Below are 118,135 nucleotides of genomic sequence, written 5' to 3' on the forward strand. Positions count from 1 at the left end.
CCAGGACCTCTAGAAGAGCAGTCAGTGCTCTTAACCACTGTGCCATCTCTCCAGCCCTGACACAATCTTTAAAATTTTTTTATCTTTATTTAATTTTAAAACATCATTTTTATTTGTTGGGGGGAGTACATTTGTGCTACAGCACAAGTTGAGAAGTCACAAGACAACTCATAGTCATTTTTCTCCTTCTAGCTTCTAAGGCTTCAGAGATTGAACTCAATGTGTTAGGGTTAAGTCTATCTGTTGAATTGTCTTGCAGGACCCCTACCAGAATCCCTGTTTTTAAAAAATTGCATTAAGATTTTTTTTTCTTTTTTTTCCGGAGCTGAGGACCGAACCCAGGGCCTTGTGCTTGCTAGGCAAGCGCTCTACCACTGAGCTAAATCCCCAACCCCTGCATTAAGATTTTTTAATTAGGGGACTGGAGAGATGGCTCAGTGGTTAAGAGCAATGGCTGCTCTCCCAGAGGTCCTGAGCTCAAATCCCAGCAACCACATGGCGGCTCACAACCATCTGTAATGGGATCTGGTGACCTCTTCTGAGTCTGAAGACAGCTATATACTCATATAAATACAAAAATAAAGTTAAAAAAAAAACTTAAAACGAAAATGAAGTTACAAAAGGTGATGAGCCACCACGTCAGGGCTGGGAATTGAACCCAGATCCTCTGGAGGAGCAGTCTGTGTTTTAAACACTGAGCCATCTCTCCAACCTGTAAACTATGTTTTTATGGACGTGTACGAGCATGTTAGGAAGTCGGAATGTAGCTGGTGGAGTTGGTACCTCACCCGCCACGTGGGTTCGGGGCTAGAACTCAGGTCTCGAAGCTTGTGTGTTTGTCTGCTGAGCCATTCCACCTGACCCGCAGAATCTCAGCATGGAGTGCAGCCTAGCTTGTCCTACATCGTCAACACTGGCCTGGAAGTCATGACAACTCTCCTGCCTTCTGCAAGCTTGGGCCACAGTTGTGTGTCACTGTGCTGCTATTAATTTGAGCTTCAAAACAAGTCAGTTTCGAAGTCAAAGATTCCCAAACAGGTGCATGAAATTACATAGAAGTCTTGACTGCAGCAAGGGACAAAACTCTGGAGAGGTGTCTTTGGTGGTGATACTAGCCAGAAGTCCAAAGAGCTCACCGCTCCTTGGGCCAGAGAGACATTTCCAGGCCCCTCGGGTATCAGGGTTCTTGCTTGGATAAGCGGCTTTGGTGAGCCTCTCTACTTCCTGAACTAGGACTAGGACAGAGGCTCCAAGTGCTTCGAGCTGGAATGGAGCTGAGAGTTGATCTCTAATCTCTTGGAAAAGAAAGCCGAAAGCCACTTATCTGGTTAACAACAGACGTGGCAGAAGTAGAATCTGGGAAACGAGCAGGCGCTTCTGCCATGGGATTTAATGTTGCCCCAGTTGGCAAGCCTTAGCAACCCTGTTTGCCTTTTCCCATGTTTAAAACATTTTGGGGGGTATTCGCGAATGTATGCATTTTCATATTCTTGTGGGAGCACATGTGTGTGAGTGCATGTGCATGCATGTGTGCTCACATGGAGTCCTGAGACTGATGGTGACTTTCTGTTTTCAATATCTAGATCTAGATTTATCTCCTGAGCTAGGGTCTCTCAGTTGAACGATTAGCCATGTAGCTAACCAGCTTGCTCCAGAGCTCCCCTGTCTCTGTCTCTCATGTGCTAGGATTATCATGTGCCACTACACATGGCATTTAAGTGGTTGCTAGAGATATGAGCTTCAGGTCCACACTTAAACCATGGAAGGTTTTTAGGTTCTGTGAACAGGGCCTTAAATCGTTGAACTAGAGACACAAGACTTATAAAGAATAATCCTCTTAGTCCCGTGTCTTTCCAGAAATTATGGGAGAATTAACAAACTGGTATTCAGTGATCTTTTTATGATAATAACAGCTTTAGTCAGCTTAGGGGGCCACTTGAACGTAAGGTTGCGTGCTGGCTAGTGCCTACAAAGTCAGTCTCACCAAGAGACCAGCTTCTAGTCAACCCTACCAGTTCTTACATGTTTTTGTCTGGCAAACTTTGACCTTCTCTCTCTGTTTCCAAGACAATGATGCTTCTGAGAAGATGCAAATCAACAGCCTGGAACTCAAAGCCTTTTCCAGCAAACAGAACCAGGAGACCATTTTCCGTGTTTTAAAAGGTCTGGCCTCATAGCTTGGCCCATAGGAGTGGCACTATTAAGAGATGTGGAGTAGGTGTGGCCTTGATAGAGGAAGTGAGTCATTGTAGGGCGCGCTGTGAGGTCACCTATGCTCAGGCTATGCCCACTGTGACACAGTTTCCTTCTGTTGCCTGCAGATTGAGATGTAGAACTTGAAGCTCTTTCTCTATCGACATGTCCGCCTGTGTGTCACCGTGCTTCCCGCATTGACAATACATCCTCTTAAACTGGAAGCCAGTCACAGCTAAATGTTGCCCTTTATGAGAGTTGCCTTGGTCATGATGCCTCTTCACAACAATAAAATCCTAACTAAGACACCAATAAAGAAAGGTAGTCTTGGGCTGGAGAGATGGCTCAGTGGTTAAGAGCACTGACTGCTCTTCCAGAGGTCCTGAGTTCAATTCCCAGCAACCACATGGTGGCTCACAACCATCTGTAATGGGATCTGATGCCCTCTTCTGGTGTGTCTGAAGACAGCTACAGTGAACTTACATATAATAAATGAATAAATCTAAAAAAAAAATAAATAAATAAAAGGTAGTCTCCTGCCTCTGTCACAGAGTTCTTTATACCCACAGGGCTGCACAGTCCTTGTTGTTCCTATTCGTTTAATGAGTAAAATGAGGCTAGAGGCACCTGACCAACGATAACTCATCCCCCTTTTACATCCTTAGCGAGTGTTTGTGTGTGCACCACACATGGTATGTAAAGTGAGGGGGATGAAGTGTGTGTGTGTGTCACATATGGTGTGTGAAGAGTGAGTGAGAGGGGGAGAGGAGGTGTGCATGACCACACATGGTGTATAAAGAGGGAATGAAAGGGGGGCGAGGTGTGTGTGTGTGTGTGTGTGTGTGTGTGGGGTGTGTATGTGTGTGTGTGGTGGTGTGTGTGTGTGTGTGTGTGTGTGTGTGTATGTGTGTGTGTGGTGTGTGTGTGTGTGTGTGTGGTGGGGTGTGTGGGGTGTGTATGTGCATGTGTGTGTGGTGTGTGTGAGGTGTGTATGTGTGTGTGTGGGTCAGGTGTGTATGTGTGTGTGTGGGGTCAGGTGTGTGTGTGTGGGGGTGTCAGGTGTGTATGTGTGTGTGTGTGTGGTTCAGGTGTGTATGTGTGTGGGGGGGTCAGGTGTGTGTGTGTGTGGGGGGGGTGTGTGTGTGTGTGGGGGGGTCAGGTGTGTGTGTGTTGTGTGGGTCAGGTGTTGGGGTGTGTGTGTGTGGGTGTGTCTGTGGGTGTGTGTGTGGGTGAGTGTGTATGGTGTGTACGGGTGTGTTGGGTGGGTTGTGTAATAACATGTGTGGTGGGGGGGTGTGTAGGTGTGTCCGGTGTGTGTGTGGGTGTGGGGGTGGGTGTGTGTGTGTGTGGTGGTGGTTGGTGTGGGTGTGGTGAGGTGTGTGTGTGTGTGTGTGGGGGGGTGTGGGTGGGGGGGGGGTGGGGGGGGGTTGGTGTGGGGGGGGGGGGGGTGTGTATGTGTGTGTGTGGGGAGGTGGGTATATGTGTGTGTGGGGGGTCAGGTGTGTGTGTGTGTGTGGGTCAGGTGTGTATGTGTGTGTGTGGGGTCAGGTGTGTATATGTGTGTGGGGGGGGTCAGGTGTGTAGGTCAGGTGTGTATGTGTGTGTGTGTGGGTCAGGTGTGTATGTGTGTGTGTGTGTGGGTCAGGTGTGTATGTGTGCACCACACATGGAATATAAAGAGGGAGTGAAAGAGAATGGGGTGAGTGATAAAGGATGTATCAATTTGAGAGAAAAGAATTCTTTTGTGGATGGTGAGAGGGGGCTGGGGGAGGACTGACAATAAAACATGGGCTAACTTTCTGCCATGCTGGAAAGAAAGTATTAGCTGCAGATTTCAAATTAAGAGGAAATAAGAAAAAGAAATTCAGTCACAAGAACAACAGTGAGCATGTTGGACCAGTGTGTATCAGGGACTTATGGCCAGCGCCAGTGGTTTCTGTATTTTCTGTGTGCCCCCATTTTTTGCTACCCTACCCCAGTCAAAACGTCTACACAATTTCAAACACTTGAAAGAGATAACATTTGACCTCAAAACTGACTAGTTTGGGAAAAGGTCAGGTCTGAGAATATGAATTTTCCTCAGCCTTCCGAGCTCAGAAGCCGCCCTGGAACTAAATGCACTGGATGGGCACCAATGTGCTTCTGACACCAGCATCTGCTTCTGCTGACCAGAGCAGGGTAAAGCCATGGATGCCCACACAGGCAGCCTGCTTTCCAATGAGAAAGTCCGTTTCTTCTAAGACTATTTTATCTGAGGGGCCATCCTCTCTCTCTGTCTCTGTCTCTGTCTCTGTCTCTGTCTCTCTCTGTCTCTGTCTCTCTCTGTCTCTGTCTGTCTGTCTGTCTGTCTGTCTGTCTCTCTCTCTCTCTCTCTCTCTCTCTCTCTCTCTCTGTCCTTTCCTTTCTTCTTTGCTTGGACAGGATTTCTCTGTGTAGCCCTGGCTGACCTGGGCTACTAACTGTAGACCAGGCTGGCCTCAAACTCAGAGATTCTCCTGCCTCTGCCTCTGCCACGGAATGGCCTCCTTTATTTCCTTATTTTACTCTGAGACACCATTATCTAGCCGCTCACTTACCAGAAGTGGGGTAGCGGATACTGAAGATATGTCTATCGGGTAGGAACACTTACAGATCCTGAAGAGGATCCAGGTTTGATTACCAGCAGCTCCATGGTGGCTCATAATGACCCATAACTTCCGTTCAGGGAAATCTTGTGACCTTTTCTGACCCCTAAGAGTGCATGAATATGGTTCACATACGTGTAGGCAAAACATCTCTCCAGCCATTTTATTTTTGAGAAAGGGTCTCACTACAGAGCCTTGTCTGGCTTGGTAACCATCATGCATGGCAAGCTGGGCTTGAAGTTACACAGACCTGGTTGCTTCTGTCTCCCAGAGTGCTAAGAATTAAAAACACACAACACTACGTTGGGCTTTGTGTTTTCTTTTAAAATTGTAATATTATGGGCTGGAGAGGTGGCTCAGTGGTTAAGAGCACTGACTGCTCTTCCAGAGGTCCTGAGTTCAATTCCCAGCAACCACATGGTGGCTCACAACCATCTGAAGTGAGATCTGATGCCCTCTTCTGGTGTGTCTGAAAACATCAACAGTGTACTCACATACATAAAAAAAAAAAATCTTAAAAAAAAAAAAAAACAAAAAAAAAACAACCAAAACTGCCAAAATTGTCACTACAGGGGTGGGCTTTGAGATTTCAAAAGCCCATGCCAAGCCAAGCCTCCCACCCCTGCCTATGAATCTGAACACAGTTTTCAGCTACTGCTTCCATGTCTGCCTGCATGCCACCACGCACCTCACCATGACGGATAACAGACTAAACATCTGAAACAATAAGCAGGCCTCCGTGTAAATGCTTTCTCATGACAGCTGCACTCGCCAGGTGCCTCCTCACAGCAGTGACTGAGACTGAGTTTTGCCTACACGTGTGTCTGTACCAAGTGTATGACTACTGCCTGCACAGTCTGAAGGACAGTGTCCTTTCCCCTGGAACTGGAGTTCCAGAGTCTATTACAAGCCCCCATGTGGATGCTGGGAATTGAACCCAAGTTCTTAGGAAGAACTGCCAATGCTCTTAACCACTGAGCTGGAGAGCTCCCATCTGATTTTATTTGAAACAAGGTCTCTCACTGATTCTGGAGGTTATTAACCTGCTAGGCTGGCTGGCTAATGAATCCAGGAATGCTCCTGACTCCGTCCCCAAAACATTGAGATTACAGGTGTGTTTTGTGCCTCTTGGCTTTTACACAGATGCTGGTGATTCACACTCAAGACTTCGTGTTTGCAAGGCAAACACTCTGTGTGTACATACCTTCCACTTTGTGAGTCCTGTGGATGGAGCTCAAGTCAGGTCATTAAAGCTCGGTGACAGATACCTTCAACCACCAAGCCAACTTGGCAGCTACCAGTTCTCTCCATATTGACTCATCTGGAAATCCTGTCTTGAAACCGAAAATGCTTTTGCCTGAATTTAAGCTCCCCAAAGACTAAAGGAACTTCTCAGGATGATCTAGGCAACAGAGTAGAGCCATGTCTCACTCTGCCACTAAGTAGGAGTCCTAATGGTTGACAGTTTCATTCTGAGAGAAGGCGTGCAGTTCTTTACACATACAAGTTGGTGACAAATTCTTGACCTTGGATGAACGAATAGGGCACCTTATTTAGTCAGATTTAAACGAGTCACATGTAGTGAGTGTTACATGATGATGGCCTGTTTCCCCAACACTCAGGAAATGAAGCCAGAAGGCTCAGAAGTTCAAAGTCATCCTCAGCTATAGGAAATTTGAAGCTAGCCTTGGAAAACTGAGATTCTGGCTCAAAACAAATCGCTAAGCATGGTGGCACTCACCCAGGAGGCAGAGGCAGGTGAACGGATCTCTGTGAGTTTATGGCCAGCCTGGTTTACTGAATGAGTTTCAGGCCAATGAAGCCTATACAAGAATAAACCAACCAACAAAATAAACAAAATCCCACAGAGAAATTGAAGGACAAGTCAGCTAGACACAAATGTAATCCCAGTGCTCGGAAGGTTAAAGCAGGAGAATCACAAGTTGAGGAGTTAGAGGTCATCATGAGCTTCATAGTTCAGGGCCAGTCTGGGTTACATGAGACTCTGTTTCAAAAACCCAGCTGTGGTTTGCTTGCCTTGAAACCTGGTGGTATCCACTCAGTCCCTGGAACCCATGTAAAAATAAAAAGAGAACTAACTCCAAAGTTGTTGTGAGCCTGACATGCAGCATACAGCTGTGCTACACACACACACACACACACACACACACACACACACACACACACACACACAAACTCACACTTACCAACCAACCAACCAACCTAACAATCCAGGAAACCAAACAATACAACTCTAGCAGACAAAGGGTAAAAACGCTAATATGGGTCTGTATGAGAAGGCACACTGAGGGTGGTTTTAACATTCAGAAAGAGGCCTTTTGCTTCCCAAGTTTATGTGGCTCCCACACAGTGGTTTACCGTAGGGCTTCTCCTGTGATTTCTCTCTAGGGCTCCTGAGTAGTGAGTAGATCTTTTCCTTCCCAGCCCTGCTTCTCAAGTTCTTTAGGCTTCTCACCCCAACAGTAGAACCGACAACGCTGAATCCTGCTATTTCTCCCAGTCTTTCACAGCCTCCTGGAGACAGTCATAGGTAAGCCTGGGTCTTTTTCTCCAGTATTCCCAGTGAAGCTCCTAGGCCCCTTGATTTTTCTGGTGCTCTGTCGCTTTGTTTTTGTTGTTCTGTTCCTATGTTCTGTCTTAACTATTCCCCACACAGGAGCTTCCTACATGTCAGTTCCTGTCTGTCTTCAGCCCTCTCTGGAACTATCTTCCTACCAATCTCCAATTCTGAGGTCTCTGACCAAGGTGCTGCAAACAAGCTCCTGTCCCTCAGACGCAGCTCTCCCCCCAAGGCTGCGACTCCCCACTTCTAGTCCAAACCAAAGCCCCGCCCCGGAGGCCAAGCCACGCCCCTGACTCGCGTGGGCTCCGCCCCTCACTCACCTGAGGCGTCTCCGCGCGCGCGCAGGCTGTTGGGGGTTGAGGGAGAAGGACCGCGTTGGGTGGGAAAAGAGGGGTGGGGAGTCCCCCACTCTGGCCCAGGTGGCCCAGCGCGGGGGGATGGGGTCACTGAGGCGGCGGCAGCCAGGCGGAAGCCGGGATCCGGGTGTTCAGCGGTGGCGGCTCCATCTCCATCAGGGGCTTCACCTGAGGAGGGACCGGCCCCCCTCCAGAGCCCCCCCCACTACGGCCATCCCCCCCCCTCCCGAGTAACTTCCGGTCCCACTACCAGTCGACAGGCGACAGGGCCAAATACCGAGCGCCCCCAAGCCGGGGAGACTGCTGAGGGAAAAAAAGGGAGAGGAGCTAGGGGAGAATAGCCGAGCGCCGAAAGATTTAAGTCCGAAAGGCCTTGTCGTGCAGAGGTTAAGTCAAATCTATCCTTCATCTGCATCTAATTTGCAAACTAGGTGCACACTGATCGCCCAACGCGCCCAGGCGTGTCTGCCCTTGGTGCCAAGGTTTGCCCCTGCCCTCCCTAAAATAATATTGATTTCATTCCTGTTTTGCATTCCTTGTCAATCCGGCCTAGAGAGCAGGAATTGGGGAAACGATTTGAGGGCAACAAACACTTCTTTTTTTTTTTTCTTTTAAATCGCTTCTCTCTTCGTAGTATCTCCAAGTCAGTCGTTTAGGTGGTGCTGCAGATGATAGCAGTCCTGAGAAGGGATACCCACTCCTTGATTTATCGAGCGAGCGACTGCACCTCCCTCCCTCCCGTTAGCTTTGGGTTAGTACCACACCTCCCTCTTGCAACATATTCACTGTCCAGGCCCAAGAGGTTCCAGTCATAGTCTTAAACAGACACTTTATTGGAATCGTTTTAAAAGCACTCTAAGAGGAAAATCTCCTTGCATCCCAGAGGCGATTGAAAATCGGTATGTAGACGGGCAGTGGCGGCACATGCCTTTAATCCCCCGATTCTGGAGACTGAGGCAGGCAGTTTGGTCTACAAAGTGAGTTCCAGGACAGCCAGGGCTACACAGAGAAACCCTGTCTTGAAGGAAAAAAAAGAAGATGATGATGAAGAAGAAAAAGAAATAACGTACAATTTTTACACATTCCACACATCACACACATATCTGAAGAATCTAAGCAATGCAAAACAAGGCCTGGAGGGGAGGCATGAGAAGTAAAGGTATGGTAGGGTAAGAAAGTGATGTCTTCAGAGCTGCTTTCTCACCTCAGTAGAGGAAGGAAACGTTTATCTATGGCACCGAGGATTAAGGCTGGGTTGGTAGAGAGGTTTAGGTGGTCCTTTGGGTACAAACTGCTGCTCCATGCTTTCATGGAACCACCTGAACGTGGACACGGTGCCAGGCATTGCTGAGCACGCCTCGAAGGTTCCAGATTGGGGCCACAGTGTCTGGCTGCACGTTGTAACTGTCATCTACCGCTTTACAAACGATGTTCAATTCCTTCTGCTCAGCTGGCACGTGAGCTTTCAACTGCCATATTCGCCAAGCCCAGGCCTTCCTGGGATGCTGTTCCTCTCCCTCCAGCTCAGCTTCCTGCCAGGTCAGTCCACCATCCATAGACACATCCACTCGAATCACAGCCCTACCACCACCACTCCATGCATAGCCCTTGATAGTCACCTCTCCTGGTTCTACAGTCGCCCCATCTTGAGGCTGTGTGATTGCTGACTGGATGGGTAGTTCCTGAATTGACGGGGCTAGATCAAAGTCTACCGTGTCCCAGTCCACAGATGGAGAAAAGCCTTTGTAATCCCGCCTCTGCCAGTGACTATAACTTTCCTCTGACTCCACACTCACTCTGCCCAGCCACTTGACATGGCGAGCACCTACCACACCAGGAACCACCACCCTTACGGGGAAGCCATGGTCACGAGGCAGAGGCTGACCATTCATTTCATAAGCCAGGAGGACCTCAGCTTGGGGATCCATGGCCCGAGCCAGAGGGATGGATGCCCCATAGGCAGTTCCAGTGGGGTCTGAATCCAGTCCTTCAAAACAGACATGGGCCTCGGTTTCACTGAGTCGGTGACCAGCCTGGGCTAAGACATCACAGAGCCGTGCCCCGGCCCAGCGTGCCGTGCTGATGGCCCCTGTTCTCCACTCCAGACCTTTTACTTCCTTGACCTTATTCATCTCCGAGCGCCGGTTACCAGCACACTGCAGGGTCACAGTGACCTCATGTTTGGGGAACTTATGCAAATCATCCAAGGAGAGAGACAGCGACTGACCTCCAGGTGCCCCTACTACATGCAAGCGATAGGTGTCTGGGTCCAGGTTAGGTACGGGCAGATGGTTCCGGGTAAAGAAAATAGGGTTTGGTGTGATGTAGCTTTCTGTAAGCAGTTCAGGAGGAGGCTCTGCATTAAAGGGGCGCTGGCTATTAATCCTCAGGGCTGGATGACGCATAGGATCGTTGGAATAAGGGTCAGAGGCCTCCAAGGGAGGGGACATTCTATCTTCGGGGTTCAGCTCCCCAATCTTATACTCAGCCAGTAACTCACGTACATGGGGCTGGTTGTGAACAGCATAGAGGGCCCAGAAGGGTTCTAGGGGACCTCCAGCAGCTAGCATCAGTTTTGATTGTCCTCCTGGATGCAGGTCCACAAATTTTGTGACATCAAAGACCTCAGAGCCTAGAGTTACCCAGACTCCAGTTTTAAGGTTGTTGTGAGAACGCACATCCTCTTTAGAGTATATCCGTGGTGACTCCTGAGAAGCCTGAGGGTTGGGGAGGGAACAGAATATTAAATCACTTTAGGTCACGCTGACCCCACCCATGGTCAGCCTGAGAAATTAAGGGGAGCAAGTAGTAGTCTGCAGTGCATGGAGACAGATCATCATAGGCAAGAACATATACGACCCCTTTGTTCTGACATGGGAGCTCTTTTCCCACTCACCCTACACCGATGTTCATGATAGGCCAGCACGGCACCAAGGCCTATCAGGGTCCCCATGACTTTCCATCCCCGAGTCCTCGAGTTATCATCAGAAAAGGTGAGGCTGGGATGCTGGGGCTCAAGTGAGTCACTTGAGGAACATGCTTGAATGCAGAGTCTCAAGGGGGTTGACTTGGCTCTGGAAGACAGAGGTGTTAGTAGCACAGAAAGTCCTGTGCGGCTGTGTGGTGGGTCACCTCTCCCTCATTAGTCATTGGTGTTCAGTTGGAATTTGGTTCCTTCCGGATGGGTAGGACCAGTGAAATATGACTTTCTCTTTCCTTCATCGCTGTACTATATTATATGCCAGATAAGATAAATATCTACCAGATAAGATAACTATGAGATAGGCTAGGAGATAAGCACTGGTTTGGGATGGCCTACCTGAGGGCCCTCGGAAGCCCCACAGCCACAGATCTGTATAGCCGCGGCAGCATTGTGGCAGACCTAGAACAAGAAGATCCTAGGTTTCAGACCAAGAGAACTCCATGGTTGGGAGACCTGAGAATGCATGGTCCAAATGTGTTCTTAAGAGTAAGCTTGGAGCACCTCGGAAAGGAATGGGGTGGAGTGGGGGGCAGAAAGGTACAGAGGCTTCTAGGAAGAACAATGCCCCAAGGCTGAGGGACCTAAAGGACAGATTAGAGATTGGCCATTCTTTTAAATGATGCTGTGTATTGAAACTAAAGGTCTTGAGAATGATATAACTCTACCACTGAGCCATATCCCCAGCCCCTACTTTAATTATTTCAAATTGAGACTGATGAAAACAGACAAGAGGTGGTGGCAGCCTAATGGGGTGAAGGAGCCAGAATCCTGGAAGCAAACTGCCTTGGGTTTGCAAAACCAGGCCTTGTCATTAACCAGCTCCCATGGCAACACAGCAGGCCTCTCTGAACTTGTATCCTCATCTCTACCCAGAGGAACTGATACGAAGAGTAAACAAGTTAATAACATTCACTCAGGCCTTTCCTCTTTTCTCCCTCCACCCTTCTAAAATAAATACCCCATATGAGAACTGAACCCCAATTCAGAGTCTCCACCCTGACCTCGTAGTCTATGGCATTCTAGTGATCTCAGCAAACTGATCGGAGTCAATGGCCAGGGTGTCAGGGGATGGGCTAGAGAAGGAAGTTAATTCTTCTGCTCTCTGTCCTGTTGCAGTGTCTTCCTCACAACCTAGTGCCTCTCTGACCCAGGAGGGTTAAAGCGAAGAGGAGTAAGATGCTGCTAGAGGTGGGAGTCTTACGGATGGCAAAGGAAGGAAGATTCTCTTTCCGCCTGGGCCACAGGGATCCGTATTCTTCCTGCCATCTACCCTTAATTTCAGCAACCCGTTCTTACCAGCCCCGTGCCAGGTTTGGAAGGGGTGGCCTGTTAAATACCGAAATGCGACTCCGCAGTGCAAGCTCCTTACTCTCCAGGACACTTTAGGTAGGAGGGTGTGTCTGTCCAGAATTCGGACAGAACAGCAGCCTGCGACCCCAGGAACACACAGACATCATAAATGGAGATAGTGGTTCTTTTGCTACTCCTAAGATTTGGAGTTTGCTCCAAGTTTACTCCAAGATTTGGCGGCAGTGGCCGCCTAGGTCCCACCCTTGCGCTCCCTTCTTTCCCTCCCGGTCGCAGTCCCCTTACCTAGCTGGATGTCGGCAGCGGAACAATTTCACCCGCCCCGCGCAGGGCTAGAGCGGCCGGTGCGGAGGGGCGGGGCGGGGCGGGACTCGGTCGTGACGTGTACAGTTTGTGCAGGCGTCCTCACGCCCCTCGCCCGCGCCGCAACCATTGGCCCCTAGCTTCCCAGCTGCTACTGACGAGGACTGGCAGCTGTCCTCAGGTCGCCAGATCGCCAGGTCGCCCCGGTCGCCCGATGCGGGGGGAGGGGGGGCGGGGCGGGGCGTCGCCAGGTCCGGATGGTGCAGGCCTCTGCCTCCCAGGACAGGGGGCACACACTGGTGACCAGAGCCAACCGCAGCTCCGTAGGGAATCCTGAGGCCTCACTGATGCTGTGCACCTACACAGCGGAAGGTGACAAGGGCTCCAAAGGTGGCCACGAGGATGGCGACCAAATTCCTGGGGAAGCCTCAGGGTCCTGCAAATATGTTCCGCCCCTGGGCAGTTCAGTGTTGCGGCGTTGAGCCCCGCTTGTGCTTTAGGGAAAGCAAGGCCAGGAATAACGGCAGAAATGATGCCCAAAATATTGATTGACTCCAAGATTCCCAGAGTGAATTTCTGAAAGTGTGAAACCAGCAACACCGAAAAACTATGTTTTATTTGAGACAGGGTCTCACTATGTAGCTCTGGCTGGTCTGAATCTAGTTTTGTAGACCACGCTGGTCGGGAACTCATAGATCTGCCTGCCTCTGCGTCGAGTATCGCGTTTAAAAGCATGCGCCACCATACGCAGCTCTTAAAACACATTTTAAAAATTTTGCATAGTGGATTTTAAAAAAAAAAAGCATCTACTTTAACAAGAAAAACGGCAGCTTAACAAAAGCATAAACAATAGTTTTATATATAAAAAGTAAAGGTCACTAATAGAAAAGTTTGCTATTACTCTTTACCATTTATTAGAGATTGAAAATTTGACACCCCGTGCTCCGGGTACAAACATTCATAGGCTGCCCTCTAGAGACCAGAAAGTTGAGCTACAATCATATCAATTTAGAGCAAACTTACATCTGGAAGATCATCTTTTCTCTTTTAGTTCTCCAGGCCTTTTTTTTTTTTTTTTTTGAGGAATCGGGCTAAGAATCCTGAGTAGGGGAGTGTACTCAGAAGAGGGGATGTGATAGTGAAAAGGTGTATCAGCTCTTAACGTTTTTGGAGATGGCAAGGTTTCCAGCTTTTGCATATATCACCCTAATGGTTCTGGCTTTGATTTTTTTGAAGCAGGGTTTCTGTGTAGTCCTGACTATCCTGGAGCTCCATAGACCAGGCTGGCCTCAAATTCAGAGATCTGCCTGCCTTTGCCTCCAGAGTGCTGGGATTAATCCAAAGGCCACCTCCAGGCGCTGTTGTTGAAAACAGTTTCAGCTGGTGTTACAGTACGGGAGGATTGTTCCAGCACACAGGAGGCAGAGGCTGGCCACGACGGTCAAAAACACCCTGTCAAATATGTACTTGGTATGGTTTCTCCCTCTACCTACTAATGCACCAATTTTACTTTGTGGAGCCAGTATCTCCTGTAGCTCAGATGGACCTAGACTTCCAGGGGCTGGGAATGCAAGGTGTGTGCCATACACCTGGCTCAACCTTCACGTTCAACTGTCACTGCACAGCTGAGCTGGAGAGACTGGAGCAGTGCTAACTTGACAAAGGCCCACAGCTGGTGACTACGACTGGCCTGGAAACTAAGGGATGCCTGCTAACTGGCCCTCTGAACTATGACGGATGGGAGGACTTCAAATAAGAAACAGATCCAGCCAGAGATGTTTTTGCTTGATCAAAGCTAATTTGGTAATTTTTCTTTTTTGGAAATAAGGTCTTGCTAAACTATTTAGGATGCCTTCAGTCTTACAGCTTCAGCCTTCCTAAGTATCTGGCAAATGTCACATATCCAGCTGTTTTCCTTTTTAAAGATCTGTGTGTATGTGTACCATGTGCATCAGCCACCCTGGGCCTGAAGTTATGGATGGCTGTGAGCTACCATGTGGGTGCTAGTTATTGAACCCAGATCTCTACAAGTGCAACAAGTGCTTTAAACCGCCGAGCCATCTCCCCAGGATCTTTTTCTTTTTATCTTAAGGTTATGGATCCAATTCAGAGACTTATATATACAAATGAGCCTAGAAAAATGCATAGCATGCTGCTTCCCGCAGTTTAGATATGCCATTCCTGTCTAATCTCGATGTGGTCCAAGAGATCCAGACTACCAACACACAGAAAAAAAAGTAACAGTCACATTTGATAAACCATCTATGTCTTTGAACATTAGTTCACACACTCACAAATAAAAACAAAGAAAATAGGGTTATTTTCTAAATTGGTTCTTCAACTGTTTAGAGGTGCCAAGATGGAGAAGGATGTTCGAGGTGTCATGGATTTCTCTGGGCCCTGTCTTCCCAAGTTTTAGTTTCAGGCAAATAAACAGTAAAAACAACAGTCCAATGCACTTTCTTTTTTCCTTTTTTACTTACATTAAATACATCGATAAATCAGCAGTTGCATTCTGTTACCACGATTGTTATGTTAGGAGAGTGAAAGAAAGGCAAACACTTTCTTAGGAAAAAAAATATAAAGGCAGAAAAGATGAGCCCTCCCCTAAAAACTGATCAGAAGAAAAAAGGTGACAGGGAGGTGGGGAGAGAACCAAACCCCTCAAGCCCAACAGAGCTCAAACAAAGGCAGAAGAGCTGGCAGGAGAGGGAAGGCAGCAGACAGGCCCCGGAACTAAGGCCAATTCTGTTCCTCAGAAGGGAGGAAGGAGGGAGTGAAAGCCTGGAGATGGCTTCCCAGCCCCAAGGCAATAAAACATCTTCACTTTTGCAGAGGAGTTAAGTTTCTAAGAGACTTAGAGAGCTTCACTCAGAGTCTCCACTTGCAAAAAGGATGTGCCTGGGTGTTTTGCAGATGAACAGGTTCTAGAAAAGTAAATATATATGTTTCAGGGCCGTGAGAACTAAGGCTGCCCCTGGAAAAGGAAGAGAATTGAGTTCTAAGTGGAAGAACCTAAGTTGGGTCCTTGAGAATCTTGGCTTCATGGATTCCTCAGCTGGAATACAAGTCAGTCTCTAAGCCAAAGGGGCAGAAAGGCTCAACTCTAGGCTACTGTGGTCTTTCCTTTCTTCTGAAAATTACCCCCAAACTCTGGCTGAAATATCAAATTCCTTCTTGCTTTGATGGCTTCCCACAGACACCCTCAAACATCTAATGTAGGATGTAGAGAAGCCAGAGACTCAGAAAGGACCAAGGCCCTCTGATGATACAAGGCAGCTGGGAGGCACCTTCAGTTCTAGTTGCCCTGTCACTGGACAAACGGCCTCTGTGGGAGGAGCCTCTAGTGGTACATGGATTAAGTAAGAGTAAGTGGGGGAATGAAGGAGGAACTAAACCCAAGATATTAACAAAAGGGAGAAGAAAAGAGGGCTAATGGGAACCAGGAGGCAGAACTGACTGTACAGAGAATCAAGACTTACACGTATTTACAGGGAAGTAGAAAAGACATGGTAAGACGTAGCAAATCGAATGTGAACCCTGGGAAGATAGAACACTCCCTTTGCCTGACCTTTCTTTACTCCACTACCATGGCCCATGCTATTCTGAGGCCACTCCCCAGTTGCTCAGACAAACCTATACCCAAGAATAGAGGTGTGAATCAGTCAGAGGAAGCTAGCAGTGGAGACTGGGTGTGAGTAGCTGCCACTGTGACTGTTGTCTATAGGGCCTCTCCAAACCTCATTCATTGTAGATTCCATTTAATTAAAAAGGTTGAAGGATAGGTAAATCAATCAAACCACCCCCACCCCCCCAAGAAAAACACGTATCTTGACTGAACTACCATCAATTAAAGTGCAAACTGCAGGGGCATGGTGTCTGGGGTTAAGGCCATCTCAAGGCCAGGGTAAGGGAAATGCCTATGTATACACAGGCTTCAGAGGACGGTATCGGAGACTGGTACCTCCTCCAATTAGATCACAGCAGAGCTAAGGGTGCAGGCAACCAGTGAAGATTCTTTGGAGCACTCTGAGGTCCAATCCCCACACTCGGTGGGGTTAGTGGATGGGGACAAGAAGGAAAGCAGCCTTGGGACGAGTTAGAGCCACAGATGACACTGCACCTCCATCTTTGTCCTATTAACTAATAAACTCCATTCAGTGCCTGCGAGCTCACCTCCCTGATCTCACTCCTACCTAGGAACACCCTCCACAAGTCCACTGATTGGTGCCGCAGTGTTTCATAGACAAGAAACTCTCACCAGATAAAATGAAAGGAAATGTTTCCTTACTCCCTCCTGCTCTGAGCCTTACTCTCCCGGCAAGGTTTTTAATGTAACTGAAAGTATATTCCTCCCTTCTCAGTACCTGGGAATACCCTTCATCATCTTGTAAAGAGGAGGAAACAGGATCTAGAGGAGGGAGTGCTGAGAGGTGGGAGAGGGAGGCAGGAGACAAAAGTCTTCTCTGAAACACTGGGAAAACATGGAGGGGAAGGGGTGGGGGGTGATGGGACAATGAAGAAGTCACTGTCTTGCACCGAGAACATGAAGTAAAGAAAGTTTGTTTTGGAAGAAAGGTCCTGGGGAGATTTGACCCCAAGCCCCAGAGTAGGGCATAGTAGTGGCAACAGCTGCCTGGTGTTGGTTGCTGAAGCATTAAAAAGTGCCATGACGGAGCTGTCAGGAGGCAGCCCTTGGGAGCCAGGGCTCAGTGTGCTGTCACCATAGGGGCTGTGTGCTGAGGGGCGGGGATGGAGGTTATGTCTTAGCTCTCGTGCTAATTCCATACGTATTTGCTGCTAGCCACCCCTCCCTCAGTTGCTACAACACTGGCTCTTGTTCTGCTGGGCCTGCTCATGAAGATCCACGCCCCGACTTCGGCCTGCTGCACCCCCTGGATTCTGGGGTTCACTCTTTGGCAACTTCTTTGCTAAAATAAAACAGAACAAAACACGGTAGATTTCACTCACATACACATCCCACCCCAAACAAGAGGACTACTGAGAGGGGTAAGAGAGATTAATTAAAATGATGATTTGAAGAGTGCACAAGTATTTGCAAACCTCCCTGAACAGAGCTGATACCAAAGGAAGGAAGTTACAAAGCAAGTGAAGCTGTCTCTACAACTGAAGATTTTCTTGTCTGATGGTGCTAGGGACAGAACAGACTGTTAAACCCGACCTTGGATTCTCTCTGTAAGTCCAGATTAGCTTCAAACTCTTGACCCTCTGGTCTTAGCCTCCCAAATGGTAGATTGCAGGTACACACCCCGATGTCACTTTATTTTTTTGTTTTTTAGTCTGTGTTTAACTATATATATCTGTGTATGAGTGGGTAGGTACACACGGATGCAGACGCCCTCAGAGGTCAGAGGTGTCATACCCCTTGGAGCTGGAGTGACAGGTGGTTGTGAGCCACCTGACATGGATACTTGGAAGCAAAAGTGGGTCCTCTGCAAGAGTCGTCTGTGCTCTTAGTCACTGAGCTGTCTCTCCAGCCTGCTTTGTTCTGAAGCCCGGTCTATGTAGCCCAGGCTCGCCTCAAACTTGCTAAATAGTCAAAGATGACCTTGATCCTCTCATCTCCATTTCCCGAGTGTGACTATAGGTGTGACTATAGGTGTGCTTCACTGAATCTTGCTGTGTTAGCCCACTGCCCTGACTGGTAAGATTTTGTGTATGCATTATTGTGCGAGAGTGAAGGGTTTGTTTTTTACTTTGCCTTTGGTTTTGTTTTGAGACAAGTTTTAATACATAACTAGCTTCGGCTGTATTTTTTGTCCTTTATTTTTTCCTCTGTCTATCTATCCAGGAATTCATCATATCGACTTGTCCGGCCTCGAATTCACAAGAGATCCATTGGCCTCTGCTACCCAAGTTGCAATAACATAATTTTAAGGTTTGGGGCCATCACAACACGAGGGAATGTATTAAAAGGTTGCAGCACTAGGAAGGTTGAAAGCCACTGGCCTAGACTTCTTATGTAGTGCAATTAGTTTCAGATCTGTGGCAATCCTCTGCTTTGGCCTCTCACGTGCTGGATTATGAGTAGTACCATTCCTAACTTAAGGCTTAATTTTCCTTGCTTTGCTTCTTGGCAGTGCTGGGCCTTTTGCCTCCTACGCAAGTAATCTACAACTGTACTCCATCTCCAGTCCCAGCCTATAGTGAGCTGTAAAACCACCAGTCCTTTGGGTTAAGGACAGCTTTACCTGTAAGGAGAGACAGAAGATTTCAGACCACTCTGACCTTACCTATTGCCAGGAAGAGATCATTCACGTTCATAGCAGTCTTAGCTGAAGTCTCCATAAATAATAAGCTGTTGTCATCTGCATATGCCTGAGCCTCCTAAAAGGAATGAAAGTGGAATTGCTTTTATATTCCCATGTGGTACTCTAGAGTAAAGGGGTATTTGATGTTCTCTCCTCTTAATGTCCTTTTATATAAGGACCCTGGTATGTAAATAATATGTATTTTATATACAGCCCTGGACTCATAGTAATGATTCCCCTCAAGATAAACCCATGTGCGCTAAATTCAACAGGATGGAGGCCAGGAATCTGTGTGTGTGCATATATTCAGATATGTACACATGTATAGGCCAGAGGTCCACTTTGGGTGTCCTCTTCCTTAATTGCAGTTTGTCTCATTTGTCTTTTTCTTTTCAGTTTATTGTTTGTATGAGGAACAGCGGAGTTGCCTCCGTATAAAGGTCAGGGGCCTTGAGGCCGCAAAGGCATCTCCTGCAGGAGGGCCTAATTGAGGACTGTCTGAGAGTCCAAGGATTGCTGATGCAGACATGTCAGCCAATCAGGAACTGCTGTTTACAAGACATGCTTTTTGGGGACCAATGGGGCATGGGTGGAGGGTATTGAAGGAGCTTACTGCTGCATTTCTCACCTGCTCCTGGAGTCTGAGTCATTGATTCTTTGCCACCTCACCTCCAACCCTCAACGACAGGTAGGGTCAGGCAGCAGGCAGGCCAGGTCTCACACGATTGTTTGTATATGTGTACACATGTGTGTGTGTGTGCATGCTTGTGCCTGAGTGCCGTGGAATGCTGATAGAGGTCAGAGTCAATGATGAGGCTGGTTCTCTGCTTCCTTCCATTTTTATGTGGACCCCAGGGACTGACCTCAGGCCCCCAGGCTTGTACCTTTACCTGTAGCTATCTTACTAGCCCCACTCTACTGCCTGTAAGACAGCCTCCAACTGAGCTCCAAACCCTGTTTTAGCTAGAGTAGCTGGCCAGTAAGCCCCAGAGACACTCCTGCCTCCACATCACCAGCACTGAGGCTGTAGGTAGGACACTGTGACCTTACCATGCCCTTTAGTGTGAATGCTGGGAATCCCGAGTCCTCATACTTGCCATACAAGTACTCTACAGCTGGAACCACTCCCCCAGGGCAAGGAATCTTAACTGTGGAGCAGTGTAAACTGATAGGAGTCTTTGTCAATAGTCCCGTACCTCAAACTTAACTATTTCCTGCTTCCTGCTCTCACCCTGGGACCCTACAACTGCTATTTCCCCACCCCTCTGATGTAGAACTTTCTTCTGATTCCTCTAAAATCTGTTGGCTACTGTCTGGTCACTGTTGCTGTATTTAATCTGGTATACAACCAGGAAATGAGACGATGAAAGCATCACATGAAATTCTCAGGAGACTGTTTGGGAAAAAGAGGTCCCACATACAGAGTGAACATGCCAGGAAGATTCTGTAGGCCACCTTACTTCATACTCCACCATGCGCTTGTTGGCAAGGTCAGCTTTGTTCCCTGCCAAGGCAATGACGATGCTAGGGCTGGCTTGCCGCTGTAGTTCCTTTACCCATGTCTTTGCCCGGGCAAACGTTTCCTGGGAAAACATCAAAGAGAATGGACTGGGATGAGTGGTAATCCACAATCACTACCCTCTCAGGCTCACGACTCTCCTCCTCCAGCTGCCCTTCCCTCTGAAGTCATAGGTCTCTGACAATTCACATTTCCTGGCTCAGTGCTTAGAAGCATGGTTGGCTGGTACTTTTATCTTGCTATTTAAGAACTGTTTCCTCTCCCCACCTAATTTAATTTCGATGAAGCTCAATAAACACTTTTCTTAGCCCACGTACCTGATTAGTGATATCATAGACCACGATGGCAGCCTGGGCACCCCTGTAGTACATGGGGGCTAAACTGTGGTATCGTTCCTGCCCAGCTGTGTCCCAGATCTCAAACTTGACTGTTGTGTCATCTAGACACACCGACTGGGTGAGGAAGGCCGCTGTGAAGGAGAGAATGAACACATTCTAAGTGGGATGATGGACGGGAAGATCCCACTCCCCTCCACATTACTTCTGCACATCCTGAGACTAGCTGCTACCAAGGCCCATCAGCTACAGGTTTAAGTGTTCTCCATTCATGTAAATATTGGAACAGGATCAAGATGGCCTCTGAATATTTTTGAGTACAGGCAGGAGGCTCAGGAGTTCAAGGTCATACATGGCTATTTAGCAAGTTTGAAGCCAGTCTGGGCCAAATGATCCCTTGGATATATTTTGTTCATTTATTAACATAATTAAGAGTCTCAGAGCTGGGTGGTGATGGCGCACTCCTTTAATCCCAGCATAGTTTGAGGGTAGCCTTCAAGCATCCATCCGCTTCACATCCAGGGGGTCTGCAAGCATCAGGCACACACATGGTATACATACATACACACATGCAGGCAAAACACTCATACACATACTAAAAACACTCATATACATACTAAAAACAAGTCTTGTAAAAAAGTTGAGTAAGGGGCTGGAGAGACAGCACAGAGGTTGAGTGTACTGGCTGCTCTACCACAGGACCTGGTGCATAATTCCCGATACCCCCACGGCAGCTTACAACTGTCTGTAACTCCACCTCCAGGGGACCCTACACCCTCACACAGTCACAACACAAAGATATAAATTAGATGTAAAAAGTTAAATAAGTAATAAAACCAGTAACTTTTACAAATGAGATTTTCAGGGCCCAACACCCCTGCACTTGTGGCACTTGGGAGGCGGAAGGAGGAGGATCAGGGAGACAAGGACATTCTTGCTCTGCCCGTCTGGGCTACTTGAGCTCCCATCTCAAACGAGCCAGCCCACAGGATCTTAAAGTGATGGCAGGTACTAGAATAACACACTTCCAGGGTCCGCGTGTGGAGGTCAGAGAAAATCTCTGTAGATCCTTCTCTCCTTCCACCTTTATATGGAGTCTAGGTCTGAACACATTGTCCTCAGGCTAGCACAGCAGGCACCTTCACTTCTAAGCCATCTTGTTGACCCATATTTTTTCCCAGTAAAATGATAAATTTTATTTCACTGTGTACTTGTGCGCCTCTGTATGGGCATACGCATGTGAATGCAGATACCTACAGAAGCCAGAGGAGGTGTGAGAGCCCCTGGCTTGTCTTCTGGGGTCATAGGTGGTTGCGAGCTGCCCACCTTATGTGGACACTAAGAATCCAGGTCCTCAAAAAGAAAAGCAAGCGCCCTTAACCACTGAGCCATCCCTCCAGCATCCCCAGGAGAATTTCTAGAAAAGGTTCTAATATAGACTCAAGCAAGTTATTAAGTAAAAGTGGTGATGCGTGCTAGGTAAGGGGTGGTGCTCACACCTTTGACCCAGCACTCCAGGAGGCAGATGCAGGCTGATCTCTGTGAGTTCAAGGCCAGCTTGGTCTACAGAGTGAATTTGAGGACAGCCAAGGCTGCACAGAAAACTCCTGTCTCCAGAAAGAGAAAAAAGAAGTGGAATATTTTTTAGAAAGGACTCTAATACGGACTTAAGAAGGTTATTAAATGAGTGTACACTAAGGGGGGGTGTGGGTTATCAAGAGATTTATCTGATTACATATCTGATTATGAACCACTGCTCCAAAACACCACTTCCATGGGATAGTACTGTGAGAACATGAGACCTGTGCATATTGAACAAGTACTCTACCTACTGAGCCATATTCCCAGGCCTTTTCTGTTTAGTCAGGACCTGGTTTGTAATGGAGACTGATCTAGATCTTACTGTGTAGCACAAATAAGCTTTGAACCTGGATTCTCATGCCTTCAACTACCAAGTAGCTAAGATTACAGGCCTGTGTCAATGGGTCTGAACGTTTTGTTTTAAATTTTTTTTAATTTTTAATTATGTATATATTTGTTTTAAAAATATTTTTAAAAAATTACAAGTATTGTGTGAGTAGTCAAATCCCCTGGGCTGGAGCCACCTAAGGCTTGCTCAGAACCAAACTTGGGTGTGTGTGTCCCTGCAAGACCAGAACATGTTTTTAACTTCGCAGCTATCTCTCCAGTCCCTGAGTGTCAGCCTTGGTTGGGCTGATCCAGAACTTGAAGCAGTCCCCCTGCATTAGCTTCGAGAGCATTCCTATGTTCAGGGAAGAACCACCTCACCCCCCCCAACCCCCCCCAAAAAAAACAGGGTTTCTCTGTTGCCCTGACTGTCTTGGAATTCATTTGGTAGACCAGGCTGGTCTCAGAGATCTTCCTCCCCGTGTTTCCAGAGTGCTAGGACTAAAGGCATGTATCATCATGCTCGGCCTGACTTTGTATGATTGTGACAGGCCTCACATAGGCCAGGCTGGCCTCAAACTATATTGTTAAGATGGCCTTGAGTGCCTAATCTTCCTGCAGTTTCCGTTTCTGGGAACCGTCCTGAGAGCCAGTTCTAAAATCAAGTCCCAGATGTCCCTTTCAAGCCCTACTAAGTGCTAAGCACTCACCTCCAATGGTACTTTCCTGGTATTCATGGAACTGTCCTTTGACAAAACGTAACACCAGGCTCGACTTCCCCACCGCAGATTCTCCCAGCAGGACCAATTTGAACTGGCATATTTTGCTGGCCTGGGGCTGCCCATTGGGCCTGGCTGTACTTCTGCTAGTCATAGCCAGGTTATCAAAGTAGGAGAAGGTAGAGGGAGGGGAATGCCACAAAGCGGCAAAGGGGGGAGGGGAAAGGGAGGGACTTCCAGGCCTCAACAGTCCTGTAAGGGAAAAAAGGATAAAATTAGACACAGCTCCACTGAACCACGTTTTTTTTTTTTTTTTTTTTTTGGTTTTTTTTTTTTTTTTTTTTCCGGAGCTGGGGACCAAACCCAGGGCCTTGCGCTTCCTAGGCAAGCGCTCTACCACTGAGCTAAATCCCCAACCCCGAAACCGCGTTTTTTAAAAACTTTTTTTTTTCTTTTTTTCAGAGCTGGGGACTGAACCCAGGGCCTTTCGCTTACTAGGCAAGCGCTCTACCACTGAGCCAAATCCCCAGCCCTTAAAAACTTTTTTGTTTGTTTGTTTTGTTTTGTGAGATGGTCTAAAAACATTGGTGTACAGTCTAGGTCGGCTTTAAATCCGTGATAATTTTCCTGCCTCAGCCTCCCAAGTGCTAGGATTAGAAGCAAGAGCCACCAAACTAAATAAGGTTTCTTTACCAGGGTCAGACAGCTTGGAGTGAGCTGGATCCTGCTTCACCCACTCTCCCTGAAGTGCTGGAATCGCAGGCCCACCTTACCTTATGCTAAGTTTATTTTGGTTTTCTGAGACAGTCTCATCCCATATTAGTGGCTGGCCTGGAACTGAACATGTATACCAGGCTGGCTTTGAAATTACTGTGACCTCCCTGCCGTTACCTCTTGAGTGCTGTGGTTACAGTGTGCACAATCACTTTTTAGAACAAGAACAGAATCTCAACTTCTTGTTTCTAAAACTTAGCTCTGGTAATTAATTATACAACGCTGAAAGGTTACTCACCCTTCTGACAAGCTCCTACACAGCTGGCCTTCAGTAAGTGTGGTAGATAGCCAAAGAACTGGTTCTGGGCAACTGTGGTGCTGTGTATCTGCAACCAGCCTTCAGGAGGCTGAGGCAGGAGGATCTGTCATTAGTTTAAGGCCCTCTCTGCTCCTCCCCACTCCCCATCACCTATGCACACAAAGAACTGCATCTGCAATAAAGATTGTTTTACCAGACTATGACTAGCAAGGGAGCTGAAATGGAGACCGAAAAGGAGTCTTTAATCCCCAGCAGGTCTTCAAGGTTTTCCCCTGAATCACAGCTGGCCTGTCCAACCACTGGTATGCAACTGGTGGTTTTTTTTTTTTTTTTTTTTTTTTTTCTTCTCCTCCTCTTATTGTTTGATTGATTGACTGGGTGGTTCTGAGGATTTTCACGAGGTAGGCAGGCAAGTATTTTACTACTGAGCTATATTCTCAGCCCTTCGTTTTCTTAGGATCTCACTATATACTTGGCTTGATGCTTAATATGTGGCCTAGGCTGGCCTCTATCTGATAGAATTTCAGGTGTGGACCACTGTACCTTGATTTTTTTCCTGGAGTCTTGATGCTAAGTCCATATTTATATTTAACATTTACATATACTAATTATTACTATCTTCCTGCATATCCCAAGATATGAAAACACATACATAGAGATGAAGGGAGGGTAAACAGGATTAACAGAGGATTGAAGCAGAGTAAGCGCAGGACTAACCAATGACTGTGCCCTGTGCATTCTGCACCAACAGTCCCAATAGTCCTGACTTACAGTATTGTTAGAAGCTTATGTGTGTGGAGGTCAGAAGATAATCTGCATGAGTTTGTCCTCTCCTCCTACTGTATGGTTCCAGGGATTGAACTCTGGTTGCCTGGCCCTGGACAAGTGCCTTTACCTGTTAGGCCATTTTGCTACCCTCCCACTTGTGTCCGAAAGGCTCACACTCTGGCTGGGTGTGGTGCTGAACATGTAGGAGGCAGACACAGGTGACCCTGGCTTCTGAGACCAGGCTGATCTACAGAGCAAGTTCCAAACTAGTTTAGCTCCTGCATGTATGTGTGTACAGCTAGACATATGGACACACACCATACACAACTGTCCAAGAAACCTAGAAACTATTACTGGAAGTCAGAATTAATTTGCTTCTTAACCAACTATGCAGTCTTTCTCAAACTGTGGGCTGAATAGCAATTATGATCTTGAAATCAGAAGGGTGGAATAAAGCTGTCTGTGGCCAGCCTGTAGCTATCAGTGCCACTGAAGAACTTTTAGATGCTTAGGTGAGCATCCCAGGGGCCAGAAGAGCCCTCAACCTTACTACTAAAATTATAGAGCGATGCAGCCATAGCCCAAGCTGCCCTGCCTGAGATCCTGAGATCCTGAGTGCTGGCACAGGCCTTTGCCAGCATCCCCAGCTGATTTTCGTTAAGCTAAGAGTTGACAATGGACAAATGATCCACTTAAATTAAAAAAAAAAAAAAAAAAAAGCAACAGTGATCTGGCTGTAACCTTCAGGGTTCATGTGGCTGTGGCTGGCTAGCTGTCACCTCCTTCTACACAGCGAAAGGTTTGTCCCTTCTAAAGAGCAAACACCCTCCCTGGAGAGAGGACTCTACAGTCACGGGTACATGCTGCCTGCTACAACCTCCAAACAGGCTCTTAAGGCCTCAGAGGCAAGGAAGCAAAGCACAGCAGCAGGTGACACCACCACCTTCAAACCCCAGGCCAAAAGATGTGCCTTCCTAAAGAGCAGCTGAGCAGTGCCTACTGGGCCAAGCAGATAATCAATCGCAGCAGGCAGGACCTGCAGCAGCCACTGCTGAGAGTTCAAGGCCAACTTGGTGAGTGAGAACCCACCTAAGCGAAGCTGGGTGTAGTGAGTGATGTCCATCTGTAATCTCAACACTCAGGAGACAGAGCCAGAGTGTATTATCTCAGATGTAGAAAGGCAGGGTGTGACCACACCCACTTTTAATTCTAGCACTGGAGAGGATCTTTGAGAGGTCAGGCCAACAAAGGCTACACAGTGAGACCTTGTCTGAAAACATAAGAACTGATGGTCAACCTGGTCTGCTGAGACCTCGTCCAGCCACGCTTACATTGTGAGACCAAAAAGAAAGAGCAGCCCCACAGATGAGAGACTGAGGTCTGTGCATAGGGCAGCCCACTGGGCAGGGACACAGGAGACTGTTCTCCAGGCACCACTGCAAAGTCCGAATAACAGGAAAGTATGTCAGTTAGCCTGACAGTCCCAACTTGGGCTCAGCTCCCCATAACTGGCTTCAATTCAGTACACAAAGTCTATGCAAAACTTCTAGAGATCTTATCTGTCAGTAAACAGTTTCCACCACACTGTGCCCAGTTAGTCAGCTAAGAGACAATCCGGGGCTGGGGATTTAGCTCAGTGGTAGAGCGCTTACCTAGGAAGCGCAAGGCCCTGGGTTCGGTCCCCAGCTCCGAAAAAAAAAAAAAAAAAAAAAAAAAAGTTAAGAGACAATCCATCTGTCAAATATGCCCTTTCTACTTCACAGGTGAGAAAACTGAGGCTTATAAAATTAACTTGTCAGGCATTAAGTATAGCCAGCTGACAGTACTTCTGTTCCACCCCCCAATATCGCCATGCTTGCTTTTCCTTCCTCCTCTCTTTTTTTTTTTTTTTGGCTGTGTATCCTAGATTGGTCTTCAACTCAAACTCCATTTGCTTTTGCTCTCTATGTGTGGGGATTAGACATGTATCACCCCACTTGGCCTCCCTCCACTGTATTTGTTTCTAAACATTTTTGGAGACAGGATACTCTTAAACCTGTGATCCTTATTTTAGCTGCTCAGATGCTGGGAGAATAGACATAAACCACACCCAGCTCTACCCTACTTTGTTGTTCCTAAAGACAAACAAGGCTTCTTCTCTACGCAGCCTTGGCTGGCCGAGGAATCACATTGTAGACAAGTCTGGCTTCAAATTCCTCCTGAATACTGGGATTAAAGGCACAGACACACCAGATCTTACTGTACTTGTGTGCAAGCACGCTTATGACGACTGGAGGATCCTGAGATGTTTCTCCAGCACTGTCCATTTGAGTTTTTGAAACAGGGTCTCTCAGTGGCTTCCCAATTTTGCTAGACTGGAAGGAAGGCCAGTGAGCCCAGCCATTGATTTATCTCCACACTTCTCCAGGCTGGGGATTACAAGTGTGCGCCAGAGTTCCCCACCACCACATGGGTTTTAGGGATCGAAATCAGGCCTTCAAAAGCGTGTTTCCCACGGAGCTCTCTCTCCAGCCCCTCCACTGCACTTCTCAAAGAATCAGGACTGCTTAACTGTGGGGAGGGTACCAAAATACAAGTATGAGTGTACACCAGATGGAGGTTCTGTCTCAGCTCAGCTTCAGTAAGTCCTTGGCTTTGGAACTGGAGAGCAGGCCTTCCTAGGATCTATTCTCATTCTGTTCCAATGGGACTGCCATTACTCCTCTGCAGCAGGCCTTAATATATTAGCCTGGACTGGATAGCTGGCCAGAGCGGAACCGTGGCAATCTGTACATTCTGGTGAGTTTGGGAGATAATGTGAGATTTACTAAAGGAAGATGGGGCAGAAGCCAACAGATACCTTCATTTCCTTTCCATCTTGGTTAGACCTGAATCGCTGAAATCTTGAACTGAGAGTTGTACTACTTAGCTCAGTTCTTTAACTGCTGACTCAACACTCTCCAGCGAGTCACTGGCTTAAGAGCTCCGCCTCCTCCTCCACACTCCCCTTGTTTCTCCAAAGGTAAAAAGCAGGCTTATCACTTATCCGCAGGGCAGTGCTAACTCCCTATTATTGACTAGGGAAAGATTAGGATACCTTCCTTAATTTGTCTGCCTAGAAAATTCCAAACTTATAGGGTTGAGTATAAATGTCACCTATTAAAATACATAATTATCTTCTTACTATGTATGGTAAAATTCATCATTACTCTAGACTCCCCTAAAAAGCTAATTAAGATCAAGACAGAAGGGCCAGAGAGATGGGTCTACAGAGTGAGTTCTAGGACAGCCAGAGCTACACAGAGAAACCCCGTGTCAACAAAGCAAAGCAAAACCTGTGTACGTGCACATACATGTACTTGAATGCCACAGCACATTTGTGGTTAGAGGACAGCCCCTGGGAGTTGGCTTTCTCCTTCCACAACGTGGGTTCTGGGACTCAAACATTCATCAGTACCTTTTTTTCCCTGCAGAGCTATCTCCCAGCCTAGCAACATGGTATTTCTATCATGTACTTACCACAATGAGTTATATCTATTTACTCTTCTCAAAAAATGGGATTTAAAAAAAAAACTTATTATAAACCCACGGAGAAGGAGCAGTTGTTCGTTACGTGTTCCTGAAACCCTTCCCAATCCACTCCTCCCTGGATAGACCTAAGTTCAGCTTAGGAAGCTCTTGACAGACTTCAGAACAGTTCTCCTCCGACGGACCCCACCCACATGGTACTGTTGTAATTCACATGGGCCAACTGCTCTTCCTGTCAGTATGTCTCACATGGCCTAATCACACAGTGCCTCTGTAATACTGAGGCACTGCCAAGTGCCTAAGAACAAACTTCTCTGAGGTTTTAGGTGAGGATAAGCAGGTTTCGTTTGTTTGTTTGTTTGTTTGCCGACACAGGGTTTTTCTGTGTAACAGCCCTAGCTGTCCTCGAACTCTCTTTGTAAACGAAGCTGCCTCAAATTCAAAGATCCGACTGCCTCCAGAGCGCTGGAATTAAAAGCCTCGCAAGCAATTAAAAAAAAAAAAAAAAAAAAGCTTTAGGCTTTTAGGCCTTGAGAAACAGTTTAGACATGAAGGTCACACCACCACGCAGCCAGCCAGGTATCCACACCCCCTAAAGGAAAGAAAGGTACACTCCAGCCCAGAAGTCTGCACCCGCCACACCTGGGTGACTCCTGTATCAGTCCAGTTACTGCTCAGTGAATGAGGAAGCCTTTCCTGAAACGTTCTTGGGAACATGCATTCCGCATGGTTTTGTGGCATCCTTCCTCTCAGAGTGCCAGCACATTTCCTTCCCTGAAGTTCACATTTGGATTCACACGTGCTAGGTAAGCAGACCCCCTTCCCACCTGAAATGTCTCAGGGTCAGGAAGTGGGAGTCAGTTGCCTCTCCCACCCTATCTATGGCTCCTTCTCAGAAGCCAAACAAATTAACACACGGACAAGCACACCACACAGGAATAATTCTTGCACTAAAGCAAAGTAAGAAAAGTTAAGATACAGGGTATGATTTTAAGGGCAATAAGATGCCCTCTTCTCCCAATACACTATTGTAACTCCAGGCCTATGTTTGAAATTTGTACATTGCTAAGTCTACTTGTTAGCTTCCTCCATATGCAGAAGCCTTTGGTAAATTTGGGAAATATTATTTTAAGTCACTATGAATAGTTTACATCTTAGATTTTAGAAATTCCAGATCAACCTCTATTCTCATTCTCTTTGTATTTAGGGTCTTGTAAATGCTAATCATATATTCTACCACTAGGCTACCATCCTGGACCCTAGATTAAAAATAAAATCTTTTGGGCAGTAGTGATAGGGTCTGCTGTGTAGTTTAGTCTGGCCTTGAACTCAGCTGCTTCCACCTCCTGAGTGCTGGAATCAAAGTCAGGTAGCACCATGCCCAGCTTCCAAACCCTATCTTGAAAGAGTTTTAAGAAGATAGGAAAAAACAAACAAACAAAAAAAACAAATGAAAAGAAAACTCACAAAGGGACACAGAATAGGACAGGAAATGGTGAAGGTTTAAAGATACCAAAGATTTAAAGAGGATGAAAACACACACACACACACAGACATACACACATACACACACAGGACTGGCTGTGTAAGGGAGAAAACCTGTGGGGAGGGGCTGAGGTTTTTGCTGGACACTGTGCAAGGAGCATATTAGAGGGCTTCAGAAAGTCAAAAAAGTCAAGTTCAAATTCAGAGAAAGATGGGAACTTTTTGGGTCTGGAATGGTTGTCATCTCCCTAAGATAAGGAAGAGACAGTCAAGTACTGGGAAAATTTGAATGAAGATGGGGTTTCTGATTCTTCACTCTAGTGAACAGCTATCCTAAACAAAATTGTTTCGCTTAATGTTTCTTTCTTTTTCTTTTTCCGGACCTGGGGACCGAACCCAGGGCCTTGCGCTTGCTAGGCAAGCGCTCTACCACTGAGCTAAATCCCCAACCCCAATGTTTCTTTCTTGCCCATAAGAAAGTTGCTCGTACATTTGGGCAGTTTCTAGGCTACCCAGTGCATGGCTGTGTGAATGAACACTGAAGAGAGCAGCTGGTAAGTCAAAGGACAGCTCTGAACGTGATAGAAGATGGACTGCAAAAGGAACACAATGAAGAACAGAGTGTCAGCCAAGAGAGTACCTTGGGGAGAATGAACAGCACTTGGGGCAGATGAGAAAACCTGTCTCTGCTTGGGTTTTTCTCACGTGCTCACTAATTACAGTCTCATTCTTCCCACAGTATTCTCTTGTTTAGTCTTATTTAATATCTCTAACTGTCCTAAATGAAATACGCTATGTGTAGAAGGACTCAGATTTTACATATGTCTGTGCAGCATAAACACTTTCACATATGCGTTACTTTGGTAATTAAGAAACGTAGTGATGCAAGCTGCTGAGATGGCTCGGCCCCAGGTTAGTGCTCTTGCACAGACTTGTGTAGTTTCCAGCACCCACATGGCAGCTCATAATTGTCCTTAACTCCAGTTCCAGGAGACCTAATACCTTTTGTGACCTCTGAGGGATCCCGCATGTATGTAGTACATATGCATACACTATGTAGTGAGAACAAAATGAATGCTGTGATAAATAGCATTAGTACAGAAAGGAAAGAGGAGGCAGAACCCTAAGGGAGAAACCAATAGGGTCCAATCTGTAGAAAACTTGACAGGTCAGCAAAACCCTTCCTCTGTGTGTGTGTGTGTGTGTGTGTGTGTGGAGAGAGAGAGAGAGAGAGAGAGAGAGAGAGAGAGAGAGAGAGAGAGAGAGAGGGACTTCCATTTGTCTGGCATTAATAAATCCATCTTCTAAGCTGCCAAGCCTGAGTACTGAACACCCACAAGAGTTGTCCTCTGATCTCCACACATGTATTGTAGCTTGCACACGCACACGCACGCACACACACGCACAGAGAGAGAGAGAGAGAGAGAGAGAGAGAGAGAGAGAGAGAGAGAGAGAGAGAGAAAATGACTCCTGAATAAGTGGACAAAGAAGAAGGGTGGTGCCAACCTTCTGGTAGGTAACTTCTCAACTCTTTCCCAAATCCCTTCAGGGATATCACCTCACAGTTCCTGGCGTGGAGACCTCCATTAACTATCTAGGAAATGCTCAAGTGCAAGCCTCACAGACATGGTACTTTTTTTTTTTTTTTAAATGGCTGGGGATTGCTTTGCCCCTTTTCATGCAGATGACAGAGTTCCTCAATTCTAGGTAAAAGTTAAGAGTAGTCACCACAGACTGCATTATGAAGTGCGAAAGACTGAGCAAAGCACTCCCAAATTTTCTTAGTTCTCTCACAGTACATGAAATAGGAAAAACAACGAATACAGTAACAGAAAGTAAAGAAGAGTGCAGTCAAGACCAGCTATGAGGTCAGGGTAAAAAGTGTAGGGGGGCTGAGCTTGGAGCTATCAGGAGCCATGGAAAACATAATTTTACTTTGTCTTCGTTCCCTACTCAAGAAGTACCCCAAAACTTCAAATCACCACACCCAAGCACTAAAGGAACAAAAGAGTAAGGAACTTCCAAGATACACCATCATTCCAGAAGTTCCCATAACTGATACCAGGCCCTGCTTACTTCCTTCTACTTTGGTCTTCTAGATCAGTAATGCATTCTTCATTTACTTCAGGGACCAAATCCCTCGGCTACACCAGTGTACCCCTAGTTCCCCTTTCAACAGTCACTTTCCCTGAAAAGAATGCCTCTCATTTGGCTAGGAACCCCGACAGTGGATGTCTCTAGAGACCCAGGCTCGGCTACCCCCCGGGGCTGGGTGTAGCACTGTCCCCTCCACACCTCCTGCCAAATGGGCTGGCTTCCCCTCCCTCACTGCCTAGTCCCCGACCCCAGCTCCTCCCTCCTCACCGCGCTGCTCAGAGTCCCGAGGCAGGCCCTGGTCCTCACCGGCTCCGGGTCCCCGCGCCCGGCCCCCGAGCGGCCGCAGCCAAAACCCAGCCGCCTCCCAACTAGAGGCTCGGCTCCCAGCCCTGCCGATCACCTCCTCGGCGCCCACTAGGCCTGCGGGACAGCCCCTTCTGCCCGCTCCAGGAGGCTCTCGAGCCCTGGCGTCGGCCCGACCCGCCTCTGCCGCAGGCAAGGCTGCGCTCCTCTCGGGACCTCCGCCTCTGCCCTTGTGGGCTCCATCAGCTCGGTACCTGGGGCTCCGTCTCCCCCGTCGGGCCCAAGCCTGTGTGGAACAGACAAACAGCTGCAGCTCAACCAAACTCCTGCCCCCTTCGCCTCCTCCTCCTCCTCGCGGGCGGAGGCTCCAGCCAATCGCAAGACCACCCGCCTACCGTGGTGGGTGGGCTATATGGGCATTCACCCGCCAATCCTCTGGAGAAAGGCGGGCTTTGAGGGACTGTCACCAACTAGTACAAGTGGGGGACCGGACTGGCGAGGCCGCAAGCCAATACCTAAACGAGAAGCCTTGAAGATCGGCGGGATGAGTAGCCATTAAAGAGAGTGCTTCTGGGAAAGGGGGCAGTGCAGCACTGACAGGCATGTGCCTCAGCCAATAAAACCTCGACACCCGTGACACCCCTCCCCCGCCTTTTGACTCGTAAACATCTAATCAGGTGAGTGAAGAAGGCGGGTCAAATGGAAATCTTAACCAGTACTGGGAAATTTCCGAATTTGACAGGCAGGCAAGGATAGCGCGAAAGAAGCCTTAGAAAGGCTTTTGGTCGGGTGTGGTGTGGCAATCCTAATCCCAGCACTGTGGACTGAGGTGGAGGCAGTGCTAGGTCTTCATCCTCCACTAGTGAGTTTGAGACTAGCCCGGGCTCCTCATTAACATGATCTCAGTTTGGGGGTGGGGGGCTCAAGGGGTGGGCTTGGCGGCCCAATTATTTAATCCTAGCAATCAGGAGGATCTCAATGAGATTCAAGCCAGCCTGGTCTACAAAGTTCCAAGCTACATAGTCTTAAAAAACAAACAAAAAACCAGTATTAACCTTCTCTCTTCTCCCCTTGGCCTGGATTACACCGATGCCCCGCTTTCTCTGTCAAATTAAGAAAGACCTGAAACCAGGGGAATTTTACCTTGTAAATTCTTCTTAGTGGAGCATTAGAGAACACGAGTTTTTGGGTGGATTGCCTAATGTTTTGATCATGTAAAAACCGTGACAACATAAAGTGGTAGTCTGAAGGAAGATACTTTAGTCTCCTAAATTTTCACATTGTTGATATTTTCTCAATTGTTTGTAAATGTGAAAAAATATTTAGACAGCTTTGCTGAGGATTTTTTCCGGTACTGAGGGTTGAACCCAGAAGACCCAAGGCTTGTTCCCAGTACCACAGCATGCTGGCTGCTCGTTGCCCACAGCTCACAGCTGACTGTACCTCTGGGAGAGATGCAGCGTCCTCTCCTGGCCTCTCCAGACACTAGAGACTCACATGTACACACAATTTCACAGCCAAACAAAACCCTACATAAAATGGTAAAAGCTTACTGGGAAATGGTGTTGAGATGGATGTCCCTGAAGCCCACTCAAGTCAAGTTGCTGCTAAGAGAAAAACTGAAACAGTGTTCTGTATTGGTGTGTCTGTGTGCATAGGGGAAAGTGGGAAGGAAGTTTCCCCACCCTTAGAAACACCCCACCACAGTGCATGGCAGATGCCCTGCATATACAGAGATTAGGTGGAAGGATATGAAATCACAGGCTGACCATTCTCATTCAGAATTTCACCCACACCATTCTTTCAAGTAAATGAATAAATGATAAATATGAAAGAGATTCACTATACACCTGAGAATATTTTCTTTTAATGAATTACAAACTAAATTACAAATAATATTAACAACACTGGAGGACACGGGGTGGGAGAAGGAAATCATAAAAGAAATATTTTCTTTAAACAATTAAAAAAAAAAATCCCAAAGTGCACATGGTAACAAATCCATCCACACTGACAAAAAAGAAAAAAAGAAACAACAAACAAAAAACCATTGAAATATCCAAACTACTCTAACTTGAAAATATAAATATAATTGTTCACTCTTTTATAGAAAATTTCCCCCAATGACCTAACCCAGCCTTTAAAAAGTATCAGCGTTCTTGAAAGGTCTCCTAGCTCGCTTCCACTACTAGGAGTGAGGGTGGCTCTCAGAGGAGGATGGTAATAAGGCTCTCTGACAACTGAAGAACTGAACTTCCCAAAGGAGGGCTCGAACGAAATCTGGCTCACTGGTGGTAGGTACATTTGCTTAGTGAGGGCAAGGTCCTGGGTTCAGCCGGCAGCACCAGAAAACAGTAAGATTGCTAAAAAGGGAAATTCAAGTGTCTTTCACCTTGCCCTGTGAAGCACACAGATCAGAGTGAAGCGTAAGCCTGTGCCCTCCTGGCTCTTCTTGCCTGGGGAAGGCAGACAGGGCTCTGAAGGGAATCATTTCTTCTGTTTCTCCAACCAGGCTTCCTTGGTTGCTAGATGAGGCCAAACACTAAGACTAAGGTACAAATGGCTTAGGTCTATTTTTTTAATCTAATTCATTAAAACGGACCCCTCTTGCTTGGTTCTGAACTGTCCCAATTTAGGCTTCTGCTCATTAGTTTAGAAAACATTGTCAGCAGGAGTCTGGGGGCATTTCCCTCAACACAGTAACTATGAGACAGTCTTAAGGTTGGGATGGCAAAATCTGACACTGGGGAGAACTGTCAGTTTTGCTTCAATACTAATCCTTCTCAGTGATGACTGGGAAGAGGGAGAGAAGCTGGAAGTCGGGTTAAGTGCATCTAATGCCAAAACTTTCTCCCTTTTCACCTAGTCCTTCTCTGCACCTCTGAATCCCCAGAACCGGCTGGCCCAGAGAAAAGGCTAAGACAGCCAGAAAACAGCAGAAGGCTGACCTGTGTCCAAAAGGCCCAGGATCAGGTCAGACCACAGGTGAAGAGGGCTTTGGGAAGGACATCAGAGTCGAAGGTGGGGCACTGGTTTAGTCACATCCTGGAAGAAAGGGTGAGCCAGGGCTGCTTTGGCTGAAATCCGCTTGTTGGGGTCATAGTGCAGCATTTGCTGGAGAGAGAAATACAGTTTGAATTCAGTGATGGGGCAGTGGGCCAAAGGGACAGCAGGTGCACTGAGAAACTTGGGAACCAGTATTCTCACCCAGTTCTCGTTTCCCTCCCCCTGCATCTGAACCAGCCTACTGATGAAGAGAGGAAGCGAGGGCTACACAGTACTACTTCTAACAGATTCGGGCTCTCTTCATCCAGGAAAAGCTCTTCTCTGTAGAGTGGGAGGGCAACTATTGTGGCCGGACACTTACAGATAACAAGCTCCGTCCGTCTTCATCCAGGGGAGGCACAACCTTGCTAAAATCCTGCCGAGCCCACTTGGGGAAACTTGGCTTATAATCAGGCATAGAAGTAACTCCTGGCCAAACCACCTCATCTGGGGTCCCCAGAGTCCGAAAGATCCGGAAGAGTTGGTCAATCTCAGAGTCTCCAGGGAATAGGGCCCTGCGGGTCACCTGAATACAGGGAGAGGGAAGCAAAGGCCACACTGATGTCAGTCCACATTGCCCCGGTACAAAGGAGGCTCCCACAGTCAGTGAAAGGTCAGCAGGGCCCATGACTCCCCTCCCCGGGGCTCATCATGGGGTCGGTCATACAGAGCTTGAGACAATGAAGTCCCTTATCTGTCTCTTCGCCCCTCCTTCCTTCCCCCAACCGTGGCATCATAGATCCCCAAGGCTGGGTGGGGCTGGGAGGGGGTGAATGTCTGGGGTGCCACTGACACGTAGCAAAGGGATCCCAAGCCACTCACGGGGTATGGGGTAGACACTGCGGTCATCCCCCCTCCTTGTGATGCAGCCACTTCTAGATAGGAGCACAGCGGGCAGAGACTGTGTCTTCCATTTCTTCTGTGCTCCCCACAGCACTTAGCATGGTGCTGGGTACACACTAGGTGCTTAACAAATATTTTTTGATGAATTGAGAGAGGAATATGGGCAATTATAAGGTACTGGTGGATAAATTCACATTCTATATGTATATCTATAACTAGGCTAATGGTCTCCAAGCCCCCAGTTTCAACCCAAAGGACCATAAAAATATTACTGATCTGTCTCCCCACTGTTACATTAAATGGGATGGGAGCTCCCATATGAAGCTAGGCTTAAAGGATCCTTCAGTCTGAAAAGCCAGAGGTTGAGGGGCAGGACATGACCAAGTCTACAAAAAAGGATAGGCGCATTTGTGGTGTGTGTCTGTGTGTCTGTGTGTCTGTGCCTTTACAAAACCTTGTCTTGTAAAACCAAAACCAAAACACACAGACACACAGACACACACACGAAACCAAAAAACTCCAAAAACAAAACAAAACAACAAACAAACCCTAAGCCAACCAAAAGCAACGATGATGACGACAAAACCACAAAGGATCAATTCAACCCATTTGTCTTTTCTAAACTCCTTCTTTCTAAAGAGGTCTATAGGACCAATGGAGACAAAACAGACCTGTCCAACCCTTGACACTGTGACAACACTGTCATCCGCAAAGCTCAAGCTCCAGTAATAAATCAAATTTAAAAAACAAAACAAAACAAAAACAAAGCTGGGTGCACACCTCTAGCTCAGCACCTGGGAGGCAGAGGCAGGCAGATCTTTGAGTTTGAGGCCAGCCTGGTCTACAGAGTAAGTTCCAGGACAGCAAGGGCTACCAAAACACACAGACACATAGACACACACAAAACCAAAAAACTCCAAAACCAAAAAAAACCCAACAAAACAAAACAAAAAAAAACAACAAACAAACCCCAATCCAGCCAAAAGCAACAGCAACAACGACAACAAAACCACAAAAACCCCTACCACCAACAAAACAAAAACCCACTCTGTTGACGTTTATGATTTTGTGTTGAGGCCACATCCACAGCTATCATCGGAAGCATGTGGACCTTGGGCCACCTGTTGTACTAAATGGAATTCATTCTTCCAAATATTTGAGGATTAAAGCCGAAACAGCTGTATGAGTAGAGCCAGCAGGGTGGCTCACGCCTGTCAAGTCAATCTCATGGGCTAGATGGTAACAGTGGAAAGTGGAGCCCAAGCACACGATCAAGAATACAAAGCCAGTCTGGGCTACAGAGTGAGACGATCTCAAAACAGAGCAACAAAAACAAAATAGCTGAATGGGCACAGAGTGGACTGCGCTCACTTGGGAAATAAGAGATAGATACTAGTTAACTAAATCTGTTTAGGGATATTCCAAAATTGTAGTTGGTATCAGGGCAACCACCTCTAGAGTGGTGACATGTGAGAGAACCCTGAATAAAAGCACTGTGGTTCCTGGGCAAGAAGATGGACTTTGCTCTTGGATGTGGGTATGGGTGGGCTGTATAGAACCTGGCAAGCCTCCGTACCATTTCGGCAAAGATGCAGCCCAGGCTCCAGATGTCCACGGCTGTGGAGTAGTACTTGCAGCCCAGAAGAATTTCCGGTGCTCGGTACCAGAGGGTCACCACCTGGGGAACAAGAGGACAGCAGGGCTTACAAGGGAGGGAGGGCCACATACCTCAGTTCAACAAAACCTTCCAGCTTCTTTTAAAATGATTTTACTATTTTTTTTAATTTCAATAATGTGAATACATGTAGGTTTCCACAACTATGCAGTGCCCTTAGAAGCCAGAACAAAGTGTCTGATGCCTTGGAGCTGGAGTTGAGGGTGGCTGCAAACTGCCAGATATGGGCTCTGGGAACTGAATACAGGTCATCTACAAGAACATTACATGCCCCTAACTGTCGAGCCATCTGTCTATCCAGTAATGTATTCTAAATCCCCAGATTTGGGACCTTCCTGGAAAATCTGAGATATTTAAATGATATAGCAACCCGTTTTCCTGGCCTAGTATCCAAGTCGAGGCAACTTTGTAATATGAATTCAGTGCATATCTTAAGACCCTGTGGGTAAAAGTTAGAGCAATGACTTGGCAGTTAAGAGTGCTTGTTGTGGGCTGGAGAGATGGCTCAGTGGTTAAGAGCACTGACTGCTCTTCCAGAGGTCCTGAGTTCAATTCCCAGCAACCACATGGTGGCTCATAACCATCTGTAATGGGGTTGGGTGTGTCTGAAGACAGCTACAGTAGTAAATTTACATTAAGTAAATAAATAAGGGGGTTGGGGATTTAGCTTGGTGGTGGAGCGCTTGCCTAGCAAGTGTAAGGCCCTGGGTTCGGTCCCCAGCCCCCGAAAAAAAAAAAAAAAAAAGCGCTTTGTAGTTCTTACAGAGGACCCAGGTTCAATTCCCAGATCACTACAATCAGTTCCAGGGTATCAGACACTTTCTTCTGACTTCTGTGAGCACCAGGCAGGCATGTGGTACAGATACATATATGTATATATATATGCAAGCAAAACACTCATACACTTTACATAAATAATTAAAGGCCCTTGGGTTGTCAGAGATTCCATTCACCAAGGAACTCTTGCCCCAAATTTTGGTAATTTCCAAATGCTCTTACGAATATCTCCCAAGATCCTTTTTTTTTAAAAAAAATTATTTATTTAATGTATATGAGTACTCTGTTCAGACACACCAGAAGAGGGCATCAGATCCCATTACAGATGCTTGTGAGCCACTATGTGGTTGCTGGGAATTGAACTCAGGACCTCTGGAAGAGCAGTCAGTGCTCTTAACCACTGAGCCATCTCTCCAGTCCCATCTCCCAAGATCCTTAAAGAAAACCATAAAAGGACTTACCTCATGAGTGTAAGTACGGACAGGGACTCCAAAGGCTCTTGCTAGTCCAAAGTCAGCCAGCTTGATGGACCCCTCTGCGTTGATAAGCAGGTTCTGGGGCTTAAGGTCTCGGTGCAGGACACGGTGAGAATGGCAGAATGCTAGGCCCTGGAGCAGCTGGAACAGATAGCTCTAACAAAGGAGAGAGGGAGGTTTGTTTCATCAAACAGATATGACTTATTCTTTATCCTCAAAATTCAATATGCTGGACTGGAGAGATGGCTCAGCAGCTAAGAGCACTGATTGATCTTCCAGAGGTCCTGAGTTCAAATCCCAGCAACCACATGGTGGCTCACAACCATCTGTAAAGAGATCCGATGTCCTCTTCTGGTGTGTCTGAAGACAGCGACGGTGTACTTATATAGAATAAATAAATAAATCTTTAAAAAAAAATTCAATATGCTGCACGAGAACTACACCATATACTTGGGGAGGGGTTCTTTAACTCTTTAGTTACATTTTATTTGTTTGTTTATTTATGGGGGCAGGGGCATGCCACAGTGCATGTGTAGAAGTCAGAGGACAACTTGCAGGAGCTCCTTTTCTTCTTGTGTGGGACCTAGGGATGGAGTTCAGGCCGTCAAGTCATTAGGCCTGGAGGCAGGCGCTTTCACCACTGAGCTATCTTGTCAGTCCTGCTTGTTTTTAAAGATACTGTCTTTCTGGCCTGGAACTTTGTAGCTTGGCTGCCCTTGTACTTACATCCTCCTGCCTCAGCCTCCCAAGTGTTAGGATTATAGACACAAACCAACACACACAACTACAGCATAACCACACCTTTAATAGCGATGTCTTTCACTGAATTTTCAGCTTGCCAAGGATATAGACCAGATACTACTCAACTTTTGCATCCCTTTTTTCAACCCCCGTGTCTAGCAACACTGAAGGTGTTAAGTAGGTACTTGCTGATACATTCAAAGTACTTCCAGGAGCAAGCCTAGCTTGAAAACAGACAACAGAGACTCACTGATTAGTTTTTCCCACACCACAGGTGGGAGAATTTATTTCAAGGAACTCATCTACCCTCAATCTCCTGTATCTGAGTGTTATCTGATCTCCTTCCTGCCTGAGCTGCCTTGGTTGGTTCACAGGAGCTCAATTTGGATTCTTCTGTCCATTCTAGGGTTAATGACTAATGACAGGAAAGGGGGGAGTATGTTAAAGTCAAAAGTCTGAGGGGAAAAAAAGCCAAAATAAATCATTACCAGTCCGAATTACCTGCTTCTAGTTTCCCCTAAAGCGTGTAGGCTAGACTTGAGCAGGATTACCTTGATGAGGGGTAGAGGAATGCCAGTGAGAGCAGAAGCATCCATAAACTTCTTGAGGTCCTGGTGCAGGAATTCAAACACCAGATAAAGCTTATTTTCTGTGTGGATGACATCCAGCAGCCTGCAAGGGAAGTTCCAGGAACCGGAGTTGAGGGAGAGAAATTCTGAGGCCAAGCAAACAGAATTCATCTTGGGGATCATCCCTCAGAGTGGACTTACTTGACGATGTTAGGGTGATTGAGCTCCTTAAGGAGGGAGATCTCTCGGATGGCAGTACTGGGCACACCTTCAGTCTCACTTGGAGAGGTTGGGGAAACAGAGGCGGGAAGACGGTTACAAACATTATTCTTTCAGGGATACACAACCCCCAAACCCATTAGGAAGTCAGAAAGGAAAGGTGCTGTCAGGGGTTAATTCCTGGGTAGTCAGGGTGTGGCTTTTAGACAATATTCAAGGTCATTATTTCCTCTTTTTCCAGTGGAAGATAAGGGAAGCCTCCAGGTGAATAAAAAGCAGAGGAAAGGTAATAGCGGAGGGGGTTGAGAGTAGCTCCCAGCTTCCCCAGAGAACCAGTGAGTCTCAACTGCCATTCTTTTGAAAGAGGGTGAGGGTTCTAAGTATGGTGCTGGAGCAGTGAGAAGAGCTCTCCACTCAGAAAGGAGCTTTTCTCTGGTTCCCACATAACCCAACTCCATGAACAGCCCTGGATCCTACCTCAGCTCCCACCTCCCACTTTCTCTTCCCAAGTCTCTCGGCTTGCAGATCTGGGAGCACACCGGGCGGAGCACGACAAGAAACTTTCCCCTGAATTCTAGCCCCGGACAGTCTCCTCCGGGAGAGCGTCCACCGTCCGCCAACCCGCTCGCTTCAGGAGTCCCTCCCCGCCACCTTCCGGTCCCGGGAGGCTACCCGCCTGTTTGGGTAAGGGGTTGGGGGGGGGGCAGCCAAGAGGTCCCGGCAAAGGAGTTCCGGCTTCGGAGGCCACTCACGTGTCGAGCCGGATTTTCTTAAGCGCCACAACTTCTCCCGTCAACTTGTTTTTGGCTTTGTATACCACTCCGTACGTGCCCTCTCCAATCTTCTCCACCTTTTGGAAGTTCTCCATGGAGCGCTAGTGAGGCGGCTCAGGCCCCCGGGAGCGGGGCCCGGGAACCCTGACGAAAGCGGGCCGGACACTCGGAGCGGAGGACCTGGGGGCCCGGGTGAGCACGGCAGCCCTAGCTCGGGATGGAACGCAAGCAGAGCTCAGCCCTTGACAATTTGTCCAACTTGAAACAATGTTGCCGCCTCCCCCACTGCTCCAGCCTGCCATCCGAGGCCCCGCCCCTCCTTCCCGCGTTTCCCTGGCCCCGCCTTCCGTCCTTCCGATTGGTTCGCGTCACGAGGGCGGACCGGACCCCGCGCTCCCGCCTCAGAGGCCCCGCCCCCGGCAGGCGAGCGGAGGGGCCGCGGCGCAACTTTCCCCTAGTTCCTGGTTTAGGTTCCGCGGGCCAGAACTGGTGTTGTTTCTGGTCTACGGATTTTCTTACCTTTCCCTCACAATTTTCACCATCCCTTGGGTGAGATTAAATTCCACCTGGCCAAGAAAGTCTCTTTTAAAAAACTAAACCTGGGAATCTTTAAAAGAAAAAAATACGTATTTTAAATTAGGTGTGTGTTTGCGTATCTGTAGGTTTTCACGGAAACAGCAGATCCCCGGGAGCTGAGGTCCTGGGCGAACTCTGGTCTTCTGCAAGAGCAGCTTGTGCTCTCAACAGCGGTGCCGTTTCTCCAGCACTCCCACCTGCTTTTTTGAAACATCTCATAATGCAGCCCTTGTTGGCTGGAATGCGTTCAAAAGTCCACGTTGTCTTCAAACTCACAGAGATCCGGTGGCTCGGTTTCCCGGGTGAAGCCATGTGGAACACGAAATCAATCTCTCTCTCTCTCTCTCTCTCTCTCTCTCTCTCTCTCTCTCTCTCTCTCTCCTCTCTCTCTCTCTCTCCCTCTCTCCCAGCCCCTTCTGGCTGCTTTTGGATAAAGGTGCTGTTTCTGTCTTAAGGAACTCTTTGGTTTGACTCAATTCTCTTGACTCTGCCTTGCTGAACTGTGACTGTGAAGTATATGAATTGCGGCTGCCCATCAGCGAACTCTTTCCAGAATAAGTGTGTGTCAGTGAATGTGACCCAGTGAAACCAGACACTGTCATTGGAGCAATGGGATGAAATCAGTTCCGGCCCTTTCCTTCTTCCCAGGTTTCCCCTCCTCTGGAGGGAGAGGAGGAAGGCCTATGCAAATGAGCATCCCCTTCTATATAGGGGCTCATTCTCACCCCCTGGTACCTTTGGCTGCTGAAAGGAGGACCAGTATGGGTGTCCAGAGAAGGCGCTTCCTTCCTGTGCTTGTGCTGGGTGCTCTGCTGGCTTTGGGGTCTATAGAAGGTGAGTGTGTGTGGTCAGGAGCAAGTGCTATTAGCTGCTCTGGATTTCCACCTTCTAATCAGACAAGTAAAAATATTTCAGGCTGGCTCTATTTGATTTGGTGAGAATATAGTTTTGTTTGTTTTTTATTTGTTTAAGATAGGTCCAGTGTAGCCCAGGCTAGCCTCAGATTCATTATATACCCAAGGATGGACTCGAACTCCTGATCCTCTTGTTTCTACTTCCTAAGTACTGGGATTACAGACTTAAACTATTGTGCCCAGCTTCAGATGTGAAGCATAAAAGTATTCCTATTTGATGCAAGGGGCAGAAGGCACAGCACTAATTCTGAGGCTTCCTAGAGCAGCAATCAGCTGAAGCAGGGGCTCCAAGGAGGTGACATGAGCAGGGAGATCCTTTGGGTAATATCTTAAGTGCTAGTGGTAGGAGACGTAGAGAGAAAAAGAATAGGGTATTCAATAAGACCAAACTGATATATACTGCCTTCTGCACTCGGGGTGGGGACAGGTGAATACAGCCCAGGACTTATGCGCTAGGGTTGGGAGAGGTCTCAGAAGGGTCTCAGCTGAGCATCACATGAAAGGACTCTGGGGGATTGAGGCCTCGTGACAGGAGCAAGGGGAGGGAGTGAAGGGTGGTGAGAGGGTCTGGAATGTCCCGTGCTGCTGAGGAGGGAGAGTGGGCAGTCAAAAAGAATGGTGCATCTTATGACTGCTCTTGCTTCAGTGGTTGAGCACTCCCTGAGAGGAGCATAGACCAAACCCCCAGCAGAACCCTGGGCTTCCTTCCCGTGGACAGACTTGGGTTAAGGACAGTTCTCTGTGCTGATTCGTGTGTGTGTGTGTGTGTGTGTGTGTGAAAGTTCCTTAATCTGGCTTCTTCATTTGTACTGCAATTTCCAGGCTTTTTTTTTTTCTTTTCATTTTTTTTTTTTTTTGAGATGGAGTTCCTTAATGTGCAAATGTTCTGTTGATACCCACAGGTCGAGGTTCTTAAGGCTCTGTGCTTACATTTCAAACCCTGACTTTAGTTTTTGTTTTTTTCCCACCATGTGAGTCTGGGGAACAAACTGGAGCCATCAGGCCAGGCAGAAACCATCTTTACCCATAAGCCACCTCATTTGCCCAATATTTTTCTTCTGAATACAAACCTCAGACAGGACCAGCAAGCAGTAAGGATAAAGCAAATGTATCAAACTGTTGGTGGGATCTGGATTCAGGTGAAGGGATGTGGAAGCTCATTTTATCCCTTTCTTTTCAGTCATACATTTTAGCTCTGGTCTCCCAATGTAACAACCCCAGCTGGCCTCCGACTTGCAGTGATTTTCCTGCTTCTTCTTTTGAATGCTGGGATTACAGATGTGACACACTATACCCAATTAAATTATAATAATTACGTCTGCTCTGTCCCCACCTCCAACCTGTACCTGCTTCTTATTCCTCTCCTCCTCTCCCTGGTCTGTCTCTGTCTCTCTCTCCCTCCCTCCCTCTCTGCCTCCCTCCCTCCTTCCTTCTTTTTTCTTTTTTTCCCTCCTCCTCCCCTCTTCTTCCTCCCTTACACCAATACCTCCTCCTTTTCCTTCTCCTTCTCTTCTTCCTCCTCCTTCTGAGACAAAGTTCTTTAGACTGGGTTGCTCTACAATCCACTTTGTAGTTCATGCTGTCAACCTCATGGTGATCCTACGCTGCTGACTCCTGAGTACATGCCCTGATGCCACAGTGGCCTTTCCACCATGTAAAAAAAAGTCTCTGAAGGACTGGAGAGTTAGCTCAGTGACTGTTCTTGTAAGACCTAGATTCAGTCCCCAGCGCACCCACATGGCAGCTCGAAACTAACTGTAGCTCCAGACCCAGGGGATCAGAGGTTCCTTCTGACCTCAGGGGTCACCAAGCATGCACACACACACACACACACACACACACACACACACACACATACACTCACATACCAATTTAAACGAATATTATTTTTTGTTTGTTTGTTGAGACAGGATTTCTCCGTGTAAAGATTAAAGGTGTGCACCACCAGCATCCAGCAAGAATGAATATTCTTTAAAAAAAAACAAAAACAAAAAACAAATCTGAGCCGGCCATGGTGGTATATGCCTTTATTCCCAGCACTCAGGAAGGAGAAGCAGGCATATCTCTGAGTTCAAGGCCAGCATGGTCTACAGAGTTAGTTCCAGAATAGTCAAGGCTACACAGAGAAACTCTGTTGAAAAAAAATAAATAAAAAACAAAAACTAAGATGAATCTGAAGTGTGGAATAGAGCTTAGAGGGTAGAGTTGGTCAAACACACACAAATCTCCAGGTTCCAGCCCTGCTGTGGTTCTAGCAAATACCTAACCCCAGCATTTAGACAGTAAAAGCAGGGAGATTGGGACTTAAGGGTTATTGTCTCCCACACTGGAAGTTTGAAGCTAGCCTGCGATGCAGGAGACCTTTTTCTAAAACCAAAGAGATAGAGAAGGAGGAGGAGTTGAGGGGCAGATTTTATGGTGATTATGGGCCAGTTTAAAAACAAAGTCCGGGCTGCGTGGCAGCTCACACCTTTTATTTTAAAGATTGATTGATTATACAGAAGTACACTGTTGCTGTCTTCAGACACCAGAAGAGGGCATCTGATCTCATTACAGATGGTTGTGAGCCACCATGTGGTTGCTGGGATTTGAATTCAGGACCTCTGGAAGAGCAGTCAGAGCTCTTAACCACTGAGGAATCTCTCTAAGCCTTGTGGCTTAAATTTTTAATCCCAACTTTCGGAAGGCAGAGGCAGATGGGTCTTCTCTGTGAGTTTGAAGCTGATTGGTCTTTCTAGAGAATTATAGGGTTTATTCGACTTACACTTCCACATCACTGATCATCACTGAAGGAAGTCAGGACAGGGCCTCAAACAGGACAGGAGCTGATGTAAAAGCCATGGAGTGGTGTGGCTTACCAGCTTGTTTCCCTATGGCTTGCTTCCCTATGGCTTGCTCAGCCTGCTTTCTGATACAACCCAGGACCACCAGCCTAGGAATGGCACCGCCCACAGTGGGCTGGGCCTTCCCCCGTCAGTCACTAAGAAAATGCCGACAGGCTCCCTCCATTATGCCACCAATCCTATGGAAGATTTATTTTCTCAGTGGAGGCTCTCTCCTGTCTGATGACTCAGGGTTATATCAAGTTCCCATAAAACCAGCCGGGGCGGAAGGGGGGCGCGGCGGGGGTGGGGTGGGCGGTTCTCAGTGGTTCACAGCACTTGCTGCCTTTCCGGAGGACCTGAGTTCCTTCCCAGTATCCTCTCCAGTAACCCCTGAGTCTATAACCCCCAAAACCAGGGAATCCAGTATTTATTTAATTTATTTAAAGACATTAAAATTAATAAAAATAGGCTGGCCTTGGTAACACACACTGTTAATCTCAGTACTCTGAAGACAGAAACAGGCAGATCTCTGTGAGCTTGAGGCCAGCCATTACACATAGAAACCCTGTGTGAGCATGCGTGAGTTTGTGCGTGCGTGCGTGCGTGCGTGCGTGTGTGCGTGTGTGTAAATAATAAATATTTTAAATGAAAAACCATTTCTGGTGTGATGATGCATGTCTTTAATTCTTGAGCTCTAGAGGCAGTCTGAGTTTGAGTCAGCCTGGTCTACAGAGTGAGTTCTAGGTCACCACATTGTGGGATCCTATCTCAAAAAACATTTTCGTTTCTAGGATTTTTTAAAGACAGGGTCTCTCTATGTAGCCCTGACCATCCTGGAGCTCTGTTTGTAAGCCTGGCTGGCCTTGAGCTCACAGAGATTCACCTGCCTCTCCCTCCCAAGTGCTGGGACTAAATGTATGCACCACTACAGCCCAGCTTTAAAAAAATTAATAAAAACATTTTAAAGAAAGTAAAAGAGGGCTAAGAATATAGCTTGGTGGTACAGTGCGTACAGATGTTGGGTCTCAGTGTTGCCCTCCATCCCTCCAAAATTGATTTCGCTTCGAATTTAACAGTGAGATGGCACAGGACATGGGACTGCCCTCTGAGAAGGGGTAAAGGATCCCAGGATCTTACGGTACATTTCTTTTAGGATCCAGGAATCAGGACTGGCGTGGCGTCTCGAGGCAACTTGTAACTAAAGTCTGGAACAAGCAGCTGTACCCTGAGTGGACAGAGGTGCAGGGGTCTAACTGCTGGAGAGGTAGGATTTGGAAACTCTGGGGAAATGGGATATGATGAGACTTAAGAATGGGGTTAAATTGAAGCAGGTAGGGAAAGAGGTTTGGAGAGGGGAAACCAGGGTCCTGGCTAATGTGGCTTGGCTTCCCAGGTGGCCAGGTGTCTCTGAAGGTCAGGAATGATGGGCCTACACTGGTTGGTGCAAATACCTCCTTTTCCATTGCTCTGCACTTCCCTGGAAGTCAAAAGGTACTGCCGGATGGTCAGGTTATCTGGGTCAACAACACCATCATCAATGGTAAGCACCTTTCTCAGTACCTCCTAAGCCTTACTCATTCCTGGGGCTCAGATTCCGAGGTATCCCCAGTAAGCCCAGGGACAAACCCCTTCCTCTCCTATCTAACAGTATTGGGGTTCAAGCCTAGGGCCTCACTCATGTTCGTCAAATGCTATTCCATCGACCTTTATCCCCCATAGAATCTTAAAACAAACGAAAACAAAACAAAAAAGCCAAGCGATGTTTATACTCGTTATAGTCAGTGCATACTGCAAATGTACAAAATGATAGTTTCTGAATCGGAGGACAACAGATGGCTGAAGTCGTACAGGCTGAGATGTAAGTCCATCATTAGCTCTGACCCTGCATGGGTAAATTGTTGTGCGCTGGTTTCCTGTCTATAAAGTGGGTGTGGCCTCCACAGAATGTTAGGAAGGTAAAGACAGGCTCGTCGATATAAAGTGCTCAGCAGACTTGCCTGGACCTATAGTATATACTTACTGTTGGCGGCTGCTGCTGCTGCTGCTGCTGCTGCTGCTGCTGCTGCTGCTGCTGCTGCTGCTGCTGCTGCTGCTGCTGCTGCCCCGAATCTCCCTGTAGAGTCACTGTAAACATTTCATTCTATGGGCCTCCGGTGTTCTGTGTATGCTCTCTGTGATACGACTCTCCATACCATCCCGCGTGGGTTATAGCATGGAGACTGCAGTTCTAGCCAAGGCGCACTCCCACTCTCACAGCCCATCCCAGGGACTATCTTAGGAGCTTGAGTGCACACAGAAGAATGATGGAGCTTGAGGTTGATGCTGTCTACTACTTTGTAGGGAGCCAGGTGTGGGGAGGACAGCCAGTGTATCCACGGGAACCTGATGATGCCTGCGTTTTCCCTGACGGTGGACCCTGCCCATCTGGTCCCAAGCCTCCGAGGAGAAGCTTTGTTTATGTTTGGAAGACCTGGGGTGAGGTCTTCTAGCAGCCCCCTCCCAACTGTAATCCTACCTGAGGAGCCCGCCCTTCCAGACACCTGGAGGGCATCCTCAACCTCCCTTCTCTGAAGCCTTTTCAAACCACCTCTCAGTTCTCTCTTTTTTTTTTTTTTTTTTTTTTTGGTTCTTTTTTTCAGAGCTGGGGACCCAACCCAGGGCCTTTCTCAGTTCTCTTTGACCAATTGCCTTCCCTTCCTTGCCTTTCTCTCAGGACAATACTGGCAAGTTCTGGGGGGCCCGGAGTCCAAGCTGAGCATTCCAACGGGTCACGCAAGGCTGGGCACACACACCATGGAAGTGACTGTCTACCACCGACGGGGGTCCCAGAGCTACGTGCCCCTGGCTCACTCCAGTTCAACCTTCACCATCACTGGTAAGGGGAGAGAAGAACAAGGCCAGTCAGGCAAAGGGCATGAGGTGGGGACTTGGACTGGAAAAGAGGAAGTCGTATCCAACCTTCAGAGGGGAGGGGCAGAAAGACTGGGCAGAGAAATGTGGGGCTTAGAGACAAAGACCTGGCTAGTCAGCTTGTACCTGGAGAATGTGGCTGGGAAAGAGATGTGACTTGGTCCCCGTTCTGGTCTTTCTGGCTCCAACTGCAGACCAGGTGCCCTTCTCCGTGAGTGTGTCCCAGCTACAGGCCTTGGATGGAGAGAACAAGCGCTTCCTGAGAAACCATCCTCTCATCTTTGCCCTTCAGCTCCACGACCCCAGTGGCTATTTGGCTGAGGCTGACCTCTCCTACACCTGGGACTTTGGAGACAGTACTGGAACCCTGATCTCTCGGGCACTTGACGTCACTCACACTTATCTGGAGCCAGGCTCAGTCACTGCCCATGTGGTGCTGCAAGCTGCCATTCCCCTTGTTTCCTGTGGTTCCTCCCCAGTCCCGGGTACCACAGATGGCTATGTGCCAACTGCAGAGCCCCCTGGAACCACGCCCAGGCAAGGAGCCACTACAAAGGGGCAGATGCCGACCACGGAGCCCCCTGGAACCACGGTTGTGCCGACCACAGAGGTCACAGCTACGACCTCTGAACAGATGCTGACCTCAGCGGTCACAGATACGACGCTGGCAGAGATGTCAACTCCAGAGGGTACCACACCCGCAAGGCCCTCTGGAACCACAGTGGCACAGGCAACAATCACAGAGTTGGTGAGAACTACTGCTGAAGAATTACCCACCCCTAAACCCGAGGGTTCAGATGCCAGCCCACTGCTGCCCACACCAAGTTCTACAGGTAAGAGCACGTGAATGAGGTTCTCGGAGGTGGGCTGTCAGTTCTCCACTCTGAAGTCTTACCCACACTCAGATGCTAACCAGTCCTCTCTTTAGCATTGTGGCCGTTCAGAATTCTCACTGGCTCTAAGGCCTACAGAGTGTCTTAGCTGCATGCAAGAGATGTGGAATTCAGGAAATGAGTCTTCACCAGGGAAGAATGGGATTGGTTTTTGTTGTTGTTGTTGTTGTTTTTGTTTGTTTTTTTATCTCCAAGAATAACAGCTAGGGAGCCAAGGGAACAGCCTATGGTTATTAACAAAATTGTGTCACATTTTCTGTTCAAACAGAAATGCAGATATTTCAGACCCTGACACCCCGATTCTGCCATTTCTAATGCTGAACAGATTGACACAGGCCGATTGTCTAGTCCAGGACCTAGCCCAGTGTGGGACAAGATGAATATTTGTAGAATATTTTGTCATTTTTTTCTTAGTTAAAAAAAAAAACGTATGCATGGTTTGCATAGTACACAAACACCTGCGTGTTTGTGTACTATTTGTATGTCTCATACTCCTGGAAACCAGGGCACTGGATCTAGAGTTACAGATGATTGTAAGCCACCATGTAGGTGCTCGGAATTAGTCCCAGATTATCTACAGTACTTTAAGCCACTGAGCCATTTCTCCAGTATTGGAATTGGAGTGTGTGTGTGTGTGTGTGTGTGTGTGTGTGTGTGTGTGTGTGTGTGTGATCTCTTTCCCTAGGTGGGAAAAAGAACTTTTTTTCCTAACATAGCTTCCTTACATACGAGACCTACCAGATCTTGGTTGAGTCAAAGCCAGTCACTGTAGGATCCTGTAGCTCTGGCTGTACTTGGGACAAGGCCTGCTTGGTCTTGACTCTGTCCCCTCAAATCTCCCCCTGACAGGGTCCGTTAGCCCTCTACCGGATGACACAGACACCATAATGCTTGTGAAGAGACAAGTCCCCCTGGATTGTGTTCTATATCGATATGGTTCTTTTTCCCTCACCCTGGACATCGTCCGTGAGTCTTGCCTATGTTGGGGACTGAGGAAAGGAGGCAGAAGCTTCCAGGGCTGGCTGTAGTGATGTACCTTGGGAGAAATTACTTGAGAATACCCCAGTGGCAGAGATAGTTTTGGGAGAACACCCCTTGGGCTTTCCTGTTTATGGTCTTGGTAGAGGAATCCTAACTTAAAAAGTTGTAACCTTGCAGAGGGTATTGAAAGTGCTGAGATCCTGCAGGCTGTGCCATCCAGTGAGGGGGATGCCTTTGAGCTGACTGTGTCCTGCCAAGGCGGGTGAGTGTCCTGCTGGCTGTCCTGTCAACCCTTGAGGATGATTGTCCCTCCTTCTGGAGTTCTGTCCCTTCCCAGATCCTTCGATGCAAACTCATACTCTTTCAGGCTACCCAAGGAAGCCTGCATGGATATTTCATCACCGGGGTGCCAGCCCCCTGCCCAGAGGCTGTGCCAGCCTGTGCCACCAAGCCCAGACTGCCAGCTGGTTCTACACCAAATACTGAAGGGCGGCTCGGGGACTTACTGCCTCAATGTGTCTTTGGCTGATGCCAACAGCCTGGCAGTGGCCAGCACCCAACTTGTTGTTCCTGGTAGGTACTTAAACAAGAACTAGAAGAAATGGAAGGACAGAGGCTGAGAGGGAACAGACACTGAAGTAGCATCTGGGATTCTTGCTTACAGGTCAAGAAGGCGGCCTTGGGCAGGCTCCCTTGCTTGTAGGTGTCTTACTGGTGTTGGTGGCTGTGGTCCTTGCATCTCTGATATATAGGTAAGACATTGCTCTCCAGTATCTAGGTCCTCATCCATTTTTACCACCAATCCCTCTTCCTTCAGGGGTACAAAACTACTACTCCCGTGTGGGAGGAAGCATGGTGTCTGGGAGAGGGCCCGGGGTGGACAGGCCCGGGATGTAGTCCTCCTGTGGTACCTTGGGGAAGTAGTTTTAAACTTGTGAAGATGATTGGCATTAGAAGCTATGTGGGCAAGCCTCCTAGGGTAGAAACAAGAGTGAAGTGATCCATAACGTGCAGCTGTTGTTAATATTAGGAGTGGGCCAAGGGCTGGAGAGATGGCTCAGTGGTTAAGAGCACTGACTGCTCCTCCAGAGGTCCTGAGATCAATTCCCAGCAACCACATGGTGGCTCACAACCATCTGTAATGAGATCTGATGCCCTCTTCTGGTGTGTCTGAACAGCTACAGTGTACTTATATATAATAAATAAATAAAGCTTTAAAAAAAAAAAAGCACTGACTGCTCCTCCAGAGGTCCTGAGATCAATTCCCAGCAACCACATGGTGGCTCACAACCATCTGTAATGGGATCTGATGCCCCCTTCTGGTGTGTCTGAAGACAGCTACAGTGTACTCACATACATAAAACAAACAAACAAACAAACAAATAAATAAATAAAAGAGTGGGTCAGAGGCCAGTGATTTGGCTCAGTGGGGAAAGGTACTTGCCACCAAGGCTGACCACCTGAATTCAATCCCCGGTTCTAGGAAAGACCAAATTCCCCTAAATTTCCCTACTTCCACATGTGGTCCATGCACCGCCACCCATAAGTAAATAAAAGTGTAAAATTAAAAAAAAAAAAAAAAGCAGGGCAGTTTATTCCCCCATGAAAAAGGTAAATTCTGCAGGACATGATAGCACACACCTTTAGTTCCAGCATTCAGGAGGCAGAGGTAAGTGAATCGAGACCCTGTATAGAAAGGTGTGTGCGTGTGCGTGTGCGTGTGCGTGTACTTATAGGGGTTGGGGGAAGGTATGTTAGTGGCTAGAGAGACAAGGGAAGATGAAAATTACTAGGTAGAGTAAGGAAGAGGGGAGACAGCTCCAGTCAAAGCCAAGTAAACGTGGGATACAGGATTAGCACGGGCAGGCCGTCCTTGCTTACCACTCGCCCCTCTTCTCTCCATACTAGGCACAGACTTAAGAAGCAGGACTCAGTTTCCCAAACGCCACATGGCAGCACTCACTGGCTGCGCCTGCCTCCAGTCTTCTGCGCTCGCCGCCTCGGTGAAAGCAGTCCGCTCCTCAGCGGGCAGCAGGTCTGAGCATTCTCCATGCTGTGGATTTCCTGGGATTGACAGCAGTGCCTGTATTTTCTGCAGTCTTCCCTCCAAGATTACCAACCAATATCTGAAATAAATTCTCAGAACCTTGCGGTAGGCTTTCTTTGTTCATTTATTTGTTCTGTCTGCTTTTAAATCTGTCTGTAGAGGGGTGAAGGTGTAAAAAGAGATGTGTCGTTCATTTTAACAGATATCCCAGTGATGGAAAAAGTCACTTTATTAGATGAGGCATTTTCAAGGTTACGCATCGCTGGTTGTGTAAGGATGTCTGTGTGGGAGCAGTGAGGTTGCGGAGGATAATAAATACTGTGAAGGTGATGGAACATCCTTCTGGGCTGGCAGGAAGGTGTGACAGCATCTAGATAGTGGGAAATCTCCAGGAACAGGGAGGTGGGCTCAAGGCAGATGGCATCCATCCTCAGCTCCAAAAGCCAAAGAAATTGGAGGAACTGGGAGCTGGACCCATTAGCATAGGCATCTGGTTCTTATGGGTGATCTTGATCTGAAAAAGAAGGGACCACATTTGGAAGCCTGTCCTGGTGCCTTAGAGCATTAGCGTTCCGGGATGAGTTTCTGGGGTTACTGAGAAACCGGAAATTGGGAATAGTGGTGCACAGGGAAACCTGGGGTGCCAGGGAGAAGTAGAGAAGCTGTAGAATGGAGACTTAGGCTCCAGGAGCCGAAGGGTCCAGCCTCTACAGGCATAGACAATACTCACTGTACAGGGTGCCTGCATCCAGGGTTCTCCATCCACTTGCATAGGGAGGGTTTTTGTGGTCCTGTGGAAGGTCGAGAAAGACTGCTTGAGATATTCTTACCAGCCAAACATCAAAACTCTGCTTTCTCGGGTTAGCTTTGAGACCTTCTATCATGGAGACAGACCCAATAAAATGAGCCCCACCCCCCTCCCATGAACCATCACCCCCCTCCCTTCAGGAACCCTTACTGGAACGTGATCTCGGAGCACTTGGCCAGCCGGTGTCCAGCACTCTTGAGCCTGGTATAGATCTGACCCATCTCAATCACACCCTCTATTCCTACGACTTCCAGCCGCTTGTCACTCATGTCTGGGGGGTTAGAAGCAGAAGGAAGCGGGTTCTCCTGGAAGCTTCACACCTTCCCCTCAGGTCCTGCCCACATTAGCTCCTGGGCACTTGTCTCACCTGGCACACAGGTTTTGAGGATATCGGGGTCTGTGATTATTTTGGCCACACTGCCCAATGCCTGGTTGATCCCACACGTATCCCCATGAGGTCTCTTAGTGTCACCCCAGAGATTGGAGCCACCATGCATGCTCGGGATATTCAATACCGCAATGCCTTCGAGGGACAGGTTACTCAGATCCAGCAGCTTCCCACACATCTGAGGGGACAGGGACAGAGCGGTAGGTAGAGAACGTGTAAAAGCTCACCTTACAAAGTGTGGCTGCTCCTGACAGAATTAAGAGGCATGCAAGAGAGGAGAACAAAAAAGACCTAACAGATAGACAGTAGATTTTTCAAGACAGGATTTCTCTGTGGCGGTGGCTGTCCTGGAACTTGCTCTGTAGACCAGGCTGGTCTTGAACTCAGAGACCTGCCTGTCCCTGCCTCTGGAGCGCTGGGATTAAAGGCTTCTACCACCTAAGAAATATCTTTATTAGCTTAGCATTGGTGGCACACACCTTTAATTCCAACAGTCAGGAGGCAGAGGCAGAAGGATTTCTGCGAGTTTGGGGTCAACCTGATCTAAATATTGAGCTCTAGGATAGCCAGATCTACACAACAGAGACCCTGCCTCCAAAAGAATGTATTTGGTCATTAAAATGTATTTGGTCTTTGTCTGTATGTGAGGGATGGGCACATGTATGTATGCCTGTGTGGCAGTCAAGAGGACAATTTGTAGGAGTTGGTTCTCTCCTTATTCCCTGCGAGTCATGGGGGATTGAACTCAGGCTATCAGGCTGGGCAGCAAACTGTTTGCCTGCTGAGCCATCTCACCAGCTCAAGGACTCCTGTATCCTTAAGGACTGGCAAATCAGGGTTGGAGAGCTGGGTGGTCAAAGAAAGGTGGGTCACACATATGTGATATTCCCAAGGGCTCCTAGGTAGGAAGAAACTTGAATACAAGAAAATGAAACAACTTGCATTTGGAACTTTGAGGCAGGAGGATTGCCACATGTTCCGGGTCAGCCTGGGCTACAGTGTGAGACCCTGTCTACAGAAGAATGAGACGTGGGTTCAGTTGGTATGATCATACGCACCTCGACGGTCACTGACTCTTCCAGCTTTTTGCACGTTGAGAAGATGGACTCCGACGTGGCAAACTCCAAGTACCAGAGCTTGTTCTTCATTCTGTGTCAGCCAGCAAAAGCCCAGCAGGGAGACACAGGTTACACGTGCTGACAGCTCCAAGGGGAGCAGCAGTGGCTTTAGTTAGGGCTTTCCTAGCACTGTTTACATCCGTAGTTAACCATTCTGTGTCAAACTTGGTTACAAATCCAATCTTCTTTGTTTTGTTGTTGGTTTTGATGTTTTTTTTTTTTTAATGTGTGTAGCTCTGACTATCCTTGAACTCCTATCTAGACTAGATAGACTAGGATGGCCTCAAACTCAGAGCTTTGCCTACCTTTGCCTCCGTGTGTGTGTGTGTGTGTGTGTGTGTGTGTGTGTGTGTGTGTGTGTGTGTGTGTGTGTGTGTGTGTGTGTGTGTGTGTGTGTATCCTTGAACTCCTTTATAGACTAGGATGGCCTCAAACTCAGAGATCTGCCTGCCTATGTCTCCCAAGTCAGTACTGGGATTAAAGGCATGTGCCACCATGCCTGGCACAAACCCATCCCTGAGACTGTTTGTTCCCTGTCTTTTTTCAATGCTTATTTTGTGTGTGCAGTCACTTGTGTATACAGAGGTCAGCTGACAACCTACAAGAGACACTCCCCTCTTGTGGGTCCCAAGGATCAGACTCAGCTCACCAGGCTTGGGTGTAGATAACCGCCCTACTCCCCCATTTCCTCACCTGCTATTGAACTTCTCAGGGTATTTCTCTCTCATGAGATGGAACCGGTGAGCGATGGAAGCATCCTGGAGAGGTACAAGCATATTTTAGAGACCACACTTACCTGTGTGTTCAGAGCTCTTTCTCTGCTAAGTTCTCTTTCCCTCTCCTCCCAGCCCTTCCCCTCTCCTCTCCCCACCCCCTTCCAGAGTGCAGCATGTCCCAAGTCGTTTCTGCAGCTCATACCACTATATACCCAATTCCCAACTTTCCCGTGTCTCTTCCTTTTTGAGCTCCAATTTCTGCCTGCTTAACCCACACTTCTCTCCTCCCTTCTCCCCGCCCCTACTCCACTGACCACACCAATGGAGAAGTAGTTATTGATGATTTGAGAGGGAACTGGATCACTCTTTTCTCCGTTTTGTTGGGGTATCACTTCCAGGAACCATCGATCGAGATATACCACCTTACTTATCTCTATATCCTTGAGAATCTTTCTCAAGTTCTCACCTTCATAACCTAGAAGCGGAGAAGACAGGCTTGCAGCAACCCCTGCGCCTCAGAGAGCCCACTCTGAGCCCGTCTGCAGGCTCCCCACCCGCTGCCTCTTCTGTAGGAGCCCCCAGCCCTTTGCCAGGCAAAGGGCAAGATGCCCAGGCTCCATGACAATGACAAAGTCAGCCTCTCACTGTCCCTCCCATCCTGTCACGGAAAATAAGCATTTCCGATGTGTGTGTGTACAATGTAGAAGTTATTCCAACACACCTTGAGTAGTGAAAGACAAACCTGAATAGCATGAATTAACAGCCAGCTGTGGTGGCCATGTCTACAACCCCAGCACATGGGGGGCTATAGGAGGAGGATTATTGAAAACTTAAAACCATCCTGGGCCACACGGGAGTTCAAGGCCATCCTGCACTGCACAATGATACCTTGACCCAAAACACAAAAACACAGCAGAGCTGTGTTGGCTCACGTCTCACTCGGGGTTGGGGAGGTGGGGCAGAGACAGGTGGATCTGAGTCCCAGGCCAGCCTGGTGCTGAAACCCTAACCCTAACCCTAACCCTAACCACCTCCTGACAATAAATCTAACCTTTCTGTTTGGTTAAAAAAAAACAAGTCTTAAAAAAAAAAAAAAAAAAAAGATTGACAAAGGGCAGAAGATACCCCTTCACAGTAGAGCGCCCATGTCTACCATGTACAAGAACCTATGTTCCACCTCTGGCACTACAAAATAAAGAACCACAAAAAGCAACAACAATTCATCAACTGGAAAAAAAATAACCTGTAAAAGATTACATTTCCCAGCATTAAAAAATGCTTAAAAGTTTGAGGTATAGCTCAGTTGTACTGCTTGCCTAATGCAATGTGGGATCTAATTTAAAAACAAAACAAAACAAAAAGTCAAAGCCACCACAAACCCACAGACCCATGCGTTAAAGCCCACAACACGGGAGTGTCACAGGAGAAACACCAGTGACCTACCTATCAAAGATGTCCAGTATCACTAAAGTTAGAAGAGATGATAATCACAGCTAACTTCATGTTGCCTATCAGATTAAAGCTAACCATCCTGGGCCAGGCCAGCCTTGAACCATTAATGAGTTTATTAATAAATTGGTTCTCTCGGGCTGGAGAGATGGCTCAGAGGTTAAAAGCACTGACCGCTCTTCCAGAGATCCTGAGTTCAAATCCCAGCAACCACATAGTGGCTCATAACCATCTGTAATGAGATCTGATGCCCTCTTCTGGTGTGTCTGAAGACAGAGACAGTGCACTCATATATAATAAATAAATTAAAAAAAAAATTGGTACTCTCATGTACTTTTAATGTAAGTGAGTTACTCATTTTTAGAGGATATTTAACAAAATATTTAACAAAATATTGTTGTGGCAGGCAAGGAATGAACAGAACTGGGCAGGAGGCAGATTTTCAAAGAGGCAGCTTAAATTTTCCAACAGTACCCGGCACTCCCAAAATTTTGTATCATGGAATAGCTAAAAACCACCAGAAGCTGAGCATGGTGGTGCATTTAATCTAAGCATTTGGAAGGTGGCGTCCATTGGATCGCTAAGAGTTGGAGGCCAGCCTGGTCTGTGTGTTGAGATCTAGGGAGTGAATACCACACACTAAGACAAATCAAAGAACAAAACCCAAAACCAGACCAGCAAAGCCAGACCGACGTGGTAATCAGAGAAACAAAGCGAACAGGTAAACTGGTCACAGTAAATGCCATTAGCCAAGCCTTCCTGGCCCTGTACCAACGGAAGCTAAAGATAAACTTGGAGCATTAAACTTAGCCCTTTCTTTTTTTAATTTTTATTAATCTTTATTTTATGTGCATAGGTGATTTGCCTGAATTAATGTCAGTAGAGCACATGCATGCCTAGTGCCTACAGAGGCCAGAAGAGGGCATTGTATTACTTGGAACCAGAGTTACATAATGGTTGTGAGTTGCTATGTGGGTGCTGGGAATCGAACTTGGGTCTTCTGTAAGAGCAGCCAGTGTTCTTAACCACTGAGCCATCTCTGCAGCCCCTTAAAACTTTTTCAAAAAGATTTACTTTATTTATATGAGTATACTATAGCTGTCCTCAGACACACCAGAAGAGGGCATTGGATCCCATTACAGATGGTCCTGAGCCACCATGTGGTTGATGGGATTTGAACTCAGGATCTCTGGAAGAGCAGTTGGTGCTCTTAGCCTCTGAGCCACTTCTGAGCAATTCTGACAGTTGTTGTGTCAGGAAAAAAAAATTTTTTTCCTGACACAACAATTCCACTTTTAGGAATTTCTCCTGTAGAAGCTAACATACACATGCACGCACGCATGCACACACGCAGGATTAGATGTGTAGTAAAATATTCTTAGAAATAAATGAAAAAAAAAAGCTATTCCTCAGTATAAACATCTATGCCATAAAATACTAAGCAGGTGTTGGGAACAGTAAAATATAAGAGTATGTTAAGGTCGTAGACACTTAATTTGAAAGAAAGTCCTAGGACAGTGGGTTTGGTATCACCGGTGTGTTTGTTAAAATGTCACATGTGGGTTGGGTGAAGTAAGTCAGTGGGTGAAGCGCTTGTCTACAGCCCTGGGGACTCCCCCCGCTCCATGTGAATACACAGAACCAAGGAGAGCTAGACTCAGTAGCATGGGCATATGCATTCTCAGGTCTTCTTCAGGAAGATGCGAATTGGATACAGAATACCTGAAAGCACATTAGCAAGCCTGGGATACACATCGGGAAAAAGACGAGATCCTCAATCTCAGACGTAGTAGAAAGTGAGGCTCGACCTTGGAGGTGGTCCTCTGACCACACCTTCATTTATACACACAGATGCACACATATGCATCCTATACACACATACATTCTATATGCATACACAGACACACTAAGATTAAAAATATGTATGAGCACACGTATGCACGTATATACACATAAAACAAAAAGCCAGAGCATTGCAGGGAGAAGGCTCAGTGGGTAAAGGGTTATGACGCCAAACCTGAAGACCTAGCATGATTCCTGAGGAGAGAACTGATTCCTGCAAGTTACCCCACCCTCCACACGTACACGAAGCCTGCCTCTAGTTAAAGGTAAGAGACAGAAACTGAAGCTGGGCGTGTTGAGACGCCCACACCATCCCAGCACCTGGGAGGCTAAGACAGGAGGATCACAAGGTTCCTGGCAACAATCCATCTCAGAAGGAAGGAAGAAGACAGGAAATTGTGAGAAGAAGTCATACAGAGGGACAGACCCCAAAACTTCAGGGAGTAGCTTATAAGGAACTTTTAAGTTACTTTCTGGACTTACTTATCTGAAGTGTTTCATTACTTTGTTTACTATCAAGGGTTTATTATTTTCGTAAAGAGGATGATTAGGAAGAAGTCTATTTTCTTCAGTTTGCTGATGGCAAAATACCATGGTTTGTCCTCCCACCTTTCACTCAGTCAGCTTTTCTCAGCAAAGATCGTTGGGCCAGTGAGATGGCTCAGCAGATAAAGGCACTTGACACAGGCCTGACAACCTGAGTTCAATCCCCCAGGATGTCTGGAGGTAGTTCTCTGACCTCCGCCCCTGTGCTATTATGTACAGAGACACACAGGTAAGTATTTTTTAAAAAAGATTGTCTGCGACTTTTGCCAAAACCAGTATTTTGTATGTAGTTGTTAAGTCTAACAGCTCTCCCCTTAACCTCTGAAAGCTCACTGTCTTTGTTACAGAGCACACCTTATAGAAGCCGTTCCTTACACTTCTGTCTGTGGTAGGCAGAGTAACAGCCTATCAGAGCCTATCACACTCGAATATTAACCCTCACACAGAGGGCCAGGTGTGGTGGCCCAGTTCCTTTGCAGACTGAGACAGGAAAATGGCTCTACTTCAGAACTTGAGACCAAACCGGACAACACAGTAAGATTTTGCTTCAAATAATAAGTGTGTGTGTGTGTGTGTGTGTGTGTGTGTGTGTGTGTGTGTGTGTGTGTGTGCGCGTGCGCGCGCGCACGTGCAGGTGAGATTAAATGAGGAATGACGAATGTGCAATCATCTTGGGTTATCTGGATGCTCCTAAAATAATCACCATCATCGTTGCAACTGAAAGCAGGCAAGAACCAAGTATGGTGGGTAAGATAAGCTGGTGATGCTACTGTTCAGTCTGAGGCAAGGGCATTGGTTGCCTCAGGTTTAAGGCCTATCTGCATGCCTAAGTGGGTTCCAGGCCAGCCTGGGCTTATGTAGCGAGGTCCTATCTCAAAAAACAAACAATGAGCTGGTGAGCTGGCTTTGGCAGACAAAGGTGCTTGCTGCCGAGCCTGACAGCCAGAGTTGAATCCTCAGGACTCACTTGGTGCGGAGAACTGACCCCCAAAAGTCTTCCTCTGACTTCCGTCTGACCATTGTGGCACACGCATGCATGCCCGCCCTCCCACCTACCCACGTGCAAACGAGCACACACATAAACACACACAAAGAAGTGACTTTTTTTTTTTTTTAGAAAACTTGGGGTGGAGGTGGGAGTGGGCTGGGGAAAGAGTTCCAAGGACATGAGACAAATGGTAACAGAATGGAGATAACAATACTGGTTGGACAGGGGCTGTTAGCCAAGGAATGTAAGCAGCCTCTAGAAACTGGCGAGGAGTTCTCCCCAGACTGCTGAACCCTTACGTTTAGTGAAACCTAGGTTGGTTTCTGTTTCGAACCTCTGTGCTCCAGAGCAGTACTTGTGGAGGTCACTTTTGGAGGGGGACTATTACCACAGCAACAGCAAATTACTGCAGATGTCTTTAGTGACTGCTTAACATGGTGCTGACCAGGTTCCTGTGGGGCTATAGTAACTGACAGAAACAGATGAATCTGCAAAATATGTATCCTCCCTCTCTCTCTCTCTCTCTCTCTCTCTCTCTCTCTCTCTCTCTCTCTCTCTCTCTCTCCCTTGCTTTTCTTCTTTCTTTCTGGTTAGGTGTCTCTTTACAGTCCTGGCTGTCCTAGAACCTGCTCTGTAGACCACACTGACTCCTTGTACTCACAGGGATCATCCTGCCTCTGCCTCCCGAGTGCTGAGATTAAATGCGTGTGCCACCACATCAATCTTCAAGATGGATTTTCAGCCTTGAAAATCACTGACATTTTTCATCCACTTAGAAAATATATGTACTTGGGCTGGAGAGATGGCTCAGTGGTTAGGAGCACTGACTGCTCTTCCAGAGGTCCTGAGTTCAAATCCCAGCAACCACATGGTGGCTCACAACCATCTGTAATGGGATCTGATGCCCTCTTCTGGTGTGTCTGAAGACAGACACATGTGTACTCATATACATAAAATAAGTAAATCTTTAAAAAAAATATATATATATATACATGTACTCGTTTATGCTTGTGTGTGTTCACACACAGGAATGTTTGTGTGCATGCATGTGTGGGTGTGTGTGCACGTATGCACAAAAGATGCAAGCCATGGTATGCCTTTGGACATTGGAAGACAACCCTGGGAGTCATGGAGACAGTTCTCTCCTTCTGTCCCTATGTGTGTCTGGGCACTGAACCTGGCTCTGCATACTTTTACATGAGGAGTAATGTCACGGTGCTCACACACAGTGTGTGTGTGTGTGTGTGTGTGTGTGTGTGTGTGTGCGTGCGCGCGTGTGCGTGCGTGCTTGTCAGAGCATCTGACTATGCAGCCCTGGCTGACCTGAAGGCAGCTACACACCTAAATCCGGCTGGTGCCAAACGCAGAGGTTTGCCTTCCACTGCCTCTGAAATGGCACCAAACCTGGCAACGTCCTGCATGTCCTTGTGCTCATGATTCAGGCTGAATCACAGAACCCTGTGAAAGCCTCATCGACATTACACAGCGAAGAATCAAATACGGAATTTCAAAGTGCCTAATTCGAAAAGCGGAGAAGTGAGCTGAAAACTGGTCATATATCTATATATAAGTCTTAGTTAGGGCTGGAGAGGTGGCTCAGTGAGTAAATGTCCTCTCTGCCAAGAGTAATCGAGCTGAGTGTGATCCTCAGGACTCATATGAATAAAGCTATATACATGTGCGCTGCTGTATCCATGCATGTGTGCACGCGCACATGTGCACGCGCACAGACACAGACACACACACAGACACACACACACCCCAAATAAACAAAACACAGTAAGACAACTAAAAAGAGTCCTACATTATAGCGTCAGAGAGCTTTCTGTTTTTTTCTTAAGTTCTTTGAGAGAGGACTGTGGTTCAAGGTTTATACCCTCAAAAGCCTCAGTGGCTTCAAAGGGAAAATGGTTAAGTAACCACCATGAAGCCAGATGGACTGAGGTGAACTGGAGAAGACAACTAGAAAGTGCCTAGCCTCCGTAGGTGCCAGGCACACACGTGGCTGGTAGGTCTCTGTGCAGAGTGATCATTTTTCTAAACACACCGCACAGAAGTTGGAATGTACTAGGAGACAGAAGCAATTGCCTCAGAAAGAAATCAGCGAGTGGTCAGTGAGCTGCCTCAGTGGGTGACGGCACTTTGATGCCAGGCTGATGTCAATCTCAGGAACCCATGTGGCAGAAGAGAAGTGACTCTCAAAACCTGATAACTATCCTCTGGTGAGTTCAAAGTCAGCTTGGTCCACAGGGAGGGAGGGAGAGAGAAAGCAAGGGAGGGAGTATGTTCTCCTCTGCTGTCTCCCTCACAATGTGGCTTGTGGTTTGACAATCAAAAAAAGAAGTGGGCAGACAGCTGCTTGATGTGCGAATGACCCTTGCTAGGTCCTCAGTTCGAACACAGCTCTCACCCTCACACTGTTCCTCACTCTCCCACCACACTCCTTTATCCTGAGCCCTAGAGTTGTTTGTGAGAAGGACATGTCGATTCTAGGAGAAGGGAACGGTCACCTTCAACAGCCCTTGACTCTGAATCTCGTCTTGTTTCTTCCACAGCTTTCTCTGGCCACTCTACCTTGGTACTGGTTTCTCTTTCTTTGGCCACTCTACCTTGGTACTGGTTTTGTGTGCCTCTCTTCTTTCCAACTCTCTCTTTATACCAGAACCCTAGGTTTTTAATCCCCCTCCCCAACAGTACTTATTTATTCGTTATTTACTTGTTAATGTGAATGGATGTTTTGTCTGCCTCTAGGACTGTGCACCGTGTGCTTGCTGTACCCACAGAGGACGGTGTCAGATCGTCTAGGATGGGAGCTACAGATGGTTGTGAGCTACCGTGTGGGTGTTGGGAACTGTACCCAGGTCCTCTGGAAGAACAGTCAGTACTCTTAAGACAGTCAAGTCCCATGTCTTTCTCTTAAAGCTCCCCAGTCCCCAGCAAAACTCCTCTTTACCACTTACCTCCTCCCCATCTTAGGCACCGAGCCAGATCATTTCCAGTGCCCAGGGGCAACACAGCGACGGGAGGCACAGTGGGGAAGTTGGCTTTGTCTGAGGAGGACGCAGGTGAAGAGATGGATGGAGGAGGCTGGCCCTGGAATGCTACTGCCCCCATCTCCTGCCCAGAGGGAGGCTCTCCCTGCACTGACCAATGGTCTCTAGAATCCAGCCTACGGTGCCGTCTCCACCACACACCAACACCCGGAACTGAGGAACGTCTTTGAAAAACCTGAGCCTGGGATGAGAGGGAAGAGAGAAAATGAAGGAGGGTAACTGAAATCTACCCAAGTCCTGGACAGATAAGTCACTTCCTGTCTCTCATTCCTATGACCCTGTTCCCCCTCATCAAAAGACTTCAGTTAGAACCTGGGCAGCTGGCTCAGCTGATAAAGCACTGGCTTTGCAAGCTCTGAGACCTGAGTTTGATCCTCAGAATCCACATAGCAATGCCAGGCGTGGTGATGTGTGTTGTTGTTACAGTCCTGCAGGGAGGTGACACAGGGAGATCCCTGGGCTCACTGGTCAACTGGTCCAGCCTAGTTAGTGAGCTGAGCCACTGAGAGAGCCTGTCTCAAAGGAAGTATAGCATTCCCGAAACTGTTCCTTGGCCCCAATTCAAGCAAATACCTCCAAGCTCCCACCACACACACAGGGGAGAGAGAGAGAGAGAGAGAGAGAGAGAGAGAGAGAGAGAGAGAGAGAGAGAGAGATCATCATCATCAAAATGTAAACGGTTGGGCAGAAGGCTCAGTTGGTAAATGACTTCCCAGCAAGCATGAAGACTAGGGTAGACGGACTCCTATGCACCACTGGGAAAAACTTTAAAAAGATTTGAGTTTCTAGTAAAGTACAGTCGGGAAAGTTCTTGCTATTCCTTAGCGATTCGAGAAAACCAAAACTGCTTCTGCTCAGTCTTTTGAGTCCGGGAGAAATGCATTGCCTAGTGATTAGGGAAAAAAAGCATTTAGAAATCTGAGCTCTTGGGTGTCCTCTGGAGCAGACACCCACGCTCTCTCTCTGTCTCTCTCCTTCCCCTTGAGCATGCACACACACACAGTCGCACGCACACACCTCAAACCCTGTGACACAACCCCTCACCTATACGCACCCTGGCTCCGGACCATCCTTCAGGTTAAACACCTGCCGAGGGTTCAGAATGTACTGGAACTTCCAAAGCACGCTGCATGAGAAGAAAAGAAAGGCCGATAGCACGGACAACGGGACTCATACACTACTCCATTTTTCTTTACTCTTTTCTAATGTCCTCCCCCAAAAAACCCCCTCCACACACACATTCCCTTCCTCCCCACACACTCTGATCCTCTCCCTCCATCTAGGAAGAACCAGAGCATCCCTCCTCACCTCTGCCCCTGCTTGCCTCCGCTCTTAGGATTGATGAAGACCAGAAGGGGGTGGGTGTTAGAAACAGGTTCAATCTGCAGTGGGGGAAGACAGTAAGGATAAATAAAGCAAGATTTTGTCAAGGACTGAAAGCAGGCCCTACAGGGCACAGGAATGGCGTTTCCCAAGATGCTTTTCCTCTCTCCTCTACCAAGCTGGGGTTTTTAGAGAGCAGGTATCCCCTACTTTCCACTTCAGTCTCTCCCCAGAAGCCTCCAATCAAAAGTTGTCATGACCTTTAGGCCCACGACCCTCAGCCCTGTACCCGAAAAGCCTCAGGGGTGCACAGGCTCGTAACATCTGTGGTCTTCTGTTTGCACTCCTGTCCAGATACCTGGGAACAAGGAAAGGGGAAGACAATATGGGTTATCCAGGGATCAAATTGGTGGGTCTCACTTGGATCCTCTGTTCTAAATGTCACGCTGGCTGGGTATGGTGGCTCACACCTATCCTATAATCCCAACACTTGGCAGAGGCAGAGGGGCAGAGGCAGAGAGGCAGAGGCAGATCTGAGTTAAAGGCTAGTTTGGTCTACACAGCAAGTTTCAGGCTAGCCAGGGCCACATAGTGAGAAACAGTAAAAAAACACTGCATATCAAACCAAAGGAATTCCATGTGTAGTGGTTTGTTCATAAGAAAGCAAGGATGCTTTCCTGTTCAGGGAAAGCTCCTGTTCCCTCCCAGCTGCTGCTGAGGGACTTACCAGGACCCTGGGGTAGATGGAACACGGAGGCAGGATATGATCACGGAGCGGCCCACAGTCACACTCGGGACCAACAGCCTGCAGACAGTCATCGTGGATCTAGGAGCACAGAAGGGAAACAGAAACCATGCAGGAGACCTTGTCAGAGTATGAACAGGAAGAAAGCCCTTGGGAGCAAGAGTAACTGTTGGAGTGAGAGAGTAGAGAGGGTCTATGGGGCTCAGCCTGGAGGGGCAGTTCCTGAACTGACCTCCAGGTGGCACCACACGCAGTGCAGTCCCGTTAGGCTGTGGTAGGTCCGGATCCTTTTCTGACAGCGGTCGCAGCGTCCAGAATGACAGCCTCCTCGAACCCATACGTGTGGCTGGACCTTAGGGGAGAGAGGAAGGCCCTTGTCTGGGAGCACCTCGTGTGTGGAGAGCAACGAGGGCAGAAAGGGGATAGGGACCAGGGCCAGGATGGGGTTAGCAGCGTGGGAATGAGCAGGCATGGGGTCACTCACACCAATGTCTTTCCGAGACTTGGCATAGGTGCTGACTTCACAAGGCTGGGCCTTCATGGCACAGTGGTCATGAACAATGTACTTACAGACTGGGGAGAGGGAAGAAGGTCAGAGCCTCAGTTGTGGCCTTTCCCCTGTTCTCCTTTCTTGGGAGTGAGGAAGGATCACTCACTGGAACAAGACATGCCACCCTTGCTGCCAGGTTGTGGTAGAGAAGTTTGCAAGGGCAAACCTCACCTCACTGTCCTAACATTGCAAGTACCACCTCCTGTCTGTCTCCACATTGTCCCTGTGCTAGGCTGGAACTGAGCTGGAAGCTCTCTGGGAGTTTGAGGCGAGCCTGGTCTATTGATCTAGGCCAGGCCAAAGCTACACAGTCAATAAAATAATTGAATCTCTGACGTACTGAAAAATGATAAGGCCTCCCTTTAATTAATCAATTGCATGTGTTCATGTGTGGGTATGCATGGACCACAATGTACGTGGAGAGATCAGAGTACAACTTTCTCTGGTCAGTTCTCGATCCCTTCATTGTAGGTTCAAGGGACTCAAACTCAGAAAGTCACAGTTGGCAGCAAGTGCCCTTACCCACTGACTCATCTCGCATCCCTGCTTGTTTGTTCTGAGACAGTCTTACGTAGTCCAGGTTGTACTTAAGGCTGTCCTTAAACTTCCTCTGTAACTGAGGCTGGCCCGCAGCTCCAGATCCTCCCATCTAAGCTGAGGAATGCTGGTACTGCAGGCATGTGCTAGCAACAACAGTGTGACTGTTTACTGTTCACAGCCATCTTTTTCAGTCAAGGAAGCTAAAGGTTAAGGAAAAGCATGAAACCGGGCATGATGACTCACTCTTTAATGCCATATTCAAGAGGCCGAGCAAGTTGGGTGTGGTGGTGCACACCTTTAGTCCCAGCACTCAGGGGGCAGAGGCGGCGGCGGGGGGGTCTCTGTGAGTTTGAGGCCAGCCTGGTCTATATAGCAAGTGCCAGGACTACAAAGAGAGACCCTGTCTCAAAAACAAAAAGGAGGAGGAGGAAGAGGAGAAGGAGTGGCCAGCACCAGCAGCGCCACTGCTGCTACTGAGGCAAGAAGATTGCTGCCAGTTTTGAGGTCAGTTTGGGCCATTCAGTTCCAGGCCAGTCTGAGCTACAGTGAGAGATCCTGTCTTTTTATTTATAAGTCTTTAAAAAAAAAAAAAAAAAAGATTATTTCGGAGAAAAAAAGACATATGGGCTTGGGTTTGAAACTCAGCACAGCGTACAAATAATAATAATTGACAGGACGTTATGTTGCTTTCCCAGGATCACAGAGAGTGAGTGGCAGAGCCCCAAATTCAAATCCCCGTTTCTCTGCAATCTTAACAGCACATCCCCACTAACTGCTGAGCTTCCCCGCTCCCACCTTCCCAGTGTAACTCACGGTTACAGCTCAGGCCTTGTTTGCCGAGGCCAATGCTCAACTCGCACAGGTTGCAGTAGACCAGTCTGGAGAATCTCTTGGGTCTCCATATATGGTGTCCATCATCTTTCATAGTCTAGGAGGTCACAGAGGGTGCCAACTTCTTAGAAGGCTAAGCTTGTTTCTCTGGGGAGTACATTTCAAGGCCGCACCTGACCCATCCTTACAAAACCCTTTTCCACTCACCATGTCTATCCCCAGAAGGACAAGCAGGGGCACAGTGGTAGCCCCAGCCCGGACCCACTCAGCTAGGGAGACACAGCCACTGCCATCCCGGTCCATCTCTTTCATCATCTCCTGAAGGATCTGATTGGACAGGGAGAAAGGCCTTTTGCTGGGAGTGACTCCCAGACCCTCTCCACTGCCTCCTAGAACATCACGCAGAGTCATTCTAGCAGAGGAACCAGATGCCCATGGGAGAGGGGTAGACAAACTGCCTCACCGGTCTCAGCTCAGACACATCCCAGTCCAGATATTCAGCCACTCGCATCATTTGCAGGATGATTTTTTCTACTTCCTGGAGATAAGAGGGGGAAAGCCATAGCTAGCTACTTACTGTCACCACAAAGCCACAGCCACTTACTATGGCCGCTGCACAGACATCCTCAGAAATCAGGCTTCCTGGATTCCACTTCCAGATTCCCCTCTCGTTCTCAGGCACCTCTGACAAGTTAAGCATTCACAGGGCCCATATCCTCTGGCTTCTTTATTTTACAGTCTAAGTTCTTGGGAACCACTTCTACAGTTAGTCCTAGGGGACTAAGTATCTTCTCCATACCACTGTCTCCTGCTTTCTCTTTCTTAAATGCTGGGAAGAAGGTAGTGTTGGGGCTGAACCCAAGGTACGCTAGCAAGCTCTGAGTCACTGAGCTGCGCCTCCGACCTTCTCCCTGTTTCTAGAGACCCTGGGAAAGTCCGGGTGTAAGAGCACGGGCAGGGTTGGGGATTTAGCTCAGTGGTAGAGCGCTTGCCTAGGAAGCGCAAGGCCCTGGGTTGGTCCCCAGCTCAAAAAAAAAAAAAAAAAAAAAAAGAGCACAGGCAGATGGACAGACTCCCTTTCCTACCACACGTGTCCCACAACTCACTGTGCTGTCCAGGATCCCATTTCTGTCCATGTCGTACAGCTTGAAGGTGACTGTGAAGTGTTTGAGGAACTGGGTCAGTTTATAAGAGAGAGCCAAAGAATTCATCCCAAGGCCAGGCATGGTGGGCCTGTAATCCCAGCACTTGGAAGGCAGAGGCAGGTAGATTTCTATGAGTTCAAGGCCATGCTGCTCTACATAGGAAGTTCTAGGCCAGCCAGGGATTCATAGTGAGACCCTGTCTCAAAGAAATATTAAACACAGCAAAAACCAAACCAAAACAAAAACTCCCAAGGATCCAGAAATCAAGAGATATGGAGGGAGCTTGAAGCTAGAAATAGGATTGACAGAAGAGATTAGAAAGAAGGGAGGCACAGGGTGTGCACCTAAAATCCCAGGACTCAGGAAGCTGAGGCAGGAGGATAGACAATTTGAGACCAGGATGGGTTACACATACAAATGGAAAAAAAAAAAAAAAAAAAAAAGGGAAGACAGCCATGCATGCTGGCCCTGATAAGTACAACAGAGGCCACACACAGCTCTATGTGCCATGAACATCCAAGGCCACCTCCATGGGGATAGACAGGCACAGGAACTGAAGTGACTGTGGTGGGTAGCATTAGGTATAGGCAGCTCAGGAGAACAGAGGGAACAGGCCCAGTCTCAGGTGTCACCTTGCTGTCTTGAAAAATCCCAAAGGAATATGGAAAGGGGCCTGGGGAATACTCCCCCCAACCCCACCCCCGCTTCCCTTTTCCCCCTCCTCCACCTCACCCCCGGCTGGAATGGTGAACTCACACTCTAGCTTGTCTTCTGGACTGCCGCCTTCCAGGAGGGTGAAGTAGCAGTAGACGTCACTGAGACAGATCACATTGGCTACAAGATGAAAACATGGCAGATCCGTGGGCAGATCTACCTTGGGTCTTTCTTCTTGTGGCTTTCCCAGATCTCCCTTTTATCTTTCTTTTTACCAGCGTCTAGCTCAGTGACAGCACCCTCTACCTCCCTCTCTCTTGACCGCCCACAGTATGTGACAGTTTCAACTCTCATCCCCAAAGTCAAACTACTTTGACATTTTCCCCCATAGGCCCAGGCTTAATCGTACCTTTTGACTCAGTCTCCTTAGCTAAGTCTTGACTGCTATGGAAGGACCAAAACAGAGTCCAGCATAGGTGATGGGGAACCTCCTCCACTTCCAGATACATTTTCAGGAACTGTTCAAATCCCAGGTACCCAATCTCCTGTGATAAAAGTGAGTATCAGTGGGCTGGAGAGACGGCTCAGCGGTTAAGAGCACTGACTGCTCTTCCAGAGATCCTGAGTTCAAACTCTAACAACCACATGGTGGTTCACAGCCATCTGTAATGGGATCTGGTGCCCTCTTCTGGTGTGTCTGAGGACAGCAACAGTGTACTCATATACATAAAAATTAATAATATTTTTAAAAAGTGACTATTAATTTGGGGAGTCTGCAGGATGGAGAAGCTGGGGACTGAGGAATGGGAATAGGCGACGGATGCGGAGTTCTGATAAGCACGAGGCAGAATACAGTTCTTAGACCATCTCCTGAGTTACTAGGATCTCTCGTTCTGTTCCAAAGCAATAGCTGCAGGTAACAATGGGGTGTTTAGAGGGAAGAGCAAGAAGCGGGCCCACAAAAATTCCTAGAAGTTGGGGATCCCAGTGGAGAGGTAGTCGAGGAAAGGGTACCCCATGCCACTTACATCTCCTTGGCAATATTTGTTCATCTCAAAGACCTTCAGCACATCGCTGACATTTTTGGTGGAGTCTGGGTAAGAAGAGAGTAAGACAAGAACAATGTGAGCGGCCCTTTGCCAGAGTTCCACTTGGACACCCACAGATCAAAAGGGGTTGAATGAACAGAGCCATTGTAAGAAGGCAAGAACAGGGCTGGAGAGACGGCTCAGCGGTTAAGAGCACTGACTGCTCTTCCAGAGGTCCTGAGTTCAAGTCCCAGCGACCACACGGTGGCTCACAGCCATCTGTAATGGGATCTGATGCCCTCTTCTGGTATGTCTGAAGACAGCGACAGTGTATATAGTATATATTTATATATATATAAATAATTTTTTTTAAAGTCCTTAAAAATTAAAAAAAGAAAAAAAGAAGGGCAAGGACAGACATGTCAGCTCCTTCAGCAATCGCCCTCTTTTCCCCCTTTGAGGCCTACAGCAAGCAGTCAGGAGGGAAGGTGGACAGAGGTGGCAGCCTCAGGCGTGGTGGGCTGTGTAAGGAGACTAGCTCCAGGTGGCTGGGACGCTGACGAAGTGTCAGGAGAATGAGGCCTCCAGAACTGAAGGGCCAGGAGAAAGACTCACAGTCTATGTACTTTTGCAGCTGGGCAAAGTCTTCTGGGCTGATGAGGCCCTTGTCTTTGGCCATCTTTCTTCTCTGCTTGAGACTGATCGCAGAGAAAACCTGGTTGTACAGCTTCTTATGTTTGCTTTTCACAGGGTAAGCCTAGGGGAAGACCAGAGAACTGGAGAATGCCAGTTGTCTGCACCGTGTGCTTCTTTTCTCTTTATTCCTCCCCGCCCCCGCCCTACCCCCGCCCGTGTCTGTCTCCAACTCTCCCGGACAAGGCCTGTCCTGTCTGTCTTTCTCTGACTCATCTCTGACATTTTCTTTCATTTCTGTGTCTTTCTTCCACTCGGACTTGTCCCATCTGTCTTGATTCATCAGACCACTATCACCACACCATCCTCACTGCCCCTCCCCGGAACCGCCCCCCCCCCAGCTCCTCGGGATGCGCCTGGCCTTTTTCAGCCCCCCCCCTTTCAGGCTGTGTGGCCCCTCCCCATCTCCTATCCTCCCAAGGTTCTTACTACCTCAGCACACCTCAGAAGGCAGGACCCCATCTTGCTCCTCCTCCAGCCACCACTCCCCCGAGCCACACCCCTGCAACGACCTCTAGCGCTTCGGACACGTGACTCAGAACTAGGCTGAGATCCTACCTAGCCCTGTTCATATCCCGGGGCTTGGGGCTTTCTAGGGAAGGGTGGGGACTTGGCTAGTGGGACTGGAAGAGGTTAGCAAGGAAGGCTCCAGCTTCCTGGGTGCAGGACTGCGGAGCTGCTTGCTGCAGACTCGGCTATGATGCCAGATCTTCCACTATGCTGGGCTACCAGCGTTCATGGAGCCCCACCTTTTGGTACTGGACCCAGGAATCAAACGGGAATAATTACGCGGTACCGACTAATACCTGCCTTAAGGACTGAATAATAAACGGTGACATTTCTTGATGATGTTAATTTGTTTGCTTGCAAAGGTCTCCCTACTAGTTGGCCCCGGCTGTTGGGAGAACTGGTTGTGTAGAGCAGACTGCATCAAACTGGTTCAGCAATAGGCCTCCCTGAGCCACTGACCTGGATAAGCTATGGTATCTGGGGTCTTGGGTCTCCGAGGCAAACGTTCTACAATTGAGCTACAGCCTAACCCACCTTGGTAATTTAATAACAGCAACAGCAGTAATTACATATTTTACAGAAATAAATAGCACCAGGCTGCTGAGGAGTTGGAACTGCTCACACCTAACTGGATTCCACTGGGCCTGTGGTTTGGAATAATTACACCTGCAAAACGGAGAATGGTACGTACCTTTCACAGTTGGAAAGTTAAATAGACTATATTAAGAATACCTCAAATTATGTCTGCTATAAAGCCTACAAGAAACAGCAACTATCACTGTATTAATACAACTAAATATTTAAATGAAAACAATTTTAAGAAATAACACAAGAGAATTAAACGTTCAAACAAACAAGCAAGCAGTGTAGTGCTTTACCAGCTGAAATCCAAGTTCTCAGGAAGAGGAGGCAGGATCATCATGCGTTCAAGGCCAAAGTGGCCTACATCATGAGAACATGTCTGTCTAAAACTACCCATCCCTCTCTCTGGGAAAAAACCAAAACCAAAACCAAAACCAAAAATACTTCTGGTGGCCTCCACCTGTGATTCCAGTACTGGAAAGCTGTGGGAGGGACTGTGGGGAAACACAAGGATTTTAAGGCCATCCATGGCTACTTGGCAAGTTCAAGGTCAATGTAGGATACATTGAGATCCTCTTTTTTTTTTTTAAGAGTTGAAAATTTATTTAGGAAAAAGCAAGCCCTCCCCCAGCCCAGCGAGGCGTTTCCGGGGCCCTGCTCTTCCCAGTCACCACCCCTTTCCCACTCCAGCCTCCATCACATTATTATGAGGCTGCTACTTGGGTGAGGGGTTCCTCCAGGTACTGCACCAAGGCCTGGGCCTTGGTCTTGAGCATCCCGAAGCCTACAGTCTCCTCTGCATACATACATAGCAGAAGGTTGGCCACCCTGGTAATGGCTACACGGCCCTCCATGCAGTCCATGAGGATAAATTTGAGATTGTCTTCATTAAATGCTTGGTTCCCGTTCCTATCGTATGTGGCCCAGATGTTACTGGCGATGGCCTCGGTGACCCGGGCATCTGTGTCCCCATAACCGGAGTAGGCCAGCAACGATCTCTCATTATTCAGCAGCAGGGTGCTTTGGACTCCTCCAATGTTGGCTTGGCTTAGTACCTGCGTCAAAGCCTTAGGACGCAGCATGCCTGCGTCTCTTAACCCTGACCTGCTCCCACAAACCCTACAGTCGCAGCCTGCCTCTTTCATTTTTTTAAAAACCTCATGTCAGCCATTCTTGCTTTCCCAGAATGCATTCTTGTAATCCCAGAATGCAATGGGGAGGCTGAAGCCAGAGGATGGTGACTTTGAAGCCAGTGAGACTTTATGTTAAAAATTACAACTAAGGGCTGGAGAGGTGGCTCAGCAGTTAAGAGCACTGACTGCTCTTCCGGAGGTCCTGAGTTCAATTCCCAGCAACCACATGGTGGCTCACAGCCATCTGTAATGGGATCTGATGTCCTCTTCTGGTGTGTCTGAAGACAGCTACAGTGTACTTATATAGAATAAATAAATAAATCTTTAAAAAAAATTACAACTAAGTTCCACATGGTAGAGCACATCACACCTTTAATGGAAGCACTCTGGAAGCAGAGGCAGGAGGATCTCTGTAAGTTCAGGGCCAGCCTGGTCTACATAGTGAGTTCCAGAACAGCCAGGGTTATGTAGAGAGATCATGTCTAAAAACAAACGAAAACTTACTTGCCAATCTTTTAGAGAACCTGATTTGATTCCTAGCACACACACATCAGTGGGCTCACAACAGCCTATTAATGCCGGCTTTAAGGGACATGATGCTCTTCTCCTGCCCTACACAGGCACTGCACACACACGGCAGACACTCAAATGTATACACAGAACTTAAAAATAAAATCCATCAATCTTGGTGGCCTGTGCTTTCAACCTCAGCACTCAAGAGGCAGAGGTAGGTAGGTCTCTGAGTTTGAGGACAGCTCTACATATTGACTTCTAGTCCTTTTAGCCAGATCCTGTCTCAAAAAACAAATAAAGAAATCAAAAACAAAAACAAACCCAAGAAGGGGTGATGAGAAGGTTCAGCAGGTAAAGGCTTGCTGCACAAGCCTGGCTACCTACCTTCATTGCACACAGAACATGTAAGGGTAAGAGAGGTGGCTCTGGGGGTTGGGGATTTAGCTCAGTGGTAGCATAAGGCCCTGGGTCGGGTCCCCAGCTCCAAAAAAGAGAAAAAAGAAAAGAAAAGAGAGAGAGAGAGAGAGAGAGAGAGAGAGAGAGAGAGAGAGAGAGAGAGAGAGAGGTGGCTCTGCCATTAGGAGCACTGGTTACTTTCCCAGAGGTCCTGGGTTCAGTTCCTAGCACCCATCTGTAATGGGATCTGATGCCCTCTTCTGGCATGTACCACATATACACACGGGATACTCATACCTAAGTAAAAATAATCTCTTCAGAAACTGAACATGAGCTGGATGGTGGTGACTCACACCTTTACTCTTAGCACTCGGGGTTAGGGGTGGGGGTGGGGGGAGGTGCAGAAGCAGATTGGAGGATGGGGGAGCAGAAGCAGACGGATCTCTGTAAGTTCAAAGAAAGCCTGGTCTAGAGCGAGTTCTAGGACAGCCAGGGCAGTTACACAGAGAAACCCTGTCATGGAGGAGGAGGAGGGGAGGAGGAGGGGAGGAGGAGGAGGGGAGGGGGAGGAGGGGAGGAGGGGAGGGGGAGGAGGAGGAAGGAGGAGGAGGAGGAGGAGGAGGAGGGATAGGAGGAATAGGAGGAGGAGGAGGAGGAAGAGGAGGAGGAGGAGGAGGAAGAGGAAGAGGAAGAAGAGAAAAGGTAAGAGAGAACCAACTCCACAAAGTTGTTTTCAGACCAACACACTAATACTCTGGTGCATACATGTGTGTGTGCACGCGCGAGCACGCACGCGCACACACACACACACACACACACACACACACACACACACACACACACGCACACACACACCAAAAAAAAAACTTTATAAAAGAGGGGAAAAAAAAAAAGAGGAAGAGAGGAGAAGGACGATAGGCTGAAGCTCAAGGCTGGGAGAGCCCAGGACAACTGATAAGGCGGGAGCGAGGCTCCAGCCCCAGAGCACTGCCTTCACTCCGCTCTCCCTGCCACAGGCGGCCCTCTTGTTCTCAAGCATTCCAAGGCTTTACCTATCACACAGCACTTGCTGTGCTGCCTGATGAGGACATTTCCCCTAATCCCAGTAGAGACATGTCTCACCTAAAATATCAGCTTCTTCATGAGAACTTCCTTGATGTCGGAGCCAACTCAGTCATTCATTCATTCATTCATTGAAGCGGGGTTTTACTAGCCTGAGCTGGCTTGAGACTCGTGTAAATCTCCTGCCTGGGTCTCCGTACTTTTTTTTGTTCTATCTCAGTGTGGCTTCCCTGTGAAATCACAAGGAGAAATTATTATCCTGTCTTTTTTTTTTTTTTTTTTTTTTTTTTTTCGAGCTGGGGACCAACCTAGGGCCTTGTGCTTGCTAGGGCAAGCGCCTACCACTGAGCTAAATCCCAACCCCTATTATCCCGCTCTTTGAGTGTCCATATTTCACCAAAACCTTGGTTCCACAAGGGTAGGACCTTATCAGTCTTCTTTCTCCTCTTTCCTCAGTATCTAAAAAAAGGACTCGGCATGGACTGAACTCGGTCGTATAAATGGTTCTATAAACCTGGGTAGCCATTTTTGGTGGGGTCTACTAGTCCAAGTTTGGATAAACAGGATGCCACCGAGTGTCCACTTGGCAGTCAGGAAAGTATGAGACAACTTGGAGGGTCCATAGTAAATAACATCTGTGTTCCAAAGACTCTCTGAGAAGATTTGAAAATGATCTTTTAGGACGATAACACCTGAGAAAAGGACTTTGCCTTTCTGGCCTTCACCCATGACTACAACCCATCCTTTGCTGCCAACAGAACTAATGAATGATCAACAGAGATTGAACAGCTTAATTAGTATCTCTGATTACTGATGGGGAATTTTAGATGATTCCAAAGTTCTGGGAAATGGAAACTGAGGGAGAAAACAAACAAGGAACCAAGAACAGGGAGAGGCCAAGTCTTCTCTCTGGTCACTCTTCACAATGGCACAAGTCCTTCCTGTCCCTTCTTGGACTCCCCAAGTCTCACACCTGGAAGAGGCGATGTGTAATGGAAACTGAGGACATTCCTTGCTTTTATTGTTTGCCTTTGAGCCAGGGTCTCATGATGTAACTCTTGGTACAGCCTCTTAAGTGCTGGGATTACTTATAGGCATCTGCGACCACACCCTGCTCGAGAATGGACCTTTGAATTAGGTGCATGTTGGAATCACAGCTCTTGGATGAGTCCTTTTACTCACTGAACCACATTAAAAATTTAAAGCTGGGAATCAAACTCAGGGCCTTAAGATCTCAAGCATGTCAGGTGGTCCTCAGTAATGTACAGCTACTGAGCTATACACACTAGCCCAATCTTATCAATAAATAGGTACCCAATCGGTCACAAAGTGGGTTTTAAGTAAGTTTGTATAGCAATAATACATAGTAAGTGTGGAATACAGAATTAGAATTCAATAAACATCAGTCAATATTATATAAGGTTAATACACAGAAAATAATTTTCTGCCAAGTGAAGTGCAGTTGCAAAGACAATTCTGGCCACTCAGGAGACTCAGACAAGAAGATGGAGAGCTTGAGGTCTGCCTTGGCTACAAAGTAAGTTTAAGGACCGCATGGGAGACGTTGGTGAGACCCCGTCCCCCCACAACCCTCCCCAAAATGAGAAAAATAAACACATTCGGATATTAGGAAGAATTACACCTTTAAGCCAAGAACTCACAGATTCTAGTGACTCAGACTCCTTCCACCTTAAAGTGAAAATACTTATGTCAGGTACAGACATGTAGCAGCATCAGGATCGTGAATTTGCCTTGGAGAAAATGAGGAGGTGGCTGGAAACTATAGAGTGAGGAACATCTGTGTGTTGGGACCTTGGACATGGGGTCTTCTAGGGATCTATTCAGATGCCCTGACTTCAGGTCATCTGCCCCTGGACCTGAAGGAGAGCAAGCTATAGGAGCCCAGGATCTTAAAGACCTGGAACAAGTCCAATGTTGTCCTCCAGCTTCATCCCAGCCCTGAGGCTATAACCTGGGCTAGTCCAGACAGATGCAGGGCTGGAAGGGTGGGGTCTGTAGTCCTACCCTCAGCTATCTGTGACTCACGCTTCCCTTCCCTCCGCTGGTTTCCCGACTCACCTCTACCAACTTGGGGTGAGACCAGAAGAGACTTGGAGAGGAACAATCCTACAACATCCTGGGCTCAGGATCACAGTCAGACTCTAGACAATCTGCCCAAAGTACGTCCACCAAATCTGTATGCCTCTTCTTTTCCAGACCTAACTTTAAACACTGAATACTAACATTGCAGCTACTGAAGAGGTAAGGTTTCCACAACCGGCACTAACACTTAACGTTTCCTTTCGCTCCATTGCTCACTTTCAAATTCACCATTACTCAAAAATTAGCGTGTTTCTAGGACATTCAGAATGTCCCAGCAAGAAACTTCACAGAGCAGGAACTTCTCGCTTTAGAGCCAAGCCTAAAGAGCGGGACTAACCACATCACGTATCCCTTTTGCCCAGGGTTGAGGGTCCGTTCTTTTCTCCCCATCCCTGCTACTACTCAGAGATGTTGTTTTCCTTGAAGCATCAGAAGTCATTGAATCACCACAAACAGCAAGGATAATTGTGTTGCCCGGATAAGGGGGTGGCACTATGTTCCTGTACGGAGGGTGTCGGAGGGTGTCATAGCTACAAGTACAGGAGGAAGTTACGATGTTGGCATAGTTGGGGGATGTGGGCTTGTATTTTCCGAGGCTGTGGAGATGACCAATAATATTTACTTTTCTTCCTCGGTAGTCAGGTTCATTTCTCATTTAAAGCTGAAAAGTGGCTTTCCACCCAGTCTTTTCAGAAAATTCCCCGTGACAGGTGTGGAAAGGATCGGAGGCCAAAGAAGAACCCTTCTTCACCCGTGTGGCACCTTGCGGTTTCCAAAAGGCACCTTTCTTCCGAGTTCCCGGGAGCTGAGCTTCCCCAGCTCTCCGGGTGAGCAAGAGGGATGAGGGTGGAGGGAAGGTCTGGGGAAAACGCAGCTTACCCCGTCTTGCGTAGCGCTACGGCAACCCCCGCGTCCCGGCGCAAACCCTTCCAGCAGCCGGCTCCAGCTGTCAACGCTTCCTTCTCTGGACGCTGCAGCCCTCACCCAGCCCGTGGGGCGGCCCCTTCCGCAGCCCTTCTGCCCGGGTGCGAGAGTGCGCGAGTGGCGCGGGGCTCTCGGTGGCCTCTAACTTGACCCAGGAGAGCGCACGGTCGGAGCTGGGGCGCCGGAGCCCGAGCTGGGCTTGAGGGGATGGGCTAGGAAGACGCTGCCGCCGCTGGGCCGCCCAGCTCCTGACGACACACTGCCCGCCCCCGACCCAGCCTGCCCTCCTGCCGCGCCCGAGACCACCGCTGTTGCCAGCTTTCCAACACAATCTGCTCCGCGCTTCCAGAGTATCTCCAGGGCTCTGGTTTGTGCCACTTTCTCCACTCCCACGCTTCTGTCTTCCCACGCCTGGGGCAGCTCTACTTCTATTTTTCTCTTCTAATTAGTCAAAGCGTCTCCCATCATCCCTTCCCTGGAAGGCCAAGGTAGGGGTCAGGGTGCCGATTGGAACCACCCAGCAACTGGTCAGCAATTGGCCGGCCTTCCAGTCTCCGAATCGTCACTTTGGACGCGCCTGCCCAACTCAATGACTCCATTCAGGAGAATCCAGAGGGGGCAAGGCCAGAGTTCCACACTTGACGCTAGACCTAGGTACATTTCCTTCTCCACACCGCTCCACACTGCTTGACCCTGCCTGAGATAATTGCCTACCTCTCCTCCTCGGACTTGTCTATGCACAACTTTTTCTCTCCAAAATCCATATCCTTTCCTTAAGACCAGGGTAGAGGTTTAGGTGCATAAAGCACGTTTGACTGTGTTCACCTTTTCTCCGTACCCAACCCTAGCACTTTACCCTCTGGCCTTGGCAGATGGCACAGAAGTCGCTGGGCAAAGGTAGCAGCTGAAGTCAGAGCCTTTCAGTTTTTTCTACCTGTAATTGGACTCTTGGAGCAGCATGGTTGGCTCGTGAGGCTGAACCGAGAAGAGACCAAAGATTGGGGTTTACTGGGGACCCAGGCATCCTGCACCCCGGCCCCGCCCCAAACCTCTAACTCCCTCCTACCCTTCTCTGAAGTAGGAGCGTAACAAAGCTTTGTGTTCTTGGAATTGTATCCTCTTACAGCTAGAAGTAGAAAGGAGTGGAAGAGCAGACTGCTTGTTGGAAGTGTGTGTGTGTGTATGTATTTGGGTCCAGTGAGGGTCAGAGGGAAAAAAAAAGAAAGACTATATTAGGCCCTCTAGTGGAAACAGAGAAGTAAGCAGTTTTCAAATATTTTGAGACAAAGCTGTTGAAGCAACTCTCTGGAGTCTAGAGCAATGGGGTTTGTTGTTGTTATTTAAACTTTAGATTCAGATCAGGAGTTGGAGAGTGAGCTGTCTCTGTTCTGCTGTCCTTTTCAGGTTCGTTCTGTTCGGTTGTGTTTGCAACCGGATTTTTTTTTCCCTCTTCCTCCGCCATCATTGCCACAATCACACTGCAGATGAACTTCAGTGCCTGGATCATGCTTCTCGAATGTTCTACCACCAATCTATACCCCTATCCATACCTTTCTTTAACAGCATAATTCTTCACCATTAGCAAAGCTTATCTCCCCTTCCTATGTAGCCCCTGTCTTCACAGTCAGCAACTATTTTTTCCTGAGATAAGATTTTAGCATGTATGTAGCCCAGGCTGGCCTCCAACTTGCCATCCTACCACAACCTCTCAAGAGCTGGGTTTGCTCATGTATGCCACTGTTGGCATCAACGGACACTTTTGAAGGCCTCTTTATACCTGATTTTGTTCTTAGATCTGTAGGATAAGAAAAAAATATAGACCGAACAAGCGGCTAGATGTCTGTAAAGCTTCCCAGCTCTTGATCACCCTAAACAAAGATCTGTTTAAATAGCACTGTGTCCAAAACTACTCTTCTAATCAATCCTTGAATAAAATTAAAGACTCTCCTACATTGAAAAAAAAAGCCACCATTGGAATATGATTTCTCCAATAAGGGTTAAGAGGAACTCAGTCTTACTGTTGCATCTTTGTGCCTTATTTAGGATCTGTGCTTTGCCATACTCCAAGTCAGTTGTTGGTGGGGGTGGGGGAAGAAAGGAGAGAAACGTCCACAGAGGAGGCGTTTGATGCCTCTAGTTCCAGGTGCTCATCTCTTTAATCAACCACATCATACAAGTCAGAGAGAAAGAAACCGCAATGAACAAAGGGAAAGGAAAAAACAAGCCTGTTTTCCCAGCCTCTTCTTCCTCTGGGTGGGGGTACACATCCGGGGCCCAGGGCTGGGTCCAGGGCCAGTCTACTGAACAGACAATTGAGTTTCACTTCCTGCCAACCTGCAGAGATGGGGGCAGGATGTCTGAGGGGTACAGTGGTGGGGGAGTGTCCAGAGATTAAAGAGTAAACAGGTCACATTAGGATTTCCCCTCACTGAGCAGGTCCGTGGAGAGTTGTAGAGACTGCTCTTGAAATAGTTCAAATCATGCACCTCCCTCACTAATTTTCAGAGGCACCATTCCATGTTCTCATCTCCTTTTCCTCTCTGAGGAAAGGTTACTAGAGAGACAGAACTGAAGTACAATCGATGAATGAACAGATAGGGGCTGGTGGGCTTAGGGTGAAGTTCACTGGCCAGAATGATTGTCTGACTTATGCTAGCTATGCTAACTACACTCCGCTACACTCTAGGTTCCAGCATACCTCCTCCCACCGTACACACAAGCAAGAGGAAGCAAGGGCATGGGTGAACACACACACACACACACACACACACACACACACACAGTGAAGGATTAGAAGTAAACACTTGGGCCTGGGAATTTAGCTCAGTGGTAGAGCGCTTACCTAGGAAGCGCAAGGCCCTGGGTTCGGTCCCCAGCTCCGGAAAAAAAGAAAAAAAAGAAGTAAACACTTGTAATAACATGTAGTACATGCAAATAGCGTTAAAGTCATTTTGAAACTTGAATTGGAGCCCAAGGAGAGAGATCAGAGCTGGGAGAACTGTAAGGAAGGCAATGCGTGAGTTCTTGAAAACTTTGTTGAGGTTATCAGCCTGTTTTTTGTTTTGTTTTGTTTTTTAATCAGTTTTTCCCTCCTTTTGTTTTGTTTTAAAGTGAAACATATTGTCTATTGCTGAGGTAGTCACTAACCTTTTCCCCTTCTCAATTTTCCCCATCACTGTTGGACGTTGAGCAATAGAAGAGGGTGAAAGAGTTAAGGAAAAGCTTTGTAGGAGGAGGGCAGAGTCTGACACCTAAGGAGAGGAGCTTGAGCCAGCACCTTCCTGACAGAAGAGGAAACAAGTTTAACAGGACCTAGCCCCAAAGGAACTAAGTTGCTGAAGGGGGAAGGGAGAGATAGGGACGGGACTAAGGCGTTCCTTTGAAGAACAAGGTTCCCTACAGGGCACAACCTAACAAAGGGAGTGGCTTCACAGTCCCTATAGATTTAAGGGTGGAACTGCTTGTGGTAGCCGAAGCTAATCCGAGGTGTTGGGCGCGGCTAATTAGAATACTGACTGGGTCCGCCCTAAAGCCTTCACTCTGTGCCCTCTGACCCGGAGGGTCCACTACTGAGCAGCAGGCTAAGAAGTTACCTCGCCGCTGAATCCCCAGGGCTGCTCGCCAACTCAGTCATGAAAACTTCCAGCACCCCTGAGGCCACGGGCACAGGTGATCGACCGATCTTTGCGCGCCGATCTTTGCGCGCTCTTTTCCTAGGTCTCTGTTCAGTTAAGCTGGGCGGCAGAGAGTGATCGACAGGCGAAGTAGACCTGCCCACCTTAAGTGTTAGTCGGGGTTTTCGTGCATCCCCTGAACCCCTGAGACTCTTCTGCTCGTGCCAACGAGCGCCCTGGAATTTGGTGCAGGCTACGGGCCTTGCATCTTCCTTTCCTCTTTTACCAGCTTTTCTACTGGGCCTTGAGCCTGAGAGGACTGTCTGGAGTAAGGCTTATGTAGGAACTTCTCTTCGAATCCAGAGGATTGTTTTATATACATCAGGAGGTCAACAGTGGTATCGGTGGTAGTAAAAGAGCCCACGACAATGAGCGTCTACACTCCCCTTTTCCGCCTCCCGAGTCAAAGAAATGGTGCAGTCTCTCTTTAAGATTAAAATGGTGGCTTGCTATGATGAGAACTCCACTTCCGGCGGGGAGGGGGCGGGACCCCAGTCCGCTCACGCCGGAAGTGGTTAGGGTTCTCAAGATGGCGACTCCCTATGTAACTGACGAGACCGGCGGTGAGTTCGGGAATCCGGGAGCCGCTTCTCTCGGGATTCTTGGGTTAGGGGTTCAAACTTGGAAAAGGGTTTGTGCCACGCCCATCCCGGGGCTCCTCCTTTGCCACGTCCCCGTATCGCTTTCTCCATTCATTCCTTTGGGTTATTACCTGCGCCCCCTTCTGGTCTCGTGTCTGGGGGGGGGTCTCTGCTTCCGGTCTCCCAAACCCTGGGGTCCTTCAATGTCCCCTGCTCCGGGACCCTTAGGAGCCTCAGCTATTTCTAGTTGTTGGAGTCCCGTACCTTTTCAGGGTTCTCCAGCATTACGGGCTCCTGCACTATCAGTTCCCTCCAATTCCAGCCTTCTTCCCCCCTCCCCCATCTCTTACTGTTATACCTGCTCTCTACCCTTCCCTGTCTCCATTCTTTTTTCTCCGAGCTGTATCTGCTGATGATCTCATTGCTACATAGTGCTTTCCTCACTCTTTGCCCGGTCTTCATTTGTTTGGGGGTGGGGGAGGAAGTGTCACTGAAATCCAAGAGGTGTGAAGGGAAGAGGAATTTAACTTTCAGCTTGACTTTTCTCACTAATGGAGTTTTCCATTTAAAGTGAGAGAAAACAAACAGGAAAGTATCTACTGGCCTTCCTCTCAACATCTTTGACAATTGAGAGAACCCCATTATTTCTTAAAGTTTGAGTAGAATTTCATTCCAGCTGTCTGAAATGTTTAAGTCTGCTGTTTGTGTGTGGAAACTGAGAATCAGTTTTATGTTTTTGTCTTGTTTGTAATTGCCTTGTCTTTGGAATAATGTGCAATGTTGACTAAGAGTGATCAAATAGTTATAAGAGAGACATTTGAAAAACTCAGTGCAAGCACCTGGTAACTGTTTTTGTAGCCCTCATTTTGGTCTTCATGTGTGGTCACTGACTCTAGGGTTTTGTAGAAGTGATTCTGTGATTGTGCGGTAATGCACCATGTGTTTTAAAGTGTGCCATGTATGCTTCTTGGTTTGCTTTATATGTTACTTATTAAGTAGACTTCCTGTTTTATAATACTTAATGACAACTTGATTTTCTGCCACCTTTCCCCGTTCTTGCATTCCAAAGCGTTGTAGCAGTGTTGCCTTCTGTTCTCTACTCAGTAGGTAGAAAAACTACTGGTTTTGTCTTGTTTTTTAAAGACAGGCTCTCACTATGTGCCCTTACCTGGTCTGGAACTCCCAATGCAGACCACACGTCTCTGCCTCTCAGTCCCTGGGATCAAAGGCGTGCACCACTGTGCCCAACCTTTAAAAAGCAACTTTTTTCTTTAACCTCCTCCAGTCCCCAGGTGTGGTCTCTGTATGTGGCCCTGGCTGGCCTGGAGCTCACTGTGTAGAGATCCACCTGCCTCTGCCTCCCTTGTTGTGGGAGTAAAGGCGTGTACTACCATGACAGGCAGCTTGCAGCAAAAGCTTCTTATTCTTTTTATGTACGTGTTCCATCTGGCCCCTGCCCTGCCACAGAGATGTTTTCTGTTCTTTGTGGCTCCGTAGAAAAGGAAAGTGAGCTGTTCTTTTGCTTCTCTGCTTTTCAAATGCTATTGTAGCAAAATAGCAGTGTTCCTGTCTACTGCCCACAGATGATGGGGTTTTTGGTATTTGTTTTTTAAAGACTTATTCTATGTGTGTGATTGTTTTGCCTGTGTGTATGTCTGTGCATCATTTGTGTGGTTGGTGACCACAGAAGTCAGAAGAGGTATTAGATCTGGAGTTGTAGTTAGAAGCCAGTGTAAGTCAGTACTGGGAATCAAACCCCCAAGTCCTCAGTCCTCTGCAGTAGCCACTCTTAATCCCTGAGCCAACTCTCTAGCCCTTTTGTTTTTATTTTTGTTGTTATTCTGTCTGTAGCAGCTTGGGAATACTCTGAACTCCCTACTTCCTGAGCACGAGATCATTGACGTACCTTTGTATTTTCAGCTACACCTCAGGATTACTACAACCTGGACCTCATCTGTGACACATTTCCTTTCAGGTATTCCCCTTCGCTTTAGCCTCCTCACCAGTCGCCATTTGACTGTCTCAAGTCCACAGAGGCAGCTTTTTGCCCTCTTTAGGTTTCCTGGTTCCATGTGTGTGAATGTGTGTACTTGCCTGTGTGCACGTGCATGTGTGGGTGCAGTCCACATGCATGTGGAGGCCAGATGTTGATGTCAAGTGTTTTCCTTGACCCCCCCCTCCCCCTGCCACACCTCCTTATATCTGACAAGATCTTTCCCTGTAACCCAGAGTTTGGTGACTCAGTTAGTCTAGCTAGGTGCTCCTGGGATCCTGGCTCTGTCTCCCAAGTGCTGGGATTGTAGGCAGGCCGCCAACCCACAGTGTGTCCGAGGATGCTGGTGAGCTGTCTGTTCTGGTCCTTACGGTCGTGTGCAGGGTGGCAAGTGCTTTAACTTCCAAGCCGTACCCTTACCCTCCCCCCCTTACTGCTTTTTTTGTTTGTTTGTTTGTTTGTTTTCTTTTTGTTTTTGGCTGTTTTAGGTAGAGTCTCTTACAGTTCAGGCTTTCCTTGAACTGTTCTTGTCCCCACCTCCTATGCCTGAATTGCAGGCATTCAGTTCAGTACTGTACATGGCTGTCGTCGTCATCTTGAATGATATCCACCGACTCTTTTCTTAGTTTCTGGTTTTAGGCTGTAATATATTACTAGAAAGGAAAGTCAGAAGTTAAAAGATTCAGTATTAACTTCTATCAGTGTCACAGTGTTTGCCAATTCCTGCTTCCTGGTGTCCTAAATCCTCCTGCAACTGTCTTACCAGCTTGTTTCCAAACCTCTTCCTTTTGAGGCAAATACCCTTACTTTCTATGTCATTGGAAAATTAAAGCCTGTCATTTCCGTCTCTGAGCTACGGCCAGGTAGGTATCCGTCACCTCCTTTCCTCCTGCCTTCCTTCACAGCCGCTTGAGCACTGGGATTATGCGCGTGGGCTGCACTGTTAAGTCCAGATTTCTTCTATTGCATCTCTCTTGGTCTGTTGCTGAACTGTGGTTGTCATCCCTAGTGCTTGTCTCCTGTGGAATGTCAGGTCTCACCAGTCTGTTGCTTGACTGTGGTTGTTATCCCCAGTGCTTCCTCTCCTGTGTTGCCTACGCCTTTTTCTTTTCTAATGCTGAATGTCTAACTCTTGGCTGTACCTTTCAGATTCACCTTTTCTGAGCTTTCCAGTGTTATTTCCTGTTATGGGCATCCTTTCCTAGCCAACTCTAGAGCAACCTTTTTGTCTCTTTTTAAGATTTTGGTATGGGGTTGGGGATTTAGCTCAGTGGTAGAGCGCTTGCCTAGCAAGCGCAAGGCCCTGAGTTCGGTCCCCAGCTCCGAAAAAAAAAAGAAAAAAGAAAAAAAAAAAAGAAAAGAAAAGAAAAAAAAGATTTTGGTAGATTTTATTTATTCTGAAGCAATGAGATGATATAGACTTGGTTTTTCAGAACAGTTTCAGATTTTTAGAACAGTTGAGAAGATGGTTCAAAGAATTCCTATATACCTTACATCTTTTCCCTTTTACTAGCACTTTATATTGATAAAGTATATTTCTTACTGTAAGCTAACCAGTATCAGTATGTTATTATTAGGTAAAGTCAAAGGTTATTCAGGCCAGGCATGGTGGTTATACCTGGTTCCCAGCACTTGGGAGGTAGAGACAGAGCCCTACACTTTGAGACCAGCCTGGGTTACATAGACCTTGTCTCCAAAAACCAAGCAAAAACACAAACCCAAATTACTGAAACTTCCTTAAGCTGGGGGTGGTAGCCCAGGCTATAATCCCAGCAATAAGAAGGTAGAGACAGTCTTACCTCTTGAGTTTAAGGACAGCGTGATCTATACTGCCTTAAAGGAAGGAAGGAAGGACTTTTTATAATTTTTTTTTCTGATCCAGGATCTCATCTAGCATGTCATCACATGTAGGTCCCATGTCTAGTATGTCATTACTTGTAGGTCTCATGTCTCTCATCTAGAATGTCATCACATGTAGGTTCCATGTCGTCTCTCATCTAGCATGTAGGTCTCATGCCTCCTTAATGATAGTTTCTCGCACTTTTCTTGTCCTCGATTACCTTTTGGGCTTTTTTGTGGGGGTGTACATGTGTGAGTATCTGTCCGTTCATGATTTCAGAGGCCCGAGGAGGCCGTCCGGTGTCTTGTTCTTTCTGCCACTCCCTAGTGACAGGGTCTCTTGTTGGGTCACAGGTGCGTATGGCCATACCTGCCTTTCTACTTGCATGCTAGTGATGCTTTTAAGCATATTTTAGTATGTTTGAGTGTTTTGCCAACATACGTTACATACGTGTTTGGTGTCTGTAGTCAGAATATAGTTGTTAGCTGCCACATGAGCGCTGGGAATTAAACCGGGGTCCTCCGTGAGAGCAACTCGTGATCTTGACTGTGAGGAGCCGGTTCGCCAGCCCAGCGGTAGTGAGGGTTTTAAATCAGGTGCTGTGCTTGCTCCCACAGCAGGGCCTTTACCCAGAGCCACCTCTCCCAGGTGTGTATGAAACACAGTCGAGTCCAGGGAGGTCTTGACCTCTGGAGCTACCTTTCCTCAGCCTACTGAGTGCTAGTATCCCAGGTGTATGTCACCATCCTGGTTTAAACTAGTTGGGTTTGGAGGAAAACAATAGAAACTATGGAGGAAGACCATACAGGTTACAGGTTATAAGATAGCATTGATTTCCCCAACCTTGTGTATAGTAACACTGATATCGTCTGAAGTAGTGTTTATAAAGTTTTTCCACTGTAAAAGTTTACCTTTCCTCATTTAAAATTATTTTTATGTATATGGAGGTTTTGTCTGGACATGTGTCTGTCTACTTCCTGTGCCCAACAAAGGGCATTGGATTCCCAGGAACTGCCTGTATGGGCAATTGTCAGCTGCCGTGGGTGCTGGGAATTGAACTCTGGTCCTCTAGAGGAGCAGTTGGTACTTATCATCTTCCCACCCCCACCTCATGTTTAATGGAGGCTATCGGTCACTGTGAGCCCAGGTAAGGATAAAGGTATTTGGCTTTCCTTTTTTTTTTTTTTTTAGATTTATTTATTTATTATATATAAGTACACTGTAGATGTCTTCAGACACACCAGAAGAGGGCATCAGATCCCATTACAGATGGTTGTGAGCCACCATGTGGTTGCTGGGAATTGAACTCAGAACCTCTGGAAGAGCAGTCAGTGCTCTTAACCACTGAGCCACCTCTCCAGCCCCTAGGCTTTCCTTTTAAGGACAGATTATTTGGGCTCTTCTTTCTAACCTTGTTTTTTGTTTTGGTAGACCAGGCTATCCTGGAATTCACTTAGGAAGCTCAGGCTGTCCTTGAACTCACAGTCGTTTTCCTATTTTAGCTTTCCAACTGCTAGATTTACAGGTGTGAGTGCACACACATGCTCATTCAGTTATTTACTTAACATCATTTTGCTGATATTTATTTTATTAGGGTTAGTGAGTATTCATTTATTTCATAGTTCACACATCTCTGCTCTACTTATGGGCAGGGTGGGGAGCTTGTGATGCCAAGGGCTGGAGCGTTTAGGCAGGATTTGTGTCACTCAGCTCTGCCTCCCTCTTGGCTTCCAGCCTGCCGTTGCTTCATTGTTTGTTTCAGACAGGCCTCTCTATGTAGCCCTGGCTGTCCTGGAAATGGAACTCTGTGTAGACCAGGCTGGCCTTGTACTCGGAGATCTGCCTGCCTCTGCTTCTGAATGCTGGGACTGAAGACGTGCCACACTACATCCAGCTTGCCCTCCACTGCGCTCAGGTGATGCTCGTGTTTCGGACTGTGGAGTAGTGAGGTCACAGGTCCGTGCTGCGCCTGGCTCACGGGCACATCGTTTATCCTCGTGCTTACTGTTGTGTTTGGCAGGTCCCTTCCTTCCTTCCCTTCCATCATTGTTATTTCAGACAGGATCTCCTTCTCTAGCTCTGGCTAGCCTGGTTCTTGCTATCTAGATCAGGCTGACTCAGCTTGCAATTATCCTCTTCCTTGTGACTGCTAGAATTACAGGCATGTGCCATTTTTTTTTTTTTTCTTTTTCTTTTTTTCCGGAGCTGAGGACCGAACCCAGGGTCTTGCGCTTGAGCTAACCCCAACCCCCAAGTACCATATTTTTAATCATGGTTGATTCAAGTACCTTGTACATTTGTTTGTATCCTCCTTTTTCACTTCATGTTAATATTTGCTAATTAAAAGTTCTTCAGCTGGGGATGTGGCTATAGAACACTTAACCTGCTATATATGAGGTCCTAGGTCTGTCCCTAGTAATGCAGAAACAACTCACTAGGCCGGGTATGGTAGTTCACATCTGGAGTCTTAGCATTTCAGGAGGGTGAGCCAAGAGGATCACTTGACCTTATGACTCTGGAGCTAGCCTAGGCCAGCAGAAAGAAAAAAGTTTCTAAAGCTTATTTTTGTTTATTTTTAAATTTATTTTACTTTATGTGTATGAGTGCTTTTCTTGTAGGTATGTATGTGTACCCTGTATGTCTGTTGGGTCCCTCCTTGGAGCTAGGGTCATGGATGGTTTTGGCCACTGGGAACTGAACTTGGGTCCTGTGCAAGAGCAACAAGTGTTCTTTTTCTTTTTCTTTTTTTTTTTCGGAGCTGAGGACTGTCTTTTTCTTTTTTTTTTTTTAAATTTATTTATTGTATATAAGTACACTCACTGTCGCTGTCTTCAGATACACCAGAAGAGGGCATCAGATCTCTTTACAGATGGTTGTGAGCCACCATGTGGTTGCTGGGAATTGAACTCAGGACCTCTGGAAGAGTAGTCAGTGCTCTTAACCGCTGAGCCATCTCTCCAGCCCATACCCTATTCTTTAAACATGAAATGCTTTGTGAATTTGCATCCTTGTGCAGATACCCTGGGATATATCTCTATACTGTCCGTGTGTGCCCTGCCAGAGCAAGCACAGAGTAGTTGTCAGCCTTTGGGAGTACTGCTCGTGACAAGGTGTGCGGTGGTGAGACTGTTAGCTTCTTTGCTCTATACAAAGCATATATGAGTTTGCTGGATTCGAATTTTTTTCTTATGTGTTTCTGTGTTACACATATTAGTGGGTGTGTATGCACGTGTGTGTAAAGGGCGGGGTCATTGACCTTGGGTATCCTCTCTTTTTTTTCTTTGACCTTTTTTTACAGTCCAGACTTTATCCCCCTCCAGGTCTACCCTCTGACTTACTTTCTCATACACACACATACACATACACATACACACACACACACACACACACACACACCCTTTTTTTTTTTTTTTCCGAGACTTCACTCAGTAGGCTTGGATGGCCTAGAACCTACTGTTGGACCAGGCTGGTCTCAAATGCACAGGATCGCCCGTCTCCGCTCCCTGCTTTGGGCTGAGAACATGCAGTGCCACGCCCAGCTCCACTTTGTTTCTCAGACAAGGCTCTGTACAGCTCTGTACAGCTAGGCTGGCTGCTGAGCAGGTGGGGTAGAGCCTCTGTCTCTGTCTCCCTGGCCCTGCGAATGCAGGCATGTACGGCTGTGCTGGGATTTAGATTTCTTGTGCTTGTGTAGGAAGCGCTTCACCAGCTGAGCCGTCTCCCCAGCCCCTGGCTTTTGTTTTGTTTTTTCATTTCTATTTCCTTTGATTAGTAGTAAGTTTAAACTTTTTTGTATTACACTTATGTATTTATCTGTATTTGAAGTGAGTGATTATGCTCTCATGGATGTCAAAAAACAACTTAAGGGACTCAGTTCTTCCCACTATGTGCCAGGCTTGGCCAAAACCACCTTTACTTGCTGGCCACGGTGCCAGGGCCAGTGTATAGTAACAGTGCTACAGCCCTTGTTCACAGTTTTGATTTTAGTTTGTGATACTGTTCACTATTTGTAACTTGGAATGTCAATGAATTTCTCATCATACGTGAAACGAATATTTCGTGGTTATGAAAATTAAATAAGATCCCTGTAAATATGGAGCCCTGTAATTGCTGCTACTCTTTTGGGAATTGACATAGATTTATATTTGTTCTGCTTAGATACTTAAGGATACTTATTACCTGTGTGCTCGGTACGCAGCTTGGTGGAGAACTTGGCTGGCCTGCACAATCCTTGGATTCAGCATTAGCCAGCTTGTGGGATACACATCTGTAATCCTAGAACTGAGGGGGCAAAGGCAGAACAACCATAAATTCAAGGTCACCCTCAGCTCCACAAGTTTGAGGCCAACCTGGGCTACATAAGACCCTGTCTCATGATACACAATCCTCTTACTTGTCATGGTTTAAGATAAGGTCTCTTTAAGTCAGTCTAGCCTTGCACTCACGGCAGTAGTCTTCCTGCCTCAACTTCCTGAAAGCTGGAATTTCAGGCCTGAGCTTAATTAACTTTTGAAGATTTAGTCAGACTTTAGTGGCACACACAATTTTAATCCCAGCATGTGGTGCTGGGAATTGAACTCAGGACCACTGGAAGAGCAGTCAGTGCTCTTAACCACTGAGACATCTCTCCAGCCCCTGATAATTTTTTAATGTTAAGACAGTGTATGCATATACATAAAATAAATAAATCTTTAAAAAAATTATTGTTTCACTGTTTTATATTCAAAATTGGGTCTTACATAGCCAAGTGTGGCTTTGCTCCTGATTCTCTTTCCTCTAACACCTCTTGAATTCTAGGGTTGTCAGAATACATTGCCAGGTTAAACCTACATCTCCACCGTGAGTGTGAGAGCGTGTGTGTGTGTGTGTGTGTGTGTGTGTGTGTGTGTGAGAGTGTGTGTGTGTGTCTGTGTGTGTGTGATGTCTGTGTGTGTGATGTCTGTGTGGTGTGTGTGTGTGTGATGTCTGTGTGTGTGTGTGGTGTGTGTCTGTGTGGTGTGTGTGTGTGTGATGTCTGTGTGGTGTGTGTGTGTGGTGTGTGTGTGTGATGTCTGTGTGTCTGTGTGTGTGTGATGTCTGTCTGTGTGTGTGTGATGTCTGTGTGTGTCTGTGTGGTGTGTCTGTGTGGTGTGTGTGTGTGTGATGTCTGTGTGTCTGTGTGTGTGTGATGTCTGTCTGTGTGTGTGTGATGTCTGTGTGTGTCTGTGTGGTGTGTGTTTTGTGTGTGTGTGTATGTGTGTCTGTGTGTGTCTGTGTGGTGTGTGTGTGTGTGTGATGTCTGTGTGTGTCTGTGTGGTGTGTGTGTGTGATGTCTGTGTGTGAGTGATGTCACACACTGTGTGTGTGTGTGTGTGATGTCTGTGTGTGTCTGTGTGGTGTGTGTGTGTGATGTCTGTGTGTGTGATGTCTGTGTGTGTCTGTGTGAGTGATGTCTGTGTGTGTGTGTTTGATGTCTGTGTGTGTGTGTGATGTCTGTGTGTGTGTGTGTGTGTGTGTCTGTGTGGTGTGTGTGTGTGTGATGTCTGTGTGGTGTGTGTGTGTGTGTCTGTGTGTGTGTGTGTGTGATGTCTGTCTGTGTGTGTGTGATGTCTGTGTGTGTCTGTGTGGTGTGTGTGTGGTGTGTGTGTGTGTGTGATGTGTGTGTGTGTGTGTGGTGATGTGTGTGTGTCGGTGTGTGGGTGTGGGGGGGGGTGTGTGTGTGTGATGTCTGTGTGTGAGTGATGTCTGTGTCTGTGTGTGTGTGTGTGTGATGTCTGTGTGTGTCTGTGTGGTGTGTGTGTGTGTGATGTCTGTGTGTGTGATGTCTGTGTGTGTCTGTGTGAGTGATGTCTGTGTGTGTCTGTGTGTGTGATGTCTGTGTGTGTGTGTGTGTGATGTGTGTGTGTGTGTGTGATGTGTGTGTGTGTCTGTGTGGTGTGTGTGTGTGATGTCTGTGTGTGTCTGTGTGGTGATGTCTGTCTGTGTGTGTGTGTGATGTCTGTGTGTGTGTGTGATGTCTGTGTGTGTCTGTGTGGTGTGTGTGTGTGATGTCTGTGTGTGTCTGTGTGAGTGATGTCTGTCTGTGTGTGTGTGTGATGTCTGTGTGTGTGTGTCTGTGTGAGTGATGTCTGTGTGTGTCTGTGTGAGTGATGTCTGTGTGTGTCTGTGTGTGAGTGATGTCTGTGTGTGTGTGTGTGTGTGTGATGTCTGTGTGTGTGTGTGTGTCTGTGTGGTGTGTGTCTGTGTGGTGTCTGTGTCTGTGTGTGTCTGTGTGTGAGTGATGTCTGTGTGTGTGTGTGTGATGTGTGTGTGTGTGATGTCTGTGTGTCTGTGTGGTGTGTGTGTGTGATGTCTGTGTGTGTGTGATGTCTGTGTGTGTCTGTGTGTGAGTGATGTCTGTGTGTGTCTGTTTGTGAGTGATGTCTGTCTGTGTGTGTGATGTCTGTGTGTGATGTCTGTGTGTGAGTGATGTCTGTCTGTGTGTGTGTGTGTCTGTGTGCATCAGTCATGAGGAGGGTTTGATATGTGCAGTCTTGTTCCGTGTTCCTCAGGCTGCACTTCAGCTTGCGGCAGTCTTCTGCCTCAGTCTCCCACCTGGACTGATGATCCTACAGTACTTAGTGTAGTGGTTTCCTGTTGGCTTACCAGAATGTGTCATGTTTAATCCACTCATAATCTGACTTCAGGCCACTGTACTTTCTTGAAGCTTTATTCTTACAAGATAAATAAGGATTTCAGATGAGCAAAAAAGCTGTTTTCTTTTTTTGTTTGTTTGTTTGTTTGTTTGTTTTTCAAGATAGGAGGATTTCTTTGTGTAGTAGCCCAGTCAGTCACTTTGTAGACCAGGCTGGCCTCAAATTCACAGAGATTCACCTGCCACTGCCTCCCCAGTGCTGAGATTAAAGGTCTGCACCACCACTATAAAAAAAAAAAAGCTATAACCTGGGGTTGGAGATTTAGCTCAATGGTAGAGCACTTGCCTAGTAAGCACAAGGCCCTGGGTTCGGTCCCCAGCTCCGAAAAAAAAAAAAAAAAAAGCTGTTTCAAGTCATCTATAGTATCTATGCATATTAAACACCTGCCCCTTCATATACTTTAACACCTTGTAACTCTAGGCTCTTGTTTCCCATGGCACAGTGCTGTCCCTGCTTGGAGTATTTCCTGACAATGCTGTCGTTCTTCCTTGAGAACAATAATGATCATTTCTCTAACCTGGACACTCTTCTTACAATGATTATAATTAATTTACCTTCTTATGTTATATTGGGAGGAGGAGGACTTACTATAGTGCATTTGTGGCAATAAGAGCGCAGCTTACAGGTATCAGTTCTCTCCCTCCACCTTATACACTCATGGGATCAGACAGATGGTCAGGTCCAGCAGGCAGCTTTGGCCACCCAGCAGTCTCACTGGCTCTGTTTTTTTCTTTTTTAGAAATTGTATCCAGGGCCTGGAGAGGTGGCTCAGCGGTTAAGAGCACATGCTGGTTTTCCCAAGGACCCAGGTTTAACTCCCACCATTTGTTAACTCTAGCTCCAGAGGGACCCAGCACCTCAGGCCTCTGCAGCACCCGCAGTCGTGTGTGCATCCTCACAAATATAGACATAATTAAAAGCGATAAGCCTGGAGAGATGGCTCAGCGGTTAAGAGCACTGACTGTTCTTCAGAGATTCTGAATTTGGTTTTCAGCTCCCACATCAGATAGCTCGTAACAGTCTCTAACTCCAACTCCAGGGGAACCCAGGGCTTCTGATCTCTATGGGCATCTGCATTCATGTGCATATATCTGCGTGCAGGCACACACCTACATATAGTTTAAAAATATCTCTTAATAGCAGCAACAACAAAACCAAACCTTTGAAAAAGGAAAAAGAAACTGCCCCAGGTCTTAGAGTTGTTAGTCCCGAGATCCTGCCAAGTGCAGATCTGTGTGTGACCTGGGCCTCTTTCCTTGTGGCAGGTCCCGGAGACTTTCTTCTCTACCAGGCAACTTCCAGGTCCTGTGGGATCCTCCCAAGCCTCGATTCCTCCCCCCCCTCCCCTCCCCCCCCTCCCCTCCTCCCCTCTTCCTCTTCCTCCTCCTCCTCCCCTCCCCCTCCTCCTCCCCTCTTCCTCCTCCTCCTCCTCCTCCTCCCCCCCCTGTTACTATTTATTGCCTCGCTGTGACTCTTTGATCAGGACCCTGTTCATCTTGAGAATTAGTCAGCTTAGTTGTTAGGAGCACTCACTGTTCTTGCACAGACTCTGGGTTCGATTCCCAGCACCCACACGGCTGCTTGTATGTATCTGAAGCTCCAGTTCCAGAGAATCAGACACTACTTTCTAACCTCTGCAGGCACCAGGCACATGGGGCACACACACACACAATCAAGGCACTCCCCGTACAAAAATTAAAATGAAAAGAAGGGGTTGGGGATTTAGCTCAGTGGTAGAGCGCTTGCTAGGCCCTGGGTTCTGTCCCAAGCTCCGGAGAAAAAAAAAGAAAAGAAAAGAAAAATAAAATGAAAAGAAAGTTTTTATTGCTAGTAGAGTTAAAAAAAAAATAGTTTAAGGATGGCACCCATCCAATGTGGAGAAATAACAAGATTTAAAATTCTCTATGGCAGCAGTCCCTGGTCTGTAGTTTCTGACTGCAAGAGTTGTCTGAAAGTCCTGATACTCTGCCCTCGGTTTTCATTTCTGTGTGGGAGTTGCCAGATCTCTCTCTTCTGTTTGACTTCACCCTTGGATACACCAAGGCCAGAGGCTGCAACCAAGATAGCAGAGAGTGGGTGCTCCTTTGTCATGTGTATCTCTGAGGCCTTCACACCTGGGGTCATTGAAGAAGCTTCTGCCTCGCCGTGCTCACTGTCAGCTACAAAGTTGTATCTTTTTGTCTACGGTGTCAGTTGCCCATGGCTGAATGACAATCAAAAATACAGTATAGTACAGTATTTAGAGATACCATTCTTATGTAATGTTTATTAAGGTGTATCTCACAGTCATTCTATTTTATTGTTATTTGTGATTTATAGAGTAATTGCTTTATCATAGGTTTGTCAGTAAAGGAGAAAAGAGTACGCAGGGTAAGTATCCCTTCTCCAAAATGCTTGGGATCAAAGTGGCTTTGGACTTTTCAGATTTAGAATGCTTGCATATATAATATATACTTGCATAGCTATCTTGGGAATGAGATACACCAGCTTTCACTCAAGTTTCATATATACTTGATAATAGTCTACGTATTTATTTATTTATCGAGTCCGGGTTTCTCTGTGTAGCCCTGGCTATCCTGGTACTCCCTAATGTAGACCAGGATGGCCTTGAACTCACGGGGACCCACATACTTTGTTTGCCTCTGAGTGCTGGGATTAAGGGTGTGCACCACCATGCTGGGCCTTGTTTTAATTTATTTTTTTTTATATATTTATTTATTTATTTAATGTATGTGAGTATACTGTAGCTGTCTTCAGACTCACCAGAAGAGGGCATTGGCTCCCATTACAGATGCTTGTGAGCCACCATGTGGTTGCTGGGAATTGAACTCAGGACCTCTGGAGGAGCAGTCAGTGCTCTTAACCACTGAGCCCTCCATAAAAACAAGGGGGCTGGAAAGATGTGATGGCTCAGTGACTATCTGTAATGGGAGCCGATGCCCTCTTCTGGTGAGTCTGAAGACAGCTACAGTGTACTCATATACATGAAATAAATCTTTAAAAAAAAAAAAAAGGCCTCACTACTAGTTCTGGCTGTCCTGGAAGAAGAAATTTTAGTTTTATAAAGCGTCCTTATTGTACTTACATTTGGTTGTGAAGTTAGATGATGTAAAATTTTCTACTCACAGCATCTTGTTAATCAGGATTTTAGTTTGGGGGGCATTTCAGAGTTTAGGTTCTTGGATTAGGGATATTCAGCCTGTGTGCAGATTCAGTGCTACTTGTAGTTTTCAGCATCCACTGGGGCGTTTGGAATGTGTCCTTCAGATAAGGGTTACTGTCTACTGCATGCAGATAGCTTACATTTGTGGGTGTGCCTTTCTCCTCAGTTCTGTACAGTATTGCTTATCTAGGTGGATTAACTGTTTTTACAAAATTGTTTTCTTTGCATTAGTGGCTTTAACTCTCCCTGTCCTCACATGTAAAGCTGATACTGTAACTGGCTTGTCTGTGGTGTCTTTTTTACCATCTTACTAGAGTGTGCTACAAGCAGACAAAGTTTTTCTTGCTTTGTTACTGTATTTCTAGTTTATAGTGACTGGAACAGTAAGTGCTCAATAATGTTTAGAATCCATGTGTGCATAGATGTGATTACTATGTCTTTCCTATAGATATGTTAAGAGTGTACAGGTGAGCGGCACCACATAAAACCACCGCCACAGTTTCTGTTGTCCTCTCCAGTTCAAACCTTGGCTGTCTTTGATTCCCATTGATTCATTCACAATGAAAGCCTTTTCCTCTCAGTACTGTCTATAGAAACCACCTTAAGTCAGGTCTTCACACTGCTTAACGGTCATTTCTATTTTTCTATTCATAGCTTATGACTTACTTGCTCCTTAGTATCTGTGGGTTCTGCACCCGCTAATTCAACCAACCTTGGACTAAAAACAATTAAAAACCTTAAGGTGGTTAGAATCCATGTAGTGGGTGGCTACAGTCATGACATTGGGGAAAATGAAGTGGGCAGGTCACTAAAGCCCAGAAGTTCTGGCAACATAGTGAGAGGTCCTCCCCCAGTTTTATTTATGTGTACATGTGTGTGTAGGTATCTACAAAATCCAGAAGAAGGTGTTGGCTCTCCTGGAGCTGGAGTTGCCAGGACCTGTATAGTAAGCACTGAACTTGGATTTTCTGCAAGAGCAGAATGCACTTTTAACCACCAGGTGACTCTCCAGCACCTATGTTTTTTCAGACAGCATCTTGATGTATATAGCACACGTTGAACTCTTGGTCTTTTGCCTCAGCCTCCCGAGTAAGTGGGCTATAGTTTTGTACCGTCACTCTCAGCACTGTACTTAATTTATTGGTAAAACTCCTTGCCATCAAGTTCAGAAACAAAATCCCTGCTTTTAACAAAACGGGCAGTTATGTAGATACAAGAGCAAGCACGGCCACAGGAGGAGTCTTGTACGTACACCAAGTGCAGTTCCTAAGACGCCAAGGAAGGGCACTGGTTGTTCGTTTGTTTGTGTGATTTTGTTTTTTGTTTGTTTGTTTGTTTGTGTTTTTTGAGACAAGTCTTTTCTGTGCAGCCCTGGCTGTCCAGGAACTTGCTCTGTAAACCAGGCTGGTCTGGAACTCAAGAGATCTATCTGTCTCTGACTCAGAGTACCAGGACTAAAGGTGTGTGCCACCTCTGTCCTGCTTGGGACTTTATTTATACTACTTAAAATTCACTTTTGAAGAATAGTGGGTATAATGAAGAAGTGAAAGTGTGGGTTGGGGATTTAGCTCAGTGGTAGAGAGATTACCTAAGAAGCAAAAAACCCAGGGTTCGGTCCCCAGCTCCGAAAAAAAGAACCAAAAAAAAAAAAAAAAAAAGAAGAAAAAAGTGAATGTGTGTTTTGGGCCAATAAAGCAAAGAAAAAAAGGTATAGAACATAGAGAGAGGGGTCTGGAGAACTTCAGTATTTCAGTGGCTGGAGCTGAGTAGGAATAGTCGAGACTCAGAAGTTTAAGTCTGCCAAAGACAAGTTTACCTGTCCCCTTCCTCCACGTGTGTGCCCTGTGGACTGTAGAACCCACATTTGCTCCTCTTGCTCACATCCTGAAACCTGAAGTGCTCCCTGTATCTGTTCCTTCAACCACACCCATGTGTGTAAAGCCGGGTCATCTTCCACCAATCCTGATGGATACTGTGTCCCTCATAAAATGTTCATGAATCACCGGATCAAAAGTGATTTCCCTCAAGCCAGGTGAGGTGACTCCCAGCACTTGAGAGGCACACTCTGGTGGGTCTCCGAGTTCAAAGACCCTGTCTCATAAAACAAAAACAAAAATAAAAGTAGTGTTGCTCTCCTTTATGTGGTTATCATTCTCCAAGACATTTAGGTTTAAACGTGAAGCAATAAATGTTTTTTTAAATCCATATTATGCCACAAGTTAATGGGAATTCTTAGGAAGAAAAATTACTTACAGGCTGGTAAAAGTCCTCGGCATGCAAGCCCAAGGACTGAGTTAAAACTCTGCAGCCACATAACTCCGCAGTGTCGACTGTGTGTGTGTGTGTGTGTGTGTGTGTGTGTGTGTGTGTGTGTGTGTGTGTGTGTATGCCTGTGTCTGTGTGATCCTGTGCACGTACAATACACTAACACACACAATAAATGATATGTTTTAAGAATGCTACAGAGAGTTTGATCGTAGCCAGAGCAGCCCTGTTTAGAAATATCTATAATTTTTTGTTTGTTTTTTGAGACAGGGTTTCTCCATGTAGACCAGGCTGGCCTGGAACTCAGAGCTCCCCCTGCTCTGCTTCTCTCTTAAATACTAGAAATAAAGATATCTATAATCTTATAGCCACAACATAATATTTTACATATTGTGTTTATGTGTGTGTTATGTGCTTGAGGACATGTATATGCACTATGTATGTGTAAAATTTTTAAGGATGTATTTTATTGTTAGTTGTGTATGTGTGTCTATTTGCTACATGTGTATGGGTACCCTCTGCGACCAGAGGCATTGGATGTCCTGGAGCTGGAATTCCAACTCATCCTTTAGAAGAGCAATAAATAAAGGGCTCTTAAATGCTTAGGCATCTCTCCAGCCTCTGAGAAGTTCATAAATACATTGATGGCACCCACCCCCTATCCCTACCCTTTAGCTCCTCCTAGATCCAGCTCTTCCCACCTTGATGTCTTTTTTTTTTTTTTTTAATAGCCCACTGAGTCCAGTTTGCACTGACTCTTTTAAGACTGGGCAATCCACCAGAGCATGGCTGACCCACCAGTGGACAGAAATCAATCAATCAATCAATCTCTCTCTCTCTCTCTCTCTCTCTCTCTCTCTCTCTCTCTCTCTCTCTCTCTCTCCCTCTCCTCTCCCCTCCCTCCCCTCAGGTCTCTGGAACAATAGTGCTTTTAACTGCTGAGCCATTTCTCCAAACCCTTGTTTAAAATTTGTCATTTTTAAAACGATGTGTTTTTCCATTCTTATAACATTGACTATAAAGTTTATTTAATTTAGTTATCTATAGATAATACTTTAAATGTTTTGGTTTGTTCTTTTGAAGGAGTCCCTTATGTTAAAATGCTGCAGTTTGGATTAACTACCAGAGGTGAAGCATTTGACCCCTTACTCCTCTGACACTCAGTGCAGTCCTACATAGCAAGAGTGTCTTAGGGTTTCTTTTCTTTTTTTTTTTTCAGGGCTGGGGATTGAATCCAGGACCTTGCGCTTCCTAGGCAAGCGCTCTACCACTGAGCCAAATCCCCAACCCCTGTCTTAGGGTTTCTAATGCTGTCATGAAACACCGTGACCAAAGTGGGAGGAAAGGGTTTATGTGGGCTTATACTTCCGCATCACTCATGCTAGACTGATTTAAAACACTACTGGATGACAGATTTATTCATTTACTAGAGGTCCTAAGACAATCTTTTCAGTAAAGGACTCATGTCAGATATTTATGACGCATGCCATGTGCCCGATGGTAAGGTCCTGGACTGGCATCCGCAGCTGCGTGTCCCCTGCCCTGCTCCAGTACACTCCTCAGCTCAGCCAGACCAACCTCACCACTACATACAGTCTTGCTTTTCTGCACACTTGTTTTATGTGTTCTGAATGTGTATGTATGTCTGTATACTGTGTATGTGCCTGGTGCCTGTGGAGGTCAGAAGAGGGCGTCAGATCCTCTGGAGTGGAGCTACGGATGGTTACAAGCCTCCATGTGGGTCCTCTGCAGGAGCAAGAACAGAGGCTCTTAACCCCTCAGTCATCTCTCCAGCCCCTACCCATCTGAACGTTGTTTCAGAGGGAACTTGTCTTTCAAATCCATCTTGCACGTTTCACTTACCTATTTTATTTTATGTGTGTATGTATGTATGTATTTATGTATGTATGTGTGTATATATGTATGTGTTGAGACAGTGTCCCTTGTAGTCTAGGCTGGATTTGAAATTGCTGTGTAACTGAAGCTGAGCCTTTTCCAGATCTTTCTGCCTCACCTCTAGATCCTCTGAACAAGCAGCCAAAGCCCTTAACCGCTTCCTCTTCAGTCCCAGCGTGGCTGTGGCTCTTGTTATTCCCTGACATCACCTGTGTGACTCACCTGAAGAGCTGGTGTACTGCTGGGAGCCTTGCCTAGCACATGAGGGCTCAGTGCTCTATGCCAGCAACTCTATATAGGACACTATCTCCTCCCTCAAAAACACAGAAAGAAGAAGCTCTTTGTCCCCTGAGTTCTTCTCCCCAATACCATGTCTCTATTTACTTTTTTCTATCACCTCCAAGTGCTATATCATGTCTTAACCATTTTCTTCTTTTAAAAGTTTGTATTATATCTTTGCTGGGTGGTTGTGTTTTTAATTGCTGAAGCCTCTGGTCCTCTTAAAAAATATATTTAATTATTTTGAGTACATTTTTTTCTTTCTTTTTTTTTTTTTTTTTTTTTTTTTTTTTTTTGGTGTATGTGTGTGCATATGTGCCCGTGATGCCAGAGTTCTGTTCTCTCCTTTCGCCATTTGGTTCTGGGAATGAGCTAAGGTCTCCTGGGACCTTTACCTACTGAACCTAAGGTTTATGGGGCTGGGGTATAGCTCATTTGTAGCACAAGCACAGCACCATGTAAATGAACCATGTAGACTTCTGAGTGTTCTCTTGCTGTCTTCCTGGGCACCTTGTTGTATCCGTGTATGCACGCATACACACCTCACGTGCACATAAATAAAAACATGAACCAGCATCCTTTGCATCCGCGTGTCCCCATGCCTTGGTGATCCATCTTCCTAAAAGTTTTGAATAAAATCTTTCCCTCAGTCTTCTTTTCTCTTCTCCGTGTACTTGCCTTGGCCCCTGACGGTGTGGTTTCTTTACTGCTGTTGATGTTCCCTTTGCCTTGTACATTCTCAGAAAGCCAGCTCTCCCTGGTCTGCCTCACGTGTTACTTAGAAGCAGCAGCAGCCGCTCCGTGGGGGCAAGGATTCTGAGTTAGTCAGTAAATAGCAGAAGATTGAAAGTTGATGTGAGAAGTGCCTTAGCTGTGGTCTCTCATCTCAACACGCAGGAAGTGGAGGTGGGAGGATTGCAAGTTCAAGGCCTGCTTGGTCTACATAGTGAGCCTTGTCTTTCATTAGGATGGAAGGATGGGTGCACATTTACACACACTTCTCTCACCTTGGAAGGTGTTTGGAAACGAGAGACTAACTGCAGCTTAACTTCTGTCATTTCAGGCAAGTACATTGCCTCAACACAGAGACCCGACGGGACATGGCGCAAGCAGCGGAGGGTCAAAGAAGGATACGTGCCCCAAGAGGAGGTCCCAGTGTGCGTGGTTAGGCTTAACAAGGGGTTTTTAGTGGGTCCCTACACAAGCATAGCGTATTATGCCGTGGAGTTCAGGGATGAATCGCCTGGGCCCGAAAGAAATGGAAGGAGGGACAACGGTCTCAGGAGAGGAAGGAGCTGGGATTGAGGGGTGAGTGGGGGTTTCCCCAACTAGTCTTGTTCCTTTGACCTCCCTTCTCCAGGATCTCTAGACAGCAGTCAGAGGGCCAGAGCCTTGAGTTCTAGAACTTTGGTACAGACCAGGGACCCTGAAGGGCAGAGAAAACGGGAGTGCAATGGGAAGGGGTGAGGTGGGAGGAGTGAGGCTGCGGTTAGTCCTGGAAGCTTTAGCATCTCTGTTTCTTGCAGCTATGAAAACAAGTATGTGAAGTTTTTCAAGAGTAAACCGGAACTTCCCCCAGGGCTGAGCCCTGAGGCCACCACACAGGTCACCCCATCCAGACCTGACAGTGGTGAAGCAGGCCTCTCCAAGACAGCCAAACGCAACCTGAAGCGGAAGGAGAAGAGGAGGCAGCAGCAGGAGAAAGACGCGGAGGCCTTGAGCAGGACTCTTGATAAGGTGTCTCTGGGAGACTCAGCCCAGACGCCCAGTGCTCACCATGGCCCCCAAGCCACCCCTCCAGCTGCCTCCGATGCACCCGACTCTGCTGCCACCACAGAGAAAGCCAAGAAGATCAAGAACCTAAGGAAGAAGCTGCGACAGGTGGAGGAGCTGCAGCAGCGCATCCAGGCCGGGGAGATCAGCCAGCCCAGCAGAGAGCAGCTGGAGAAGCTGGCAAGGCGGAGGGTGCTGGAGGAGGAGCTGGAGGACTTGGAGTTGGGCCTGTGAGGCTTCAGGAGTAGGGGAGTGGACTGCAGAACAAACCATGGGGTGCTCTGGGGTCCAGGGAGCGTGGGCCGCAGCAGTCAGGAGGGGCACCCCCATACTGGCTCACTTCCACCTCCTCTGGCCCGACTCCGTCCTCCAGAGCCGAGGCTCTCTCTCTCCTTCATCCCTTTCCCTTCTCAGCTCCCGTTTTTGAACTTTTCCCTTCCATCCATTGTTCACAGTCTGAGTGCTGACCCCAGGTACCTCTGCTGCTGATCTGGGTGTCTTGTTGAAAAGGAACCCCGGGAGGGTGGGAGTCTGTCAGGGATCTGAGGCTGAGGGTACAAGGAGTACCCACGTTTTGGAGTCTTGGTTCCTGTTCAGTGTTTATGAGTTACTTTCCTGCCATCCCGAACCTCCTCTTCTTCCTCTTCCTCCTCCTCCTCCTCCTTTTTTTTTTTTTTTTTTTTTTTAAAGACAGTAAGAATAAATTCAACTAGACGGCATGGCTCAGGCTTTGACTCTCTTCTCAACTCCTGTTCTGTCTATGAAGAAGACACTAGGGTTTTAATGGTGCTGGGGACTGAACCCAGGGCCTTGCACATGATAGCCCTGCCACTCACTGATCTGCGTCCCTTAACACTTCACCGTCATACATGCAGCTGGCTGTGGTAGCACGCACCTGTAGTAGGACTGGAGTCAGGCGGGATCGCCAACATTTCAAGGCCAACCTGGTCTATCTCAACAAAGTCAGTAAACAGAAGTTAGCACTGAAATGTAGTAAAATTTAGAACAAGATTAATTTGACACTAATGTATGTGTCATTGTGCCACAGAACAATACATCTGCTGTACCTTCCTTATTGCTTCTGAAGTTAACTGTAAACCAGTTGAAATTTCACCTTGGATGATGCCCAAGATGGTGTCAGGGCAAAGTAATGACTTATTGAGATATATCCAAAAGATCTGCTGTTCATCTCTTGTCTTACCCATGCTGCACCTTTGTCACAGAGTACTGGGAACCAGGGTTAGCTCTCAGGAATTCAGAGGCCACCAAAATTAACCCCGTTAAACTCTTACCCTCTCCCAGGCCTTTTAAAGCTTTTGGATCTTTGAGAATCCTTCCCTTACCATTACCGTCACCCTCAAACATGAGCTAAGTCACCCATCTCTGTGTGCTCCATGTGTGCTTGCCCATGGTACACAGACGTGGAGAAGACATCCACCTTGTAAGGCTTGATGATTCTGAGCCTCAGGGATCCATCTGTGTCCGCCTCCCTAGACAAGCTCCTCGAGGCCCCCACCCCTCTTGACCCACGAGCTGTCTTCCCTACCTGTAATGGCTGTCAAACATCACATTTGCTTAGTTCTCAACCACCCTCATTAGACAATGAGATCCAGCTAGTCGGTTAGTTTGAGACCTCGGCTGGCTTAGAACTGGAATTCACTGCCTCTGTTTCCCCAGTGCTGGGCTTACAGGTGTGGGCTACTGTATTCCTTGAGCTTAACGGTTAAATTCTCAAATACCAGCTGAAATAAGGCCTGGAACCATGCATAGAAAAGAACGTGGTTAATGGTAAATTCTTAGTCTGGAAACACTAAGAGACCAAGAGCCTGCGTTCCTTATTGTAGGAACCTGACAATTACTACAGACGTAGTTGCAGATATCATACTTTATGATAAGCACACATAAATGCTTACAGGTGTCTGAGGGGTCGGGTGAGATTGGAGTTAAATGTCAGAGTGCTTACCTAGTATGGACAAAGTCCTGGGTGTAATTCCCAGAACCACATAAAGCAACACGACAGCACAAGCCTGCAGTCCCAGCACACAGCTCAAGGCAATTCTGAATCCTCACTGCTAATGTGAGACAAAATTTTGAGTAACGAAAGCTCCCGGAGGCAAGACCTACACCAGGACTCCTGGTGGAGTGTGCGGATACTTTTATGTCAACACAAGTGAAGTCATGAGGGACCCTCAAGAAAATGCCTCCGAAGGATGGGCCTGAAGGGAGGGCATTTTCTTAGTGGGTGGAGCCATCCCTGGCCTGGTGGTCCTGGGTTCTATCAGAAAGCAGGATGAGCAAGCCATGGGGAGCAAGCCAGTGAGCAGCATCCCTCCATGGCCTCTGCATCAGCCTCTGCCTCCAGGTTCCTGCCCTATTTAAGTTTCTGTCCTGACCTCCTTCAATGAGGATCAGTGCTGTAGAAACATAGGCAAAATAAACCCTTTCCTCCCCAACTTTCTTTGGTGGTGTTTCATCTCAGTAACAGAAACCCTACCATACCCCCTATAAGATGGAAAAATTTAAAAAAAAAAAAGGCCATCTTCTGCTGCCTTAGATCCTGCCTCAAAATCAAACTTGTTTTTTTGTTTTGTTTTTCAAGACAGGGTTTCTTTCTGTACCCTTGGTTGCCCTGGAACTAGCTCTGTAGACCAGGCTGGCCTCGAACTGGCAAAGATCCACCCATACCTCCCAAGTGCTTAAAGGCATGTACCACCACACCCTGGCTGAAATGAATATTTTTTTCAAGGATTTATTTTTTTATGCTTATGTGTCTATGTGAATGTCAGTGGAACCCTGGTCAGGTCCCTGTGGATTCCAGAAGAGGGTGTAGCATTCCTTGGAGTTGGAGTTACAGGTAGTTATGAGCTGTCTGAGGTGGGTCCTGTTAACTGAATTCAGAGGACCGCTGCAAGAGCGGTATGCTCTTAACCACTGAGTCATTTATCCAGCCCTGATAAAAATCCTTTGTTAAAGCCAGGTAGAAGCTGGTGTGGTGGTGCACACCTTTAATCCCAGGACTCAGGACTCTGCAGACAGAGCTTAAGGAGTTTCGGGCCAGCCAGGGCTGCATAGTAAGAACCCTGTCTCAAAGGGGCAAAAATTAAAGCTAAGAGGCATAACTGCTGTATCTTAGTTTTCACCTGCCCTGAGAGACACCGTGACTTACAGAAGAGCTAGTTTGGGGCTCACAGTCTCAGAACACAAGAGTCCATGGCCATCGTGGAGCGGGAGCGTGGTAGCAGGTAGGCTGGCATGGGCCTGAGTGCTGGGATTAAAGGGTTGTGCCATCATAACCAGGCCTCAGGTTGGGTCTTTGTGAGCATCCTCCTGCATCCCTGTCCCCCATGTCAGGATTATAGGCCCACACTTCCATGCTCAGCAAAGGTGGCATTTGAATAATGTGACTAATACTTCATGAACGTCAGCCGGTGAAGACTTGGTCTGCATTTGCAGGTCTCAGTGTGACAGGTATGTGGCCAACTTGCTTTCAGTTTTACAGGTTCTGTCTCCCTCCACAAAAGAGCATTTACATGTAAGGCAAGAGTCTTCAAAACATGGCCCATGGGCTGGAGGGATGGCTCAGTGGTTAAGAGCACCAACTGCTCTTCCAGAGATCCTGGGTTCAAATCCCAGCAACCACATGGTGGCTCACAGCCATCTGTAATGGGATCCCATGCCCTTTTCTGGTGTGTCTGAAGACAGCAATGTTGTATTCATATAAATAAAATAAATCTTTTATATATTTGGTTGTGAGCTTAACCTTTAATGGCTGAGCCATCTCTCTAGCCCAAAATAAATCTTAAAAAAAAAAAAAAAAAAGAAATGGCCCATGAAGCTGGTGAACTTAGAGCCCCCCGCCCCCCGCCCTGAAATACGTCCCTTCAGCATCATAGTGGCTATTCTAGGCTGAAGAACTTAGCTGGTCTTTGCTGCATTGTGGAGTCTTCTTTCGCCCACCCTTTACCCTCCCCCCCCAATTCACCCCATCACTAGAAAGGAGAGAGACAGCTTAGAATATTCTTTCTTATTTCTTCTTTGAGTACGACTACCAGCAAACCGTAACCCATACCCCTGAGTGAGCAACGACCACCCACCTTGCTTCCCAGGGTCCCAGTGTGTTATTTAAAACGCACTTCTGCAACTGCCGTGCCACAGCCCCATATCCCCACGTGACTTAGGGTTCCTATTAATGTGACAAAATGCTGTGTTACCTGGCATCTCCCAAACTGCTGGGATCGCTTGCTGCAACTGGGCTGCACTTTCATCAGTAGCCTGTCCTAGGTTCTTCCTGTCACAGGTTTGCCAAAGCTTTTGTGCATGACCCCTTCAGTCCTGGGCTTTCAACTGCCACTGAAGCTGCATCTTTATCAATGACCTCTCCTGGCCTCTCACAGTGCCAGGCCTCAGCTGCTCTCCATGACCCCTTCATGCTTCCGAAACACGTACCTCCTGGGTGACTCTTACACATGACCAAGTCTAGCTGACAACGTGAAGTACAACTGTGGCTGCCTGTGGAACACAGCTTCTCTGCGCACTCAAGAAACACTCCCCAGAAGATTTCACCTCAGTGTTGCCGGTCTCTTCTTTTTTTTTTAAACATTTATTATATATAAGTACACTGTAGCTGTCTTCAGACACACCAGAAAAGGGCATCAGATCTCATTACAGATGGCTGTGAGCCACCATGTGGTTGCTGGGAATTGAACTCAGGACCTCTGGAAGAGCAGTCAGTGCTCTTAACCTCTGAGCCATCTCTCCAGCCCCTGCCGGTCTCTTCTTAATCACTGCTAGCTTCTTACTCCATCAATCATCCCAGTAAAGCAAAGGTTTCTTCTCTTTAGTAGTTCTGATATCGTGTTAATCACACCTGATTCTTTTGCCCCAGCTAACCAGAACCATAGAATATTTGCAATCAAAATAGCAGTGGCCCTGATAGAGTCATTAATCTTACCTCAGAAATGTCACCATCTGGGCTGGAGAGATGGCTCAGTGGTTAAGAGCACTGACTGCTCTTCCTAGAGGTCCTGAGTTCAATTCCCAGCAACCACATGGTGGCTCACAACCATCTGTAACGAGATCTGATGCCCTCTTCCGATGTGCATGAAGACAGTGACAGTGTAGTCACATAAAATAAATCTTTAAAAAAAAGTCACCATCTTCTGCACAGCTCTCAACGTTCTTATCTTCCAAGCTCCCAAGCTCCCACAGAACATCCCACCATGGTTACAACACTCAACACTCAATGGCTTTTCTAGCCCAAAGTTCCAAAGTCCTTCCAAAAATCCTCCCAAAAACATGGTCAGGTCTGTACAAAGCAATGCTCCTCTAAACTGGTACCAATTTGTCTCGGTTCTATTGCTGCAACAAAACACCATGACCAAAAAGCAAGTTGGGGAGGAAAGGGTATATTTGGCTTACACTTGCAAATTATAGTCCATAATTGTGGGAAATCAGAACAGGAACAGAAGCAGGGCTGGAACGCGGAGACAGGAGCTGATGTAGAGGCCGTGGAGGGGTGCTGCTTATTGGCTTGTTCCCCATGGCTTGCTCAGCCTGCTTTCTTACACAACCCAGGAGCACCACCAGCCCAGGGATCGTACAACCCACAATGTACCAGGCCTTCTATTGGTCATTAACTGAGAAAATGCCTTACAACTGGATCTCATGGAGGCATTTTCTCAACTGAGGCTCCTTACTCTGTGATGACTGTAGCTTGTGTCAAGTTGACACACAAAACCAGTCAGTACAGCACACCTTGGATTAAAACGAAAACACATCCTATTTCCGGGTTTTTTAAAGAAACTAAAATTCCAGGATTCTCACTACAGAAGAAAATATGTAGTGGTGCTCTTTGTTTCCTCCTGAAAGCAGACCACAAGACGGACTGCAAAGGTGCCTGCCTCCTTGCCGGGAGACATTCTCGTCACCAGAGATGGGGAGCTGAGGCTGAGAGAACTCTACCACAAACAAACCCTATGAGCTAGGCATGGCGGCACAAGCCTGTACTCCCAGCAGCACTTGGGAGATCAATCATGGAGGATCAGGAGTACGAGTCCTCCTTGGTCAAAAGGTAAGTTTGAGGCCGGTTTGGGTGGTGTGAGACTCAAAAAACAATAACGAAAACCAACCCAGAAAGGAAAGTTTCTATCCACATTTCCCCGACCGCCAAATCTCTCCTCTTGTCACATCTTCCTAGTCGATTTAATCTAGCATGTAAGCTCTCAGCCCTCGCTACCATCTTTGTATCTTCATTACCCTCGCGGAGGTCACAAAAATAACTCAACACAGCGTGCGTGCGTGCGTGCGTGCGTGCGTGTGCGCGCTTTCACCTGCTACTCTAATGCTAATTTGATTTTCAGACACAGCCAGAGTGTGAGAGAGTTAGTTGCTCTAGCTTGCTTCTATGGCTGTGATAAAAACAGACTATGACTAACTTGAAGCGGGGTCTTTTTCATTTGGTCGAGAGCTGATGAAGTGAAGCCAAGGCAGGAACTCAAGGTCCAAAGGATTGGGCCTGGTGGCCCACGCCTTGATCACAGCACTTGAGAGGCAGAGGAAGAAGGATTTCTGTGAGTTCGAATTCAGCTTTGTTTATGGAGGGAGTCCCAGGCCTTCCAAAAAGACATAATGAGACCCAGTCTCCAACAAACAAGTCCAGTTTCTCCCTTACCAGTAATGATGGCTAGTCTTGGTTGCAGATGGGAAGAGAGACTCCATTGAGGGATTGCCAGCCTCAGATTAGCCTATGAGTATGTCTGTGGGGCATTTCTCTGAGATCATTGGAGGAGGTCCTAGGCCATTTGTTCTCAACCTGTGGCTCATGACCCCTTGGGTCACCAACAGCGACAGGACAGGACAGGCAGGATTGCTCCCGGCTGCTCTCTGCTTCTGTTCAGCTAACTTTCTCTTGTAACCTAGGACTACCTAGGACAGTGGTTCTCAGCCTTCCTAGTGCTGTGACCCTTTAATACAGCCCCTCATGTTGTGGTGACTCCCCACTGTAAAATTATTTCGTTGCTACTCCGTAACTGTAATTTTGCTACTGTCACAAATTATAATGTAAATCTCTGTGTATTTTTAAAATGACTTATTTATGTACATTTATGTTGTCATGCATATACATGCATGTACACCTGTAGGCCAGAAGAGGGCAGAAGATCCCATTACAGATGGTTGTGAGCCACCATGTAGTTTCTGGGAATTGAACTCAGGACCTCTGGAAGAGCAGCCACTGAGCCATCTCTCCAACCGCAAATGTGTGTTTTCCAATGGTCTTTTGTGACCTCTGTGAAAGGTTCTTTCAATCCCCAAGGGGTCATGAGCCACAGGTTGAGAACAAATGGCCTAGGACCTCCTCCAATGATCTCAGAGACATGCCCCACAGACATACTCATAGGCTAATCTGAGGCTGGCAATCCCTCAATGGAGTCTCTCTTCCCATCTGCAACCAAGACTAGCCATCATTACTGGTAAGGGAGAAACTTTATTCTTCCCACAAAATTGGTTGAGAAAGTTACAACCAGTATGTCATTGCAGAGAGGTTTCTCATCCTGCCTTGTGTGTAGCTGCCCTCCTACGTAGAGCCACATGGCTTTCCCTGCGCTTATCTTCCTGGAAAGAATCCCCTTTGATAAGGGTACAAATCCTATTAAAGGTCCCCTTTCTCATGACCTCATTTAAATCTAATTACTGCCTCAAGGTCTCATTTCCAAATGCCATTACAGTGACAGTATAAGTCAGCCCATATGTCCTCAATGTGTGTATATGTAGAAAGTAACGTGTACATATATGTATGATAAATAACATATGCGTGATAAGGTGTGTGCATGTGGTATGTGTGCATGTGTGTGCCTCTGTGTTTGTCTCTGTGTGTTTGCGTGTGTGTGTGTGTGTGTGTGTGTGTGTGAGTTTGAAGGTTACTGCTATAACCAATAATGAGGGAATAAAGTATCACTCAGTTTCTTCCTCTCCTCCTCACTTGCTTCCGCAAAGGTAGTTTATGAAAAAGCTCCTGGCGCCCTTTTCTATTCCGAGGCTATGTTACTGTTTGACCCATTTTTTTGCTCATGCTCTACCCCTTTTAGGTAGGTAGCAAAGGTCTAGTAATTTGAGCTGTTTTAGGACTGGTCATTTTGGCATCAGCCTGTACTGGGGTTTGCTGTCCACTAGGTGGTACTGAGAGGCCAGTGGCATGGAAAATTTCCCCCTCTGCTTGTTTTCAAAGCAGCAAATAGGTTTGTTTTTTTCCTCTACAGAAACTTCTAAAATCTCCTTTTGTTTAGTGTGTGTGTGTGTGTGTGTGTGTGTGTGTGTGTGTGTGTGTGTGTGAATACCCTTGAGAGGACATCCTGTGGAGTCAGTTCTGTCCTTTCTTCCAGTCCAGGGATTGAACTCAGGTTGTCAAGTTTAGCCAAAAATGGCGGTCAGATCTTACCAGGCCTCTTGGTTTTCTGAGGTGGGATCTCATGTACCCCAGGCTATTTCACTGTGCAACTGAGGATGACCTTAAACTACTGATCTTCTTGTATGCTTGATCATAGACTCGTTACACTGGATAATCGTTTTTATTCAGTCTCCCAAGTACTTAAGGGAATGGTGTCTACACCTCTCTTCTCTCTTCAAAATTAACCCAAGGTCACACATCAAGAGTAGAGAATCTGGTATTAAGAGTGTGGCAGTGTTGCCGGGAGGTGGTGACACAGGCCTTTAATCCCAGGACTCTGGAGATAGAGGCAGGTGATCTCCGTCCCAGGCCAGCCAGAGTGATATGGCAACACTTTCTCTCTGTCTCAGAGAGTGGCAGGGATCAGAGCTGGGGATATGGTCAGTCACTACACTGCAGAGCTTTGAAATAGTTTCTCTTATTTCTTTATTTGGAAACAGCCTTTTTTTTTCTCTTTCTTGTTTTGTTTGTTTTGCTTTTAATTTTCTTTCTTTCTTTTTTTCTTTCTTTTCTTTCTTTTTTTTTTTTTTTGTTTTTGCTTTTAATTTTCAAACAAGGTCTCCCTATATAGTCCTGGTTGGCTCAGAACTTGCTATGTAGACTAAGCTGTCCTGGAACCCTCAGAGATCCACCTGCCTCTGCCTCCCAAGTGCTGGATTAAAGGTATGCACCACTATGCCTGGCTCCCACATGCAATTTTTAAAAAAGAATTATTTTTATTGTATGTATGTATGTATTCAGACACACCAGAAGAGGGCATCAGATCCCATTACAGATGGTTGTGAGACACCATGTGGTTGTTGGGAATTGAACTCAGGACCTCAGGAAGAGCATTCAGAGCTCTCACCCCCTGAGCCATCTGTCCAGCCTCCCACATGTAATTTTTAGGGAGTAGAAAGAGAGACAGGTGGTGGTTGCACACTCCTTTAATTCCAGTGTTTGGGAGGCAGAGGTAAGTGGATCTCTTGAGTTTGAGGCCAGCCTAATCTACAGAGTGAGTTCCAGGACAACCAGAGAAACTCTGTCTCAGAAAACCAAAACTAAGCAAATAAGAAAAAGAAAGAGAGGAGGAGGAGGAGGAGGAAAAGAAGAAGGAGGAGGAGGAGAAGGAGGAAGAGAGGAAGAAGAGGAAGAAGAAGAAAGGGAAAGACCAGCAGGGGTGAGGAGAGAGAACCAGAGAAAGCATCAGGGGCTGAGTATCATGCGTATATGAAAATGCTATAAAGAAACACAGTATTTTGTAAAATTAACAGCATCTAGTGTCACAGGATTTTTATTGTTGGAACAAAACACCATGACCTAAAAGCAAATTAGCAAGCAAGGATTGTTTTGGCTTACAAGTCCACATTACTGTTTATCAAAGGAAGTCATCAGAGGAAGTCAGGAGAGGAACTCAAGCCAGGCAGGAACTGAAGGCAGGGGCCGATGCAGAGGTCATGGAGGGGTAATGTTTACTGGCTGCTTCCCATGGCTTGTTCAGGCTGCTTTCTTACCGAATCATAACTAGCCCAGGGACAGAACCACCGCAATAGACAGGGCCCTCCCCCATCAATTGGTAACCAAGAAAATGCCTCACAGCCAGATCCTATGGAGGCATTTTCTCAATTGAGGTTCCCTCTTTTCAGATGTTGATACAAGACTAGTCAGCACATGTAGTAAAAGATGGCTAGAGGGATGGCTCAGTGGTTAAGATCACTGCATGCTCTTGGAGAACACCTGAGCTAATTTCCAGCATCCACATGGCAATTCACAACCATCTGTGCATCAGCTCCAGAGTCTGACACCCTCTTCTGCCTCTGCAGCAGGTACCTGTACACGTGTTACACACAGATACACAGAGAGAGAGAGAGAGAGAGAGAGAGAGAGAGAGAGAGAGAGAGAGAGAGAGAGAGAGAGATTTTACTTTTTTGAGGCAGGGTTTCTCTGTCTATTCTTAACTGTCCTGAAACTCATTCTGCAGACCAGGCTGGCTTAGAACTCACAAAGATCTACCTGTCTCTGCCTCTTCCATGCCTTTTAAAAAATTGAAACAAAACAATCCAACAATAACAAAAAAAAGGGGTGTGGGGTGGAGAGATGGCGTATTGGTTATCTGCTCTCCCAGAGCACCCAGGTTCAATTCTCAGCACCCACATGGTAGCCCTCAGTTGTCTGTAACTCCAATTCTAGGGCATCTGAGGCTTTCTTTCGGCCTCCACTGGCTCTGCACGTTTGTGGTGCCTAGATATACATACACACACACATACACACACACACACACACACACACGCACACATACAGAGAGAGAGAGAGAGAGAGAGAGAGAGAGAGAGAGAGAGAGAGCGAGCAAATACACATAAAACAAAAAACAAAGATCTCTTTTAAAACTTAATGTCTCCATTGGGCAGTGGTGGCACACAGCTTTAATGCCAGCACTCAGGAGGCAGAGGAGGTGGATCTCTGTGCATTCGAGGCCAGCCTGGTCTACAGAGTGAGTTCCAGGACAGCCAGGGACACACAGAGAAAAAGCTCTGCTTCAAAAATCCAAGTAGATAAATACAGAAAGAAGATGGTGCAATGGGTAAAGTTAATTGCTATAAATTTAATTACTTAAATTCAATCCCTGGGTCCTACTTGGTGGAAGGAGCGTCGACTCCTGAAACTTGCCCTCTGACTTCCACAGGTCACTAGGATAGAAATAAATAAATAGAATAGAAATAAATCAATGTTAAAGGTTTTTTTTTTTTTTTTTTTTCGGAGCTGGGAACCGAACCCAGGGCCTTGCGCTTCCTAGGCAAGTGCTCTACCACTGAGCTAAATCCCCAACCCCTCATGTTAAAGGTTTTTTAAAAAACTATTTTCAGGCTGGAGAGTTGGCTCAGTAGTTAAGAGTTTTATTCTTGCAAAGACCCAGGTTTGATTCCCAGTATCCCACATAAAGGCCCATGACATCCTTGGGCACCAGGTATTCATGTGCTTCACAGACATTCATGCAGACAAAACAATTATATGGATAAAACAATTAAAACTCTTCACAAAGTACTGATCTAGGCATGAGTTTTAAAGATCTGGGCTGGGTGCAACAGTGCAGGTCTGCAGTCCTAGCAAGTCAGGTGGCAGAGGTTGGAGGATAACTCAGAGCTTGAGCCCAGTATGATCTCTACAGAGAGCTCCAGGCCAGTCAAAGATACACAGTGAGACCTTGTCTCAAGACACCAAAACTAAAACCAAACCACAACAAAAAGCATCGAGCTTGACGTCAGGTGCCTAGAACACCAGCACTTGGAAGACAGAGGCAGAAAGATTTGGAGCTCAAGGTCACCTTTAGCTACATACTAAGTAAAAAGCCAACTTGAGCAACATGAGGTATGAGAGCTCAGGGATTCTGCTGGTCCCACTTTTCCTCTTTCCATAGGTCTTAGTTACTTTTCTATTGCGACAAATGCCAAGATCAAGGCAACTTAAAACATTTAATTTGGGGAGATCATAATTCCAGAATGTTAGAGTCCATAACTGGCTGGCAGCATGGGAGCAGACGGTCAGATATAGTGCTGGAACAGTAGCTGAAAAATACAAGCATTTCACACACACAGAAACACAGACACACAGACAGACAGACACGCACACACACACAGAGAGAGAGAGAGAGAGAGAGAGAGAGAGAGAGAGAGAGAGAGAACACCATGCTGACAATGTTGACTTCTGAAACCTCAAAGCCCATACCTAGTTATACATCTCCTCCAACAAGGCCACACCTCCTAGTCCTTCCCAAGCAGTCCACCTACTAGGACCAAGCACTGAAATGCATGAGCTTATGGGACCATTCTCAAACAATCACACATAGGAACACTGAGATTATAAACTTGCTATCTGGGTTCTGGGGATCTGTAACTCAGTTCCCAGGAATCCGACACCCTTTTCTGACCTCTGTGGGCACTGGGAACATAAGTGGTATGCATACACGTTAAATGCATGTAAAATGGAGATTTAAACACTTGCCCATACACACACATATGCAATGGGGCTTTTTGCATGTGTACATGTATTTGCAAGTACATGTACTCACATGTGCATGTGCACATGCATGGGAGGTCAAAGATTGATGATGTGTCTTCCTTGATCACTTTCCACCTTACATATGGAAGTTGAGATCTCTCAATTAAGTCAAGAACTCCCTAGGCAATTTGGCTGGTCTAGCTAGCCAGATTATTCCAGGGATAGGTTTACAGACGGGCCACTATGCACACTCAACATTTATAAGTGTGTACATATCTAAACTCTGGCCTTCATGCTTGCTTAGCAAGGACTTTACTCACTGGGCCTCCTTCCTAGCAGCATACAATGTGTGTGTGTGTGTGTGTGTGTGTGTGTGTGTACTATTGTTTGTGTGATATGGTCTTGTTGTGTATCCAGGCTGGCCTTGAGCTCACTATGAATCAAACTGGCCTCAAACTTTGGATCCTTCCACTTCAGGTACTGAACACTTTTGTGTTTTCTTCTTCTTCTTCTTCTTCTTCTTCTTCTTCTTCTTCTTCTTCTTCTTCTTCTTCTTCTTCTTCTTCTTCTTCTTCTTCTTCTTCTTCTTCTTCTTCTTCTTCTTCTTTTTCTTCTTCTTCTTCTTCTTCTTCTTCTTCTTCTTCTTCTTCTTCTTTTTCTTCTTCTTCTTCTTCTTCTTCTTCTTCTTCTTCTTCTTCTTCTTCTTCTTCTTCTTCTTCTTCTTCTCTTCTTCTTCTTCTCCTCCTCCTCCTCTTCCTCCTCCTCCCTCATCCCCTTCTCCTCCTCCTCCTCCTCCTTCCTCCTCCTCCTCCTCCTCCCCTCCTCTTCCTCCTCCCCCTCCTCCTCCTCTTCATCATCATAGTTTTATACAGGGTCTCTGACTAGCTTACAGCTTGCTGAGTGGGTTTTTGAGCCCCTCAGGGTTGTGTTAGAATCGTGGCTCGCGTCTGAACAGACTGTACCAGGCCAGTACAGCTCAAGGTGACAAAGGTTTGCTGTGGGAGACGGGGCATAAGGGGTGATAGAGAGAGAGTGTGTGCACCACTTGGGTGTAATGGAGGAGCACTTTGGATTCCTGACTACAGATGTGAACCAAGTCGGGCCCCTGTGTCATTTTGAGCCCTTTAGTTCATTTCCGAGGGTGGAATGGATTTGTACGGAATGTCAACCCTTCTCCAACCCCGAATCAATGGATTAAGGCACAACAATGGAAGTCCTCTTCCCTTCCCATCAATCAGGGGCAGAAATGAGGTAAAGCAGACTGGTTGTTGCCTCTCCCCTTCTAGACTGGTCTCAGATGCCCACAGCCCTCTCTCTAGCTGCTGGCCCAGCAGAAGCAGAGCTCAGAGCTCACCTCCCCACCTCAACAGAACTCTGTGAAAAGGGGCGTGGAGAGAAGAGGGAGCAGAGGGAGGGGGTGGAGAGGCTAGACTCTGGCCCTGGCTGGCTCCCTAGCCAGCCTTTGTCAGCAGGAAAGGAGTCAAACAGGTTTTCCAATCTCAGGACACAACCATTTTCTGGGGTCACATTAAGAGGGGACACACACACACACACACACACACACACACACACACACACACACACACACACACACACACACAGTGCTTCCACACATAAAGTCAGTGCAGATCAGCATTCTGTGAAAGAGACGTTCATCGTTCACTGTTCCCAGAAGGAGCAAGATCTGTTGTGTTATCAGTTCCCTGCATCCCAAAAGTGACAGAGCCCTGAATCTCCCTTTCCTCTCTTTCTCCCTGGGCACCTTGTGCTGCTTTGGTATATTTGTTCTGCTACAAGGTCCCCACCAGCCTGTCAGGGGAGTCTTCAGGCTTTGGGAAGAATGAAGATGCAGGATTTGCTAGTGTTGAAGTTCTGGGGCATCATGGGAACAGAGTATGCCGGCCCAGTCCCTGAGTCATCCGCCCTAAGCCCCTCGCACTTCCTTGGACACTAAACTGTTCCAGCTGTGCACAGTCCCTGATATCACCTCCCATATGGCTTCTAGAAACTTATGAGTAACGAAAGGAGTGTGTTTGGGGGTGGGAGGGTGGGGAAATACTCCCATAAACACTGGTTTCCAAGGTAACAGACTGGCAAACAACCTCACTAGCCTCCCAAGACTCCTTTTCTCCTAACTCCCTCAGGGCTCTGAAGGGAAAATAGACCACAGGCCACCTCCTTTCAGCTTTCTACATGTCAAGATTGAGGTCTAGACAGCCTTAACACAGTTTTAAAATACTCGTGTTTTTATGTGTGTGTGTGTGTGTGTGTGTGTGTCTGTCTGTCTGTCTGTCTGTCTGTCTGTCTATCTATCTATCTATCTATCTATCTATCTGCACTTACCTTTTATATACTAAGATGATGCCCAACCTCTACAGGGTAAGTGGCTGTCAGAAGGGGCTGGTAATGGCTAAGAAACTGGCCTCTCATGGGCCTGGAAACTACTATATACGTTTACCTTTTGCCTATATCCCATGATTTTTGGTCCTTAGAAAATCCTCCCGATTGCCTTCTGATACTGTTTAGTTAGCAAATCTATATAGATGCCTTCTGCCTCTGTCTGTGGATAGAGAGACATCAGTTTACAGGAAGAGAGCAAGCAAGTCAAAGGGGGTTCCTTCCCTTAGAACCAAGTTCCCTTTTCAGAACAGGCTTGGCACAAATCCTGACCCTTTGCACATATTCCTGAAAACCCCAACCAGTGAGAAATGACAAATTCAGAGGAAGAGCAGGGTCAGCCTGGCTCAGAGGTGGGAGCTGCGGGCAGGGGTGGTCATGACAGAATTAGTCACTCAGCCCTTGCACACAGACCCTGCCTACAGCTCCTGGTTGTCCAAGGGGGTTTGTTTGAGTGTTTACATGAAGAATCATGTGCAGACTCTATCACTAGAGTCTGTGGCACTGATGCTTTCTAACCATGCTGCCTGAAACAGATCATTAGAGATCTACTCCTTTTTGGCAAAGAGGTGATAACTCACTGAGCCTTGAGGGAGACCATGACTGCCTCGTCTGCTCTCATGTGGTCCTTCGGTTTCTCGGATGCGGTTGCACCTCTGAGGCTTTCCATAGCCACAATGAGTAACCTGGTGAGCCCTTATAAGAGAGAAGAGGGGTGAGGAGGAGCCCTGCAGGGGGCTTCATTGTAGTTCTTCCCTATATGTCATCATTTCCTGCATGTCCCAAGCCTGATGAGAGCCCCCAACATTCATCGCTCAGAGGTTCTCTGTGTATCCTTTCTGTCACTGATCAATTGGGACTTAGTCATTTTTACCCTGCTGGGTGCTGGGTCATGGATCCAGCATCACTGAGGACAACAATTAGTCAGGAATATCCCCCAACTCGATCCTGGAGTGTGAGGGTCCCCTGCGGTGTCCCAGA

At 47.1% G+C, this 118,135-nt stretch overlaps 7 protein-coding genes and 1 long non-coding RNA gene across 20 annotated transcripts; 3 read left to right on the plus strand and 5 right to left on the minus strand.

Moving 5' to 3' along the window:
* Positions 1–8,560: 8,560 nt before the first annotated feature.
* Suox (sulfite oxidase) lies at positions 8,561–12,399 on the minus strand. Its single transcript, XM_032909202.1, has 4 exons — positions 12,334–12,399; positions 11,077–11,139; positions 10,654–10,831; positions 8,561–10,474 (listed from the first exon to the last, which is right to left on the minus strand). The coding sequence occupies exons 2-4, from the start codon at positions 11,127–11,129 to the stop codon at positions 9,065–9,067; spliced, it is 1,641 nt and encodes a 546-aa protein (XP_032765093.1). The 5' UTR covers positions 11,130–11,139; positions 12,334–12,399; the 3' UTR covers positions 8,561–9,064.
* A 2,406-nt stretch (positions 12,400–14,805) lies between these two features.
* Rab5b (RAB5B, member RAS oncogene family) lies at positions 14,806–32,676 on the minus strand. Of its 4 annotated transcripts, XM_032909211.1 has the most exons (7): positions 32,552–32,648; positions 24,117–24,225; positions 23,096–23,356; positions 20,460–20,611; positions 20,084–20,206; positions 18,606–18,699; positions 14,806–17,282 (listed from the first exon to the last, which is right to left on the minus strand). In XM_032909211.1, exons 3-7 carry the CDS (start codon positions 23,256–23,258, stop codon positions 17,167–17,169), a joined length of 648 nt encoding a protein of 215 aa, XP_032765102.1. In that variant the 5' UTR covers positions 23,259–23,356; positions 24,117–24,225; positions 32,552–32,648; the 3' UTR covers positions 14,806–17,166. The 4 variants fall into 4 exon arrangements, with proteins under 4 accessions (XP_032765102.1, XP_032765101.1, XP_032765104.1 ...); XM_032909210.1 differs by lacking the exon at positions 24,117–24,225 and having other exon boundaries at positions 32,552–32,676; XM_032909213.1 differs by lacking the exon at positions 24,117–24,225 and having other exon boundaries at positions 32,301–32,634.
* A 1,466-nt stretch (positions 32,677–34,142) lies between these two features.
* On the minus strand, positions 34,143–42,084 carry Cdk2 (cyclin dependent kinase 2). Of its 4 annotated transcripts, none has more exons than XR_004388647.1 (9): positions 41,395–41,716; positions 40,625–40,702; positions 40,406–40,526; positions 39,099–39,269; positions 37,762–37,863; positions 36,165–36,308; positions 35,665–35,868; positions 35,246–35,411; positions 34,143–34,660 (listed from the first exon to the last, which is right to left on the minus strand). XR_004388647.1 is itself a non-coding variant. In XM_032909215.1 (9 exons), exons 2-9 carry the CDS (start codon positions 41,508–41,510, stop codon positions 35,307–35,309), a joined length of 1,041 nt encoding a protein of 346 aa, XP_032765106.1. In that variant the 5' UTR covers positions 41,511–41,622; positions 41,935–42,084; the 3' UTR covers positions 34,143–35,306. The 4 variants fall into 4 exon arrangements, 3 of the variants coding, with proteins under 3 accessions (XP_032765106.1, XP_032765107.1, XP_032765105.1); XM_032909215.1 differs by adding an exon at positions 41,935–42,084 and having other exon boundaries at positions 34,143–35,411; positions 41,395–41,622; XM_032909216.1 differs by lacking the exon at positions 36,165–36,308 and adding an exon at positions 41,935–42,084 and having other exon boundaries at positions 34,143–35,411; positions 41,395–41,622.
* Positions 42,085–42,436: 352 nt separating this feature from the next.
* Pmel (premelanosome protein) lies at positions 42,437–52,669 on the plus strand. The gene is made up of 11 exons (XM_032909220.1): positions 42,437–42,825; positions 46,884–46,994; positions 47,124–47,270; positions 48,071–48,205; positions 48,444–48,605; positions 48,835–49,473; positions 50,383–50,499; positions 50,692–50,776; positions 50,882–51,087; positions 51,179–51,266; positions 52,423–52,669. Exons 1-11 carry the CDS (start codon positions 42,606–42,608, stop codon positions 52,553–52,555), a joined length of 2,043 nt encoding a protein of 680 aa, XP_032765111.1. The 5' UTR covers positions 42,437–42,605; the 3' UTR covers positions 52,556–52,669.
* Positions 52,668–71,038, minus strand: Dgka (diacylglycerol kinase alpha). The gene is made up of 23 exons (XM_032909219.1): positions 70,901–71,038; positions 70,286–70,350; positions 69,667–69,802; positions 69,360–69,437; positions 68,565–68,614; positions 67,922–67,996; positions 67,666–67,785; positions 67,441–67,555; positions 66,022–66,110; positions 65,770–65,889; positions 65,520–65,618; positions 65,082–65,150; positions 64,778–64,851; positions 64,524–64,595; positions 63,565–63,650; positions 63,377–63,466; positions 55,906–56,066; positions 55,569–55,633; positions 54,816–54,906; positions 53,737–53,935; positions 53,520–53,640; positions 53,292–53,352; positions 52,668–53,075 (listed from the first exon to the last, which is right to left on the minus strand). The coding sequence occupies exons 1-23, from the start codon at positions 70,962–70,964 to the stop codon at positions 52,992–52,994; spliced, it is 2,184 nt and encodes a 727-aa protein (XP_032765110.1). The 5' UTR covers positions 70,965–71,038; the 3' UTR covers positions 52,668–52,991.
* Positions 71,039–72,651: 1,613 nt separating this feature from the next.
* LOC116906393 (ragulator complex protein LAMTOR2-like) lies at positions 72,652–73,418 on the minus strand. The gene has a single exon (XM_032909217.1). The coding sequence runs from the start codon at positions 73,213–73,215 to the stop codon at positions 72,775–72,777; it is 441 nt and encodes a 146-aa protein (XP_032765108.1). The 5' UTR covers positions 73,216–73,418; the 3' UTR covers positions 72,652–72,774.
* A 3,829-nt stretch (positions 73,419–77,247) lies between these two features.
* On the plus strand, positions 77,248–79,644 carry LOC116906441. The gene is made up of 3 exons (XR_004388705.1): positions 77,248–77,436; positions 77,916–78,104; positions 79,606–79,644. It is a non-coding gene; the product is annotated as an uncharacterized LOC116906441 (long non-coding RNA).
* A 2,019-nt stretch (positions 79,645–81,663) lies between these two features.
* Positions 81,664–103,166, plus strand: Pym1 (PYM homolog 1, exon junction complex associated factor). 7 transcript variants are annotated; one of them, XM_032909227.1, is made up of 4 exons: positions 81,922–82,438; positions 84,377–84,431; positions 101,630–101,723; positions 102,093–102,203. In XM_032909227.1, exons 1-4 carry the CDS (start codon positions 82,327–82,329, stop codon positions 102,096–102,098), a joined length of 267 nt encoding a protein of 88 aa, XP_032765118.1. In that variant the 5' UTR covers positions 81,922–82,326; the 3' UTR covers positions 102,099–102,203. The 7 variants fall into 7 exon arrangements, with proteins under 7 accessions (XP_032765115.1, XP_032765114.1, XP_032765117.1 ...); XM_032909224.1 differs by lacking the exons at positions 81,922–82,438; positions 101,630–101,723 and adding an exon at positions 81,664–81,870 and having other exon boundaries at positions 102,093–102,997; XM_032909223.1 differs by lacking the exons at positions 81,922–82,438; positions 84,377–84,431 and adding an exon at positions 81,672–81,870 and having other exon boundaries at positions 102,093–103,166.
* The last annotated feature ends 14,969 nt before the right edge of the window (positions 103,167–118,135 follow it).

This window comes from Rattus rattus, chromosome 1, assembly GCF_011064425.1.
Source record: "Rattus rattus isolate New Zealand chromosome 1, Rrattus_CSIRO_v1, whole genome shotgun sequence".
In the NCBI taxonomy this organism is placed as follows: Eukaryota; Metazoa; Chordata; class Mammalia; order Rodentia; family Muridae; genus Rattus; species Rattus rattus.

Coding starts and splice junctions, on each gene's coding strand:
- Suox (XM_032909202.1), bottom strand. CDS start 11,129: ATGCTGCCGCGGCTATACAGATCTGTGGCTGTGGGGCTTCCGAGGGCC. Junction 10,832..11,076: donor GGGCTTCCGAGGGCCCTCAG/GTAGGCCATCCC, acceptor TCTGTCTTCCAG/AGCCAAGTCAACCCCCTTGA. Junction 10,475..10,653: donor ATCATGAACATCGGTGTAGG/GTGAGTGGGAAA, acceptor CCCAACCCTCAG/GCTTCTCAGGAGTCACCACG.
- Pmel (XM_032909220.1), top strand. CDS start 42,606: ATGAAATCAGTTCCGGCCCTTTCCTTCTTCCCAGGTTTCCCCTCCTCT. Junction 49,474..50,382: donor GCCCACACCAAGTTCTACAG/GTAAGAGCACGT, acceptor TCCCCCTGACAG/GGTCCGTTAGCCCTCTACCG. Junction 51,088..51,178: donor CACCCAACTTGTTGTTCCTG/GTAGGTACTTAA, acceptor TCTTGCTTACAG/GTCAAGAAGGCGGCCTTGGG.
- Dgka (XM_032909219.1), bottom strand. CDS start 70,964: ATGGCCAAAGACAAGGGCCTCATCAGCCCAGAAGACTTTGCCCAGCTG. Junction 66,111..67,440: donor ACAAGGCCTGAGCTGTAACC/GTGAGTTACACT, acceptor CCCTCTCCCCAG/TCTGTAAGTACATTGTTCAT. Junction 63,467..63,564: donor CTGGATTCTAGAGACCATTG/GTCAGTGCAGGG, acceptor CGTCCTCCTCAG/ACAAAGCCAACTTCCCCACT.
- Cdk2 (XM_032909215.1), bottom strand. CDS start 41,510: ATGGAGAACTTCCAAAAGGTGGAGAAGATTGGAGAGGGCACGTACGGA. Junction 35,869..36,164: donor CAGTGTCTACCCCATACCCC/GTGAGTGGCTTG, acceptor CCCTGTATTCAG/GTGACCCGCAGGGCCCTATT. Junction 35,412..35,664: donor ACGGACGGAGCTTGTTATCT/GTAAGTGTCCGG, acceptor TTCTCTCTCCAG/CAAATGCTGCACTATGACCC.
- Pym1 (XM_032909221.1), top strand. CDS start 82,327: ATGATGAGAACTCCACTTCCGGCGGGGAGGGGGCGGGACCCCAGTCCG. Junction 82,439..101,629: donor TGTAACTGACGAGACCGGCG/GTGAGTTCGGGA, acceptor CTGTCATTTCAG/GCAAGTACATTGCCTCAACA. Junction 101,724..102,092: donor CCCCAAGAGGAGGTCCCAGT/GTGCGTGGTTAG, acceptor TGTTTCTTGCAG/CTATGAAAACAAGTATGTGA.
- Rab5b (XM_032909210.1), bottom strand. CDS start 23,258: ATGACTAGCAGAAGTACAGCCAGGCCCAATGGGCAGCCCCAGGCCAGC. Junction 20,207..20,459: donor TCTATGATATCACTAATCAG/GTACGTGGGCTA, acceptor ATGTTTTCCCAG/GAAACGTTTGCCCGGGCAAA. Junction 18,700..20,083: donor AGCGCATGGTGGAGTATGAA/GTAAGGTGGCCT, acceptor CATTCCTTTTAG/GAGGCTCAGGCATATGCAGA.
- LOC116906393 (XM_032909217.1), bottom strand. CDS start 73,215: ATGAAAGAGGCAGGCTGCGACTGTAGGGTTTGTGGGAGCAGGTCAGGG.